The sequence below is a fragment of the Andrographis paniculata genome, unplaced genomic scaffold (genome assembly GCF_009805555.1).
Source record: "Andrographis paniculata isolate CXL003 unplaced genomic scaffold, ASM980555v1 Contig32END, whole genome shotgun sequence".
NCBI lineage: Eukaryota > Viridiplantae > Streptophyta > Magnoliopsida > Lamiales > Acanthaceae > Andrographis > Andrographis paniculata.
Window position 1 is genome coordinate 6972158 of NW_026137565.1, and position 123073 is coordinate 7095230.

At 37.2% G+C, this 123073-nt stretch overlaps 17 protein-coding genes and 3 long non-coding RNA genes across 97 annotated transcripts; 11 read left to right on the forward strand and 9 right to left on the reverse strand.

Annotated features, from left to right (window-relative positions):
* The first annotated feature begins 4164 nt into the window (after positions 1 to 4164).
* LOC127247092 (dof zinc finger protein DOF3.1-like) lies at positions 4165 to 6569 on the forward strand. The gene has a single exon (XM_051268800.1). The coding sequence runs from the start codon at positions 5162 to 5164 to the stop codon at positions 5981 to 5983; it is 822 nt and encodes a 273-aa protein (XP_051124757.1). The 5' UTR covers positions 4165 to 5161; the 3' UTR covers positions 5984 to 6569.
* A 1450-nt stretch (positions 6570 to 8019) lies between these two features.
* LOC127248087 (dof zinc finger protein DOF1.4-like) lies at positions 8020 to 11158 on the reverse strand. 3 transcript variants are annotated; one of them, XM_051270261.1, is made up of 5 exons: positions 11045 to 11158; positions 10801 to 10950; positions 10318 to 10488; positions 9177 to 10152; positions 8020 to 8933 (listed from the first exon to the last, which is right to left on the reverse strand). In XM_051270261.1, the coding sequence occupies exons 3-5, from the start codon at positions 10384 to 10386 to the stop codon at positions 8680 to 8682; spliced, it is 1299 nt and encodes a 432-aa protein (XP_051126218.1). In that variant the 5' UTR covers positions 10387 to 10488; positions 10801 to 10950; positions 11045 to 11158; the 3' UTR covers positions 8020 to 8679. The 3 variants fall into 3 exon arrangements, with proteins under 3 accessions (XP_051126218.1, XP_051126217.1, XP_051126216.1); XM_051270260.1 differs by lacking the exon at positions 10801 to 10950 and having other exon boundaries at positions 11045 to 11071; XM_051270259.1 differs by lacking the exons at positions 10801 to 10950; positions 11045 to 11158 and having other exon boundaries at positions 10318 to 10706.
* A 4468-nt stretch (positions 11159 to 15626) lies between these two features.
* LOC127248092 (squamosa promoter-binding protein 1-like) lies at positions 15627 to 16571 on the forward strand. Its single transcript, XM_051270273.1, has 2 exons — positions 15627 to 16203; positions 16292 to 16571. The coding sequence occupies exons 1-2, from the start codon at positions 15833 to 15835 to the stop codon at positions 16386 to 16388; spliced, it is 468 nt and encodes a 155-aa protein (XP_051126230.1). The 5' UTR covers positions 15627 to 15832; the 3' UTR covers positions 16389 to 16571.
* A 390-nt stretch (positions 16572 to 16961) lies between these two features.
* LOC127248088 (putative E3 ubiquitin-protein ligase RING1a) lies at positions 16962 to 21485 on the forward strand. Its single transcript, XM_051270264.1, has 10 exons — positions 16962 to 17234; positions 17369 to 17411; positions 18938 to 18996; positions 19116 to 19197; positions 19270 to 19390; positions 19464 to 19505; positions 19704 to 20225; positions 20342 to 20449; positions 20533 to 20715; positions 21017 to 21485. Exons 1-10 carry the CDS (start codon positions 17099 to 17101, stop codon positions 21047 to 21049), a joined length of 1329 nt encoding a protein of 442 aa, XP_051126221.1. The 5' UTR covers positions 16962 to 17098; the 3' UTR covers positions 21050 to 21485.
* LOC127248089 (uncharacterized) lies at positions 17453 to 40448 on the reverse strand. Of its 50 annotated transcripts, XR_007838004.1 has the most exons (19): positions 38940 to 40448; positions 38778 to 38832; positions 38444 to 38623; positions 38082 to 38339; positions 37898 to 37972; positions 37315 to 37430; positions 36490 to 36747; positions 36315 to 36388; positions 35794 to 35899; positions 35226 to 35556; positions 35060 to 35114; positions 34782 to 34906; positions 34510 to 34689; positions 34324 to 34359; positions 33946 to 33999; positions 33613 to 33794; positions 33363 to 33519; positions 33084 to 33157; positions 31212 to 31572 (listed from the first exon to the last, which is right to left on the reverse strand). XR_007838004.1 is itself a non-coding variant. In XM_051270267.1 (11 exons), exons 1-8 carry the CDS (start codon positions 30224 to 30226, stop codon positions 26716 to 26718), a joined length of 1044 nt encoding a protein of 347 aa, XP_051126224.1. In that variant the 5' UTR covers positions 30227 to 30278; the 3' UTR covers positions 17453 to 17838; positions 21920 to 22646; positions 22724 to 23077; positions 26672 to 26715. The 50 variants fall into 50 exon arrangements, 6 of the variants coding, with proteins under 6 accessions (XP_051126224.1, XP_051126225.1, XP_051126222.1 ...); XR_007837998.1 differs by having other exon boundaries at positions 33613 to 34689; positions 38940 to 39041; positions 39148 to 39163; positions 39663 to 40448; XR_007837987.1 differs by having other exon boundaries at positions 33613 to 34689; positions 38940 to 39041; positions 39148 to 39163; positions 39410 to 40448.
* On the forward strand, positions 30031 to 31950 carry LOC127248093 (uncharacterized). Its single transcript, XR_007838016.1, has 3 exons — positions 30031 to 30165; positions 30250 to 31445; positions 31538 to 31950. It is a non-coding gene; the product is annotated as an uncharacterized LOC127248093 (long non-coding RNA).
* Positions 40449 to 40712: 264 nt separating the features above from the next.
* On the reverse strand, positions 40713 to 70640 carry LOC127248120 (uncharacterized). Of its 27 annotated transcripts, XM_051270310.1 has the most exons (24): positions 70293 to 70638; positions 70053 to 70126; positions 68866 to 69019; positions 68525 to 68636; positions 67168 to 67476; positions 65976 to 66098; positions 65806 to 65845; positions 65485 to 65672; positions 65297 to 65357; positions 65112 to 65142; positions 64959 to 65021; positions 64547 to 64843; positions 64377 to 64450; positions 61633 to 61769; positions 61468 to 61537; positions 60651 to 61361; positions 59793 to 59906; positions 55469 to 55514; positions 51310 to 51644; positions 50696 to 50880; positions 50526 to 50599; positions 41788 to 41831; positions 41603 to 41680; positions 40713 to 41491 (listed from the first exon to the last, which is right to left on the reverse strand). In XM_051270310.1, exons 4-13 carry the CDS (start codon positions 68628 to 68630, stop codon positions 64421 to 64423), a joined length of 1248 nt encoding a protein of 415 aa, XP_051126267.1. In that variant the 5' UTR covers positions 68631 to 68636; positions 68866 to 69019; positions 70053 to 70126; positions 70293 to 70638; the 3' UTR covers positions 40713 to 41491; positions 41603 to 41680; positions 41788 to 41831; positions 50526 to 50599; positions 50696 to 50880; positions 51310 to 51644; positions 55469 to 55514; positions 59793 to 59906; positions 60651 to 61361; positions 61468 to 61537; positions 61633 to 61769; positions 64377 to 64420. The 27 variants fall into 27 exon arrangements, with proteins under 27 accessions (XP_051126267.1, XP_051126264.1, XP_051126265.1 ...); XM_051270307.1 differs by having other exon boundaries at positions 40713 to 41680; XM_051270308.1 differs by having other exon boundaries at positions 41603 to 41831.
* A 2240-nt stretch (positions 70641 to 72880) lies between these two features.
* LOC127247133 (ethylene-responsive transcription factor 12-like) lies at positions 72881 to 73630 on the forward strand. Its single transcript, XM_051268865.1, has one exon. It carries the CDS (start codon positions 72988 to 72990, stop codon positions 73438 to 73440), a length of 453 nt encoding a protein of 150 aa, XP_051124822.1. The 5' UTR covers positions 72881 to 72987; the 3' UTR covers positions 73441 to 73630.
* A 3773-nt stretch (positions 73631 to 77403) lies between these two features.
* On the reverse strand, positions 77404 to 78399 carry LOC127248103 (ethylene-responsive transcription factor 4-like). Its single transcript, XM_051270287.1, has one exon. It carries the CDS (start codon positions 78296 to 78298, stop codon positions 77630 to 77632), a length of 669 nt encoding a protein of 222 aa, XP_051126244.1. The 5' UTR covers positions 78299 to 78399; the 3' UTR covers positions 77404 to 77629.
* Positions 78400 to 80639: 2240 nt separating this feature from the next.
* Positions 80640 to 85027, forward strand: LOC127247650 (MACPF domain-containing protein NSL1). Its single transcript, XM_051269603.1, has 7 exons — positions 80640 to 81047; positions 82414 to 82652; positions 83076 to 83280; positions 83447 to 83530; positions 83600 to 83783; positions 83952 to 84118; positions 84235 to 85027. The coding sequence occupies exons 1-7, from the start codon at positions 80781 to 80783 to the stop codon at positions 84922 to 84924; spliced, it is 1836 nt and encodes a 611-aa protein (XP_051125560.1). The 5' UTR covers positions 80640 to 80780; the 3' UTR covers positions 84925 to 85027.
* A 91-nt stretch (positions 85028 to 85118) lies between these two features.
* Positions 85119 to 86053, reverse strand: LOC127247651 (uncharacterized). Its single transcript, XR_007837903.1, has 2 exons — positions 85624 to 86053; positions 85119 to 85288 (listed from the first exon to the last, which is right to left on the reverse strand). It is a non-coding gene; the product is annotated as an uncharacterized LOC127247651 (long non-coding RNA).
* A 453-nt stretch (positions 86054 to 86506) lies between these two features.
* LOC127248135 (uncharacterized protein At4g28440-like) lies at positions 86507 to 88859 on the forward strand. The gene is made up of 2 exons (XM_051270354.1): positions 86507 to 86912; positions 88414 to 88859. The coding sequence occupies exons 1-2, from the start codon at positions 86636 to 86638 to the stop codon at positions 88605 to 88607; spliced, it is 471 nt and encodes a 156-aa protein (XP_051126311.1). The 5' UTR covers positions 86507 to 86635; the 3' UTR covers positions 88608 to 88859.
* Positions 88860 to 90651: 1792 nt separating this feature from the next.
* On the reverse strand, positions 90652 to 91977 carry LOC127248110 (protein E6-like). Its single transcript, XM_051270294.1, has one exon. The coding sequence runs from the start codon at positions 91892 to 91894 to the stop codon at positions 90959 to 90961; it is 936 nt and encodes a 311-aa protein (XP_051126251.1). The 5' UTR covers positions 91895 to 91977; the 3' UTR covers positions 90652 to 90958.
* A 2015-nt stretch (positions 91978 to 93992) lies between these two features.
* Positions 93993 to 95484, forward strand: LOC127248049 (uncharacterized). The gene is made up of 3 exons (XM_051270193.1): positions 93993 to 94253; positions 94465 to 94892; positions 94985 to 95484. The coding sequence occupies exons 1-3, from the start codon at positions 94089 to 94091 to the stop codon at positions 95421 to 95423; spliced, it is 1032 nt and encodes a 343-aa protein (XP_051126150.1). The 5' UTR covers positions 93993 to 94088; the 3' UTR covers positions 95424 to 95484.
* Positions 95485 to 95569: 85 nt separating this feature from the next.
* LOC127248047 (homeobox-DDT domain protein RLT1-like) lies at positions 95570 to 106083 on the reverse strand. Its single transcript, XM_051270190.1, has 19 exons — positions 105268 to 106083; positions 104364 to 104807; positions 102892 to 102971; positions 102150 to 102443; positions 101980 to 102069; positions 101707 to 101871; positions 101381 to 101603; positions 101018 to 101118; positions 100799 to 100885; positions 100476 to 100628; positions 100226 to 100381; positions 99735 to 99941; positions 99262 to 99667; positions 98990 to 99171; positions 98402 to 98902; positions 97400 to 97942; positions 97197 to 97301; positions 96778 to 97041; positions 95570 to 96521 (listed from the first exon to the last, which is right to left on the reverse strand). Exons 1-19 carry the CDS (start codon positions 105392 to 105394, stop codon positions 95766 to 95768), a joined length of 4884 nt encoding a protein of 1627 aa, XP_051126147.1. The 5' UTR covers positions 105395 to 106083; the 3' UTR covers positions 95570 to 95765.
* A 129-nt stretch (positions 106084 to 106212) lies between these two features.
* LOC127248048 (triose phosphate/phosphate translocator, chloroplastic-like) lies at positions 106213 to 109206 on the reverse strand. Its single transcript, XM_051270192.1, has 11 exons — positions 108672 to 109206; positions 108490 to 108555; positions 108322 to 108400; positions 107804 to 107924; positions 107612 to 107707; positions 107349 to 107461; positions 107191 to 107268; positions 106969 to 107085; positions 106737 to 106836; positions 106543 to 106643; positions 106213 to 106438 (listed from the first exon to the last, which is right to left on the reverse strand). The coding sequence occupies exons 1-11, from the start codon at positions 109016 to 109018 to the stop codon at positions 106421 to 106423; spliced, it is 1236 nt and encodes a 411-aa protein (XP_051126149.1). The 5' UTR covers positions 109019 to 109206; the 3' UTR covers positions 106213 to 106420.
* On the forward strand, positions 106357 to 107085 carry LOC127248050 (uncharacterized). Its single transcript, XR_007837965.1, has 2 exons — positions 106357 to 106494; positions 106705 to 107085. It is a non-coding gene; the product is annotated as an uncharacterized LOC127248050 (long non-coding RNA).
* An 880-nt stretch (positions 109207 to 110086) lies between the features above and the next one.
* LOC127247443 (pentatricopeptide repeat-containing protein At5g46100) lies at positions 110087 to 112629 on the forward strand. Its single transcript, XM_051269273.1, has 2 exons — positions 110087 to 112052; positions 112509 to 112629. The coding sequence occupies exon 1, from the start codon at positions 110616 to 110618 to the stop codon at positions 112038 to 112040; it is 1425 nt and encodes a 474-aa protein (XP_051125230.1). The 5' UTR covers positions 110087 to 110615; the 3' UTR covers positions 112041 to 112052; positions 112509 to 112629.
* On the reverse strand, positions 112384 to 113152 carry LOC127247444 (protein DMP6-like). The gene has a single exon (XM_051269274.1). The coding sequence runs from the start codon at positions 113150 to 113152 to the stop codon at positions 112511 to 112513; it is 642 nt and encodes a 213-aa protein (XP_051125231.1). The 3' UTR covers positions 112384 to 112510.
* Positions 113153 to 118989: 5837 nt separating this feature from the next.
* On the forward strand, positions 118990 to 122515 carry LOC127247442 (receptor-like protein kinase HSL1). The gene is made up of 2 exons (XM_051269272.1): positions 118990 to 121733; positions 121816 to 122515. The coding sequence occupies exons 1-2, from the start codon at positions 119102 to 119104 to the stop codon at positions 122202 to 122204; spliced, it is 3021 nt and encodes a 1006-aa protein (XP_051125229.1). The 5' UTR covers positions 118990 to 119101; the 3' UTR covers positions 122205 to 122515.
* The last annotated feature ends 558 nt before the right edge of the window (positions 122516 to 123073 follow it).

Sequence of the window (123073 nt, forward strand, 5' to 3'; positions counted from 1 at the left end):
ATAAGTCTGCAACTTGGTTTTCTGTCCCAATATGTTCCAGTTTAATCTCATCTTGCAAGACTTTTTCTCTGATAAAGTGGTAGTGCACCTCCACATGCTTAGTTCTTGCATGGAAAACTGGATTTTCGGCAAGACGTATTGCTGATAGGTTATCGCAATATAATAAGATATCATACTTGACTTGTTGATGCAGCTCTTTCAACAATTGCACAAGCCAAATGATTTCTTGAGCTGCCATAGTTGCTGCTCGATACTCCGCTTCTGTCGTCGATAATGACACAGTTGGTTGCCTTTTGCTACACCAAGATACAACTCCAGACCCAAACATGACAGCGTATCCAGTAGTTGAGCGTCGGGTATCGTGGTCTCCTGCATAATCAGCATCACAGTAGCCAAGTAGCTTGCAATCTTCGTCCCTTCTGAACTTAATTCCAAAGTCAAGTGTGCTCTTGACATATCTTAGGATTCGTCGGACTGCTTCTAGGTGAGACTTCTTTGGATTTTGCATATAGCGACTCATCACACTAACTGCAAAGGAGATGTCTGGCCTTGTTATCGTTAAGTAGATGAGACTGCCCACTAATTGCCGATACATCATGGCATCTTCTAGATCTTTCCCTTCATGTGCACACAATTTGGCATTTTGCTCCATTGGTGTTGAGATTGGCTTGCATTCAAGCATTCCGAATTTTTTCAATAATTCTGTGGAATACTTGTGTTGATGAAGAAATATTCCTTCATGAGTATGATTTACTTCTAAGCCAAGAAAGTGCTTCAGTTGTCCAAGCTCCTTCATTTGAAAACGAACAGAGAGATTTTTTTTGGTTTGTTGTATTTCTTCTTCCCAGTCTCCTGTCATGATCAAGTCATCCACATATACTAGCATAACAGCTAGCTTCTCTTCATTAGCTTTGACAAACAAGCTAGGATCTGCACATGTCACTAAATAACCACTATGTGTAAGAAATTCAGCTATCTTACCATACCATGCCCGTGGTGCCTGTTTCAATCCGTAAAGTGCCTTTCGAAGCTTGCAAACATACTCAGGATGGTTGTGGCTATAGAAACCCATCGGTTGTATCATGTAGATTTCTCGATCTAACTCCCCGTGCAGAAATGCATTCTTTACGTCCATCTGCCACAAATCCCAATTGTTGCTTGCAGCAAGTGCTAATAAAACTCTCACTGTTGTAAGCTTTGCAACAGGGCTGAATGTTTCTTCATAGTCCAGCCCATACTGTTGAGAGAATCCGCGAGCCACCAGTCGAGCTTTATGTCGCTCTATTGATCCATCTGTGCGGCGCTTTAGTTTGTATACCCATTTGCAAGAAATGGGTTTCACATCTTCTGGCTTTGGCATGAGCTCCCAAGTTTGATTATGCTTCAGCGCGGCAATTTCTTCCTCCATAGCTTTAATCCACTCAGGATTTTTGGATGCTTCTTCAAATGTCTCAGGTTCTTTTGCATCGATTTCTTCCGCTATGGCAGCGTTAACATACTTGGGATTTGGATACTTTATTCTAGTCGACCTTCTTAATGGAGTTGGTACTACTTCTTCAGTGGAATCGCTCTCTTCCACTAGTCTTTGATGTACACCAGTCTGCCAAGAATTTTGAACCAAGTCTTTTTCATCACCATTATCGATTTCAGCGTCATTTAAGCGCAACTGAATTTGGGGGACTTCAAGTTTCTTCTGCAGAGCATTTGAATCAGGAAGTTCTTCTTTGCTAGAGGACCACCACGAGGAAGTTTCATCAAACACTACATTGCGGGACGTGTAGCACTTATTAGTTGTAGGATCACAACAACGCCATCCTTTCCTATTGCTGTCATATCCTACAAAGATACATCTTACAGCTTTCTTTTCCATTTTGCTGCGTAGGTGGTTAGGAACAAATACATAGCATACACATCCAAAGACACGAAAATGACCAACTGTAGGTTTCAAATTCCATACTTTCTCAAAAGGTGAGAGAAAACTTAGCCTTTGTTGTGGAAGCCGGTTGATGACAAAGGCTGCTGTATTCATTGCTTCCGCCCAGAAACGTCCAGGGACATTTTTCGCATGAAGCATACTCCGACACACCTCTGCTAGGTGTCTGTTCTTTCTTTCAGATGCTCCATTTTGTTGTGGGGTATTAGCACATGTAAATTGTCGTCGCACTTTGCAACTCCGAAGGAAATCTGAAAATTCATCTGAAGTGTATTCTCCTCCATTGTCGGTACGAAGGCAACGAACACACTTACCAATTTCTCCTTCTGCTGTCCTTTTGAATTCTCTAAATTTTGAAAATGTCTCAGATTTATTTTTCATAAAATAAATCCAAACATACCTTGAGAAATCATCAATGAAGGTCACCATGTACTTCATTCCACTAGTTGAGGCCTCCTTGATCGGACCGAAAACATCAGAATGAATCAGCTCTAGTGGCTCATTTGCTCGGGAAGTAGAGTCTCCAAATGGCAGCTGGTGTGCTTTCCCGTACTGACATCCAGCACATACAGTGTCTTTTCTTACTTCAAGCTGTGGAAGCCCCTTTAGCATAGACTTCTTCATCATTATGTCCAACTTTGAATAACTAACATGACCTAGTCGCATGTGCCACAAGTCTGCCGTTTCATTTTGTCTCGCCTTATCCACATATGCAGCTTCTGCAGACATCACATAGACCGACTCTTTTCTTTGTCCCTTCATCACATGCTCTTTTGGAACTTCAATATGCTGAAATGCCCAAACATCTTGTGGACCAAACAAAACATAGAGGCCAGACGAAGTCAATTGTGCAACAGATAAAAGATTTTTCTTCATACCCGGAACATGAAAAACATTTTGGAGTGGAATCTTGATATCGTCATTTTGAAGGGAAACTACTGTATTACCGATGTGAGCTATCGGCAATTTTGAGTTATTTGCAGTCACCACCACATGGCTTCCTTTGTATTTAGACAGCTTCTTGAATTTCTTCTTGTCACCCGTCATATGGTTTGAACAGCCTGAATCAATGATCCAGTCATCATCACAATCGACTTGACATTTAATATCAGTAGCCGTGAGTGCCAACTCCTCTTTTGCGACAGCAACCATGGCCTCTGCATCCCATTCTTCTTCAGATTTTGAGGTAGCCGCATTACTCTCCACAGTTTTCTTCTTCGACCAGCAGTCCTTTGCTATGTGACCCATTTTCCCGCAATTGTAGCATTTTCGGTGCCACTTTTTGTCCATTGTGGGATCCCTTGAACCTCCTTTTAGAAAATGACTTCTTTCGCCTTGGTGATTTCTTGTCTTATCGTCATTCTTCTTGGACCCACGAACATGTTTCTTGGAATTCCATTTGCCTTTCTCAGCATAGAGTGCCTCCTCTTCATTCTTCAGTGAGACTCCTCCCATCTGCTTTGCTAAGGCTTCCTGTCCTGCAAGTAAATTCTCAAACTCAACAAGTGATGGTTGAATTTGCCACCCTTGTATTGCAGCGACAAAGCTCCTATATTCTGACTTCAAACCATGGATGATGATTCGTTTCATCCTGGCTTCACCTATAGGAGCCTGTGGATCCAATTCAGAGATTTCTCGGCATAAAGACTTCACCTTGTGAAAGTATTGTGAGATTGTCATCTCTCGTTGCGCTATCGACAGCAACTCACTTTCTAAAAGTTGAAGTTTTGTATCATTTTTCTTGGAGAACAACTCGGTAAACGTATCCCATACTTCCTTGGGAGTTTTCGATTCCCGTATGTGCTCCAGGATATCCTCTTCGACCGTCGTCTTCAACACGAACATAGCTTTTCCAGCTTTGATCTTCCACTTCCGAAGCACTCCGTTCGCATCTTCAGCTTCTGGTGAAACCACATCGTTTCCATTGACAACTTCCCATAAATCTTGTCCCTGCATATAAGACATAATGCATGTAGACCAAGAGTTATAGTTGTTGTTGTTGAGTTTCTTGACTCCACCGATGACTTGAGGATCACTCATTGTTGCTGCTTACTGCCTTTTGGCTCTGATACCAGACTGTTGAACACACACAGTGTTTTTAATACGAAGATGAATCGAAGAAGGAAGATAATTTTTATTGCTGAAAAACTGAAGCCTTTTTATATAGGTTGAGACTTACAACTGGTTCCTTAATACACGCAAAAGAAAAAAATGAAACAACTGCTTCCTACATAATAGGACTAATAATAGAAAATATAACTGCATTGACTAGGCAATAAAAGAAACCAAAATGTTTTCTTGTATGCTGGTTTGTTATTCAATACGCCACCCCGCAGCCGTCTCTATCTCCGCCACCACACCGCCGCCTCTTCCTTCCTTCCCTGCCCTGGTCCACTATATCATTATTATTATTAATTTCAGACTGCTTGCAGGTTGGGTTCTTTGTTAGTGTTTGCTGTCCCTTTCAATTTACTGAGAAGTCCCAAATCTGATCCATCGGCATTATATTGCTGCAACAGCAAGACATATATGGATCGATCGGTAACATGTTGTCTCTAATTTATTCTAATTCTCAGACAGAATCTGCACCTCTGTTTGCACCTACCTACCTTGAATTGACGATCGACGACCATCTTCCTCTCAATTTTAATTTAATTTCTATTTTTTCTTTATATGGTCCGTACAGAGTCAGCCCCCTCCTTTATAAGTATTTTCCTTAAGCCTTAAGCAGAAGAACAAGAGAAAGGCAGCTGTAGAGAGAGTAGTGCTTCTCCCTCATTCTCAACCTACTTTAATTTTAATTTATTTGCTACCTGCTTTTATATACATATATATATATATATCTTGATTTCAATTCAGCAACTTTCATTTACTTTACGGCAGTAAATGTAAAATCCCTCCAGATTATATATTTCGTTACTTTTCAAGAAAAACGATGAAGAAAGAAAACCCCCAAAATACAAATTTAATAACAGCTCCTGGTTTTTGAAAGTAGGTGGAGAAGAATTCAACGATCCTTCTGATGGCGCCATTGTTGTCCCATGTTTCCCAACTCCAATTTATCATCCCCAAAATCCAAAAAGACGTCTTGGGATTGCATTCGTATCTCCTTCGTTGAATTAACATATATCCAAAGCTGATTTCGATTTCATCCCCAAATCCCTAATTCATTTAATTAGCTATATATATATATACGCCCAATTTGTCCGGTCCGGTTGTGTACGGAGCATGGAGGGAGGAGGCAGGAATGATCGGGAAAAATTCGAGACGCCGCGGCGGGCGGCGGCGGCGGGGAACGGCCACCACCACAACCAGCAGCAGCAGCAGCCGCTGCGGAAGTGCCCCCGCTGTGATTCTTCCAACACCAAGTTCTGTTACTACAACAATTACAGCCTCGCACAGCCGAGGTACTTCTGCAAGGCCTGCCGGAGGTATTGGACTCACGGCGGCACTCTCAGGAACGTCCCCGTCGGAGGCGGCTGCCGGAGAGGCAAACGCCCTAGGCCAATTTCCATACCATCTTCATCTCGATCCCAGATCATCGCAACACCTCATTCTTCATCACCCCCAATTCCTTCAAGAAACTACATCGGCATGATTTCCGGCGAGTCTTCAGTTAGAGCTTCGCCGTCGATGGCTAATTCCTTCTTCTCCGGCGGGGGATTCTTACATTCTGCAGCACCGCCTAGGGCCAATCAAGGGGCCGCCGTGAATCTAGACGGCGGGAACAGCCAGTATGGTGGAAGTTTGTCGTTTTTGCCTGGAATAAATCTTACATCTATGATGGCGCCGCCGCCGCCAAATCAATTCCAACCGTTGAATGATTTCTTCACATCACAGCAGAATCTGAATGATAATCCTCCGAGAGCACTGACCAGTTATTTGAATCAAAGCTTTATTACCAGAGACACAGCTGCAAGCTCTTCCGCCGCAAGCCACGGGCTTTGGATAGGCGGCGCCGCCAACGCCGCCGACAGTCAACCGAGTTCGTCAATCCATCCAAACCGGTGGTCCGATCATAATCATTTCGGATTTCCACCTTCGCAGTAAATTGTACGGGCATGCAACGATATATTAACTGATCGAAGGCAAGAAATTAAAAAAGAAAGAAACAAAAATCCTCAACTCACCCAGATATTTCTTGGATATCCATCCTGATTAGGTTTTAATTTCTAATTTTCTTGTTTCTGAGTTATTGGGGTGTTTTGGGAAGACTTTGGATTAATTCCCTTGTAGAAAAGTTGGCTTAATATATATAGTTATGTAATTAAATTTGAAAATTAAATGGATTATAAATAACAATATATATATTTATCGACCTTAGACAAGTAATTGATTAGGTTTGTCCTTACTTATACAATTTAAAAGTTAAAAGTGGACTTTCATACACTCTGTGTGCTATTATACCATTCTTGTAATGTTCTTTTAATTTTATTTTTATTTCTTTTCTGACGACATTGTATAATGTTTAGTATTGGTCTCAGTTGTCAATTGTGATCAACAGATGACAATTGCAAGAAAGAAAGAAAGAAAGAATAATTGTTCCTACGATGATTAAATAGGGTTTTTGTGGAGTGTAAAAGTTGTCAAAAAAGAAGGTGTTTAGCTATGGGAATAAAGCATGAATGGACATGCTAACTGTCAGCCTACATACATTATACATATATATATATAAAAGTTGATAGAGATAAGACTGTTCTTTATGTAATGTGGTGTGCATGCGCCAATGTCTGTCTCTCTAATATCCAATTTCCATTAACTAATTACTTTGTAGATAGATATACATCTTACAATAATAATCAAATTAATAAAACACAATATATAGATTTCCATATATCTGTAACAAAGTGAAAATATTCCTTTCACACTATTAATTACACACACACACACATATATATATATATATATATATACACACAGACAGTGCAGGAAGGAACAATCCAGTGTCTAGCTTTAACACTACCATCCCAAGTACATTACTACTACATCATGAGAATAGTTGGTTCTCGATATATCTATCGAGGGTCCATTAATTATATTACCAATATATAAGGAATAAGGCAAGCATGCACAATAAAGGGCCCCAAATGTTAGGTGTTTTTTATTAGCTTGGAAAACAATGAGTGTTTGTTCAATATGCATGATCCAATATTGATCAGTAGTACTGATGAGTTGAGTTGAGTTGAGTTGAGTACTACGCACCATCAATCATCATTGCATTTCATTCTCTCTCTCTCTCTCTCTCTCTAGTCTTCTGGTCATTTCATTTCATTTCATTTGTAAATCGTCTTTAATATATAGTATTTCTCAATGATTGTATTTTCATTAATTTGCCCCAATCAAAGATGACCATTCCACCCCACTTTAACGTAATTTCTGGCAACACTTGTGGTCCACTCAATGATTCCACACATTATACATATACATACACATACATACATACTTACGTGACGTCCATTGTAGTATTACTGATTATACATACATTCGTACACACAGCACAAGTGTCCGAATACAATAGCATGCTTTAATTTAATGGCTCCAGTCCACGTTGTCTTTTCCACGTGCCTAAGTCTAACCTTGCAGGCCCTTCAAATTCTCTTCCACTTTAAGTTTACAGCCTCATCATTACCATCCTTGCATTGCATCTCATCAGGACTACGAGTAGTTAGTAGAATTCCATTGGATTCTCTACCCTCCAATTATTCTCTCTCGCTCTCTCTATAGATATAATGTACTCTCTGCTGTACTTGTTACCCTTCTTAATATCATTACTGTTAAAAAGGTCACATTTTTAAGAATTTTTCATTGCATTAACATGTACAATTAATTTACTTCGCCAAACACGTGTGGGGAGTCACTTTAAACACGCATTAGAAATTAGCCCATTAGGGTCAAGTCAATTACTTACGACATATGCAAAAAAAATTAATAATTTAAACAAGAATATCCTTAATTGAAAAAACATTTTATTGATGCTTTGAGTATAACTGAAGTTTTGATTCAAACAGTAATTACTCATTAATTGGATGACTTTACTGTTGTTTTACCGTTGAGCATTAATGGGATTATACAAAGTGGGCCAAATGTATAACTTTCACTTTCTTTACGGGCCGAGGAGTTATTTCAAGAGGGTGTATCTTTTCGCGCCCTGAAATCTAAATTATATCATTTCCAGCCCCTATACTTTGAGATATAGCTTCACATTGCCCTCTACTGCAATACTATACATACATATACGTGAATTTTGAAAATTTCTGCATGCTGTTTTTTGCATTGCAACAAGTTTAGATAAAGAAATTAATCAGATCAGAGTGAAGAAAAGAAATCATATACATATAAGCATGAAAAAGCAATTAAATTTAGAAATTTGAACTTACATTGAAATAAGGATCTCCCACTCTTGTATACCATTACCCAATACCAATATACCCAACCCTTTCCTCTAAACTGAGCATCAAAATCAACAAATGTTAAAAAAAAAAAAAGAACACTAGGACAGTCCTAATGATCTGACCCTTCTTCACTTTCTCCAAGAAAGTCTCTTAAATCCAACATATGTAAAAAAAAAAAAATTAAAACCCCACCCCAAAACCTAACGAACATACTGAAATAATGTGCCAAAACATTAAATCAGCGTCATGAACAGATAGATATAAATAATCTATATAGATGTATATATACACATAATCATATTCCAAGAACTGGAAAACTTCACATAAAGGATCAAACCTTAATTAGCTTCTCTGCTAATTAATTATGCCCTCCGAGACGATAATGTTGCAGCTCATGGCAAAGCTTTTTTGGCAGATGGGAAGAGGATCCGAGGTTCCTCTCAGCGCAGAGTTAACGACGATGAGGACAGCCTCCCAACTCAAAAATAATTGCAGGCTGATCGATGATGATCGATGTAGTGCTTGATTGCTGCCGACAGGAACACTCCGATCCAAATCAGTTCTACCATGGTTAATCGAGATTCTGATATGTGTTTTTTTATTCGTTCCTGGTATCAGATTATTACACCTAAGTAATATAATTAAGCAAACAAAGGAAGGGACGAAGAAGGAAATTAAAGACTCGACAGAAAGAGGAACCACCCGCTGAAGAAAGACCCAAGTTAACGAATTCAATGAGGGGAGATGGAGATCGAAGCAAAGAAATTTTGAAAAAGAAATAATAATAATAATAATAATAATAATAATGGCGTGAAGTGGCTAGATCAGAGAAGGGACTGATGAAGAAGAACCTATGTTTGAAGGATCGAACCAAGCACCAACATTTGCAGCTGTGTTCCATACGAGAGAAGAAGAATCGGAGGAATTAATCTGGGCCGTCGGATGATGATTAGGGTTCATAAGAGGGAACCTGATGTTGTCTCCTATTTTCAATTCTTTCCCCATTTCTCCATTTAATTGAGCTTCAGTTTCACCATACGGAATCAGATGATGATCGCTGTTAGCAGTATTGTATTTGTGTTGTTGAAGCCCGGAAGCAAGCAAAGACGCCATTGTTGAAGTCGAAGCTGCTGCAAAGTTCGATGAAGATCCGAAGAAGAGAGAATTATTATGATTACCCGCAGATGAATAAAACGGGGAATTGGGAGCGGCGAGCACGTCCTGGATTTGCTTGAAACCGTTTTTTTGGTCGCCGGACGGCAGCTCCGCCGCCATGAGTCCCGACGAGAAACCACCTATTCCAAGCCCATTCATCTGATGCTGAAGATCGAATCCGGCGCTGGAAACCCTAGCCGATCCGAGGCCGGAAAAGGGGAAATTGAGCTCGAGAGGACTGGTAGAAAGGCCGTAGAACAAAGGATTGTTGATGTGACTCGATGGCGGGGACAGATCTGTCAAAGATTGAACGCTAGGGTTTGCTGAGGCTGAGGACGACGAAATTCCTCCATCGGCGCCGCCGCTAGGGGCCTGGCGCTTGACCCTCTTGTTTTTCCGGCAGCCGCCGCCGACGGGGACGTTCCGGAGAGTTCCCCCTCTGGTCCAGTAGCGTTTGCAGGCTTTACAGAAGTGGCGGGGCTGAGACAAGCTGTAGTTGTTGTAGTAACAGAACTTGGTGTTGGAGGAATCGCAGCGAGGGCACCTGAGAGGCTGATGATCTTGATTGGTTTTCTCCATGGCTTTATTGTTGTTGTTGTTGTTGTGATTATTGTTGGCGGATGATGATGAGGCCATGAGAGTGGGTTTCTGATCATCAAGTAGCATCTGGTTCTGAGCAAGCAAAGAGGAAAGAAAGGGGGAAGACGAATTACTTTTTAGGGCAATAGAATTAGCAACACGGAATTGGGGGATATTCCATGACAAAAGCTACGAAACAAAAAATGGGGTCATCATGTTACAACAAGTCTAATAATTTAGAGAGAGAGAGAGAGGAACCTGTGGCCATTGATTGCCAGTGCTGCCTGGAGAGATGGAGGTCGTGATCTTCTGAGAGTTTCGAAGCATTTGTGCTCGAGGAATCGTTTGAAACAAAGAGCAAAGAGACAAGGAGCTGGTGACGGGACGACGTCGTGAGAACTCACTCGTTGACGGGCTTCGCTTCAAATACTGCGAAAGAGATAGAGAGAGAAAGAAATAGAGTGAGAGAGAAGAACAAGGCAAGAGAATGATTAGACAGGGAATTAATTCATTCTTTAGAATTGTAATTTCACGTGAAGGGACAGTCAGCAAGACCATTATATATTATTATTATTTGATTGGAGATCAATTACTTTAATCCCGTTTCACTCTGTCCTAATATATGTATTTAATTGAGACAGACACTTCTCAAAAATTTGAATGAATCAAGTGGGAATGCCAATCAACTATTCTGCACTGTAAAGACCCCTTTTAGAGAGAGAGAGAGAGAGAGAGAGAGACCAAAAATTTGAGCCCTAACAAATTTCACTCTCTTTGTAGGGTTTCCAAGTTTTCACTTCCATAATATTCACAATCGAATCTAAGAATAAACAACTGAATCTATGTTCTTGTTTGTGTTGAAATTTCACGGCTGACATATTCTTGTTAGCCCTGCAACAACAACAAAAAAAAAAGTATGAACAGATATTGAAGGGACGTGCATACACACACATAGATACATACATATACATATATATATACATACATTTTTATACATTCCGAGGGTAAGAAGAGGACAAAGAAGTAAAGGCAGGGAGCATATGACAAATGATTCTCGAGAAGTTCAAGAAAGGGCAGCCAAGCCAACAATGGAATTTGCAGAGCCCAATATTACAAATCTCTATTATCTATCCATCAATCTCTCTCTCTCTCTCTCTCTCTCTCTCTCTCTCTATTATCTATCCATCTCTCTCTCTCTCTCTCTCTCTCTCTCTCTCTTTTCTATAGAACATTACATTCCCAATCATCAACATCACACTACCTTAAAAGCCCTGCATCTCCATGCAACCCATACACCGTCGATTGTACCACCCCCACGATGTTTAACGGTCAGGATTCAACTGGAGCTCAGCTCCTGGGAGCCTCTGAAAATGTACGATAAGAGATAGAGAGACAGAGATAGAGGGAATCCCAAGGGCTCAAAACCCCAGACACGAACAGCAAATCCCACTTATTCTTGTTCTATTATAATAATTGCAACTATCTGTACATCACCCAATATAAATAATTTAATTTTTTTTTTTTTTATTTTTATTCTGCTTTTTTGCTGAATCATCGGGGGCTTTCTTTAACAATAAATTTTTTTATTACTATTATTCATTTAACTGGCTATATATTATTCTACATCGCAGTTTTCTGGCTGTTTTGTGCACCAAGAATATTTACTAGATAATATATACTATTACGTCTATAGTGTTTAGGCTGCACCAGTGAGATCTTAATTGTGCCGACAGACTATGTTTTTTTGCACTTAACTAATTAATTACACGACAGCAAAAATTAAAATTGATGAAGTAATAAACTATATAACATATTATGCCCATGCAGACAGATATTATTATTTCCGTTACATGAAATAGATTTATTTATTTGAATTATTGAAGGATTTTTTGGACACCCAAAAAATTATTACACTTACAGAGAAAACTGAAAAGGAGACAGCTGATCTAATTCCCATGTGAATGCATGACCACAAGATCCCATTTATTCTCTCATACACATCCCCAGTTTCCTAAATATTAACTAAATAATAAAATTTGGCATGCAGCAGTACGTATGTAACTCAGAAATTTTTATTTATTTATTTATTATGCTCTTAAAATTTACTTACACAAAAGCACAAGAGGGCATGTGGTCTCCCTTGAGACAAAAGCTGAGAAATAATAAAAACATTCGGATTTTGTAGTCACCCGAGGGATTTCATCATCTCCAGATTAATTCTATCTATCTATCTATCCATATATATAATTTTATTTATTAATTCATAAATCCAATTAAAGCATGCATGTTATTATATTGTTTAATGAGTGATTGGGTATAACTAATTCCCAAATTGTGAAATTTAATTATTTTAGGGTTTGAATGTGTGAGATTGTGATTTTAATAGCATTTAATTTTGTGTGATTAATTGTATAATATTGGGGTGGGTGTCTTTTAAAAAAAATAAAAAAATAAAAATTTCTCGTATGCCTCCCTGCTTCCAAAATGTTTGATTTGATGATCGATGGACAAATAGGCAATAATTTGAATGCCCTTTTCAGCTACTAGCTTCCAAGAGATTATTAGTGTTTTTCGTTTATAATCTCTAACTATAATTATATTCCTAAAAGAAATAAATAACGTTATTCTCGTTGTCATTTAATGACAATGGAAAGGTTGGTCTCATCATGTACATCCGTACGTCCTGCTTTATATATATATATATATACAAGAATTGGTCAAGTTTTTATAATGGTATATATATATATATATATATATTTCTGTGTTTTAATTTTATTGCCTGGTAAAAAAATATATATATATATTATGACAAGAATTTTTTTTAAAAGATTAAAATTATTAAAAATATATACTTTCTCCATATATAGCATCACTCCATTCAAATTTGAATCGGGACTTGGGGCTATTTAAAGCAAATAGTGTTTCTGGAATTATAATATTTGTCTAAAAATGCACACAGAATAGCAAATTATATATATAAATATATACATGACGTGAATTAAAATCAAAACATAAAAATGTATGTATATATGAATGGTCAAATCAGCACATGAAATTAAATGGGACCAAAACATATACTCCCTTATCTTTTCCTTTTTGTATTTACTTTTTCAAAATTTATTTAATAATAGGTTATCATGTGATGAATTCTCACTCGCGAATGAATTTCATTATCATCCTAAATTAACCAATTAGATTTTTTTATTTTTTAAAATTTTTTACTTTTAATTTATATATATATATATAACAAAGCAGTACTAATGTATTCATACTGCAGTTGTTGATACATGTAGGATGAACAAAACCAAACTTTTGTGCAGTCCTAGAGAATGAAATTGACACATAATTATAATATTCATGTAATAAAATACACACATATTATATATATATATATACATAGACATTGTACGTCACATACAAGTTGGTTTGAGTCACACCCATGACCTAACACCTCTTCAAATATACTACTAATTAATATTCTCTTCATATACATATTTTTAAAACTTGTTGGTATATATATATATATATATATTTTTATATCACATTAAATATTATTAATTTTTTTAATCACTGTATAAACGGAGCCAATACATTCCCTCTCACACACAATCATATATATATATATATATTGAAAATGGGGTATGGCAAAGTGGATTGGTCAACCTGACTCCACATGCCCCCCTCCATTTTAATCAAGCATCAACATGAGGACCATTGTCCCCATTGGAAACTTCCCCCCACTCCCCACACATTATAAATATATATATATATGTTTAAATTAATTAATTTATTATATATATATATATAAGATTTATATTTATAGAATAAAAGATATATTCACTGAGTCCACCTGAATCTCAAAACAAGCATAAACCAGCCAAGATAATCGCACTATACGTGTGCAAAATGACAAATGACAATTTCTGGTAGATTTCCCTCAATAAATTCGATAACAAATTAAAAAAAGTCAAACTTAAAATAGAATCAAATTAATAAAACGCAACCAACCCAAAAGAGGGAAATTTTTAAAGAGCTTGGAGATTAATTAACGAGCCTCTTGTTTGAATTTTTATTTGGATTTTCTGTGGTTCTTTAATTTCTTGATGAAATGAATGACTTGGCTTCAAATGGAAGCAGAGCAGACAAATCACACCAAGAACTGAACTAACACATCAATGGAGGATATTGATACGTACATACATACATACATAGAAATATATATTCAGAGGCCCATTTCTTTCTTCTTAGACTAGATTGTCGAACTATATACATGTATGAATTATATATGAGTTAATTTATGACAATGCACTACAGCGACAGAAGACGACAAAATATTTAAAGCAGGGTGTTCATTAATTTCCCAAACGGGCAACTTCTACCCCCAACTTTAAAACTATCCAAATTCAGCCATTATATTATATATATTTTACATCTTATAGTAATTAATTAATATACATATTATTTAAACTCATTAGTTAATCAGAGCATATATACACGAAACATCTAATTTAAGAATTAAGCCAATAATATTTGCAAATTGCATGCATGGTTCAAATAAATAAATAAAATTAGGGTTTGGTAATGTAATGGAATGAATTAAGGCAATTAATCTCGAGTCAGTAGCGAACGAGGGACAGGGACGGGACCACTAATCCATATTTAATGCACATAATTAGGACTCGTGGGAGTCAACTTCAAATAATCTTTTATGACAGAGTCACAACCTATTTTATTTATTTATATATATATATATATTTTTTAAATAAAATTATTTGTTACTTATGGACAGAGAAATAAAAATAAAAAATCATGAGTGCAAGTGCTGTTGGCCTAACTCCAGGGGACCATCTTTGTTCCACAAGTCTTTATCCTGGATTTGTGGTCCCTCCTATATCCCCCAAATCTAACTAAACCCATTTATAAACTGTAATAAAGAAATATCCACACACATACCCATGTGTGTGTGTGTGTGTCTGCGTGGGTATGGGCCGAAGCCCAGAAGAAAACGGACTAAAAAAGGCCTAGTAATTATATTGGTCAAATGGTTGTGCATTTTTAATGGGCTAAAACAAGAAACAGGGCCAATTGACCCGATCCAATAGACCTAAATCGGGAAATTGTAGACAGCTGTCCTGGTTAAAGAGGTGGACCACGCTGCTTGGTCTTACATTGATATAACATGTACGAACTAACCAATTTACCAGGGGTGGAGCCAATGCCAATGCCAATGCCAATTTTGCAAAACGTACATCGATGGATGGAATCTGTCAATTATCTCAAGATTGAATGGGAAATACATTCCGACAATGAAATGAAGGGTCCTCTAAATTAACCAACCTCGTATTTTATGCAGCAGTAATGGCAGAAGGGTGAACTGGAATTAAATTTCACTTTCCAAACACTGTAAATTAATGGCGGTTTGTTGGATTGGGTGAGGTAAAACTGTAAAAGAAAGCAGGCAGCAGCACAGTACACTACTGTACATTAAGACATGAATTGATCTGTAGTGTCATGTCATAGCCGATGGAAGATGAAGGTAATAAATAAGTGGAGTGAGTTGGGATTGGAACATAGATGTGGAGAGAGAGAGAGAAGCTTCCAATTTCGGTTTACATGAATTGAATTGAACCAACAGCGTGACTGAAAAGCTAAACCAAAATACCCAAAACAGTTACACTAATACTATAGTAATAGTACTGGTCCACCCTCTTTCTTCTTCCTTCCTTCCTTCGTTTATCTTTTTCGCTCTCTGCTGCGTTCTTCAAGAAAGACAATGGAGGAGGCTAAGGAAGAAGGGAAGAGGGTTATAATTAAAGAATCCGAGGAAGAAGAAGAGGAGGAGGAGGAGGAGGAGGAGGAGGAAGAAGAAGACGAAACTGAAATGAATTATGATGTAGAATTAGGTGGGCAAAGGAAGAAGAAAGGAGCCTTGACTTTGAGTCCTCCCTCTAAGAGAAGGGCTGGATCATCGTCGACGGCGACGGTGCAGCAGCAGCAGCGTTCGTGTCAGGTAGAGGATTGCGGTGCCGACATGGCGAATGCCAAGCCGTACCATCGTCGCCACAGAGTGTGCGAGTATCACGCCAAGGCCGCCGCCGTGCTCGTCGCCGGCGCACGTCAGCGCTTCTGCCAGCAGTGCAGCAGGTTACTTAATTTGGTCCCTGAGTACATGATGATATATATATATATATATATATATGTAAAGCTGTACGATAATTGACCAAATTAACAGGTTTCATGAGCTGCCGGAGTTCGACGATGCGAAGCGTAGCTGCCGCCGGCGTTTGGCCGGACACAATGAACGGCGGCGCAAGAGCTCCTTCGCATGATGAATTCCATCCATCGGGCCGGGCTGTTAACTAATTACTTAGTTAATTAATTAATTAATGTTCACTCTCTTCTGTCAGTCAGTGAGTCAGTCAATGTCACCGTCAGCTGCTGGATTTGTTTCCTCGAATCGATCGGCTGTCAGTTTGTGTGTGTGTAATTAGTAAATCAATAAATAAATAAATAAATTAATTAATTATAAAGCCTTTCTTCCAAATAATTTCAGCACTAAGAAACAATCACTCAACCAATTCCAAACCAGAGAACAAACATATACATAAAAATACAATAATGTGGATCTATGTTACATTTTTTTTTTTTTTTTTTGTGTAATACATGTTAAAGTATAATATTTATAATAATGAATTACGTCTATTGGGTTGTGAAATAATTGCGTAACAAGCCCAACGCAATGTCTATTTTTTTCCTCTTCCAAATTTCAAGAGCCGAAAGTGCAATTCAAGTTGACGAAATCGCGCTTTATCAATACAGTATCGGGCAAGCTGAAACTGTATGAAACTGGACACACAGCACCGGAGAGGATCAAGCCCAGATCACATACAGCGAATAAATAAAAAACAACTATCAACAATTCCCAGACGAAGCTACACTCGATTGCCTCCCTTTCTAAGCTGACTCGTCTCTCCACCACTTCTGCCACCGCCACACCCACCGTCGTCTGCACCAAGCTCATCGCCGTCTAGGAAACTCAATGCCCGCCCAAAAACGCTCGCTTGAAACCACCACACCATCTCCCTCCCCACCGCCGTCGCTCGAGCCAGATAAACCTGATGATTCGCTTAAAGGCAGCGAGAATCAAGACACGAAGGAAAAGGAGGACGCCTGCGGTATGTGCTTGGATGTATATTCGTGTGTTCGTTCACGCGAACACGTTATTTTTGTGTCGCACTAAATTCGACTTTCGGTCCGCATTTTAATCGGGATTGTTGATTATTTGTAAATTTACGTGTTTTTAATCCAGATTCAGACGAGAGCCGTGAATCTAGCGACGGAGAGAAAGACGAGTAATGCTCTACTATTTATTCTCTTCTTTACCTTTACATATGCACATACATCCATTCGGCGACGAACGCACCTCGCGTACGCCACTCACATACGTAAATAAGTGTATCTATTTGTTAGTAATTCGAATCGGGTACCTAGTGTTAGGTTTCTCGAATCTTGATGTGTGAGCGATGAGCAGGTGTAGCTTGTGATTTGCATGCTTTATTGATCCATGCTATGGGTTATTTATAATTCGTTGGGGAGGGTATTTCGGATTATTGTGAAAATCCTAGACATTTAAACCTCTGATGGAATTATTTCTTAATTTTGTTTGATGGTAAAGGAGTTTGGAAGTTTAATCTGTACTCTTATCAGTGACTCTGGTTTCTCCCCTGTAAGTACTTGATCACCATGTTGAATGGGCTGCATGCCATCTCAGAAGTATACCTGCATCACATAATTGAATTTTTGAACGACATTAGATGTATTGCTGGTTTACTAGTAGTAATGGAGCATATTCAGGTCTGTTATCATCTTACCTTTACATTCAGAACATGCTTCGACAGTTAGGTTGTTTGTGTTTTCTTCATATATGGATTAAGGTAATATTATGATTGTGATGTAATTGTAATAGATCATTGAGGGTTGTCTTCCTTAGTGGTTATCATGATATTGTGATCCATAATGTCAAAATAAAATATTCTGTGCTCATATATTGTTAAGGAGTAAGAAGGAGCTTGATCAAAGTAGCGCTGTAGAGTTTTCAGTGGACATATACTATGGCAATTCGAGTTGTTGAATGACCAGGAGTCTTTGCTGGATTCCATCTTCAAAGTAACACGTAACTAATTATCCTCATAATAGTAACTTTAGATTTGCCCCATATGTTTGGCTGGTATAAGGTGGATATTTTGAACATGGCTGTTCCTACAAGGAGTGGTTCATCAAGGTGCATTTTGGCGAACTTTATTCAGGATGTTTTATTTTGGTTGCCAGAATACCTTGGGTCTTCTTTATAATCAATCGAAAGTGTAATTTTGGAAGTCTGAACTTCTTAATGGTATGAGGTATTTATGGTAGAGTAGTTTCCAAATTGTGGGCACCAACCAACTTGTCATGCTGTTCTTCTGTTAAATATTAGACACGTGCCAAATTTCATTCATCGATCCCCAGTTTAGTTTTCTGGAATGTTCCAACCTCATTTTATCTAAGGTAGAATGGGGAGAGTGTGTCTTGTGAATTGATGATGATTTTAATTGAAGAATATTCACTTCTAATTTACATGTACGAGTACTACAATGTGGAAAAAAAGTTATGTCTAATTGGATGTACTTAGTCACCTCCATCAAAGCAACTGCTTTATTTATTTCCACAGTGCGTAAAATGTCTGTTTTTACAAGCTCTGGTGTTTATTTTTGGGCTTATGATAGTTTTCGTCATTGACATGCTGAATTGTAGTCAGTCCCTGAGAGCTTTGTAAGGTTTAGCATCTTTTTGCTTGCAACTAGTATGAATTACTCTAACATGTGGATGCTGTTGATTTCAGATTTATTGCTGTGAAGTTAGGAGAAATACGGAAGGAAGTGCAGTGTCCAATATGTCTAGGTCTGATTCTCCAATATTACAAGCACAGGGATTTATGCAATCAAAATCTATTGTGGACATTAGTTCTCCCTTTTTGTTTAAAAAAGTGTAATGCATGCTTTTTGAAATTTTATGGACAGGTATCATTAGGAAGACAAGGACAGTTATGGAATGCTTGCATCGGTTCTGCAGAGAATGCATTGACAAATCTATGCGCCTAGGGTACTTGGAACTTATGTACTAACAAGAAATTGATTTATTCTGTCCTTTGATCTACTATTGACTTGCATGCAGAAATAATGAATGCCCTGCTTGCCGAACACATTGTGCTAGTCGCCGTTCTCTGAGAGATGATCCAAACTTTGATGCTTTGATTGCCGCTCTATATCCAGACATTGATAAATATGAGGAAGAGGTAGTAGTTATGGAATTTGTTTTCTTTTGTTTTATTGTATTTGTTCATTCAAAATGATCTATTGTGGTTATAGGAACTGGCCTTTCATGAAGAGGAGAAGGCTCGCTATAAGCAGGTAACATCTCCCAGTGTTAAATATTATTTCAATTGTCATGCCATTAACTCAACTTTTTCAGTAGTGTGAAATTACAAGAGTTTTGTCTTATTTTTTAAGGACAATAATTATCAGTTTTCCATAGCAAAAGTATCACTCATGAAATGATGCCTGTTTTTGGAGCTGCATCGTCTTAATAATATTTCATTTGTTTAACAGATTCAAGCTTCAATTGCCCAAACTTTTCGTCGACAAGCAGAAGCACTGGGAAAGAAAAGAACCTCGGCCAGGCTCACTGCAGCCTCGATTATAAGGAGGCAGAACAATTATAGAAACTTGAGGGGCCGCCGAAACCATCAAGTTGCTGAAAACCATGGATCTGAAGAAGAGGAAGGAGCTCATACAAATGATGGTGGCAAGGATTCATCGTCTGCTGATGAACGTTGTGCTGAAGTAAAATTTAAAAGATATAAAAGATCAAGGGGAGCTCGGGCTTCACAACAAGCATCCGGATCCCGTGCAGATGGAAACAATGCTGGTAATGGTAGAGAAGCCAACAAAGAACTACTTGGTGCTTCACCTGCGGTAATTAGCAGCGCTGAAAATCTTGCCTGGGGAAGAGGTGGTTTGCGCAGTAATAACCGCCATGGTGGGATTGGTTGGGCTGGTGGCAAACTTTCCAGGAATAACCGGATTGCAAAGCTAGTAAATCATCTCGAATCTTTAAATGAAAACAATGAGGTGAAAAATATTGATTATTTTCATTTCATTATGGAAATTTAGGGATGGTTTTTTTCTCTCAGTATTAATATCCTTGCTGAGCTATGAAACTGATAAGTTTTCATCTCATTGGACAGTTAAAAGTTAGTCTTAAACTTGTTTCGTTGCTCAAGGATAACATTCCCCACTTGAAAAGGCCATACCTCTGCTGCAGTACTAAAACATCGGTTGGGCACTTATGTCAGGTAATTTCCTGCACTCAAATATTTTCTTCTCCACACCAAAGCCGATACAAATTTGTGATGGTTTAAGTCTGCATCTCTTGCAGTATGTTGCCATGCAAACATCCACACAGGCTGATGAAATTGAAATGCTAATAGTAAAAGATTGTGATCTTATGAACAACCAGAACAATCTTACAGTCTTAAATTCAAGTGACAATCAGTTGCAGCAACTGAATGAGCATCTGTTGTTGGGGGAAATTCGTTCTAGTTTTAGTAAGCAAAATCTGGTAAGGTTTATTCTCTTGGGATATATGAATGGCTCAATTTTCTATCCTTTTTGTTTTTTTTTGTTTTTTTTTCTTTTAAATGATTTATTTATAAGAAAGCCAATAGACTACAATTGCTGAATTTGTACCCTGAAGTTTGCCTTTTTGTGTGCTAGCTATCTTTATTCTCATATTATCTCAGGCTCTTTGATTTGGTAGATGGCTGGTTCTTTAGCGCAATACTCACAAGCAGCAAATATTACCCTACTGTACTATGTAAATAATCTGTTAACATTTTTGGGGTCGTAATTCTTATATTCAGGTTTTCACATACCGGAAAAAGCCTCAAAGCTAAGAATGCTGATGAAGCCAAAAGTCTCCTACTCTCATGAAAGGAAACTGCAGAAATGTGATGAAGTAAGTTATCCCCGGTGTGTCTATATATATATATATATGTGTGTAAGATATGGGTACTTTCATATTTTGCTCGACTGTGCTAGCTTGACAAGCCAAATTTTCTTATATACAAAAGTATTTTTAGAAGCTATAGGTTTTTGGAAAAAAATTAAATGAATTGGTTATTTGCTGACAAGACAATGCCTCCATCAAAATGCCTATTATGACATGTGTGGATTTTTATCTCATATATATAGGTTAGTAGTCATATTGTATGCTTTACGTATATGGTGGTATTTCCTATTTTGGCTTTAATCTCAACCAAAGATTTGAATAAGTCGAGTGCACCGACGAATAATTATGAATAAATCTGGCACTTGTGATTTCCACATTCAGATACATTCTACTTATTTCTCTTCAATTAGTCCATGTTGGTCAATGTTTATTATTCTAGAATTTTCATCCAACTTTATCTTATATATTGATTGATTAACCTACACAAACTTTTTTTGAACACAGAGTATTAAATCGAAGTGGATAAATGTGAACAAAATAATTGGAAACAAAAGGTTTCCTACTCAAACAACGCACTATGGCAAGTTCCCATTAATAAAAATAAGTAAATGATTAATAATAAAAATTGTTGGGCATTCACAACAAATATACATTGAAATCTGGGCCTAATAACTGTACAGCTAAATCAGAAATCAGTTACAGCTGTATTCGGACGTTGCATCATATATATTTATTTATTTATTACTTCCACTGTCGCACCCATCATAAATTAAAATAAATAAATAAATAAAAATGAAAACTTTAAGATGGTCACCTGTGTTAGTGTGCAGCGGTGAGGTCCAAAGTTGTCCTTCCCTTGCCACCGTCGTCTCCAGGCACCGCCGGCGTCCAAACACAACCACACAACAACTCAGGTTGGTTTATTTCGGAGAATCCCACATCTTAATTACCTCGTACGCATCAATTCACGCAATTCATTTCTGCAAGTCATTTTCTCCCGATCCATCACAGGATCTTTCCAACACTGCAAAATTTATTTAATCCAAAACAGGCTGGGAACATTTAACACGAGCTCTATATTTAAATCCTGCAAACCAAAGTGTCAATTCCACATAATTTTTATAAGAATCAGAAGCTCTGTGTGCGACTGTAACAGCAGCAGATTTTAGCTCACCTGATGTCCCCACACGCTGGAGGAAAAATGTATGTATGGATGAACGAATGGGAACATATAATAAATGAAAGGAAAGCATTACCGAATTGTCCGAACATGCGCCTGATGGGAAAGCTACATACACAAAGCTACAAGATTGCAATAAGCCAAACTGGGATGTCCAAATAGCATCCACTCAGGATCCCAAACTGCATATATAATAAAAGTACGCATACCTGAGGTGAATGAGCCACTCCAATAGACGAAAATGCCTTAAGATGGGACCCCATATTTTTCATCAAGCAATTCACTTCCATTTTCCAGCTTTCTATTTATCCAGGAGCAACATCAGATGACTCATCTGAGTCGAACTTTAGAGAAAGATGATCTGAAAGTGAAGAAACAAGAGGATGAATTTAAACTCAGAAGTTCGTCCAGACAAAAAAAACAACAGTTAATACACACCATCAAATTCAAAAACAACATTGATATAGGCGACATATTATCTTCAAAATCATCCATTCGAGACCACACCAGAAGATCGATGTGAAGGAGTCAAATCTTTTTTAAGGTTCCAGAAGAAGCCAAAATTGCAGGTCTAGAAGGACACATGAAAAGAACAGAGCAGAGGATTAGAGTTTCGGCAAAATAATATTTTCATCATTTTCCAAACCTTCCAGAGATTGCCATGCTTCTACACCGGGATCAACCATGGAACCACATGCTGCAGTGAGGATAACTTACAGCACAACAAATCAACCTCTTTCATCACTTGCGCTCAGTAAAGTACTCTTAAAGTCCAGCCTTGGTAAATTCATCCTGGATGTTCAAAAAAAATATTAAAATGGCTTCATAAGTTTCTAATAGAAATTTTCAATTTGGAAAAAATTCCCAAATATTTATCAAAAGTTATTGAAAAAGAATTCCCTAGGTAGCAAGTTAGGTGTGACCCAAATTTGACACATAAACAAAAACTCGTTGATCTATTAACTGAGCCTTTTTTTTTTTTTTCCAGCTGATGAAAAATAATTTCATATTGCTTTATATATATTTCTTTAGTATTTATGTATGAACACAATTATTGATTTTATTCAAACATTGATATATATGCAAAAACTACTTATAATTAAAATTCCTGCATACTTATCACACATACCCAAATATAACTATGCATACACACTACACAAATGTCACAAGCAAGAAAAAAACAAATCACTACTGAAAGGGTTCAAATAAATGGTATATTACTACTCAAACTATTGGTTAAATAATTTAATAAATTGTATATCACTTTTAAGTTAAAGAAAAAAAAGATAGCACTGTTTGCTTCATAATCAGTTAGCCCAATAAAAAATGCATAATATGTATGTGTTTAAATTGTTTACTGCAGCTTATTTTTATAGTATATTACATATTTTAAAATTTGGATTATGTGAAATACATATAGAATTCTAAATCCTTAATACATTATTATATCAATCAAGCAATCAGAGTTTTAAAAATCTGTTCATGTGTGAATGTAGGACTCCACGCAACATATTTACTTTTATAAATAAGTGAACTATATTTTGCATGTGAAGCGAAAAATTCTAATATTTCGTACTTGTGTATGAATGCACAAAACTATCAAGCTCGGAATATCAATTAAATAAAGATTCCATTGTAACTTAACATAAATAAGATTCTAAATTTTAATACTTTGCACTTGTTTAATATTTAATACTTTGTAATTATTTATGCTTTATCTAAATATTTATTATAACTTACCAAATAAAAAATTCAGTAATAAATAAAGATTCAACTGTTTTTTATTACCAAATATAAGAATGTCTTTTCAAAAATGTTTTCCATCTTTGTTCTATCCCTCAATTTATTAAATTTCTAATTCAAGATGATTTGTTTCTACAAACCATACAATGACTGATTCCTCTTGATAAAAGATTGCCTTAAGAAACCATGTATGCAAAGCTAAGGTAAGTCCTATACGATTGTCGAATTTTGACATAAATCTACATCCATTATTATGTAGTGCTCAGGCAATAACTTTATTATATTGTTTAAGTGTTCATTGGAGTTTTATTTGATTTTTGCAATGTTCAAAGTTAACATTGAAGAATTAATATGGCGTCACATTTTTTTGAAGTATGATGTTGCATGCCTGACTAAAGATTTTTATTAGTGAATATGTTCAAATCTTTTGTACATTATGGGTGTTTTATTCTGGTGGATAATATCTATGTTTGATGTATTAGGATACCATGTAACTACAAACTCATACAATAATATGAATTTAGAGGATAATTAATTCAATCATTCCCCTAATATAATATAATCATACTTAATGAAATATCTAAATTATTCTTAATAGTGATAAAAATATAATATAATATAATGCTAATACTAATTTATAATTTTGAAGATAAAATTAAATATATTTAATAAATATTAAAAAAACAATATCAAATTATACATCCTGATAATATCATAATTAAATTATAGTGTATTATTATAAAGTAAAAAAGAATAATCATACGATATAATCAAGGAAAGTAAATACAAATTAAACTTTATCTAATATTTAATCAAACAAAACAAACATTATATTAATTAATCAATTAATTATATAATTTATTAAAATAACCTATGTACCATGGGTCTGCTAATGCAAGAATTATTTTAGAATAGCAATTCCCCAAAAATAATATTTTAAAATAATATATTTTATATTTTTAATATAATTTTCCATATCACATACAAAAAATCAATCAATTCAAAAAAACTGGGTGAACAGACCTATAATTCTATCTTTCGAAATAAACAAACCCTAGATGTATGGCTTTTATATATGTGTGTGTAATTAAAATCCTATAAATGTGCTAAATTTTCACTAGCTTGCACCATTCAGCATAAGTTAACAGCATCTTTGTTAAAAAAAAAATTAAAAAAAATGACAATCAGTTTGATGTAGTTCATTTGGACAGTTTTAACTTTCAAGGAGGTTGAAATTAGATGTTGATCCATGAAACATGAATTTTGTTTACTCAAAGTGCATTCTACATGTGTAAATATATAGATGAATGGATCACTATATAAACTATATTTTAAACTTAACAAAGAAACATTGTACTTTATGGTGCTCTCCATTAGTTAAGTTCGTAAGTTTTTAATTTAAATTGATATCTGATACTGAGTGTTACATTAAGTGATTTATGACTGTTACAACTTTAAACCTAGCGCATATATCAGCATGTTGCATGCAGCTAAGCACCTACAGATAGTTTGAAATCTTTTGAAATATTCATAAAACATTTTCAATGAGCTATCAAACTTTGTAAATATATTTGTTCAGCATTTTCGGTTGCTGTTTATTTAGGGCATGTTTACTATGCTTGATAGGATGAGATTATAAAATACTTGTGCATTAATTAAAACACAAAAACCCTCTTCCTATCCTCCATAGTATAATACTATAATTACATGAGTAAAACTGCATACAAGAATCATATTATTTCAACTCTAGAAAAAAATGAAAAAAAAAAAAAAATCTCTAGAAATACATATCATGTAAAATAGTAAAAGTAGAAAAATAAATTCATGGAACACATGAAATTAGGAGTGAGTATTCAGATTTCGGTTCCTATTTTGCCAAATCCGAACTGATCCAAAAATTCGAATTTTTTGAAAAAATCAATAAGATCCGAACTGAAAATTCGAAATCCGAAATCCAAACAAAAAAATCAGAACCAAAACGAAAAATCTGAACCAAACTGAAAAATACGAAATAATCCGAAATTCTATTTTTTTTTATTATTTTTTAAAAATTTATTTCAGATTTTTATAATTGTTTTGTAACATTAAATATATATATATAATAAATTAAAATAAGTATATTAAAATATAATTAATAATTTTGAGTTTTTATTTTTATTAGAACATTAAATATATAATAAAAAAACTATATGAAAATATTATATTTCTCGGATTGGTTCGAATTTTTAGTATACCAATTCGAACTGATCCAAAAATCTAAAATTTATAAAAATTTTAATCCAAACCAAATTGTAAATTTGGATCGAATTTACGGATTTCAAATATTTTGCACACCCTATATGAAATGCAAACAAGTATTCATCAACAGACAATTTCCAAGAAAATTTAACAAAAACTTTCTAGATGAAACATTGGTTCACTTGATTGCATAAACACAATTAGCAAAACACACTGCAGCGTAAAGTATGCACATTAATTCACTGAACAAGTACCATAAACCCACATTTTCTTTAGTCATCTTTAAATCCAAATTTGACCCAAAATTTAGGAGTTGTAGAACAGGGAAATTCAATTTTAACAAGCTATTCTATTCTAATCCCAATAACCTAAATCAATTCCCATAAAAAAGAGTTAGAGATTTACTTTGAGACAGGGTCAGTTACTGTACAAGCTTGTTGGCAGGAACCTCAACGCTTCCGGTATATTTTTATATAAGCCTGCAACGTCAATAACCAAACCTTCAATCGAAAGGATAATTACTAATAACAAAAAGTTAACATAACCCCCACAGCAAAGCAACTGACCTGAATTAGCTTTTCAAGTTTAGCCCGGAATGAGCAAATAAACTTCCTAATTTCCTCACTAGAGCTAGGAATAGGAACATTATATGGTTGGAACGAGGCGAGAACCTTTTCAACCGACTTCTGCACAATTAACTTGAAGTCGTCCTTTCTCAAATGGCCTCTAGACCAAGCAGGTTCCAGCAGCTCTTTAACATGCATAATAAGTGCAACCTCGAAGTTTTTCTGCGCTCTCCTTCCGTCAACCTTCGGATCCAATTCCTGTCCAAGCAGATCAAATATAAAATCAATGCGTTATCTTTCACAATAATCACAAGAAGAACAGAACTAAACTCTCCTCATCGCGAACAACACTAACCTTAATCTGTGAGCCACTCCTAATATCATGGGGTGGGATGGATCGGGCTGATGGCTTGTAATCACAAGAACCTAAAAGTTTCAAAGTCCCTGGGGGAGAAGATGATACCTCACTAGTTCTGCAAAAACATGAACTAATTTTTATGCTTTATCAGAATTCAAAACATCAATAATCTTACAATTATTAAATATTACGTCTCCTCTTGCTAAGCATTCCCTTTTTGCCACGTTTCCCAATAAAAAAAACATTTGCAAAGGAAGAAGAAATATACCTGAAATTAAATTTACCACAACTTTGTTGTGGTTGAATAGAGTCGCGGGAAGAAGCTGCCACAGAAAAACAATATATTATGATCTTCCCTTGAGAACTAAATAAGACTTACATATAGTACATAACATTTGAAGAAAATTAATATTACCTATCGCATTGATTGTATATTGTCGTTTATCCGAATGAAGGAACCTACAAGATTCTCCACGGATGCACCAGCCTTTTACGTGAAACTCGCAGGGAATTGGCAGCTTTTTTGCACTGCCAAAGTCAGACAAGTGCGATAAATATCAAATTTAAATAAATCTTAAGCTATATGATGAAATTAGCACAGAGATCGGACATCGGTGGTACTTACTTTGCACTGCCAAGCGCTTCCATGTGGTCCCGATAACTTTCTGCATTATCAGAAATAAGAGTGATTTAGAAATAATAAATATTATCACAAGTTTCAGACCTCATTAAACTAGTTTTGCAACTTTATCTAGAACTTCAGCCTATGAGAGCATAATGCACTTATTCATATTTATCAAAGTCTTCCAAAGTTCACTCTGCTTTCTTTAATCATTTTCTAGAAAGAGAAAGAAAACAATATATTGGGGGAAAAAAGTGCTAAAAAGGATACAAAATACAAATAATGGCAATTAGAAACTTACTTGAGTTGTAAGAATCCATTAATGATGCACCAATAGATCAATGTCTATATTAGATGCGTAAATGTGAAACCAAAATATTGAATAAGACATAATTGAAATGCGTGAAGGAGCTATATCGGGGTGTGGGACCACTACCAGCTTGATTTACTCCATAAAGTTAGGTAAATCTTTGGGATATTTATGTTAAACCAAAAAAGCCAAAGTTACAAGTTAGTCCATAGCCAACGACCATTGCCAATTGTCGATTTCCTAATACTTATGAGCAAAAACCAATGTTGTCTAACCACAATCTACTATACTTTATTAAATTTCCAGTTTTCCACCCTAAGATTGTGTCATGAAAACTTTAGAGCACCGACCAACTCTATTGGATTACGAGACTTCATTTATATTTATTTAATTTCCGAGCATACAATCACTTTTTCATATTCATTAAATTTTCCATAATTATCAACCCACCATTAATAACTTCCCCACAATTAATCAAATAGGTAATCACATCTAAGTAAGCATTATCCATTATTCTATTAAATGTCTCTGTCGTATCTAAAACGAATAGCTATAACACGACAGCTTCAAGATGTTGTCGTATCTATAACAAATAGCTATAACACGACAGCTTCAAGATGTCTCCAGCAGAGACAGGAGAGGTGGCAACCGATGTGTAGGACTAAAGGGCTAATTTTTGGTGGAAGGAAACAAATTAGAAGTTTTACCCACACAGTTTATCCCATGTATGAAATAAGATACACAGGTTACCCATTTAAATCCAAAAAACTAGATCCACCTACAATCCTTCCATTAATTCCCATTTCTGAAAGGCATCCGCAACCAACTTGTAGCATTATGTAAATAACGGCAAGTACATGTTTTTTTTCTTAAATGTAAGAAGTTATAAAACATTTTTCCATGCTCGTATTGTCCATTGTATGTCAAACGCTGGGGCCTTACAACTAAGATATCCAGATCAGTCACAGTACAAGAAATAGATCAAAGCAGCAGGCAAAACAAAAACAACATCAAAGGAACTCTTGAATCAGATTCAAATAAAAGGAAGAAAAACAAACGAGAGATTGCTCCAGACAAAACAAGATCAGGCAAGAAAGTGGAGGCAAAAAAACCAAATTACAACTAAGGGCACTGTATTGAGACAAAGCATCACGGATTAACTAAACATTTAGAGAAATAGAAATCCAGAGAACCAAAGATGAAGAAACTACCGCTTCCAATGCTTCTTTGGCTAATAGCAGCTCTTTCCTCTGTGATCTCGATCCCACTATGCCCGATCCTTGTCTCCCTGACACGTTTGCCGGAAGTGGTGGGTTGAGACGGTGGGTATGAGGCCATTGGGGTAGGAGGTAGGGTAGAGAGAAATGCAGCTAGCGGCGGCGGTGTCCTGTAAGAAAGCTAACGCAAATGTTTAGGCGTCTAGACAGTGTGAAATGTTTCGGTGTCAGTGTCAGCACCGCATTTATATACCCCGCACCTGACACTGACAGCCAAAGTCGTGAGTCAGTCATAGTCAGTCAAAATCATGGTCTCGTACAAACAATAGATTCGTATTGAAAATTATTTGACGACACCAAAAATCGTTGGAAGGGAGGCACGACTTTGCTAATTAATTGATTTATTCATGCAGCAATCATTAAGGTCTGCATTGAATATTCAAACCTGAATAATTAATTGTCCGTAGTAAACTATATCAGACAGTCACACAGAGCTACACGATGACGTGGCATCAGTATATTAATTAATTAATTAATTAATTTCTTTCCCCTCAAATCTTAACTGGCAAGTGCTTTCCGTCGCATACAAACACGGAATAAAATTCGTTCGAATTCATAATTTAAAGAAACGATAAAAATGAAAACTTTAACATGGTCACCTGTGTTAAGTGTGCATCGCTGAGGTCCAACGTTGTCCTTCCCTTGCCATGGTTGTCTCGAGGCCACGACGGCGGCCGCTTCTTCAGGGCAGCCGCCAAAATGAAGAACAAATGCCCAACAGGTCTTGCATCGGGAAATCCGCCGCGGTCCAGACACAGCAATTCAGGTAGGTTTTTTTGGGAGAATCCCACATCTTCAACCTTGTCCGCATCAATACATTCACTCATTTCCGCAACTCATATTCTTTCAGATTCTTGCTTACCTGATATCCTTACGCTGGACAAAATGTGTATATAATTAAAAAAGAAAGCAATAACAAATGTACAGAAGATGCAGCAGATGGGAAAGCTACGTCCACACAGCTACAAGATTGCCACAAGTTTCGAACTCGGATATTCATATATCATCCACAGGAACCACAGGCTGCAGATGTAAAAGCAGGCGTACCTGTCCGATCAAAAAAAAAAAGCAGGCGTACCTGTTCGATCAAAAAAAAAAAAGCAGGCGTACCTGGGATAAATGCTCCAGTTCAACGACAATGCTTTCAATGTGACAACAGACTTTTCGCCACCGGCTTCCTTATATCAGGAGCAGATTTCAATAACTCACGTTAGTTTGAAGAAAGATGATCCAAAAGTGTGCAGAAACAAGAGCCCTGGTTTAAATTCTAAAACAAATTGATATACGTAATATATTATTTCAAAATCACCCATGGGAGGCTGCAAAAGAAGATCAAAGTTGAGGCAGCTAAATTTCAGTAGAAGCCACAATTGTAGATCTAGAAGGACACATGAAAACGATAGAGTGAGCAGAGGAACCTACACAGCACCAGAAACAATCTTCCTCATTCCATTTGCTCTCAGTTAAGTTTTTATAGCATCCAGCCTTGTTGAATTCATCATGAATGTCCAGATATAATTACATTAGCATATTACCAAGGTTAGAATTTTCTAGCAGGGATTTAGAACTCGGATGAAAGATTCAGAATATTTATTAAAAGATCTTCAAAAAGAATTTCCTAGGTAGCAGGTTAGCCGTGCTCCAAAATTTAACATCGTAAAGAGCTCATTAGTAGTTAAGTATAAGCTATGCCTGCTGTCTTCAACAGCGGAAATTATTAAATTGTCTCACTGCTTTATATATAGTTCTCTCCTGCAATATAAGTGTCAATTCCATAGAATTTTTGTAAGAATCAGAAGCTCTGTGTGCAACTGTAACAGCAATAGATTTATGGTAGCCTGATGTCCCCCCATGCTGGAGGAAATATGTACGGATGAATGGCAACAAATATAAAGAAAAGGAAAGCATTACCGAATGGTCCGAATATGCACTGGACTGGAAAGCTACATACACACAGCTACAGGATTGCAATAAGCCAAACTAGAATGTCCAAATAGCATCCACTCATGATCCCAAATGGCATATATAAAAGCACGTGTACGTGAGGTAAATGAAATGCTCCAATTCGAAGATAATGGCTTCAGATGTGACCGCAGATTTTTCATCAAGCGATTCACTTTCATTTTCCATCCTTCTAGGTATCCAGGAGAGTCAGACTTTAGAGAAAGATGATCTGAAAGTGAAGAAACAATACGACGAATTTAGATTCGAAGTTCGTCCAGTCAACAAAAACAACAGTTAATACACACCATCAAATAACAAAACACATTGATATAGGCAACATATTATCTTCAAAGTCACCCATTTGAGGCCATACCAGAAGATCAAATGTGAAGCAGTCAAATCTTGAAAGTTCCAGAAGAAGCCAAGATTGTAGGTCTAGAAGGACACATGAAAAGATTCGGTAATAATTAAAGATTCAATTGTTTTTTGTTACCAAATATAAGAATATCTTTTCAAAAATGTTTTACTCCATGTCAAAATGAGATGTTGAATCCTTGAAACATGAATTTATTTTTTTACTCAAACGGCATTATATATATATATATATTAATCGATCACTATAATAGTTAAAACTTAAGATGCACTGTACTTTATTGTGGTTGCCATTAGTTAAGTTCATATGTTCTTGATTTAAGTTGATATTTGATACTTGGGCATCAGAGTAGGCAATTTATGACTATTACCAATTCACATCAAACCTACCGCATACATCAACATGTTGCATGCCGCTAAGCACCAAGAGGTAGTTCGGAGTAATTTGAAATGTTCAAGAGAGCATTTTTTCGCAAGCTGTCCAGCTTTGTAAATGTATTTTCTCAGCATGTTCATTTGCTGTTTATTGAAGGTGTGTTTACTATGCTTCATAGGATGGGATTGTATGATAATTGTGTATTGATTAACACACAAAAATTATATAATCCAATCCTTTCCTCCAAAGTATAGTACTATACTATCCTACATATCTCGGGAACAAAAAACAAGACATTAGTAAAACTCCATGGAGAATCCTATCATTTCAACTCTAGAAATCCATATCAAGTAAAAGTGTAAAAGTAGAGATAAAAATTCATACTCCCTCCGTCCATTAAAATTAGTCCATTTAGATCCGGTGTGAAGACTAAGAAAAATAAATATTTTATTGAAAAAGTGATAAAAGTATAGAGATTGGCGGGGGTATTTTTGGAAATTTCGTTAGAAACTAAAGTAAATGAAGAAAGAAAATGTAATAAAGGTAGTGATATTTGTTGTAGATAAGTGTTGAATGAAGGGTAATAATTAAATGTAGTTTGCTATTCCAAAATTAGTAATGAGATAAATTTATAGAATGAACTAAAAAAGAAAGTGGGAATAAATTTAAGAGGGAGTAGAACACATGAAGTACAGACAAGTATTCATCAAAAGGCAATTTTTCGAAAGAATTTAACAAAACCTTTATATACGAAAAAAGGTTATCACATGATTGCATCAACACAACTAGAAAAACATATTGCAGCACAAGTTATGCACATTAATTCACTGAACAAGTACCATAAACCCACATTTTCTTTAGTCATCTTAAAATCTAAAATTGACCCAAAATGTAGGAGTTATTGAAAAGGGAAATCCAATTTTAACAAGTTATATCCTATTCTGATCCCAAAAACATAAATCAATGCCCATAAAGAAGCATTAGAGATTTACTTTGGTACAGGGTCAGTTACTGTACAAGCTTGTTGCTAGCAACCTCAACGCTTCCGGTATATCTTAATATAAGCCTGCAACGTCAATAACCAAAACTTCAATCGAAAAGATAATTACATTGATAATCACTAATAACAAAAAGTTAACATAACCCCCACAGCAAAGCAACCGACCTGAATTAGCTTTTTCAAGCTTAGCCCGGAATGAGCAAATAAACTTACTAATTTCCTCAGTTGAGCTAGGAATAGGAATATTATGAGGTTGGAACGAGGCGATAACCTTTTCAACCAACTTCTGCACAATTAATTTGAAATCGTCCTTTCTCAAATGACCTTTAGACCAAGCAGGTTCCAGCAGTTCTTTCACATGCAAGATAAGTGCAGTCTCGAAGTCTTTCTGTGCTCTCATTCCGTCTGACTTCGGATCCAATCCCTGCCTAAGCAGATCAAATATAAAATCAATGCGTTATCTTTCATAATAATCACAAGAATAACAGAACTAAACTCTCCTCGTCGCGAACAACACTAACCTTAATTTGTGAGCCACTCCTAATAGATAAACCTTGTTCAGGAAAGCTTTTGGACCTATTATCCTTCAACAACATATATTGGGTAATATCAAGGGCTGGGATGAATCGGGCTGATGGCTCATAATCACAAGAACCTAAAAGTTTCAAAATCCCTGGGGGGAGAAAATGATACCTCACTAATTCTGCAAAAACATGAACCATTTTTTATGCTTGATCAGAATTCAAAATATCAACAATCCTACAATTAGTAAATATTACGTCCTCTTGCTAGGCATTCCCTTTGTGCCACATTTTCCAATTAAAGAAACATTTGCAAAGGAAGAAGAAACATACTTGAAATTAAATTTACCACAACTTGTTGTGGTTGAATAGAGTAGCTTGAAGAAGCTGCCACAGAAAAACAACATATGGTTTTCTTCCGTTGAGAATTGAATAAGCCGTACATATAGTACGTAACATTTGATTAGGTTGAATGCTTCAATAGAAAAATAATATTTATCTATCGCATTGATTGTATACTGCCGTTTATTAGAATGAAGGAACCTAAAAGATTCCCCACGGATACACCAGCCTTTTGCGTAAAACTCGCAGGGAATTGGTAGCTTTTTTGCACCACCAAAGTCAGACAAAGTGACATAAATATCAAATTTAACTTAAATCTTAAGCTATATGATGAAATTAGCACAGAGATCGGACATTGGTGGTACTTACTTTGCATTGCCAAGCGCTTCTATGTGGGCACGATAACTTTATGCATGATCAGAAATAAGAGTAATTTAGAAAGAATAAATAACCCCCACATTCAGCAAAGCAACTGACCAGAATTAGCTTTTCAAGTTTAGCCCGAAATGAGCAAATAAACTTCCTAATTTCCTCACTTGAGCTAGGAATACGAACATTATAAGGTTGGGACGAGGCGAGAACTGTTCCAACCGACTTCTGCACAATTAGTTTGAAGTCGTCCTTTCTCAAATGGCCTTTAGACTAAGCAGGTTCCAGCAGTTCTTTCACATGCATAATAAGTGCAATCTCGAAGTCTTTTTGTGCTCTCCTTCAATCTGACTTCGGATCCAATCCCTGTCCGAGCAGATCAAATATAAAATCAATGCATTATCTTAATTTGTGAGCCACTCCTAATAGATAAACCCTGTTCAGGAAAGTTTTTGGACCTATTATCCTTCAACAACATATATCGGGTAATATCATGGGCTGGGATGAATCGGGTTGATGGCTCATAATCACAAGAACCTAAAATTTCAAAATCCCTCGGGGAGAAGATGATACCTCACTAATGCTGCAAAAACATGAACCAATTTTTATGCTTGATCAGAATTCAAAACATCAACAATCCTACAATTATTAAATATTACGTCCCATCTTGCTAGGCATTCCCTTTGTACCACGTTTTCTAATTAAAGAAACATTTGCAAAGGAAGAAGAAACATACCTGAAATTAAATTTACCACAACTTTGTTGTGGTTGAATAGAGTCGCTTGAAGAAACTGCCACAGAAAAAAACATATTATGATCTTCCGTTGAGAATTGAATAAGGCCTATATATAGTACCTAACATTTGATTAGGTTGAATGCTTTAATAGAACAATAATATTTACCTATCGCATTGATTGTATAATGCCGTTTATCCGAACGAAGGAACCTACAAGATCCCCCACAGATACACCAGCTTTTTGCGTGAAACTCGCAGGGAATTGGCAGTTTTTGCCAATGCACAAAAGACAAGTGCGATTAATATCACTTATAACTAAATCTTAAGCTACGTAGTGAAATTAGAAAAGATTGGCCGTTGGCACTTACATTGCACTGCCAAGTATTTCCATGTCCGCACGATAATTATGTACAATAAAGAAAAATTACCAGATTATGTACAAAGTTGTCCCCTAGAAATTTCAGGCTCCCGGCAGGCCAGCATATCTTAATATAATCCTGCAATGACAATAACCCAAACTTCAATGAAGAGGATAACTACGTTGATAATCACTATTAACTACTATTTCCATCTCACATAAAATGTCCATATTTTCTATTTCGGTTCGTCCCACATAATTTGTTTTTTTCTTTTTAGTTACTTATTAATTATACTTTACCTAAATTTTTGTATTTACAATAATGTGGACAAAAAAATTGGGATGAAGGGAGTAATAGATAACATAAGCGACAAACCTGAACTGGCATTTCAAGTTTCACCCAAAATGAGGAAATAAACTCCTCAATTTCCTCACTTTAGCTAGGAATGGGAACATTATAAGGTAACCTTCTCAAGAGACTTCTGCACAATTAGGGAAAAATAAAAGGAGAATCCTATCATTTCAACTCTAGAAAAAAAAAAAAAAAAAAAAAAAACTCTAAAAATACATATCATGTAAAATAGTAAAAGTAGAAAAATAAATTCATAGAACACATGAAATGCAAATAAGTATTCATCAACAAACAATTTCCAAGAAAATTTAACAAAACTTTCTAATGAAAAATTAGTTCACTTAATTGCATAAACACAACAAGCAAAACATGTTGCAGCATAAAGTATGCATATTAATTCATTGAACAAGTACCATAAATCCACATTTTCTTTAGTCATCTTTAAATCCAAATTTGACCCAAAATTTAGGAGTTGTTGAACAAGCTATCTTATTCTGATCCCAAAAACATAAATCAATTCCCATAAAGAAGAGTTAGAGATTTACTTTGGTACAGGGTCAGTTACTGTACAAGCTTGTTGCCAGTAACCTCAACGCTTCCGGTATATTTTAATATAAGCCTGCAACGTCAATAACCAAAACTTCAATCAAAAGGATAACTACATTGATAATCACTAATAACAAATAATTAACATAACCCCCATTCAGCAAAACATCTGACCTGAATTAGCTTTTCAAGTTTAGCCCGAAATGAGCAAATAAACTTCCTAATTTCCTCACTTGTGCTAGGAATAGGAACATTATAAGGTTGGATGGAGGCGAGAACCTTTTCAACCGACTTCTGCACAATTAGTTTGAAGTCGTCCTTTCTCAAATGCCCTTTAGACCAAGCTGATTCCAAAAGTTCTTTCACATGCACAATAAGTGCAGCCTCGAAGTCTTTCTGTGCTCTCCATCCATCAACCTTAGGATCCAATCCCTGTCCAAGCGGATCACAAGATGAACACAAATTAAACTCTCCTCATCACGAACAACACCAACCTTAATTTGTGAGCCATTCCTAATAGATAAACCTTGTTCAGGAAAGCTTTTGGACCTATTTTCCTTCGACAACATATTTCAGGTAATATCATAGGATGGGATGAATGGGGCTGATGCCTCATAATCATAACAACCAAAAACTTTTGAAATCTTTGCGGAGAAGATGATGCAGCACTAATTCAGCAAAACCATGAACCAACTTTTTATTTTTGAATCAGAATTCAAAACATCAACAATCCTACAATTATTAAGCATTATGTCTCCTCTTGCTAAGCATTCCCTTTGTGCCACATTTCCCAATTAAAGAAACATTTGCAAAGGAAGAGGAAACATATTTGAAATTAAATTTACCACAACTTTGTTATGGTTAAATAGTGTCACTTGAAGATGCTGCCACAGTAAAACAGGAAATTATGATTTTCCGTTTGAGAATTGAATAAAGGCTTACATATATTATGTAACATTTGATTAGGTTGAATGCTTCAATTAGAAAAATAATAAATACCTATCTTGTTGATTGTACCCTCCCTTTTATCCGAATGAAGGAACCTAAAGGATTCCCCACGGATACACCAGCCTTTTGCATGAAACTCGTAGGGAATTGGCAGCTTTTTGGCACTGCTAAAGTCAGACAAGTGTGATTAATATCACATTCAACTAATAAATCTGAAGCTTTAGGGTGAAATTAGCAGCGATTGGACATTGTTGGCACTTCTTTTGCACTGTCAAGCACTTACATATGCGCATGATAACTATAGACATTAAGGGTATGTTTCTTTTGATAAGTTTGGTAAAATTTTGGTTTGAGTTTGGTATTAAAATAATGTTTGATAAGATGTTTTGTGAGAAGAAAAAATGTATTTTTTTCGGGAAACGCAGAGTCCAAATAGTAAAATTTCCTCCAAAACATAACATTGTTAAACAGAAAAAAATACCATAAAGAAGGGTTATTATGTTCTGCCATGTTGAAATCCAAATTTCCTCCAAAACATAGCATTGTTGAACACGGCAGTCCCATTTTAACAAGCTGCCCTAGGTTTGATCCCCCAAAAATTAAGTAATGCCCATAAAGAAGGTTAAAAATTTACTTTAGGTCAGGTAAAGATTATGTACAAACTTGTCCCCCAGAAATCTCAAGGCTCCCGCTATATCTTACTATGATCCTGCAACGTCAATAACCCAAACTTCAATCAAAAGGATAATTACACTGATAATCACTAATAACAAATAGTTACTTAGTTAGCATAACCTCCATTCAGCAAAGCGACTGACCTCAACTAGCTTTTCAAGTTTCACCCAAAATGAGCCAATAAACTTTTTAATTTCCTCACTTGAGCTGGGAATAGGAACATTATAAGGTTGGAACAAGGCGAGAACCTTTTCAACCGACTTCTGCACAAGTAGTTTGAAGTTGTCCTTTCTCAAGTGGTCTTTAGACCAAGCAGGTTCCGGCAGTTCTTTCACATGCACAGCAGGTGCAGCCTCAAAGTCTTTCTGTGCGCTCCTTCCATCAACCTTCAGATCCAATCTCTGTCCAAGCATATCAAATATAAAATCAATGCGTTCAATGCATTATCTTTCATAATAATCACAAGAATAGGACATAAACTCTCCTCGTAGCGAGTAATACTAACCTTAATTTGTGAGCTACTTCAAATAGATAAACCCTGTTTAGGAAAGCTTTTGGAACTATTTTCCTTCAACAACATATTTCGTGTAGTATCATGGGATGGAATGAATGGGTTGATGGCTCATAATTATAAGAACCAAAAACCTTTGAAATCCCTTGCAAAGAAGATGATGCAGCACTAATTCTGCAAAAGCATGAACCAATTTTTATGCTTGAATGAGAATTCAAAACATCAACAATGCTACAATTATTAAGCATTATGTTTCCTCTTGCTAAGCATTCCCTTTGTGCCACGTTTCCCAAATAAAGGAACATTTGCAAAGGAAGAAGAAGCATACCTAAAATTAATGTTACCACAACTTTGTTGTGGTTGAATAAAGTCACGTGAAGAAGCTGCCACAGAAAAACAAGATATTATGATCTTCTGGTGAGACTTATAAAGTTTACATATATTAACGTTTGATTAGGTCAACTATATCAATTAGAACAATAATATTAACCTATCTCGTTAAGAGTACCCCGCCTTTTATCGGAATGAAGGACCTACAAGATTCCCCACGGATACACCAGCCTTTCACAGGAAACTCGCAGGGAACTGACAGCTTTTTGGCATTCAAAGTTCGACGAGTTAATTTCAATTCTAACTAAATATTAAGCTATATGGTGAAATTAGTAAAGATTCGACATTGTTGGCAACTAGGCACTTACTTTGCACCGCCAAGCACTTCCATGTGTGCATGATAATTATAGACATTAATAAACAAAAAAAATACCATTAATGAAGCATCCATACATCGATGCTATATTAGATGCACAAATGAGAAATCATTGGATTGAATAAATTAAAAAAGTAGGGAATCTAGTAGCAACCATTGCTAATTGTTGATTTGCTAATATTTATGAAAACTAGTGCAAGATCATCACAAGCACAATCTATTGTATCAAAGAATATACTTGATTACGTATCCACCTCAAGATTGTGGGCGAACAAAACTCTAGAGCACCAACCGACTCCAGTGGATTACATGGCTTCATTGAAACTTAACTGTCAGTGTGAGAGGATAGTACACTTTTTATATTTTCCGTAACTCTTCCATAATTATCGACTCACTCTTAATAACTTCCCAACAATTAAATCAGGTGACCATTATCATCTACATTACACGATCCATTAAATATGCGTGTCGTCTCTGCAATGAATAGCATGTAAACAATATGGATACCTCAGAACCCTTGACAGCAACAGGTGGCAACTGATACGTGTTAGCTAAAGGCTGAACTTTCGGCAATTGGCTTGAATTAGAAGTCGCATTTAAGGATTTTGACTATCCACGCACTTCACCCCTTATAATACAAAATACTAGATTCACCTAAAATCCATTCATTTAACACTTCGACCAATCAACAAGGTATCATAACCTAAATTCAAACCTAATTCAAAAAAAAAAATCAAGATTCACTAGCTGCCTTACAAAATTTTCTCCAATGAGTATCAAACGTTAGGGCCGTTCTGCTAAGGTATGGTACAAGAATGAAATCAAAGCACAAACAAACAAAACTAAAAAAACCGAGGAAGTACTCTAAAATCAGATTTTATAAAATGAATAAAAACAAAAGGCATCCATCCCAAACTCCCAAACTCGGAATCAGATTCCTTCAGACACAACCAGATCAGGCGAAAATAGTTGAAACTGGAAATCGCATCCATCCCACATCGGAAAGGCATGGTAACTCAAGCAAGTATCTCAGATAAACTAATCAAGTAGAGAAATCAAAGCCCAGAGAAACGAAGATGAGCAAACTACAGCTCTAATGGCGAACAGAAGTCCTTTTCTCTTCGATCTCGGCCTAGCAGTACACTGACAGTGACACCTACAGACGTCGAAGTCAAAATCAGTCAGCGTCTCGTACAAACAAACAATCATTCCGGATTAGGTTTGTCTGGCTTTTTACAATTTTGCTGAAGATAAAGATTATTCGTCAGCGTCGCCAAAAAGCGTTGAAATGGACCCGCGACTTTGACAACGGCCCCACGACTCAATTATTTCTATTCAATTTGCAGTCATTAAGACGGGCTAGGTCCACATTAAACAATTAATATATTTTAATTATAAATATAAAACATAAGCGATGAATTGCCAAACACACTGCTTTGGTGGGTTTGCTGATCAATTTCGTCTGTCAGTTAGGATTTGGTATTTAATCGATAAATTATCTTTTAGCCATTCCATAAATTATTTGTGAACTCTGGAGAGGCGAAGAAACTCAGTAGGTGCCAGGGGATACTCAATCTTGGATGTAAATTGTTCTTTTATTACATGACATAACACTGATTTAGGAATATTCAAATTAATAAGAAGTCTAGACCCAAATAAATGTCGAACAAAATAAACCTCCGTGGAATCAGCCTCGTACACATCAATACAGTCGCTCATTTCTGCAGCTCATTCTTCTCGCACTTTTTTCCTCACCTGTCACAGAATCTCAAATAAACTGCAAAGGTTATTTAATTCAATACAGGAAACAATATTCACAAGAGCTCTATACTTCAATCCTGCACACATGTGAAAATGTCAATTCTGTAGAATATTTGTAAGAACCAGAAGCTGCCCTGGCGACTGTAACAGTTAGAGATTTTTGCTTACCTGATGTTATCACGCTGGACGAAATTTCAATCGATATATGGGATGGGGTTAACTTATGTAAATGAAAGGATTACCGCATAGACTGAAGATGCACCAGCTGGGAAAGCTAAACATAGACAGCTACAGATTCCGATGAGCCAAACTAGGATGTCCAAATAGCATCCAGCCCGGAATCTCAAGCTGCAGATACAAAAGTAAAGAGTACCTGGGGGAAATGCTCTGTGGTAAGAGTAGATTTTTCATCAAGTGGGGCGATTTCATTTTCGGGCACTGTTTGGATCCAGGAGCACTCATTTGAGTACAGTTTTAGAGAAATAGGATCTGAAGTGAAGAAGTACAGCCCATGTCTGAATTCAGACGGTCCAGCCTAGGTTCCAGAAAAGGTTCCCAAGGTGGGGAGTTTTTAACTGATAAGCCAATGTTAAGAGGGCGCCCACAGGCAAAAGAAACAATAACAGTCAGTACCCAACATCGAATTCCCAAATATTGACATAGTTATTTATTTTCTTCAAAATCACCTATTTTGAGTTCATGCTGGAAGATCAAATGTGAAGCACTCAAACCTTCAAAGTTACAATAAAGGCAAAAACTGCATTCTAGGATGCAAGAAAAGAACATGGTACCAAAATAGCATTTAAGTCACCTTGTTGTGATTGCCGTGCCTTTTCACAATGAAAGAGACATTTCTGAAGGAAGAAAATACCTGATATTAATTGTGAATAAGATGAACTCCAGAGTCACTTGAAGCTGCCACAGAAACAAAAATAAAACAAAAAATATATATATGATCACCAATAAGATTCGAATAAGGCTACATATGACATCTAACATTTGATTAAGTTAAATGTTATCATACAAATATAAAATACTGTCCTGTAGAATGTACTTAATCAGAATGAAAAAATCTACATGATTCCCCACACTATAAATGTACCTAATCACTTATACTGTATTATGTAGTTAAATTGAACATTTGTTTTAATGATGTTAAATCATGCTAACCTAAAATCATGTGTCGAAGGCAAAGAAGTGATTCTTGTTTGTTTAAAGTGAACAAATTTATTACTGTATAAATTTTATTTTAAATGGTAGCTATTAGTTAAGTTCATAAGCTCTACCCATTATTTAAGCTGATGTCTGGCACAAAGTATAAAGTAGGTGATTTAAGACAATTGCCTATTCAGCTCATATCATGCACATATATCGTCATGTTGTACATGGTGCTAAGCACCAAATGGTAAATTATTATTTTTTAAAATGTTTGAGGAAGCATTTATCACATACTTTTCAGCTTTGTGCATGTAAATATATAAGCTTGACATGTTAAAGCTGTTGTTTATTTAGAATTTGTTCACTTGTGATTGTTATTTTTCTGTTTTTGAAGCCGATATTCAATATTTGTTTAGAAAGAGTAGTAGATTGAAAAGAAGAAAACTGAGAGAAAAAAAATGCAAGTGAACAAACCGTTTAGTATCATAATACTCCAGGCAAAAAGCAAGAAGAAACAAATGGAAGTGCATATGAACTTTTAAAATCCAGAACAAAGCAAAACTGTAAAATAAGAGAAATAAATTTAGAGAACAATTGAAGTGTATTAAAAAGCCTACAAATTCAACTCTAAAATTTCAGATCAAAGTAAACTGTAAAATAAGAGAAATAAATTTAGAACACTTACCAAGTGAATTAAAGAATTCATCATAAATTTTTTTATGAAAAATTTGGGGGTCGAAATTTGCATCAACACAGCACGACATTATGCACAATTCGTTAACATAACAAATATCATCAATGCACATTATGTTATGGCATCTTTAAATCCATATATCATCAAAACATAGGAACATAACAATCCAATTTTATCAAGCTGTCTTAAGCCTGAACCAAATAAGATTAAAGTAATGCCTGCGAAGAAGGGTTAGAGATTTACTTTGCAACAGGTACTAAAATTGACAAGCTTGTAGCCCAGCAATCTCATGAGTTCCGATAAATATCAATGTACCCCTGCAACGGAAATAAACCAGAATTCAATCAAAAGAAGAATCACATTGACAACTACTACTGACTATTAGTCGAACATAACCAGATTTACCGACTGACCTGCACTAGCTTGTTAGTTTGGCTTCAGATGAGGAAATAAATGCCTTAATTTCCTCACTTGTGCTGGGCATAGGGGCATTGAGAGGCTGGAAGGAGCGAAGCACCTTATCAACTGACTTCTTCACAATTGCTTTGAAGTCATCCTTCCTCAAATAGCCGTTCGCCCATGAAGGTTCCAGCAATTCCTTCACATGCACAATGAGTGCATTTTCAAAATCTTTCGGTGCTTTTATGCCTGCTGCATCAGCACCAGTCCCATCCTTCCCTCCAGAGTCATCGACCTTCAGATCCAACCTCTGTTTCAGAAGAAAAAATTTAGATTATTATGATAATTAGAGTTCAATGCATAGTCACAGATGATGCTAACAACATGAACAAACTTAAAACCTCCATATCAAGCATAGTACTAACATGACTTTGTGAACCACTCCTGGCGGACAAGCCATGGTCGGGAAAGCTTTTGTCCAAATTTTCCTTATTTAATAAGTATTTAGTTATATGATGAGATGGGATAAATGGGAATGATGGTTTCCAATCATATGAATCCAAAACTGTCAAACTCACTTGCGGAAAAGAAAAGGACTCTGGATCGATTCTGAAAAAGCATGAACAAATATAAATTATATCTGGAATCAGAATTCGAAATATCAGTAATCCTACAATCAATGTACAGTATCTCTACTCTTACTAGACATTCCTTTCATACCATCGCTCACAATTAAAGAAACATTTTCGAAGGAAGAAATTACCTGATATTACTTCTGAATAAGCTGAGCTCGGAGTTGCTTGAAGCTGCTACAGACCCGCCCCCCACCAAAACAAAAAACAAAGGAAAATATGTGATTGTCAGATGAGATTCAAATAAAGCTACATATATTACCTAACCTTAGATTAGGTTAAATAACATAAAAATAATATACTTTCTTGAACGTACCCAGCCTTTGATCGGAATGAAGGAACCTGCATGATTCCCCGCGAATACACCACCCTTTGGCATGAAAATCGCAGGGAATGGGCAGCTTCGTGCAGGTTCCGGTGCTGCTGCTGCTGCCAGTGCCGGTTATGGTGGTAGAGCTAGAGACACCTGTCGAATCTCTCAACCATAGCTCTAGACTAGGTGACCTAAGAAACAAAAGTTATCATCAGGGTTTACTTCCAGTATAAGTGAGGCACTACAATTACAATCACTTTTAATTAATTCGTAAGGTATATGGCCGATTAAATTAACAAATAGATTGCACATTGGAGGCACTTGCCTTGCACTTTCTCGAGCTTCCATGTCGGTGCAATAACTTTCTGCGTTATCAGAGATAAGGGCATCATTTAGAAATAATGGAGATTTTTACAAATATCAGGCTCAACATCATTAAAAACTAAATATCCTCATCGTTAGACTCTGTTCCTACCTGATGTTGAAGCGTGCATGTTGTCAACGTCACCCCATGTTGTAGGGATTCCAGTAAAAAATCGTCCTTGTAACGCAGCGCTTGAATGTATCATTCCCATATGATCTTCCATTTGAGTTATGTCTGCATTGCAAAGAGAGAAAAATCAAGTAAAAATCTTCACAGCTCCAATTATTGTTCTCAACATTTTCAGATTAATAAGAGTTTCAAAAGCGCTCTAGAATTTACAATTGATCCCTCTTATGTATTAAACAGCTCAGGAATACAGAATAGTTTCTTACTTTTCACTCTAAAATTTTGGATCATTAAAAACTTTAGAGCACCGACCAGTTCCAGGGGATTACACGACTTCATCTAAACTAAATTAATTCGCAAGTAATAAAGGACAGTATACTATCATATTCATTACATATTCCACGATTAATCAACCTACCATTGGTAACTTCCCTTAAATGAAATCAAATAAACTGATCACATCTTAACCGAACTATCTATTAAATATCCTTGTCGTATCTGCAACGAACAGTCATAACAACTTCAAGGCCCTCACACTGATAAAATGGATACATCACTCTCTTGACAGGGACAGGTGGCAACCAAAGCCCAACTTTTCGCAATTGTTTTAAATCTGAAGTTTGTTGAAGTACGTTATCCGTCCACACAATTTACACGCGTAAATCCAAAAAACTAGATTCACTTTAAATCCACCCAATTAATTCTTCTGCCAACCAACAAGTTATAATTCACCTACATGCAACCCTAAATCTAAAAGAACTCAAAACTTGCTTTTTTAGCTTGCAAAAACAGCAACGACATCAACATCTTTGGCTTTAAATGCAAGGGGTTATAAATCATTTTTTTATGCTCATCCTCTCAATTGAGGATCAGGCGTTGGGGCTGTTCTGCTAAGATGGCTAGATCACGGCACAAGAATGAAATCAAAGCTCAAACACATGAAAACAATCAACACAAACAAAAGCCCTAAAATCAGATCCAAAAAAGAACGCATCATCGACCTACAAACTTGGAAACAAGGATTTCTTCAGACACAACCAGATCAGGCAAGAAAAATGAAAATCGAACATCACGCGAGTCCCACAGCAAAAAGACATTATGCACAATTCGTTAACATAACATATATCATCAATGCACATTATGTTAAGGAATCTTTGAATCCAAATATCATCAAAACATAGTAATTGTTGAACATAGCAATCCAATTTTATCAAGCTGTCATAAGCCTGATCCAAAAAGATTAAAGTAATGCCTACGAAGAAGGGTTAGAGATTTACTTTGGAACAGGAACGAAAAATTAACAAGCTTGTGGCCCAGCAAGGCAGAAATCTCAAGATTTCCGATAAATATTAATGTACCCCTGGAACGGAATAAACCACAATTCAATCAAAAGAAGAATCACATAGATAACTACTACTGACTATTAGTCGAACACAACTAGATTTTCCGACTGACCTGCACTAGCTTGTTAATTTTGGCTTCAGAGAGGAAATAAATGACTTAATTTCCTCACTTGTGCTGGGCATAGGGGCATTGAGAGGCTGGAAGGAGCGAAGCACCTTTTCAACTGACTTCTTTACTATTATTTGAAGTCATCCTTCCTCAAATTGCCTTTCGGCCATGCAGGTTCCAACAATTCTTTCACATGCACAATGAGTACATTTTTAAATTCTTTCGGTGCTTTTATGCCTGCTACATCAGCACCTGTCACATCCTTCACTTTAGACTCATCAATCTTCAGATCCAACCTCTGTTCCAGCAGAAAAACTTTAAATCATTATCATAACTAGAGTTCAATGCATTGTCACCCATGATACAAACAACATGAACAAACTTAAAACCTCCATATCCAGCATAGTACTTACCTGACTTTGTGAACCACTCCTGCTGCACAAGCCATAGTCGGGAAAGCTTTTGTCCAAATTTTCCTTCTTTAATAAGTTTTTAGTTATATGATGAGATGGGATAAATGGGAATGATGGTTTCCAATCATATGAACCCAAAACTGTCAAACTCACTTGCGGAAACGAATAGGACTCTGGATCGATTCTGAAAAAGAATGAACAAATATAAATTATATCTGGAATCAGAATTCGAAATATCAATAATCCTACAATCAATGCACAGTATCTCTCCTCTTACTAGACATTCCTTTTATACTATTGCTCACAATTAAAGAAACATTTTTGAAGGAAGAAAATACCTAATATTACTTCTGAATAAGCTGAGCTCGGAGTTGCTTCAAGCTGCCACAGACACCCCCCACCCCACCAAAACAAAAAAGAAAGGAAAATATATGATCGTCAGATGAGATTCAAATAAAGCTACATATATTACCTAACATTAGATTAGGTTAAATGTTTACATAAAAATAATAAACTTTCTTGAACGTACCCAGCCTTTGATTGGAATGAAGGAACCTGCAAGATTCCCCGCGAGGACACCACCTTTGGAATGAAATTCGCGAGGAAAGGGCAGCTTCTTGAAGGTTCCGGTGCTGGAGCCGGTGCCAGTGCCAGTGCTAGAGCTAGAGACACCAGTGAATCTCTCATCCATAGCACTAGACTAGCTGAACTACGAAACAAAGTTATCATCAGGGTTTCAATTGGAACCGGTACCAATAACCGACAAGCTTGTGGCCCAGCAATCTCATGATTTCTGATAAATATCAATGTAACCCTGCAACGAAATAAACCACAATTCAATCAAAAGAAGAATCACATAGATAACTACTACTGACTATTAGTTGAACATAGCCAGATTTACCGACTGACCTGCACTAGCTTATTAACTTTGGCTTCAGATGAAGAAATAAATGACTTAATTTCCTCACTTGTGCTGGGCATAGGGGCATTGAGAGGCTGGAAGGAGCGAAGCACCTTTTCAACTGACTTCTTTACTATTGATTTGAAGTCATCCTTCCTCAAATTGCCTTTCGGCCATGCAGGTTCCAACAATTCTTTCACATGCACAATGAGTACATTTTTAAATTCTTTCGGTGCTTTTATGCCTGCTACATCAGCACCTGTCCCATCCTTCACTTTAGACTCATCAATCTTCAGATCCAACCTCTGTTCCAGCAGAAAAACTTTAAATCATTATGATAACTAGAGTTCAATGCATTGTCACCCATGATACAAACAACATGAACAAACTTAAAACCTCCATATCCAGCATAGTACTAACCTGACTTTGTGAACCACTCCTGCTGCACAAGCCATAGTCGGGAAAGCTTTTGTCCAAATTTTCCTTCTTTAATAAGATTTTAGTTATATGATGAGATGGGATAAATGGGAATGATGGTTTCCAATCATATGAACCCAAAACTGTCAAACTCACTTGCGGAAACGAATAGGACTCTGGATCGATTCTGAAAAAGAATGAACAAATATAAATTATATCTGGAATCAGAATTCGAAATATCAATAATCCTACAATCAATGCACAGTATCTCTCCTCTTACTAGACATTCCTTTTATACTATTGCTCACAATTAAAGAAACATTTTTTAAGGAAGAAAATACCTAATATTACTTCTGAATAAGCTGAGCTCGGAGTTGCTTCAAGCTGCCACAGACACCCCCCACCCCACCAAAACAAAAAAGAAAGGAAAATATATGATTGTCAGATGAGATTCAAATAAAGCTACATATATTACCTAACCTTAGATTAGGTTAAATAACATAAAAATAATATACTTTCTTGAACGTACCCAGCCTTTGATCGGAATGAAGGAACCTGCATGATTCCCCGCGAATACACCACCCTTTGGCATGAAAATCGCAGGGAATGGGCAGCTTCGTGCAGGTTCCGGTGCTGCTGCTGCTGCCAGTGCCGGTTATGGTGGTAGAGCTAGAGACACCTGTCGAATCTCTCAACCATAGCTCTAGACTAGGTGACCTAAGAAACAAAAGTTATCATCAGGGTTTACTTTCAGTGTAAGTAAGGCTCTACAATTACAATCACTTTTAATTAATTCGTAAGGTATATGACCGGTTAAGTTAACAAATAGATTGCACATCGGAGGCACTTGCCTTGCAGTTTATGAACTTCCATTTCGGTGCATAAAAATGAAATCAAAGCTCCAACACACAAAAACAACACATCGAACTCCTAACAAAAAAGAAAATGCATCATCAACCTCCAAACATGGGAACAAGGATTCCTTCAGACACAACCAGATCAAGCAAAAAAATGAAAATAAAACATCACGTGAGTCCCACAACGAAAAGACATGACAATTAAAGCAAGCATCTCCGATATACTAGGCATTTAGGGAATCCAAAATGATAGAACCGAAGATGAGTAAACTACCGCTTCCTCCGCTTCTCCGGCGAATTGGAGCTCTTTCCTCTCCGGTGTCCGGCACAGACCCCTCCACCACCAAAACAACAAAAAAAAAAAGGAAAATATATGATCGTCAGATGAAATTCAAATAAAGCTACATATATTAGATTAGGTTAAATGTTAAAATAAAAATAATATACTTTCTTGAACGTAACCAGCCTTTGATCGGAATGAAGGAACCTGCATGATTCCCCGCGAATACACCACCCTTTGGCATGAAAATCGCAGGGAATGGGCAGCTTCGTGCAGGTTCCAGTGCTGGTGCTGCTGCCAGTGCTGGTTACGGTGGTAGAGCTAGAGACACCTGCCGAATCTCTCAACCATAGCTCTAGACTAGATGACCTAAGAAACAAAGTTATCATCAGGGTTTACTTCCAGTACAAGTGAGGCACTACAATTACAATCACTTTCAATTAATTTTTAAGGTATATGGCCGATTAAATTAACAAACAGATTGCACATTGGAGGCACTTGCCTTGCACTTTCTCAAGCTTCCATGTCGGTGCAATAACTTTCTGCATTATCAGACATAAGGGAATCATTTAAAAATAATAGAGATTTGTACAAACATCAGACCTCAACATCATTAAATACTAAATATCCTCATCATTAGACTCTGTCCTACCTGATGTTGAAGGGTGCATGTCGTCAACATCACTCCATGTTGTAGGGATTCCGGTAACATATCTTCCCTGAAAGGCAGCGCTTGAATGTATCCTTCTCATACGATCTTCCATTTTATTTTTATCTGCATTGCAAAGACAGAAAAATCAAGTAAAAATCTTCATAGCTCCAATTATAGATCTCAACAATTTCAGATTAATAAGAGTTTCAAAAGTAGTCTAGAACTTACAATTGATCCCTCTTATGTATTAAACAGCTTGGGAATACAAAATAGTTTCTTACATTTTCACTCTAAGATTTTGGATCATGAAAAACTTTAGAGCACCGATCGGTTCAGTGGATTACATGACTTCATTTAAACTTAATTAATTTGCGAGTAAAAAAGGACAGTATACTTTCCATATTCATTATATATTCCATTATTAATCAGCCTATCATTGGAATTTCCCTTAAGCAAGTGAACAAACTGTTTAGTATATTAATACTCCAGGCAAAAACTAGAAAACACGAATGAAAGTGCATAAAAAGATCCTACAAATTGAACTCTAAAAATCCAGATAAATGAAAAACTGTAAAATAAGAGAAATAAATTTAGAGGACAATTGAAGTAAATAAAAAATCCTACAAATTCAACTCTAAAATTCCAAATCAAACTAAAACTGTAAAATAAAAGAAATAAATTTAGAACACTAACCAAGTGGATAATAGAATTCACCAGAAATTTTTATGAAAATTTTGGGGGTCGAAATTTGCATCAACACAGCACAACATTATGCACAATTCGTTAACATAACATATATAATCAATGCACATTATGTCAAGGAATCTTTAAATCCAAATATCATCAAAACATAGGAATTGTTGACCATAGCAATCAAATTTTATCAAGCTCTCTTAAGCCTGAACAAAAAAAGATAAAAGTAATGCCTGCGAAGAAGGGTTAGAGATTTACTTTGCAACAGGTACTAAAATTGACAAGCTTGTGGCCCAGCAATCTCAAGATTTTCGATAAATATTAATGTACCCCTGCAAAGGAAATAAACAAGAATTCAATCAAAAGAAGAATCACAGTGATAACTACTACTGACTATTAGTCGAACATAACCAAATTTCCCGACTGACCTGCACAAGCTTGTTGGTTAGGCTTCAGATTTGGAAATAAATGACTTAATTTCCTCGCTTGTGCTGGGCATAGGGACATTGAGAGGCTGGAAGGAGCGAAGCACCTTTTCAAATGACTTCCTTACAATTGTTTTGAAGTCATCCTTCCTCAAAATGCCTTTTTCCCATGCAGGTTCCAGCAATTCCTTCACAAGCACAATGAGGGTTTACTTCCAGTATAAGTGAGGCACTACAATTAACAGCATTTTTAACTAATTCGAAAGGTATATGACCAATTAAAATATCAAATAGATTGCTCATTGTAGCCTGTAGGCACTTGCCTTGCACTTTCTTGAATTTCCATTTCAGTGCACAAAAAAGAAATCAAAGCTCAAACACACAAAAACAACACATCGAACTAAAATCAAATCAGGGAAAGAAAAAAAAAACGCATCATCAACCTCCAAACACGGGAACAAGGATTCCTTCAGACACAACCAGATCAAGCAAGAAAAATAAAATAAAACACCACTTGAGTCCCACAACGAAAGGACGTCACAATTAAAGCAAGCATCTTCGATAAACTAAGCATTTAGGGAAATAAAAAACAATAGAACCGAGGATGAGTACACTACCAATTCCTCCACTTATCTCGCGACTTGGATCTCTTTCGTCTCCGGTATCCGCCTCCCTGACACGCCTGCCGGAGGTGGATGGTCCAGACGGTGCAAACGAAGCCATTCGAAGGTGGGTCAGGCACAGAGAAACACAGGCAGCGGCAGCGGCGGAGAAAGATGAAGGAGTGATGCTGTGGGTTGGTGTCTGATGAAACGCCTTTTTTATACTCTTACAGACACTGACAGTGACAGGCGTCGCAGTCGGTCACAGTCAGTCCTGTCCAGTCGAATAGTACGAGATCAAAAAGCGATGAAAGGGATCGCACAACTTTGACAATCTGCTGTACTTAAAACTATTTAAACAGGGTCAACGTTTATTAAGTATTTATTGGACAACATAGAATATGATTAATGTAATCATTACTCTATATTGTAAGAACATTTTGATAACAGTGCATAAAATGTTTTTGGCGAAGTGTATAATAAATCCTACATGTTCAACTCTAAAAATCCATATCAAAGAAAAACGGTAAAATAAGAGAAATTAATTTATAGGACAAATAAAAGTGTATAAAAAATCCTACAAATTCAACTCTAAAAATACATATCAAAGTAAAACTGTAAAATAAGATAAATAAATTTAGGGTGTTTTGTTCGGGAGTTCGGATTTTTTGTTGGAATTTGAATAGTAAAATTTTTGAATTGAAATAGTTGTATAATAGGTGTTGATGTGATGTTTTGAATGCAAATTTGATTTTTAGTATAATATAAAAAAATATAGATATTTGATTTGATATTTTTTGGGGGAAATTTTTTTATCAATAGTAGAAATATGAGAAATTGTGATAAAAGAACACACCCTTAGACGACTAACCAAGTGGACAATAGAATACAACAGAAATTTTTGTATGAAAATTTTGGTGGTCGACATTTGCATCAACACAGCATGACATTATGCACAATTCGTTAAAAGAACATATATCATCAATGCATTATGTTAAGGCATCTTTAAAACCCGATATCATCAAAACATAGGAATTGTTGAACATAGCAGTCCAATTTTATCAAGCTGTCTTAAGCCTGATTTTCACTCTAAGATTTTTTATCATGAAAAACATTAGAACCGACCAATAGCAGTGGATTACATTGCTTCATTTGAACTTAATTGATTCGCAAGTAATAAAGGACAGTATACTTTCCATATTCAATATATATTCCATGATGAATGGACCTATAATTGATAATTTCCCTAAAGCAAGTGAACAAACTGTTTAGTATCTTAATACTCCAGGCAAAACCTAGAATACACAAATTAAAGTGCATAAAAAAATCCCAAAAATTGAACTCTAAAAATTCAGATAAATGAATAACTGTAAAATAAGAGAAATAAATTTAGAGGACAATTAAAGTGTATAAAAAATCCTACAAATTCAACTCTAAAAATCCAGATCGAAGTAAAACTGTAAAATAAGAGAAATAAATTTAGAACGCTAACCAAGTGGATAATAGAATTCATCAGAAATTTTTGTATGATAATTTTGGGGGTCGACATTTGCAACAACACAGTACGACATTATACACAATTTGTTAACATAACATATATCTTCTATGCACATTATGTTAAGGCATCTTTAAATCCAAATATCATCAAAACATAGGACACGTTGAACATAGCAATCCAATTTTATCAAGCTGTCTTAAGCCTGATCCAAAAAGATTAAAGTAATGCCAGCTAAGAAGGGTTAGAGATTTACTTTGGAACAGGTACCAATAACCGACAAACTTGTGGCCCAGCAATCTCAAGATTTCCGATAAATATCAATGTACCCCTGCAACGGAATAAACCACGATTCAATCAAAAGAAGAATCACATTGATAACTACTACTGAATATTAGTCGAACATAGCCAGATTTACAGACTGACCTGCACTAGCTTGTTAATTTTGGCTTCAGATGAAGAAATAAACGACTTCATTTTCTCGCTTGTGCTGAGCATAGAGGCATTGAGAGGCTGGAAGGAGCGAAGCACCTTTTCAACTGACTACTTTACTATTGCTTTGAAGTCATCCTTCCTCAAATTGCCTTTCACCCATGCAGGTTCTAGCTATTCCTTTGCATGCACAATGAGTGCATTTTTAAATTCTTTCGGTGCTTTTATGCCTGCTACATCAGCACCTGTCCCATCCTTCCCTCTAGATTTATCGATCTTCAGATCCAACCTCTGTTCCAGCATAAAAACTTTAAATCATTATGATAACTAGAGTTCAATGCATTGTCACCCATGATACTAACAACATGAACAAACTTAAATATCCAGCATAGTACTAACCTGACTTTGTGAACCACTCCTGCTGCACAAGCCATAGTCGGGAAAGCTTTTGCCCAAATTTTCCTTCTTTAATAAGTTTTTAGTTATATGATGAGATGGGATAAATGGGAATGATGGTTTTCAATCATATGAACCCAAAACTGTCAAACTCACTTGCGGAAAAGAATAGGACTCTGGATCGATTCTGAAAAAGGATGAACAAATATAAATTATATCTGGAATCAGAATTCGAAATATCAATAATCCTACAATCAATGCACAGTATCTCTCCTCTTACTAGACATTCCTTTTGTACTATTGCTCACAATTAAAGAAACATTTTTGAAGGAAGAAAATACCTAATATTACTTCTGAATAAGCTGAGCTCAGAGTTGCTTCAAGCTGCCACAGACACACACCCCCCCCCCCCCACCAAAACAAAAAAGAAAGGAAAATATATGATCGTCAGATGAGATTCGAATAAAGCTACATATATTACCTAACATTAGATTAGGTTAAATTTTTACATAAGAATAATATACTTTCTTGAACGTACCCAGCCTTTGATTGGAATGAAGGAACCTGCATAATTCCCCGCAAATACACCACCCTCTGGCATTAAATTCGCAGGGAAAGGGCAGCTTCGTGCAGGTTCCGGTGCTGGTGCTGGTGCTGGTGCCGGTGCTAGAGCTAGAGCTAGAGCTAGAGCTAGAGACACCAGCGAATCTCTCATCCATAGCTCTAGACTAGGTAACCTAGAAACAAAGCTATCATCAGGGTTTACTTCCAGTATAAGCAAGGCACTACAATTACAATCACTTTTAATTAATTCATAAGGTATATGACCAATTAAATTAACAAATAGATTGCACATTGGAGGCACTTGCCTTGCACTTTCTCGAACTTCCATTTCCGTGCATAAAAATGAAATCAGAGCTCAAACACACAAAAACAACACATCGAACTCCTAAAAAAAAATGCAAATGCATCATCAACCTCCAAACACGGGAACAAGGATTCCTTCAAACACAACCAGATCAAGCAAAAAAAATGAAAATAAAACATCAGGTTAATCCCACAACGAAAAGACATGACAATTAAAGCAAGCATCTCCGATAAACTAAGCATTTAGGGAATCAAAAGCGATAGAACTGAAGATGAGTAAACTACCGCTTCCTCCGCTTCTCCGGCGACTTGGAGCTCTTTTGTCTCCGGTGTCCACCTCCCTGATATGCCTGCCGGAGGTGGATGGTCCAGACGGTGCAAACGAGGCCATTGTGGGTAGGTAACAGAGAAACAGCAGTTGTAGGAACGGTAGCAGCAGCTGTGGAGAACGATGGGGCGTGGGTTGGTGTCTGGTGTCCGAAACGCCTTTTATACTCCATACTGACAGTGACAGGCGTTGCACTCGGTCACAGTCAGTCCTGTCCAGTCAAACAGTACGAGACCAAAAAGTGCTGAAAGGGGTCGCACAACTTTGACAATCTGCTGTACTTAAAACTATTAAAACAGGGTCAGCATTTATTAAGTATATATTGGACAACATAGTATATGATTTATGTAATCATTACTCTAATTATTGGAAGAACATTTTGATAACAGTGTGTAGAATATTTTTAGCAAAGAGATTGCGCATAGGAGGAACTTGCCTTGCACTATCTAGAACTTCCATGTCGGTGTGATAACTTGTGCATAATTGGACATAAGTGTGATTTGAAATAAGAGAGATTTTTCACAAGCTTCAGACCTCAATATCACTAACTACTAAATATCCTTACTGTCAGAATTTTTCATAGCTAATGTTGAAGCCTACAGGCCACCAGCATCGCTCCATATCATACAGAGACTGGTTACATTATAAGACTTTACCTGAACAGCAGTGCTTGAATGATATGCTCTTCCATTTGATATATATCTGCAAGGAAAAGAAAGAAAATTCAGGTAGAAATCTTCACAACTCCAACTATAGATATCGACACATTCAGATTAAAAGGGCAGGTTTCAGAAATATTTTTGAATTTATAACTGATTTCCTTATGTAAACTGCACAGAAGTACAAAGTCCAATTAGTTATTGAACAGTTTATCATAATTTGAAACAGAACCTTTCATCTTCAACTAATTTGAATTATGATAAGTGCTTCATCAATTAATCAAGTAGTCCTACAGCACCGCTTGGCCAAGAGCAGAATTACAGTCCTCTATTATATGAGACCATATATTAGATCACATTCTCATTCCCAAATTGTGGATCATCTAAACTTCAGTGCCCCAACTGATTCCGGGGGATTACATGAGTTCATTTAAATTTTCCAAAATTAATTGATCTACCATTGATCATTTCCCTTCATTTAAATCAAATAAAAATCTGTATCTTAGTAGTTTTATCATTAAATATCCTTGTCGTATCTGCACTGACAGTTATAACAACTACAACGCCCTCGTGCAAACGAATAACCCAAGCTCTTGATGGAGACATGTGTTAACTGACGCCTAATGTTCCATGATTGATCCAGATCAGAAGTTCTATTAAAGGACTTCGACAATCCACACAATTTACCTGGTTAATCCGAAAAGCTAGATTCACCTCAAATCTATCCATCTAGTTCTTCTCTTAATCAACAGGTTATAAGTTACCAATATGTAACGCTAAATCTAAAAGAAAATCAAAACTCATCTTTTACTATACAAAACTAAAAAATGGTAATAACCAGTTAAAAAGTATTTTTGACGCTCATCTTCTCCTTTAAGTGTCAGACATACGGGCGGTTATGCTAATATAACTATATCACAACACAAGAATGAAACCAAAGCACAACCCGGTCAGGCAAGAAAAATGAGAAAAGAACAAACGCCACCTCCACCTCGAAACACAAGAACAAAGATACCTTTGGACACAACCAGATCAGGAAAGAAAAATGAGAACAAAACATCATGTGTGACCGACAAGGGAATGGCTGGATAAATAAAGCAAGCATCTAAGATAAACTAAACATTTACAGAAATCAAAACCAAGAGAACCAAATATGAGCGAAATACATCTTCCGCCAATTATTTGGCAAACACTATTGGGGTAGGCACGGCAGGGTAGAGAAAAACCAGCAAGCGGCAGTGGCAGCACCGGTAAGAAATGTAAAATAATATAGACTATTTGTAAGCAAGTTGAAGAAAAACTTGCATGGCCTTAAGCAACTACCAAAGGACAGGCACCAGAAGTTTGATGGCTACTATAAGAGGTTTAAATGGTTCATAAATAATACTTCTATTATATGCGGACAGTGTATTATTGGTAGGTTCTTGTGCTCAAGCGGTTAAAACACTACAGCAACAATTGGCGGAAAGATTTTCCATCAAGAAACTTGAAGAGGTGGGAGATAGATATTGGGCATGCTAAAACTTGAGACCGGGAGAATGAGAGACCGACTCTCGCAGGTAAAAACATCAAGGTCTTGAAGAGATTAAACATGCAAGTTACAAAACCACCGACCGCACTTTTGGAGAGTTAATTCAAGTTTTTGAACAAAGACTCGCCGAAGAATTTGTTGGAATGTGCATCCACCATAGGAAGCTTGATGTATATCATGGTTGGTACAAAACTAGCTATTGCACATGCAATCAGAGTAGTTAGCCAATTTATGAGCATCACGGAAAGCAATATTAGGAATGAGTTAATTGGATACTAAAGTATCTACAAGGTACAATAGATAAAGCACTGGTCTTCGAGAGAATGAAGCCTTGGTTGGCTGAATTTGTGGATTCCAACATAGCAGGAAATGACTGCGATCTGAGGAATAGCACATCCAGGTATGGATTTACCCATAGAGGAACAACAATCTCATGGACATCTAAGTTTCAAAAGATGTTTGCTTTGTCGACTACAAAAGTTGAATATATTGCAGTTAGCTACCGAAGATAGTAAAGATACGGTTTGACTGCAAAGCTTCATGCTTGAATCGGGAAAGAATTCGAAGAACAATATTTTTCATAGTGATAGTCAAGATGCAATTCACTTGGCTAAGAATCCCTCATTTAATATAATGACGAAGCATATTGAATTAAAGTTTTACTACATTCATGGGCTCTTGGAAAAAGGAAATTTAATGTTAGAGAAGATCTTAAGGAGCGAAAAATCCAACGAATTAGTTGACTTACGTGGTGCCCTCAAACAAATTGAAGTTGTACTCAACCTCAATCAGCCTCAATGATTGAAAGAGACTTAGCAACCTTGCAGTCACTACTTGAAGACCTAAACAAAGATAGAAAGCTTGGACTTCAGATGGAAGAATGTCATATAACTTTGTCATGTCCATGACTAAGCCTACTAACCACGTCCCGAGTGTCTTCCTCATTTTAGTCATGACTATATATAAGGGATTGATGCCTTAGTAATTTTTTCATTATTTTTGGCATGGACTCATTAGGATTTTTACAGTAATGCATATATAACCGGGGTCGATCGAGACTTCGATTCTTTCTGAACTACTCATTTTCAAATGATATCTACATTGTTCACAAATATTCATTTTTGATTTCATAACCTTGAGGTCACGGGTTCAAATCCTGTCTCCGCAACGTCTTTTTTGATTTTATCGAAAATTGAAGATTTGTCTCTGTTAATGTTAACTAGTACTTTAGTTACTTGGACATAACCTGATCAACTCGATCAGGCACTCGCCATCTATTTTCATTGTTCAAATCTTTGACAACACGAAAAACCATTGTTCAACTCTTTGACAACACAAAAAACCATTGTTCAACTCTTTGACAACATGAAAAAACCAAAAGTTCTGCCCTCCCAAACTAGAATAAAAGAAGAGAAAGGATAGAAATTCTTTTTCTTCTTTTTCTTGTTGCGTGAGTATAAAATATTCAATTGAGTATAATAAAAAAAGTCTTTTTGTTGTCAAATTCGATCTCATACAAATCATTCGAATTCGTTAGAACAAAAAAGGCCCGGCTGGGTACTGACCAGGCCAAGCCATCCAAATAATGTGTATATATACACGATACTATTTCTAATGAAAATACGTAGTTGGCCACCCCAAAAGTAAGTTTGTGAATTGGATACTATTTCTAATGAAAATACTTAGTTGGCCACCCCAAAAAAAGTCATTGTTGGATTATTTTACGGAAACCTAGAAAATTGCTGTTTTTTCAAAAAAAAATAAAAAAACTCAAATCAAAACAAATTAATCTAATAGATACAACTTAATCCTAATCTAAATTAAGTAAATCTAATATAAAACTATTAAAACTAATCTAATCAAAATATAAACTAAATCTAAATCTAAACCTTCAAGGCTTCAAGCTCAAGTCCATAGAAACTAACTTGAGTTTGCATGGATGGGATATGAGTGAATAGCATACTAGGGCTCGTAGATAGATACCCAGATGGATATGCCGACAAAACTCTGACCGGGAGTCGGAGTTGATTGTAGACAGATGCAGACTGGACTCTGAATAGAAACAGAGTCAAACATAGATAAATTGCATATGCATGTACAAAGACAGATCACAGAGACGCATAGAGATCACAGAAGCATACAGATAACAATAGACAATGGACAGAGCGCAGACATCAGATAGATCACAACCATGCAGATAGTAGAAAGATTGCAGACACCCAAATAGTAGACGGATGGCATACAAATATGCAGATAGAGAAAGATCGCAGACACCCAAATAGTAGACGGATGGCATACAAATATGCAGATAGTAGGAAGATCGTAGACACCCAAATAGTAGACGGATGGCATACAAATATGCAGATAGTAGAAAGATCATAGACACCCAAATAGTAGACGGATGGCATACAAATATGCAGATAGATGGCAAACAACTTTCAGAAACAAATTCGCAAACAGATTTTGCAGGCAGATTTGCAGCTAGTCTTGTAACTATAGACGATGTGATCTCAAAAGACCTCCGAATACATTCTAAGTTGAATGTATCCGGAGAAATGTGGATTAGAAACGTGGTAATAATAGGCTCTGATACAATCTTAGATACGGAAACTTAAAAATTGATGTTTTTTTTTTAACTCAAATCAAAACAAACCTAATCTAATAGATATAATCAAATTCTAATCTAAATCAAATAAATCTAATACTCCTATAAAACAACCATAAAAAACTAATCTAACAAAAAAATATAAACTAAATATAAATCTAAATATAAAATATCTTATCACTCACCAAACTCATGTATTTCATGTGGGTTCATCTAAACAGCACTCCATTTCGCTTCAAGATACTTCCAGCAAGGCATTTATTCATTGCTCGCACCACAGACAGTGCAGTCACAGACGTCTGTCAAAGTCACGTTGATGTACACAAACACTCCAAATAGGTTATGCCAGCTTTGAACAAATTTGCGAAGAAACAGATATTTTATTTGACGGCACCGAATGGGTTGAAAGCGGCGCGCGACTTTGTCCATCAATGTCAATATATTATTCTACTTGCAATCATTAAAAGGGGGCCCGCATTTATGAATTGTTCGTTTATTAAATAAAAATCACATTAATAAAATGTTGACGCCAGTAAAATCGGTCAAGGATTAATATAAATATAGGAAACTTCGAAATAATAAACCTAGAACCAAATATATATATATATATATAACAATTAGAATAAACACAAGTATCATAACTAGATAACATTATCTGATAAAAAAAATAGACATGACTATATAATGGAATATTATTACTATATAAAATCAAAGAATTATAGAAATAGGCCCGACCCTGTGAACCGATACCATATGAAATGTCAAATAAATTTCCCAAATAAACCCCAATTAATGCACATTCCTAAGCGTCGACCAAATATAAATTCAATTTTCAAACGAATCAAACCTGTACGTGATTAGCTGTAATAATATAAGTCAGGCACAGCTGTAGGATGACGTGGCATCAGATGTATTATTTATTCATTTTTATTATTATTATTTCATCCCCAAAATCGCAACACTGACATCTAGAAATGGAATAAAATTCACTTTCGTTTCACAATTTAAAGAAGCGATAAAAATGAAAACTTTAAAATGGTCACCTGTGTTAAGTGTGCAGCGGTGAGGTCCGATGTTGTCCTTCCCTTGCCACCAGGCCCCGGCGGCGGCCGCCTCTTCACGGCGGCCACAAAAATGAAGAGCCATTAACCGAAAGGTCTTGCATCGTGAAATCCGCCGCTAACGCCCAAACCCAACAACCCAACAACTCTATACCCCACATCATCAGCCTCGTACGCATCAATACTGACAGGCATTCATTTCTGCAACTCATTTTTCTCGCACTTTTTTTCCTCATCTGTCACAGAATCTTTCATACAGTGCAAAAATCATCTAATCCAAAACAGGAATATTCACAAAGCTCTATACTTAAAATCCTGCACATATGTGAAAGAGTCGATTCTGTGTGCGGACTGTGACAGTAAATAGATTTTTGCTTACCTGCTGTTCCCACGCTGGACGAAATATATATATATATATATGGAGGGGTGGGGAATATATATATATATATATATATATAAAGAAAAGTAAAGCATTACCGAATCGCCCGAAGATACAAGATTCCGATGATCCAAACCAGGATGTCCAAATAGCATCCAGCAGGAATCTCAGGCTGCAGATATATAAAAGAACTGAGAACAAGTACCTTGGATAAATGCTCCAGTCCGACAAGATGTGTTCCGATTTTTCATTCCTGTTCAGTTTGGATCCAGGAGCAGCAACAAGAGCCCATGTCAGAATTCAGATGTTCCAACCTGGGTTTCAGAGAAGATACAGGCAGCAAAAACAATAGTAGTCAGTAAATGAAAACATCAAATTCCAAATAGATTGATAAAAGTAAAACATTATCTTCAAAATCACCTATTTGCGGCCATGCCAGAAGATCAATAGTTAAGCAACCAAACCTTAAAGAATCCAATAAAGGCCAAAACTGTCCAGGATACATGAAAAAACAGAGCACCAGATAAGAGTTTCAGCAAAATAGTATTTGCGACATTTTCCAAACCTTGTACAGATTGAATGCACCTCTTCACAAAGATCAACTGGAACCACATGCTTCGCATTGAGGAAACCACACAGCACCAAGAAATCATTTTCCTCATTTTCATCATTTCAGCTCTCAATTAAGTTTTCTATAAAAGTCCAGCCAGGTTGAATTCATCCTGAACGTCAAAATAACATTACATTAGCAAATTACTGGGTTTAGAATTTCCTAGTAGAATTCACAATTCGGAAGAAAGATTTCAAAGTATTTATCAAAAAGACTTCAACATAAATTCCCTAGGTGAGAAGTTAGATGTGACCCAGAATTAAGCACATGAACAAGAACGCATTACTATATTCACCTATGCCTGCTTCATCTTTTTTAACTGATGAAAAATAAATGTCACTGCTTTATATATAGTTCTCTCCTATTTAGTAAATAACATATTTGTAGATTTATTCAAACTTCATTATATATTCATAAATTACTCCTAAATTAAATTTCTTCTACGCATACCACACTTCCCCAAATTCAACTATACATACATCTAAAAGAATATCAGGGCAACCTATCAAGCAAATCATTGCCCAAAAGGTTGGTCACATAATTCAAACATTATATATTACTTTATAAGGGAAATTTGTGATAACAATGTTCCTCTTTTAAACATTAACCCAATCATTAATATAAGGATGCAAAACACAAGTATTTTCTCAATTTGACAATTAGCATGATAAAACTATATGATTTAGTATAAAACTGTGAACTTTTGGACAAATTATTAAAATGGGAGAAAGATAAAAAACAAAATGACCAATAAATAACATTCAATCTCACTCATCAAAGTAAGCAAGCCAAGTGTGCAATTTATTTTAACTGCCAAGTATAGCATGTATCCAAATGCTCATTAACCAACAAAAAGACAAGTGAGAAAATACTATAAATGAAAATGTATGACACTTGTCATTGAATTGTCACAGCAACCTCATTGTGCGAAATGGGAAAGTCATTTGCATACTTACTCTTATCGTTAATGAAATAAACACCATTAATTATGAATATATCCAGTACAACTAAAATAAAAAACTGTTATTTCGAAAATTACTTTTGCTTATAGATATTTCTATTAATACTATCAATTGATCTCCGCTCACTCAACATTACATTGCTAAACTAAGTACACATACTTTTAGTGAGTTGAGTATGAGGTAATTAAGATTCAACCAAAAGAAATAATTTAGTTTGATATATTGTTAGAATATTCAATATTAACCAGATGTAAAATATTATAAGATAGTTAATACTGAAAAAGGTATGAAATATCAAATAAAGTTCATTTAATACTCAACCATTTTTAAGGGTCGTACTCACTCCGTCCCATTAAGATTGCTAGTTTTAGTTTGGTCACAGCTTTTTAGATGGTATAATTTTGATAAGTTTTGTTTTATTATTATTACTATTTTTAATCTTAATTTTTTTTGTTTGAAATTGTATTTGTAAAGGTAAAAGAGAAAAGATTGAGTACAAATAAGGAAAAGTCGCAAATATTTTGGGCCGTCTCAAATTGGAAACAATAGCAAATATAGTGGTAGGGAACATATAATATTAACAAAACTTACGTCCAATTTATTAAGGGGTGTATTCATCTTGATGGTAGAATTTTGTATGGAACGTGTTTAAAATGTTTCGCTTTAACTTGTTTACTATTGTCTATTTTTCTATATTGCATATTACAATATTTGGATTATGTGGATTACATACAAAATTCTAATGCCTTAATACATCATTGTATCAATGAAATTATTAGGATTTAAAAAATCTGTTCTTGTGTGAAATGTCCATATAGGAATGCATAATATATATATATATATATATACATGGTGGCATGTTGCTAAGCACCAAATGGTAGTTTTGTATCTTTTGAAATGTTCGAAGAAGCATTTACCACATACTTTTCAGCTTTGTGCATGAAAATATAGAAGCTCGACATGTTAAAACTGTTGTTTATTTAGAATTTGTTCACTTAGTGATTGTGATTTTGATTTTTCTGTTTTTGAGGCGGATATGCAAGGTTTGTTTAAAACAAGAAGTAGATTGAAAAAAAGAAAACTGATGGAAAAAAATTGTTTAGGGTGTGTTTATTTTGTGTTTTAACTTGAAGAAAATTTGTTGATATGAGGTATAGGAAATTGTGTATATAGCAAAAGTAATGAGTGTATGTAATATATTAATTTTTTTTTAAAAATGTTTTGAAAAATTTTTGGAAAAGAAACAAATCCTTAGTATCTTAATATCTAGGCAAAAATTAGAAAACACAAATAAAAGTGCATAAAAAATCCTACAAATTAAACTATAAAAAACCAGAACAAAGTAAAATTGTAAAATAAGAAAAATAAATTTATAAGACAAATGAAAGTGTATAAAAAATCATACAGATCAGAGTAAATCTGTAAAATAAAATAAATAAATTTAGAGGACAAATTAAAGTGTAAAAAGAATCCTACAAATTCAACACTAAATCCAGATCAAAGTAAAAGTGGATAATAGAATCCAACGGAGAGTTTTGAATGAAAATTTTGGGGGTCGACGTTTGCATCAACACAGCATGACATTATGCACAATTCGTTAACATAACATATATCATCAATGCACATTATGTTATGGCATCTTTAAATCCAAATATTATCAAAACATACGAACATAGCAATCCAATTTTATCAAGCTGTCTTAAGTCTGAACCAAATAAGATTAAAGTAATGCCTGCGAAGAAGGGTTAGAGATTTACTTTGCAATAGGTACTAAAATTGACAAGCTTGTAGCCCAGCAATCTCATGATTTCCGATAAATATCAATGTACCCCTGCAACGGAAATAAACCAGAATTCAATCAAAAGAAGAAGCACATTGATAACTACTATTGACTATTAGTCGAACATAACAAGATTTACCGACTGACCTGCACTAGCTTGTTAGTTTTGGCTTCAGATGAGGAAATAAATGCCTTAATTTCCTCACTTGTGCTAGGCATAGGGGCATTGAGAGGCTGGAAGGAGCAAAGCACCTTATCAACTGACTTCTTCACAATTTCTTTGAAATCATCCTTCCTCAAATAGCCGTTCGCCCATGCAGGTTCCAGCAATTCTTTCACATGCACAATGAGTGCATTTTCAAAATCTTTCGGTGCTTTTATGCCTGAAGCATCAGCACCAGTCCCATCCTTCCCTCCAGAGTCATCGACCTTCAGATCAAACCTCTGTTTCAGCAGAAAAAATTTAAATTATTATGATAATTAGAGTTCAATGCATCGTCACAAATGATACTAACAACATGAACAAACTTAAAACCTCCATATCCAACATAGTACTAACCTGACTTTGTGAACCACTCCTGGCGGACAAGCCATGGTCGGGAAAGCTTTTGTCCAAATTTTCCTTATTTAATAAGTATTTAGTTATATGATGAGATGGGATAAATGGGAATGATGGTTTCCAATCATATGAATCCAAAACTGTCAAACTCACTTGCAGAAAAGAAAAGGACTCTGGATCGATTCTGAAAAAGCATGAACAAATATAAATTATATCTGGAATCAGAATTCGAAATATCATTAATCCTACAATCAATGCACAGTATCTCTACTCTTACTAGACATTCCTTTCATACCATCGCTCACAATTACAGAAACATTTTCGAAGTAAGAAATTACCTGATATTACTTCTGAATAAGCTGAGCTCGGAGTTGCTTGAAGCTGCCACAGACCCGCCCCCTACCAAAACAAAAAAGAAAGGAAAATATATGATCGTCAGATGAGATTCAAATAAAGCTACATATATTACCTAACCTTAGATTAGGTTAAATGTTTACATAAAAATAATATACTTTCTTGAACGTACCCAGCCTTTGATCAGAATGAAGGAACCTGCATGATTCCCCGCGAATACACCACCCTTTGGCATGAAAATCGCAGGGAATGGGCAGCTTCGTGCAGGTTCCGGTGCTGGTGCTGCTGCCTGTGCCGGTTACAGTGGTAGAGCTAGAGACACCTGTCGAGTCTCTCAACCATAGCTCTAGACTAGGTGACCTAAGAAACAAAGTTATCATCAGGGTTTACTTCCAGTATAAGTGAGGCACTACAATTACAATCACTTCTAATTAATTCGTAAGGTATATGGCCGATTAAATTAACAAATAGATTGCACATTGGAGGCACTTGCCTTGCACTTTCTCGAGCTTCCATGTCGGTGCAATAACTTTCTGCATTATCAGACATAAGGGAATCATTTAGAAAATCCAGGGATCATTTAGAAAAGATAGAGATTTGTACAAACATCAGACCTCAACATCATTAAATACTAAATATCCTCATCATTAGACTCTGACCTACCTGATGTTGAAGCGTGCATGTTGTCAACATCACCACATGTTGTAGGGATTCCAGTAAAACATCGTCCTTGTAACGCAGCGCTTGAATGTATCATTCCCATACGATCTTCCACTTGAGTTATGTCTGCATTGCATAGACAGAAAAATCAAGTAAAAATCTTCACAGCTGCAATTATAGTTCTCAACATTTTCAGATTAATAAGGGTTTCAAAAGCACTCTAGAATTTACAATTGATCCCTCTTATGTATTATACAGCTCGGGAATACAAAATAGTTTCTTACATTTCACTCTAAAATTTTGGATCATTAAAAACTTTAGAGCACCGACCGGTTCCAGGGGATTACATGACTTCATCTAAACTAAATTAATTCGTGAGTAATAAAGGACAGTATACTTTCCATATTCATTACATATTCCATGATTAATCAACCTACCATTGGTAACTTCCCTTAAATGAAATCAAATAAAGTGATCACATCTTAACCGAACTATCTATTAAATATCCTTGTCGTATCTGCAACGAACAGTCATAACGACTTCAAGGCCCTCACACTGATAAAATGGATACCTCACTCTCTTGACAGGGACAGGCGGAAACCGAAGCCCAACTTTTCGCAATTGTTTTAAATCAGAAGTTCGTTGAAGTACGTTAACCGTCCACACAATTTAAGCGCGTAAATCCAAAAAACTAGATTCACTTTAAATCCACCCAATTAATTCTTCTGCCAATGAATAAGTTATAATTCACCTATATGCAACCCTAAATCTAAAAGAACTCAAAACTTGCTTTTTTAGCTTGCAAAAACAGCAACGACATCAACATCTTTGGCTTTAAATGCAAGGGGTTATAAATCATTTTTTTATGCTCATCCTCTCAATTGAGGATCAGGCGTTGGGGCTGTTCTGCTAAGATGGCTAGATCACAGCACAAGAATGAAATCAAAGCTCAAACACACGAAAACAAACAGCACAAACTGAAGCCCTAAAATCAGATCCAAAAAAGAACGCATCATCGACCTCCAAACTCGGGAACAAGGATTTCTTCAGACACAACCAGATCAGGCAAGAAAAATGAAAGTAGAACATCACGCGACTCCCACAACGAAAAGACATTACAATTAAAGCAAGCATCTCCGATAAACTAAGCATTTAGGGAAATCGAAAGCGATAGAACCGAGGATGAGTAAATTACCGCTTCCTCCGCTTCTCCGGCGACTTGGAGCTCTTTCGTCTCCGGTATCCGCCTCCCTGACTCGCCTGCCGGAGGTGGATGGTCCAGACGGTGCGAACGATGCCATTCTAAGCTGGGTAGGGCACAGAGAACACAGGCAGCGGCAGCGGCGGAGAACGAGAAAGGGCGATGCTGTGGGTTGGTGTCTGATGAAACGCCGTTTTTTATACGCCACTGACAGTGACAGGGGTTGACAGTGACAGGCGTCGCAGTCAGTCCTGTCCAGTCGAAGACCAAAAGCGCTGAAAGTGGTCGCGCGACTTTGACAATCTATTATTATAGTGTACTTAAATTTATTAAAACAGGGTCAACGAACATCATAGAATATAATTAATGTAAGCAGATTCGGTCATCATTACTCTAATTATTGTAAGAGCATTTTGATATAATACCTATAATAATGGACTTTACTGATGTTTCTATTATTTTAATTTTGGATCATTTACCATTCCATTCTATTATCTTATAGGGTATAACGATAGTAGGCCTGGCCCATATTAATTTGGGTGTAATTAATGTGTCAGCTGGTCCACTTTCGGACAAGAAACTCCATGTCAATTAATATTTCCCTCATAATTTAAGAATTCGTATAATTTATTTTTTTTATTTTTCTTCTACATTTTATTAAATTCAACAATTTTGTACTATTTAATCTAAGTGGAATAAATTTATAATATAATTAAACACATTTACGCTAACTTCTACAAAAATAAAAATAAAAATTGGTATGTTCTCAAAATTTTCCGATATATCAGGTGTTGATGATGCGATATTTTGAATTGATATTTTTTTAGGAAAAAATAGAATGAATAGTGAATTTAAAATATAACATGTCAATATAACAATTAAAATATATTGATAATAAAATATATTATAGTATGGCTGTGTGTTATTTTATCAAAATTTTCAGGATTTTTATTATTTATTTTTATAAAAAAAAAAATTCTTCAAAATTATTAAATCAAAATTTATTTTTTATATTATACTAAAAATCAATTTTAATATAATAATAAAAACATACCCTATCAACATCTAATTAAAAATTTTTATTCTTTAAATCACAATTAAAAATTCAAACCCCAAACAAACACGGTTTGGTTTTGTAAATTATAAAAATAAATTACTCTTTTCTTACAAAAACATTACATTTAAATAACAATTAAAAAACTAAAACTCAAAACCAAAACAAAAACTAGTATTAGAATCTTAAGGAAACAAACCCACAAGTGTCTCTAAACTTATTCAAACATTATCTCGTTCCTTTTATGTTTAAATTCACAACACACCCAAAAACATAAATAAATAAACAGAGCCTTACCTCCTAGCACCCACATATATCTTACCATTAGCATTCCCAAGTTTTTTAGGAACACATCAAAAACTAAACAAATGAAATGAGTCAATATCGAGCCTGCCATCTCCATTGCCACCTCCAAAACAAAGAAATATATACAAACTTTGAACGCACAAAACTAAAATAAAGGTCGACAAAAATTATAATCAAAGAAATAGACAAAAATTTTGAATCAGACAATGTATATCCAGGTTATGGGAAATCTGCAGAGCTAAAAAGATTAAAGTAACACAAACTGGGATTTTGAAGAACATACAATCATGATTCAGAGAGAAGACGAGCTGCAGATATGAAAGCATACATACCTGTTGTAAATGAGACAAAAATCCCTTCAGATGTGACTGCAGATTTTTTCATCACTGAGTGATTATTCACTTCATTTGCTTCCTTTGTAAGTATTCAGTAGCAGCTGTGTTGAAGGCTCATGCAGAGCATGTGTGTTCGATATAAACAAGGGCCCTGAGTTTGAATTCAGATGAAATTCAAGTGGAATTAAACAAAAATTACAAGTCTAAAAGAACACAAGAAAAGGACATAAGCAGGGAATAAAAGTTTCAAACTAAGAAAATGTTCGTAAGCGTAAGTCAAACTCTTTTAAAATCCAAATGGATACAAATAATACATGAGTTGTAATACTTAATTAATTAACAAGAAGATAGATCGATTTCTAGATCAGATGTGCTAACAGAAACTTTAAATATTGAATCTAAAAACATGCCGACAGCAAATAATTCAAACCTAAGTCACACTTCATTGAAAATTTGTCGTATTTGTAACAAGTATGCGCTCAAAGATATTCAAGGTGGGACCAATGCTAGCTCGACTTGAGAAATCAAACAAAATATATGTGCATCCAACGTGCTAAAGCAGGACATTGGACAAGTTTCCCAGTAGCCTGTGAATATAACCAACGATTGAAATTTCCACCCCAAGATTGTGGATCATTAAAAAGTTTTGGAGCACCAACCAACTCTAGTGAATTACAAAGCATCTGCTAAGCATAATTATTTGCAATCTACTACAAGGATAATACCCTTCTTCAAATTCCACAAAATTTTATGGACATGACACTCAATTGAATACAATAAGTAAGTGCATCAAAGTTACATGAATCATTAAGAAAATCCTTCGTCATATATGCAAATTGTCCGCAGATTATCTGGATACCACAAACACTTGACAAAGATGAATGGCAATGAATATGTGGTAGATAAAAGGTCTAATATGATGGATGGCTAAAATAAGAAGTCCCTTTAAAGAGCTTCGGTATCTAAATTTCAGGGGAAAGGGGCTCTCTAGCCATTAATGTCCGAGGATCAGGAACTAAATCGTAGAACAGCAGGCATGCATACCCTTTATCAACTCCCTAGTCATGACGTAGTATACATGGATTCACAGAAGTAGGTTCGCTTTGATTCCATCCATACAATCATTCAGCTAATCGCAGCATGATACATTTACCACATTCAACCCTAATTCTCAAAACTCTTACTGATTTGCCTGAAATGTAGGAAGTTAGATTGTCTTTTCCACGATCTTCTTTCCAGTGAGCATCAAATGTTTGGGCTACCACGCATGAGATAATTACATCGCAGTATAAGAACTCAATTAAGCAACAAAATGGCACATATCACTCCATATAATGATGCAAGCATCATATAAACAACTCAATGAAAAATCCAAAACATAATTAAGGATGAAAAAAAATAAAAAAATAAAAAACTGCAGCAACCTTCATTCTGTTGGCGGTCAGGTGTAACTGTCTCTTCCATTTCCATTTTCCACTTCATTGTTCCCTATCTAATCCACACCACGTTTGCCGGAGGTGGATAGTCTAGCCTGTAAGAACAGGGCCATTAAGGTAGGTTAAAGAAAGCAGCAATCGCCGGCGGAGCAAGACAGAAACAGAGATCACGTCTCACAAAGCTTCCCGATAGATATAATCTTTGAGTTCTTGAAAAAAATCGACATAAAAATTCTTTCAGTAGAATCAAGCACATCAGAAACCACATGAAAAGGACCCAACGTTGATGATCCCCAACATTGTCCACAAAAAATTCAGCTAGATATTCCCCCACAAAACGACCTCCAAAACGAATTAAAGTCTACATGACAATCTGGATCAGAATCATCTAATAGAGTTGAAATCTTCCATCAGCCCCCAAACCCAGTTTTTGAGTTTAATTGATTCCCGCCCAACAATATTTTGGGCCAAAAATCGAAATTTCCGGCCCATAAAATTGTGGGCCTAAGACACTGACCGCTATTGTGGGCTTTACAATGCCTCCTATTAAACGGCCCATTAATAGATCAACATGTAAATTAATATGTAATGAATGTTGGAGAAGCATACAATGAAAAATAAAATAAAAATAGAACGGCGATGATTACAAAGTGAAAGTGACAAATAAGAGCAGAGGTCACGTCTTCCCCAACTGTCCATCCATCATCTCCCCTAAAATTTATATCAAATCAAATCAATTTAAATTAAATATTAATTAAAATACTTTCCCCTCGCCCATCAACTTTTTCCCCTTCAATCCTACGTCAGCTATTTCAGATTTATTTCATAAATATAAATATTTTTATATTTTAAAAATAAATAAAGTAAATTACAGCCTGCAAACACACCACCTAGCCTAACGCTACTCGCTCAATCGAGGTCCCAGGAGCACAGCACCCGAATGACGTGGAAGCCGCCAGGAGCCGAAGTCCACGGATCCGCAATGACTCAACGAGCCAGAGCGAGAGCCATGGGCCGGGACGCGGGGGGGTCCCCGATGTAAGAACTAGGGCTGTCCCCTTCAACTCCGACACCACTACGTACTGCACCTCACCCACGTGCCCACCTGACACTGTACCCTCCACGTCCCCTTTAAATTAATTCTTATTTTTATTATCAATAAAATAATAAGGCAGGCACTTTCTCTCTCACTATTTACATATTTGTGTTTATTTAATTATTATTAGTACTTTTAATCAATTTCTCAAGTTTGGGTAAAATAATATTAAATTATTATTATTATGGACGTGTCTGGCTCGGACAACCTAGCATTAATTTCCCTAGCACCAACCACAGCAATTTGGCGTGCTGGACTCCACTTATCTACTCTGTTCTTATAATCTTATCTGGACAGCAACCAAATCTTCTTCCATAAACATAAAATAAAATAAAATCTTAGAAAATGGGCTGCAAAATAATTGAATAAAAACGGCGAATGCACCAATTTTACGTTACTTGTGTAGTTGGTGGGTAATTCATTAATTCAATTTTGGTATAGGATTATAAAAAAAATAATTAGATATTGATTTAAAATGAAATAAATTACGATTTTGCACGTTACATTGACCATTTCTACCCGAAATTTTGAGCCCCGAAAAGAAAATTGAAAGCCGCCCACAAAAGAGAGATGATTATAAAATTCCCACCTGCAAAATATAAATAATGAAAATATTATTACTATTAGCAGTACGTAGGCTGCGCAGGCCTACAATTTATCCTAACTTGGACAGCTACGCAATCCATTCAGAATATTAAAACCCCAATATCGAAAAATAATAATAATAAATTATTCTTTTAAAAAAAGGTGGAGGCGCCGCTGAGATGTCCGTGCGAAAGGCGTCGGTAGGTCGTAGCGTAGGGCTTACGTCATCATGGGGCCCATACGGCCGACGCCACCACGTCGCGACACGTCGCATTAGGCGGCGGCTCATGCTTGCCTCCTTCAGCCCCCACACATTTCATTATTCGCCTCTACAGTTGTGGTCCCCTGCGGTTCGATACAATTCCCTCAGGAAACGGCTTTGACCGGTCGCTGGTCGCCCCCATGTAATAATTACTGCGGTAGTGGGGGGGGGGGGGGGGGGTTGTGGGGGTAAGTGTAAGTAAGTGTAAGTTGTCGGTTTTTTACTGCTGGATGTGGTCTAGTCTGTAGGTATTATTTATGAAGATGGTTTCTTTGGTAATTATTGAGGAAGAAAAGCTGCCTAGGGCCTTGTTTATCTAACTGTTTGGGGGTTGTTTAATGTCCCGTTTTAATTAACTTCCTCAATTATAGTACCAACCTCTTGCTCCAATAGGAATTTGCGTTGCAGGTTTCGAATTAATTAATTAATTACAGTAGCGAACGACACGGCATGTCTGAATGGATCCGACGGCGACGGTGCACGGGAACCCCCTGGTCCGCGGCGCAGGGAATAACTGCCAGGTGTTTGTTTATAGAGGGGTTCGTGCCGTCCAGCCGACGATTACGGGTGACCGGGTGGGGCCCACCAAACTTTTCATACACCGCCGCACACAATAACTCTCCCACACCTCAGCCACCAAACCCATTCTCACTCACCACCGTTTTTTTTTTTGGGTTCAATTTCTCTCTCTAGGGTGTTTCTCTATCTAGAATCTCCGGCCAGCTGCTCCGCCGTCGTCCATGGCGTCCGCGCGTGAGGGCCACTACAGGGGGGTGAGGAAGCGGCCGTGGGGGCGCTACGCCGCCGAGATACGCGACCCGTGGAAGAAGACGCGGGTGTGGTTGGGGACGTTCGACACGCCGGAGGAGGCCGCCCTGGCCTACGACGGCGCCGCCAGGTCCCTCCGCGGCGCCAAGGCGAAGACGAACTTTCCGGCGCCGCCGCCCGGGCTGTCACTGGATCTCAACCTGCCGTCCGACCACCGCTGGATTTCCCCGTCCGGTAGGGTAATGATCCACGACTTCCTCCACAGCGGAGTTCTCCGGGACGCGAATGCTCCGAACAATGGCGGAGCGCTGCCGCCCGCCGCCGCGACTCCCGCCGGCGACACCAATGCTCCGCCGAAGTATTTTGGAATGGTCAGACGTGGCTTGGCCATAGACCTGAACGAGCCGCCGCCTCTGTGGATGTAGCCGTTACTAATTTTTTTTGGATTAGGTCCTCGATGTTCTAAGCATTTACTATTAACTGCTTTTTAATTAAAATTTCAACGGCGGAGATCTCATCGTCTTGGCCCGAATCAGATCGGATTCAGATTTGTCGTCCTTTGTAAATATCACCGAATGAGACTCAATTATCCAATTTTTATTCCTTATCCTCCAACGTTGTTTCATCATTTACAAGCAATTTAATTTAATTTAATTTGATCGGATCGGATCGACAAATCTCCGCCGTTGATCCAACGGCTAATAATCACTCCCAATCCTAACAATCCAAATCACAATTACAATAACATAATCAGCGCTCCAGCCTCGATCGACACGCCCGTGTGCCCACGCGCCCGCAGACGCCGATTCCCTCACGCGCTACCAATATTCCGAGGAAAAAGATGCTTCATACAATACTTGTAATAAATTCCTGAAACGAAAAAAAAAAAAAAAAAAAAAAATCAGAGAGGCAAGCGTGTGGGCATATATATAAATTAAATAAATAAATAAATGATAAAGAATAAAAATAAATAATAGAGGAAAAATTCCATTAAAAGGATAAAAAAACAGTACAACGTGGTGGCTGCCTTTACAGCATACAGTTTTCATTCGTATGAAAAACAGTATATTCATTGGACTTCACTTGGACGGATTCGCCTTCGATTCACGTGGCCCCTTTACAAAATGCCTCCACTTGCTTCTCATTTTTCATTCATTCATTCATACATACATACATACATCAAGATTCAATGACAAAAACTAAATTAATAAATAATTAATAAACATTGGACTGGGTAGTGATCGAATAATGTAAGAAAGAACATGATGGTTAAAAGGACATCTTATACGTGTCCAAATATTAGTATATATACACAAGAGGGACCCAACTCCCAACCAAAATATGTACATCTATAATAGTATTTTAATTAAGTTCGGCGCCGATACGATATGGTAGCCTTAACAGGACAACCTTTTTAAATTATTATAACGTGTCATTACTACTTGGTATTAAACAAATAATAATAGTGGTAATTAAATTTGAATATACTTTATGAAATGAATAAGTAGTTGTTATTTGGAGATAAGTTTGTTTAATTCGAATAAAAATGTATGTATGTATGTATGTATGTTTTGGATAGGGACGCGTGGGTCATGCGCCGGCTTTTGTGTCACTGTCGGCTTTTCTCACTCTCTTCGGAACCTGTCGGCGGCCTTACCGCCACACACTACACTACTACGTATAATATAAATTTAATTTTTAAATATGTAACAAATAATAGATTAATAATCCGAGTTACTTTGACTAAATCAACGGTTAGAGGGGGATATGTTTTTTAATTCAATTTTTTTATTTTATTATTTAACTTACGAGTTACAAAAATATATATATATATATAATACTTTTCTTCTCATAAAATAACCCATCAAACATAAATAAAAAATATCTAAAAAAAACCTCATTGAATAATAGATGGACATCGAGGAGTGATCTTCTCTATATGCTCTAAATCATAAATTAACAAAGCTTAATTGAGGCCACAATATTTGTATTTAAATACTTTTAAGAAAATGAATGATTTATTTTCACAAATACTTTTATTTTACCCTAAAATTATTATTTTTATAAAAATAAAAGCAATATTACATTTACACTATTTTTAACTATTTAGTATAATTAAAATACTATTTTTAAAATTTTACATAAAAAAATAAATTCATACTTATCACTTTGAGGAATGAAATATTACAATTTGCATACGAAGGATGCTAGGATTAAAATCATAAGTTGTATCCATCGGCAATGTGTTAATGTCCAGTGGCCCTTGCCGTTGGACCAAACTTTGTAACACGACCCAATATCTTAAATTTTAGACCTATTGACTTGACGAATCGAAGTTATACGATGTAGATTTTGAATTGCGGCTATTATTATGTTGTTGAAATATTCGAACGTTACTCTCATTTAATTTATGTTATCTACTTGAGATTTTTTTTCCCCTGTTTCTATGCAGTTACGGTTCGTTTTACTTTTTAAGAGTTTTTCCTCTTTCTCGAGGTTTTGGTGGACGGTTTCTAACCATTTAAATTAATACTGACACTGAAGAATCCTCTTTTTTCGTGATTGTGGTTGATGGTTGAGATCTTTTCGATTAAATTTTTTTTTTTTTTTTTTTTGGAATATTTGTATTTCACGAGTTAGAGTTCAGTATTATTTTTTGAAAGCATATGATGTTTGCCAATTTTTCATATTATAATTGGAAAAATCAGCACGATGCATGGTAACATAAACGGACTAAAAATGTTTGTTTTTCTGGTTGTTCTTTGATTTGTTTGATATATAGTTTGCATCTTAACAAAACATTACACATATGGAGTTTGTTTGTTTAATATTTTTATTTGATAAAATAATTGATGTGAATTATATAAAAAAAATCGTGTTATTAATATTAAAATTGATATCTTATCTTGAATTATGAATATAAATTTATAAAAAATATAATATATATATATATATATCTTGAAATTTGTGTTGGATAAATATTTTTGGACAAACAAACCCATCAATCAAACAAAATATTATTCGTATCGCCTTAATTTGCCATATATATAACATTTCGTGAAACACATGTATAGATGGTGTAGTGAAGATAACGACTTGTGTTTATTTAATAACGACGATGCATTGATTAAAAATAGACGCCATTATTAATTGTTTTATAAATTCATTCATGTATTGCACATTTCATAAATATAAATAAATAAATTTTTACAAAAGTTACATAAATAGTACGTAATATAATCATTACATGTTGAATTGGTCGTGGTGTCACATGTAAAGTAATGTCCTTGATTTATTGAAGTTGCATCATGGAAAAAATTGAACGAAAACAGGAAAATTTAATTGTGTAACGAGACCGGCAACTAAAAATAATTAAAAAATACTTATAATTAATTAAAATACATAAGTCGTGTCTGTACCTAATAAAGCGTGTCATCACTCGGCAGCGGCAGCCACAAGTCTTATCAGATTCTTGGGGCTGCCCACACAGGTTATCATGACTAATAATATTAATTATTTTGCTTTTATTTATTTTTATTTTAATTTTAATTTTAATTTTAAATTATTATTATTATTATTATATTTTTATTATAATTATGGTGCAATAGGCGCACAGTGGAAATTGAATGGATTTGATATTCTAGAGTGAGGGTTACGTGGCACGCGTATGTGTGGAGAATCAAAATGGGCCATGGTACGTATGATTCGCAATCCAGTAACGCTGTCGGGATCGAGACAAACGGCTAAGCGGCGTCAACGGCGGCGTCCGTCTTACGTTATGATAATTAAAATTAAATTAGTATGTATTAATAGCCGGCTGGCTGCGTGTCCACCTCTCTGCGGCGGCTGACGGCGTTGACGGTTGTCGAATCACTGCGGTGCCTAACCTGTCGGCTGCCGTTAAAAATCGTGCACGAAATTTCTGCTCCAATAATTCGTCAAAAGCCGTCAACAGACGGTGCTTTTGTACCAGGATTTGAGGTATTTTCGAATAATAAGCTATTGACTGTTTAAGAGGAAGAAATAATTGTTCTTACTGTACGACGACATTTGGATCATTGAATCTGAGCTTAGAAATTGAGTGCTCTTGTCCCAAAATTAACAGCATCATAATTTATTTCTTCCTCTTATGTGAATTGAGTGTCATGTGCAAACCGACATATATTATACAAAATTAATTTAATCTCATGATCCAAATTTCAATAAATTAATAAATCGGAAATCGTAATGTATCTGCGTTAAAATCAAGGCGGTTTACAGTAGCGCCGAGTAGCTCCGATTCCCGGTTAGTTTCCGGCGAGTTATTCCGGTGAATAAAATTTAAAGCAGAAATACTGGTGGAGATTATGCCGGATGTGTTTTTTTAAAAAAAAAAATAAAAATAAAAATGATATGAACCACGACAAGGTGGAGTTAATTAATTAACAACAGCCTGAAATTCCGGCGAATATTTTCAGTCGGCCGTCGCAAACAGGAGGGAGATAAAGCTACAAGTATTCACATTAGCCGACGGCGAGCGTTCAACGAAGGACAAAACGAATCAAATCATCCAACTTTCTCTTACCGTCCCAACAAAAAGGTATAAATGTAATAATTCTAAATTTAGAAGTCAATTTAAAGCGAAAGCGCGAGACTCTCCGGCGGTGGAGGTAGGTTGAGATCCAGATCGATGCCTTTGCCGGCAGGAGGTTTCGGCAGGTCCACGACGGCCGACGACGAGTCGGATTCACTCTGCGACTCGCCGCCGTTGGATTCCGCCGGCACGCGTCGCATTTGGTTGATCAGGTCGGCGATTTCCTGCCGGGATTCCGGTCGGAGATGAAGCATCGTCGCCGGCACCGGTATACCTCCGCCGGCGCCGGAAGCCCGGAGGCCGTGGCTTTGAAACGCGGATCTCATCGGATGTTGGCCGAGAGTGAGGCGCAACGCCGCCAAATCCTGCACCGCCGGCGGCGGCGGCGGCGGACCGCCGTCCTGGCTGGATGACTCGACGGTGCTACTCTGGCTAGGGCTGGGATTGAAGAAATCGGCGGTCCTCTTGCCGGCGAAGACGAGAGGAGGGAAATTCGTTTTCGCCTTGGCTCCCCGGAATTGTCTGGCGGCGTCGTCGTAGGCTCTAGCAGCCTCCTCGGCGGTGTCGAATGTCCCCAGCCAGACACGCGTCTTCTTCCTCGGATCTCTGATCTCCGCCGCGTACCGCCCCCAGGGCCGCCGCCTGACTCCCCGGAAATGCCTCTCATTCCCATTCCCCTCCCTCCCCGCCGGCGTAGCCCTCGACGCCATCACATGTACGAAAACGATGATACGAACACCTACCTATGTCGGAATCACTCGATTAATCAATACCGGCGCAGATCGGACAATCAGAAATGGCCATAGATATATAGAACTGCAGGGAAGGCTGAGATTGTACATAGCCGCCCCCCCTATTGGGGCCCACAGGGTTACGTGGCACCATAGGGTCTGTTGGCGGCACTCTCGATAGGGTACGTGGACAGTCCAACTGCTGGATAGGTAATAATCTCTGCGTGACCCCTCGTCGTACCATGATCTGCAATCTACGCCATTCCTTTTTTTTTTTTTTTTTTTTCAATTTCCGAATTATCACTTCTATTGATTTCAATATTCGTTACAATGTATTGATTAAAATTAAATTTAATTATTGATGTAATTAGCTTTTCCCCGCCCCCACAACATATCTTTGTTGTATTTTCTTCATCAATTTTATTTCAATATTCTTCACAAATTATTCATGTATCCCCAAATTATCCCAGAAATTAATGAATAATCGCGTGTAGTGATGTAACACGCTTTTTACCACACCCCATAAAATCGCGCTTTCGGTGAACCGCGTGCTATCACCCACTAGAAATCCGACACGTAGCAGATGTCAATGCCGGCGTGTTGGAATAAAGTGGATCTGTTACTGTACTACATGCATCTGAAATTGCACGCGCTTACTGCCACCCATTTTCTATTTTTCTTAAATATTAAAAAAAATCTAATCCTTCAAACAAACAACCTCACTACTTACTGAATATCTTAAACAAAATAAAGTGAAAATCCGACAGAGAAATTTCCACAATGGCTGCGTGGAAATTCGCCGGAAGTGCAAGAAACACGAGCTGGCCGCCGGCCGGACCGGCCGTCGGTGTCGCGGTCCAACACTAAACCTACCTTGTTTGGATCAAACCCTTCAGACTTGACATTTGCAGAAAATAACATCACCGGCCACATCACTGCATTTTCCACGCTTTACACTTTGGCGAAAAGACCAATATGCCCTCATATGTGGAATGAATGTTCACTATTGCAGATAGTACGATACGACGCAGTCACACAAACAGACAACGTGTCATTTTAAACTTAAGGTGTATGCCTTATCACTATGTGCCAATACCATGTACGCTATTATACAAATCCTATTAATAAGTAATTAATTGAATTTAAAAAATATATTACTAAAAATTATTATTGTATAATAAAAATAATTAAAAATTAAGATAATTAAATAATTTAATTAAAATTCATAAAATTTAAAATATAATTAAAATATATAATTATATTTAAAAAAATTATGTAGAACGAACCAAAATAAAATATAGAATAAATTACGCGGAACAAACCAAGTATATATAGATATTATTATTATTATTATTATTATTATTATTATTATTATTATTATTATTTCTCTCTCAGTCCAGCTAAAAAGCATATATATTTCTATTTTGGGATGTCCAATTACAAAGTAATCATTTCATTAAATACTCTATTTTTTCCACAAATACCCATATTTTACATCACATCGTTACTTTTATACCAAAAAAGTAAGGGCAAAAATATCATTTCACTATTTTTACCTACGTACTATAATTAAAATACTATTATTTCTTAATCTCCGCGCCAAAAGTAAATATACACTTTTAGTTTGGACGGACAGAGTATTATTTATAGGTTATATATTAGTTAATTAAAAATATCTCCCTAAACGACGTCGTTGATGGCGTGAAGCAACCGGCAAATTGGGCAGCGCGGCAAAAAAAAAAAAAAAAAAAAGAAAGTCGCCAGCCGCCATTCGTATTTTCACATTGGGAGACGGGAGTCGTAGACACCACATCAGATTGAACGGTCTAAGTCAACGTTCCCCACACGGAATACAAATTGCATTTACTTATTTACCCACAAATTAATTAATTAATTCAATTTTCAAATCTCATCTTAAATTAAATAAAAATAATAATAGTCATAATTGTGTGGATGATCTCTTTAGGTCCACGTTTCAGTTGAGAATACCTAATTAAGGGATTAATTAGAATTCCTTGTTTTATGGTTCTGTTTAACATCCTAAGTCCAAATGACAGCTTATGTTTTTATTTTTAAATAAATTTATAATTACTTGGACTAAGTCAAGGAATAGAATTAAATTGTATCAGTAACGTCGAGTTGTATATATATATATATATGTATTTTTCAACTCTGTTCTTTTCCCAATTATTTTGATGAAATTTCCTAAATCAGACGCGTTACTGAAAATAGTGTATATCCGCTGAATTGACGAAATAACCCTCAGCTTTCCCGCTGCAATGGAAGGGTATTTTAGTCATTGACTTCTGCTGTGGCTCTGCACATATCATTAATTGCTGAAATGAAAGAATGGAGTCAACGTCCACAATCAATTATATCTCCTGCTCCAGTTATTTTTGTTTTCGTTTTTAGCGAAGCAGGCGCTTGCGGACGGACTGAAGCCTGAGTTATCGAAGCTTCAATGGCGTATAATGTTCGGATGGACGCGCAGATGGCGGCCGAAAAGGCTGTATCGGCGATCGGATTTGGCTACGATCTGACGTCGGATATCCGATTGTCGGCCTGCAAGCCTGGTCCTAGTGGCGCGGCTCTTATAGAGCTGGATCGGACTACTAGTCAGGATTTAGTTGTTCCTGGTAACATTCTCGTTCCAAATGTTTCTGCTTCAATCAAGTGCGATAAAGGCGAACGCACAAGGTTTAGCTCGGATGCGCTCTCGTTCGCTCAAGTAAATCCCGTGCAAAATTTAATTTGGTTTTTTGTTTTTAAAGTTATTGAATTTTTCTATGATCTTCTCGGAAATCTTAGTCAGAAACTTGTTCTCTTTTACTTTCTTTGAATTCTAATGGATGAAAGGATGTTTGCTTGTTTAAAAATGCATCAACTAGTTGGAGTTGCTACATTGAAAAAGTTGGGTAAGTTAAAACAGATTGATTGAAAGTTAGACAGAAGTGGTACTGCTAAATTTAACTACCCACTTAGTCGATTAAAATTTCGATGCCCCTCTGTCTACCATCTCAATGAAGATATATATAAGTAAATTGCATTGCCATTGTTGTCTAATAGTTCAATTTTTGGAAGTTCGAATTATGTGGCAAAACATTCACTGTGGGATTCCCTGTTAAAAACATATGAGTTATACATGTAGTGCTTATTGTGTTTGAACATGTATGTGGCTAAAGTGAATATATTGGTTTCAACTCCATTCAGAGCTGCTCTGGAGTTCCTAAATGCTAATATTATATATATATATATATAATATTATTGAGGAAATTGTTCAGGTGTATAGGCTCTATTCATTAGGTTTATTGCTCTATGTTGTATAGTTAGCCTTATTCTTAGAATGCACTCTATTTTTAGGCAGAAAGTTCAAAATAGACCACCAAGGACATGGCCTTCCACATGTATAATTTTTTGAAAGCAAGAGGAGCGATCACTTGGCTATGCATCTGTACTCTGCAGCATCTTTCAACTTCACCAAATCTCTTCAATTCTCATTCGAACATCTGATCACTTGTTTTAGGCCTTTACATGATGGCCTATGGTTATGTCTATGTATGTACGTATTTAGTATGCATGCATGATTCAAATATGCAGGGTGGCGTTTAAATACGTTTTGGAAGTATTTTGGGTTGGTTTTAGGAGTGTTACAAAAATTGAATAAAAAATAGGCACTACATGTGACATGAAAAGGCGTTTGATATGACGTTTTGAATAGTGATTAGATGTTAATGTAATATTTCAAATGAAAAATATGTTATGAAGTTCATATTTTTCGGTGGAAGCATTTTTGGTGAATAGCGTGAAAACAACTTTGAATATGTAAGACATGCAGTAGAATTCACAACCACATTAGGTGTTAGTCTAGCCTTTACAATAGGTTACCAAAGCATCAACTTCTAGTTGTATCATTTCAGTGAATGTGACATTTGGAGAATAGCATAAGGGTTAACAAGGATGCAAAAGCAGAACTAATCCTGTTCTCATTCTTGCACAAATAAATATATTTATATTTAATCCTTTCTGTTAATTTCAAAACAATGCCGCATGAAATACATATTGAACCCTTTTAACTATGCTTCCATTGTGTTCAGATGTCGGAGCATTTTAATCATGAGCTCTCTTTATCTGGTAAAATACCTTCTGGTATGTTCAATGCAATGTTCGGTTTCAAGGGTTGCTGGCAGAATGATGCATCCACTGCAAAAATTCTTGCTTTGGACGGTTGGTTCATTACTTTATATACAATTGAGTTGGAAAGATCTCAAATAACTCTCTCAAATAAACTGAAGAAAGAAGTGCCTCCGACATGGGATCCTGCTGCACTTGCCGAGTTAGATCCTTTCCTGGAACCTTAAAGTTTTATCTGCTGCATTATCTTTTAAACTGAAGTCAATTTCCACGAAATGCACTCAAGGATGGCTTATAATTTTATGTTTCTAATCTCATGCATTTGCCTGTCGTATCATTAAAACTAAAAGCAAAGATGGCTGATTAATTAACACGTTCTTTCTCTGCTTTCAAACCAGCATAAGGTTATTTACTCGTCTGTATCATCTGGTCATGAATATACATCTCAAAACTTTTAAAATGAGAAGTCTTCTGAGATTTCAAAAACAATTTGGTCATAAATCCTGCTTATCCAACTTATATACATGCATGTAGAATCATAGGCTATCATGCAGTGTCATTAAACATGCATTTCTGATGTTCATTAGGTTGTTTCTAATTTGAAGCTGCGGACTTGAAATTTCAGGTTTATAGAAAGATATGGTACTCATGTGGTAGTTGGTGTTAAGATGGGAGGTAAAGATGTAATTCATATTAAGCAACTTCGTAACTCAAATCTCCAGCCAACTGAAGTGCAGAAACTATTGAAGCAATTAGCTGATGAAAAATTTTGTGAAGATGAAAGTGAGAGTCCTATTCCTGGCTCTAATATTTCTTCTGGAAAGTCGAAGGTACAATATATGTTCACATTAATGCCACATTGGCTAGTACTTATATCCATATCAAACACTAAATTTCTTTGCTGGCCACGAACTTCTATTTTATGGTTGGGATGGTTAGTTAGTGCTATGATTTACTGCCAATTATTGATTATTATTGTGTTTCTGAACTTAATAGGTTGAACAATCCATGGTCTGGGATCTTCAGCTACCATTTGCAAGCTCTGTAAGAGCACCCGTTGCTTCTCACTCGAAAAATGATGTAAGTAGTCCGAAGGCGATCCTTTGAATTCATTCTCCTTGAGCGAAGAATCAACAATTACTTATGCAGGATCTGTTCAGTGTGCACATCAGAAGAGGAGGTTTCGATAAAGGCCAATGCCATAAAAAGTGGCTTTCAACGGTATCACAGTACCCCAATGTCATCTCAATGTCTTTCATCCCCATTGCATCCCTTCTAAGTGGCATTCGAGGCAGTGGTTTCCTGACCCATGCAATTAATCTCTACTTACGATGTGAGTTTGTTCAATCAAGATCAATTAATTTATATTCCTTCCCTTATATTTATGGCTAGAAGTTGAAATAAGTGTTAACTTTTTCAGTACTTGCAGATATATATATACATATTTACTTTCATGTTAACTCAGTAGCTTAGAATGTCTAATGATGCATTGTTACTGCAGATAAACCACCTCTAGAGGAACTCACACAGTTCCTGGAGTATCAATTACCTCGCCAATGGGCTCCCGCATACAATGATCTGCCTCTTGGCCCTCGCCGGAAGAAGAAAGCGTCTCCATCTCTTCAGTTCACTTTATTGGGGCCTAAGCTTTACGTCAATACCATAAAGGTGAATATGGCTTACTCTGTTTTTTCCATAATTCACATCATCTTATGAATGATTTCCAGGATTATAGATTGCAAAACATCATTTATATTTATACTTGCTACGGCAATCATCTGCAGGTTGATACTGGTAGTCGGCCTGTGACAGGCATTCGCTTATATTTGGAAGGCAAGAGGAGCGATCACTTGGCTATCCATCTGCAGCACCTGTCGAGTCTACCAGATTCTCTTCAACTCTCACCCGACCACAGCTATGAGCCACACGACGAGTCTGTAGACCGAGGGTACTTTGAACCTGTCAAGTGGAGCATATTCTCGCATATATGCACTGCCCCTGTTGAGTACCATGGAACACGGATCGATGACTCAGCCTCCATCGTGACAAAGGCCTGGTTTGAGGTCAAGGTCCTTGGCATGAAAAAGGTCCTTTTCCTTAGACTCGGGTTCTCAATGGTAGCATCAGCCATAATTCGCCGTTCTGAATGGGACGGGCCAACAAGTCTGTCTAAGAAATCCGGGTTAATCTCGATACTGATGAGCACACCCTTCAGCTCAGCTCTGAACCAACCCGAGAAACCCGTAAAGGTGGATTTAAACTCAGCTGTTTACCCGGGAGGACCTCCATCGCCTGCACGGGCTCCTAAGATGTCCCATTTTGTCGACACGAAGGAAATGGTGAGAGGCCCTGAAGATCCGCCGGGGTATTGGGTGGTCACGGGCGCAAAACTTTGCGTCGAGAATGGTATGATTCGGATTAAGGTGAAATACTCATTGTTAACTATTGTTTCAGATGAGTCTTTGTTAATGTGAAGAAGGTGAGGTTAGCACTGAATTGAATGCCAATGCATTATTCATTTGTTGTATGTACGTGTCTGTCTATATATATATATATATATATACTATTCTTCTTTCACTAGGTACGAAATGTTTTTGTCAAATTTGGTTTCATTATCAAATTCACCATTGGTGATTGGCCATAGCACAGCAGAACAATACTCTCAAGCTACACAGATGGGCAAGATTTGCCTTGATCATTGATATAAGCTAATCTTGATACATACATATATATAAAAATATATATTTACAAGGGGAGTGGCAGGAATGTGTTGTCTCCTCCCTCTCATTTGAATTATTGGTTGGCATCATTCACCAAGCAGCAGCCACTCCCAAGAAACTGTTGCAGAACACAAATTGTACAACAAATTCAGTTCTTGTCCACCATTACTGCTACTGGTAAAGACAGACAGCCTTAAGATCCCTAGTAAAATTAGGGCCAACTGCTACCAAACTGTGTAGAAAATGGTCTCAGCAAAGTGGACCAGTAGCACCACACCAACCAGAATTACCCATAGTAAGAATCGCAATAGAAGAAGATGAAGAAGAAGAAGAAGAATGGTATGAATGCAAAAGAAATTAACCAAAATTGAATCAGAATTCTTTGATTTCAAATCGTGATCATCCTCTCCTCCTCAATTGCACAGAATCAGAAGATCTGAGTTCAAATCAAACCTGACATGGCGCATCGCGAGATTGGAAGCCAAGGCGTGGAAGAAGAAATTGACCCCGTGGAGAAACACCACGATTCCTGCACACCCAAGCACGAAAAACTCCAGCATCCTTTCCTCTTACCCTCTCTCTAACTCAACAAATTCCACTTCCAACTTCCAACTCGTAAATCGAATCCGAATCCACACACCAAATCCAAATCAAACGGCGTCTTCCCTTCGCTCTGCACCTCTGTGGCTCTCTCTCTCTCTCTCTCTCTCTCTCTCTCTGTATGTATATATATATTTTGATAAAAGGATAACTGCGGTCTGTGGGTGCCGTGGGAGTCTAACTGGCATGACGTGGACTTCATATCATATACTAATAGTCTTTACAGTATTGTTTTGGGATCATTCTTTTTCTAAATTCGTTTAATAATGCCGTACCGTACATATTTGGGTGCCATTCTCCACGATCAACTTCTGTTAGACTATTTCTTATCTTATACTTAATTAACGTAATCCTGGCCACCACGAGTGCATAAATGAATTTAACCAGGGCAGGTGAATAATACTTATATTAATATAATAATTGTTTTTAATAATATGTGGCTAGCCATTGGTAGTTACAATTATTATTCTAGAAAATGATTTTCCAAAAAGTAAAACCTCTATTATTGTGACGAAGTTGTCGGATAATGATATTTATTTGTTTGTTTATTACGGCGGTGCATACCGCCGCCGCCCATATGCGGTTGGTCGGATTCTGTTTGTTTGGTAGCAATTTTAGAATTTTACGATGTATGGAGGATAAGAATTGGGCCGGCCCAAATAAATGTATTTCGAATGCTCGCCAAGAATTGGGCCCTATTCATTTAACGACCCACTACTGAATCAGTGGATAGGTTACGAATATCCACAGAATCGATTTTAGGGTTAGGGTTAGGGTTTCGTCGATTCGTCTGCCCTCCCAAAATCGTACTAAAACCTCCGTCCTCGCTCTTCGCGTACCTCGTTTCATCCATCTCCCGACGACGATGGCAAGCAAATCCCCGTCGACAACTCAGCAGCACGGTGGCGCTGTGGAGAGCAAGCCCGGACTGAGGAAGCCGGTGTTCGTCAAAGTGGAGTCACTGAAACCGGGTACGAATGGGCACACGCTGGTGGTGAAAGTAGTGAACGCAACTACTGTTCTGAACAAGAAGCCGCGCAATCCGACTTTTCGTGGTCCTCAGAACCAGAATACGAAGATTGCGGAATGCCTCATCGGCGATGAAACGGGGACTATCCTCTTCACCGCACGCAACGACCAAGGTCCGTCATTTTTGTTATTTAATTTTTTGGGTTGCACGCATGATTTCTTGGTCGTTGCTGTTTTTTAGTTTGTCTGAGTAGAGTGTTTTGCACGCCTCTTCTTGAAATACGTTGCTATAGAATTGTTTTGGTTTATCTGGAGATCGTTAGATAGTTTGGTGGCTATCCTTAAATAGAATAATGTCAATGTTCTGATTTTGTATGGATTGAGTAAACAAATGGATGCCCTGCATGTGTCTTCGTACTTCAACTTCACAACTTTGTTATGAAATTCTTCGAAGTCTGTCGATGGTATCTAACAGATGTTTTTTATTTGAAGTTTTATGCCTTTAGGAAAAACATATACATGTGATTAGCTGTGGCAATGTTAAAATGTCAATGTGGTAGTTAATATTTTTATGAGTTTCTGTATGCGCTGGTTAATTTACACTATTTTGCAATGTTGAAAGTTGTAGTTGTCATTGAGTAATGTAGTGTGTGTGGTTGATGTATATTTAATAGAAGCTTCGGCTGAGTTCTTTCAGGAAACTCAGCTTATAAGTTTGGGAAATAACTTGAAAACTGCAAAATGGTAGGACGATTTCGGCATAGGAGCTAGTTTTTTTTACAAGTTTATGCTTGCTGTGATTAACTTAATTCATTTTTGTGTCGCATGGAATATTCAATAAATGATGGGACCATTTTGGCATTTCTCCATGTTACAATCTGTAGTTTGTCATCGAGTAATGTGGTGGGTGTGATTAGTGTATATTTAATAGAAGCTTAACCTGAGGTCTTTCATAATACTCAGCTTTTAAGTTTGGGCAATCACTTGAAAGCTTTAGGCGATCGTTGAAGTGACTAAGATGTATATATGATTGATGTATAATCAATGTTTCTGGTTTGCTGAGATAATGGCAAATGGCGAAGTTGCAACTAAGAATGTTACTCATTCACAATGTAAGGTGGCTGTGATGGTTGCATCGTTTGTTAATCATGCATGTTGATGCATTTGGAGCCTACAGTATGGGACCTATGCATGAAAAAATTCTCATTATTTTGCTTTTAGAATTCTCTTTTTTTTTTTCTTCGTTTTTTTTTTCTCTCTCTCTTTGTTTGTCTAGTTGTCTGAGATTCTATTCCTATCTTCTATTTCTTTTCCTCAGTACATCTTTTTTTCTCTGCTATTTCTCTTATTGGAGAAGAAATTCAAAATTGAAAGGATTCCATTGAAATAGCATTCCTTTTACTAACAAGCAGGCGGTTACGGGAATTCTATCCACCGACCGGACCTATTTCTTCAAATAAATCTTCTGTTCATAATACTTGAGTTATTGTTTTCATTCTTTCTACGTCAAAGTAGACTCACTAGACTTTCCAAACTGTTTCAAATACCATGTTGGATTATTTTCAACTTCTATGTATAAATACATCATATTCTCCTCTGTGTGCTTGGGCGATATTGTGGGTTGATAATTAATTACTTGTAGTCTAATATAATAAGCATTTTTGTTCGATGCAGTTGACATGATGCAGCCAGGTAACACTGTGATATTACGGAATGCAAAGATCGACATGTTCAAGGGGTCCATGAGGCTAGCGGTGGACAAATGGGGTCGCATAGAAGTTACTGAACCAGCAAAATTTGTGGTGAAAGAGGATAACAACTTATCCCTTGTAGAGTACGAGTTGGTCAATGTTGTTGAAGAATCTTGAGCATGCTGGAGCTGTTGATGGATGGTATTGGGTGAATTCAATTAACTTTATGCTATTGGAATCTGGTGCACTGATTTCGCTAATTAGTTTGTTTTTTGGCATTAAGGTGAAATTGTGATAGTACTAAACTAATTTTGGGTTTAATTGTTGGTGTATAGAAAATACTGCTCTTGGTTCTTACCCTGCATGGCTTGAATGTGGAGAAGTAAAATATTTGAGTTTGCCTGTGGACTTTTGCCCAAATATCCTTAGTCTCCTTATCTTTTACTTGTTACTGTCTCATTCTTGGAATCATGTGTTTTACATTTCGTTATTTTGTTTTTGCATGTCATTGTCTCTTCCACCAATATGGTTTCTTCCAAGATTTTATTGTGATTTCAATAGGAAAAAAAGTAGCATTAGAAGAGCAGACGTGCCCTACTGGGAATTTAATAAATTGACGCATTTTCATGGTTATAGTAAATAGGTATTCATGGTTAAGCGGGGGATGAAGTAGTAGTAGGACATGATGTGGTTGAAGCAATGATGAAGGATGAGCAGTCCAGCTGACCATTTTCTAAATTTGTCTCCCACATCCATCTCTATCTATTTATCATTACCAACCATTCCAAGTTTAGGACAGCATTCCATCATCTGCTGCAATTGGGACAGACCAGACCAGACCAGACGAGGTCCTAATTCAATAAAATTTTTTTTGAAGAAATATGTGAAATATGAAAGCCTAGATATATGGCATAATTAAGGGTATATATATACATGTATTTTTAAATATCATTTTCACAATTTATAAATACTTCTTTTTCATAACAGAGAACAGAAAAACGGGGCGGCCACGTCAGTTGCGGAAGGATCCGACCGCCACCTTTATTTAATTCTATGCTTTTCAGGGTAAGAGTAAATTAAATAGAAAAAGAAAGTGTTACTTTTGCCTTTGGACAGTTCTTTCATTAATTATATTTTTTATTTTTCCCGGGCAATTAGGGTAGTTGAAATAGGCACTCCAACCACACGGTCAGTCCCTCCTCTCCTGCCCCAAATCTGCATCCGCCTTGAAAATGACTTATGTAACTCCATTTACAACATTTAATATAATTTAATTTAATTTGATTTGATTTGATTGAATGCTTGATAGCAAAATCATGTGGATTAGTGACCGTCGGATTAAGTGGGTAACGTTACTTAATTTAATAACAATAAATAAATTTGTGGGGGATCTTTGATTCAATTCACTTCAAGAAATGGAAATCGAATCAACCCATGCATTTATTTGCATTTACGATTAAATCGTTACGCTTTTTAACGTGTGTGTATAATTTTCGGTCATAAGTTACATTCAATCACTTTCATTGTTGCATGTAAATTGTATGTACATTATTTATAGCATAACATTTGGAAAAACAAAATCAACCCACTCAAAAATAAATTCTAATTTTTATATTGATTTTCAAGTGACTTATTCTTCTTTTTTTTTTTTTTTCCTATGTTCCAACCTTCATTTGAAAACAATCAACTGCCCTTACACAAGTTTATTTTTTCCTTGACCAAAAAATGAAAACAGAGGAAGAGACCAAAAAGAATAGTATTTATTTAGAGAAAGGAGGAACACATCTTTTACTTTTTAAAGCAGAAGAATACTCATTTTAAAGACACTGAAATACACATAAACATGTTTCTATAATAAGAATACTTGTTCTACCTTTAACTTTATTGACTACTCTTATCACAACAAATTAAAGAATAAAGACCCTAAAAATTAGGGTTCTTAGTAGTTTGTACCAAAATTAATTTAATTATACTCCTATGTTGTATTTTGTCTAATCCATTGCCAACTAGATCCAAGGACAAGATTCTACCATCTGTAATTTGGACATTAACCCTAACCAAATTATTATTTTAATAATTGCACTTCTTTGTGGGTCTGTCACACTATCAATTTATTTTCTATTTTTATAAAAAAGCAATGCTTGGGATCATAATTATGCTCACCATTGAACTTAATAATTATTACAAATGGTGAAATAGTCCCATAGTGTTACTCATCATGTACTATAATATAAAATTAATATACATTTATTCAATATTGATTATTTTTGTCACACTGCTCACAAAGTACAATATAGAAAGATTTAAAAAAATAATAATTTAAACAAATTTAAATGCAAAAAGCACAAAATTTTAAAAACAGGACATACTTAAGTCATATATATTTTGTATCACTCCATCGATCAATGTTTTTTTTTTTTTTTTCAATAATAAATTAAACGGCAGTAACAGAACTGAGAAGAACCTTCATGTAACACATCAATGGAGATTGCCCTAAATTATCTTTTCCCAATTCAACCAGAGGCGTTTCAGGGAAATCCGCCGTTAATGTTTTCCCGGTCCCAATCGGCGCCGCCAAAGCTGCCAGTATATCCGGTCGCCGTCGGTCGGGCACCCTTGAGGCTTTCGTAGGGGTGATTGCTGCTGTACTTCTGGGAATTGAGATCGTAGAAATACTTTCCGTTTTCGATGAATCTGGTGTCGCTCATCCCCTGCGGCTGGAATCCGCCGTTGAAATAGTTTTCGCGGCTGTTGAAACTGGTGTCGCTCGGCTGGAAACCGCCGTTGGGGTAGTTTCCGCGGCGGCTCTGCGGCTCGCTGTTGAAGCTGTTCCCGCCATTGTAGTAGAAATCGTTATTATTTCCCTCTGCGGCGGCGGCGGAGGTGGTGGCGGCGTAGTTTCTGTAGGCGGAGTCGTCTTCATCCTGCTGGGGGTTGTAGAAGTTGTGTTCGGCGGCACCATTGTAACTGTCAGTGTTTACGGAGAAGGTTTTTTCTTCATTAGGGTTCAAGGGGAAGCCATTAGGGTTTACGGGGAAGGTTTTCTCTTCATTAGGGTTCACGGGGAAGCCATTAGGGTTTACGGGGAAGGTTTTCTCTTCATTAGGAATTGAAACGCTGTCGTTTATCTCTTCCGGCTGGGTAACGTAGGCGACGGGGTTGTAGTTCTTGGGGAGGTACTTGCGCGGCGGCTGCTGCTGTTGATCGGATTCGGTGAATTGTGGAGTGGCGGTGGTGGTGGACGGCGGGAGTTGGCCGGACTCGTGGCCGTAGAGACCGTAGCTGTTTTCAGTGTCGGGGATGAAATCGGGCTGGTTTTGGGTAGGGACAACGTCATTGTTGGTGGTGCTTGGGAGTTTGTTGAACAATTGGCTGTCTCTTGCTTGAGTGTAAGAGGGTAACAGAGTGAAAAGGATGAAGAAGAAGAAGAAGAAGAAGGGGATTTGGCTGGCGGGGGAAGCCATTGGAGGGATAAGGAAGAAGAAGATGATGAGATTATGCGTTAGTGGAGTGGAGTGTGTATAGTGTAGTGTAGTGGGAGTCTTGAGATATGTGTCATTTTATAGAGGGTCTTGGGGGGGGTGGATTAGGGGTTAGTGCCAAGAAATTAGTGTCAACTTACATGGTGCCAATGGGGACATGAATGGGTGAAAATTGGGTCCCATCAGCTCGTAAATGAGATTTAGGAAGATGGGTCGTTTTGGCTCTAATTGAAATTGTGGTTTATTTTGAAGTGGGGGGTTGTGGTTCTTGGGAGGTCCATGGATCTCGGATCCATTTCCGCGTTTGTTGCACTACTTTATGCGACCTGGCGTCGAACTCCCGGGCACCGCTCCCTCAAGGAGATTAACAAAGTTGTGTAGTAATGGTGAACAATAATGATAATTAGTTCTAGAAGGGTTTTTAGTCAGTGGGGTGAGGCCATCATCTGTAACCAAAATCAGAGGCCCCAATATTTATTCAAAATTTTTAAAAAAAACTAAACTGCATCCAACTTCCTCTTGAATAAAATGGTCACACCACCCACTAATGGGAAAAATTCAATAAATGAGTATATACACATACATACACATTAGTGGAATGGAAAACCAAAATGCAAAAAGTGTATGAGCGGTTGATTATGCGTGGATTGTGGGTGGGTGGGACATGAAAATATTATTATTATTATTATTGAGTCTTGCCATTGAGTGCACTAAAGCAAGCAAGCAAGCATGCATGTGCCCACAAATTCTCAAAAATATTTTAGACTTGATCACAAATTGCATGCCTATCTACTATCCACACCATGATGGGTCCCCCCCCCCCCCCCCCATCAACATTTTCATTTCATTACATATTATATATATATAGTAAGAATATGGATTAAACCATAATTGGGGATGCTAATAAGATGAAAAGAGTCCCATACTCTTAACATTGAATGTAAATTTGTAATGACATATCATGTAAGGCAAGGCATGACAAGTAGTTCCCTGTTCTTGTGTATTGCACAAATAAAAAGGGAAGAATCAATATGACAATGAGACCATAATGTTAGGGTAGGGCAGGTAAAATAATTAATTAATTAATAATAAATAATAAATCTTCCATCACCTAATGTGGTTGAAATATTGTAACGTACTTCCTTGGCTTTTCTCCATTGTATTAAATGTTTGCAACCATAACTTTTCCGTGGCATTCAAATCTTAATTTAAATTATTTCCCAATCTCCAATATATGAGCAGTTACGTTTTATATAATTTTGGGTGGTCTTCAATGCCCCTTCAATTTTTTTTTGCCAAACAAACAACGCACATAATTTTGTAATAAATTTTCAGCAACCCTTTTTCAATTGTTGCTGGTGGTGACATGCATCATGCATGCATGTGTCTTTGTAAATTATCTCAACAATAACAATAATAGTACTTACTGCATTTCAAGATTAATTATTGAATGTGGGCGAATGTAAATGTTAGTAATTTCTTCTGTCCCCATAAGAAATTTCGATTGAAGGGTTTTATTTTTTTATATCTGAAATTGAAATAATTATAGTGCACTGGAGCTGGCTGGTTGTTGTTGCAGCAATTTAAAGTCAACCAAATCCAAGAAATGAGGATTGATTAAGGGTTTTTTGTTATGTTAGCTTTCTGTTTGACCAATTGATAAATGTTGTCTGTCTGTTTTCTTTTGTCAACACCTTTTTTGTCCTTTTTCTTGCGTGATTGGCGGAATCCAAATTTGTAGGTTTCACCAAATTGTTTTGTTAATGTTTGCCAATTAAATGGAAGAATTGGATTTAAATATTGGGCTCAACAAAGCGGGCCTTGCTTATATTTTGAATTTGGGCCTCAAAGCTAAAAGCCCACATTTTGATGAAATCTCATGAGCCCATTGTAAAGTTCGGCCCAGAAAATATTTCAAGAATTTATTCTGCATGGATGATGAGAACGAGAATGAGAATGATTTCATATTAGCTATTTACTACAAAAATGGGGGAAACCATCGGCGAGTAAAGATCTGGAAAGTTCGACGGTTTTCTAGAACATGCCCAACTGATTACCAGACATATATCTCCGCCGCCCCTTTTCGGTTCCCTTCCCGCAACTCCACCTCCGCCATAAAATCAACCGACTGATTGCTCACGACGATCGATCGATCGATTGATTTGAGTAGAAGAAGATGGGTGTGGATTACTACAACATATTGCAGGTGGACAAGAATGCTAAAGACGATGAATTGAAGAAGGCTTACAGGAAAATGGCGTTGAAGTGGCATCCTGATAAAAATCCTGACAACAAGAAGGAAGCTGAGGCCAATTTCAAACAGATTTCTGAAGCTTACGATGTATGGATTTTTTTACAATCCTTGCTTTCTTGTTCATGTTGATGTAACGGCGAAATTGGAATTTGAATCGCTTAATGAATCGATTTCACATTTTTTTGGGGTTAACGAATGTCTGTAACCACTAATTGAATTGAAGAAATTTGAGCCTGTAGGGTTTTAGCAACAATGGAAATGTCGTCATTCATTCAATTCTTTTCTGATTCTTTTGCAGGTTCTAAGTGATCCCCAGAAAAGAGCAGTTTACGATCAGTACGGCGAGGAAGGTTTAAGAGGGCAAGTTCCGCCGCCGTCCGGCGGCCGGCCTGGCGGCGCAACCTTCTTCCAGACAGGGGGTGTTCCAAATGTGTTCAGATTCAAGAATGCTGAAGACATCTTTGCAGAGTTCTTTGGATTCTCGATCCCATTAGGAGGAATGGGCGGCAGCGCCGGCGCCGGCGCCAGCGGTGGTTCCACATTTTCCGGCGGTTCGATGTTTGGGGATGACATCCTCAGCTCCTTCGGAGACAGCCGACCGGTCGGCGGCTCGGCCCTGAGGAAGGCCCCGCCGATTGAGCAGAAGCTGCCGTGCAGCTTGGAAGAGCTGTACAAGGGAACTACGAAGAAGATGAAGATTTCCAGACTGATTTGTGATGCCAGTGGGTAAGTAAGAAAGAAATCCAATTCAGGTTTCTAATTCTAACAGCTGGTGAGATGTGTAAGAAATTGACGATCATGATCTCTAATGTGTGCAGGAAGACCATAACGGTGGACGAGACTCTCACCATTGACGTTATACCAGGCTGTAATAAGGGGACAAAGATCATATTCGAAGAAAAAGGGAATGAGCAGCCGAATGAAATTCCATCAGATTTGGTGTTCATAATCGATGAGAAGCCACACGGCGTGTTCACACGTGACGACAAGAATCTTTACTTCACGCAGGAGGTGTCGCTGGCCGAGGCATTGACAGGGTGCACGGTCCATCTAACTACGCTCGATGGAAGGAAATTAACTAAACGCATCAGTGGCGTGATCGATCCGACTTATGCGGTGACGGTGCCGGATGAAGGGATGCCGTTTCCTACAGAGCCGACAATGAGGGGGAATCTTCTGATCAAGTTTAACATAAAGTTCCCCACTAGTTTGACGCCGGAACAGAAATCCGGGATCAAGAAACTGTTGTCTGCATAGGGCTGAAGAAGTGTGTGTATCATCTTGTTCCATTGCTGCCTGCATTTTGTCTTTCTTTCTTGTATAGTTTTGCTCAATGCCTTTAGGCCTATTGGCCATGGGAGAGAATATAAGATTCTTTCTGCAACATTGTACACGAAATCACATTGTCCTAAATGATAAGATCAAATTGCAATCAAATGACAGGTTCATTTTTTTTCCCTCTCAGACCCTAGAGGAGGAAATATGAATGTAAGCTGAAGAATTAGACAACATTAATGCTATGCTTGCAGTCATATATATAATTTTTGTATAAGATCGAGCCTTTTGATTATTTTCTTCTCCAAAATTCTGTGAGCTTCTTTAGTCACTGTAATCCCTTGAAGCTATTGATTGTGACGATTCGTCGTTGTCAATGTCGTCATCCTCCTGGTTCCCTTCGACCCTGTCTGAAGGGTAGCCGTTGCTTTCCATGTCTACTGCCTCCATGTTCCCGTCGGCGTAGCCATTTTCACAATCTTCCTCTTCACTAACTTCCTCCATCATCTCACTGCTTCTATTTGAATTCGCATCAAAAGTTGCTGCTCCTCCCCAATTTTCGTACCTGTATAGATTCTCATTCGCATTGTTATTGTCATCCAGATCGCCGGATTCTTCCATGCTGTCGCTGCTGTTGTCATTTCCAGCAACAATATTTGGAGGGCTAAAGTTATCTACATCCTCTCTGCTTGAATTTCTTGGCTCCTCTTCAACATTCCCAAAGGTGCCTGCATCTTGTAGGTCGTCCTGTGGAATCTCTGCGAGGAATTTCTTATCTATTCTCCTCTTCCGCAGAGTTCTGGGACCGCGCCCTATCTTCTGTCCGGTAGATCTTGCATCCTGCTTCCGGGGAATTTTCAAACTCCGTTTGCTGGATTGTGATGTTGATCCCTTGAACATTTTCTGAGCCTTTCCACGCGGGCGCCCACCTCGAGCACGAGGGACTTGCCTGTAACCAGAGCTGCCAGGAGTGCCGTGACGAGTATCCCACCCTTCCCCCTTCAGAGAACCACGCCTATCAAGCTCCATAGATTCAGCCTTTTGGATGTCCTTTGTGTAACTATACCGTTGGGCAGATTCCTGCAGGCAGACGAAAATAAGTTTAGAAGGCTGGGGTCAACAGAATGTCCTCTAACTTCATGCATAAATACCAATTTGGTTATTTTGGGATTAGCAATAAGCTACCACAACCTCTTATAGGCAAAATACTCCAAATTAAATCCTGCGCATAGAATCAATGAAAAGATACTTTCTTGCTTTCCTATAAGTTGAGTTCATATAAGATTGTGTGCAGTGTGTGGGTTTAGGGAATGGAGAGAGGAAGGTGACACTCAGCTGGTAGAGCTTCCATTTTCTTTTCATCTTGAGACTCAGACTTCTGCTTTGAGGTGTAAAAAATAGCCGTATCAAGCTCAAACAGCCGCAGAGCAGCAGCAGCGCTGGTTTTTGGCACCCAAGGAAGTTGAGGGAGAGATTCGCTGTGGGTAAAATCACTAGTAGCACGTCCAGTTGCATCCGAATAGCACAATAGTTCTTCCGTTGTTTCAAAATCCGCCGACAGATAATCACGCTTAATGGCATGCTCAAACTGTGTCACTATCTGTTGAAAGTTGCAGAGCACTTGTTTAGTCGGATCTCTCAACCAATGATCCATAAAAAAAATAAAGGAACCATGGAAAAACTATAAGCGCATTTACTATGGTACAGTTCATATATCTAAAAGATTATTCTTAAGCATTTCTGCTCAGTGAGAACCTGTAGAAGACCCTCAATGGAAGAACAATTCTGCAGCTCGAGGCCCCAAGATTTTCTTCGGTCATCAGTCCAGGAAGAATGGAGAGCCTCAAAGGGAATGGAAGCCTGTTGTATGTAGTTACGATAAATTACTAACAGAACAGGATACGGCATGTGAAGAAGTGTGTACGACAAATAATTGTTAAGGCGCTCTGTAACAATACCTCGAGTAAAGTAAGCACGGCTTTGATCAAACCAACTCTCAGGGGAGAAGAGCTTGAGCTTTCATTTCGATTGCAATAAGGACAAGTAACTTTACTAGCATCATAAGTATTAAGGCAAAACTCACAGATTTCCAACACTGGCAAACACCTTTTCTCTCCAAATGTCATGGCACAGATAATTGACGATTTGAAGCATTGCTTCCACATCCAAGTTCGTAAATCTCCATACCTCTTCAAGAGATTATTTTTCTCTACCTCATTCCTTCCAATTTCGATTCTAAATGATTGTGATGGGTCACAAACATCAGAGTTTGAACTGCATACTGCACTGCCAGGACTCTCAACACTGGGGCCAGCAAAACTACAATTTCTTTGATCTGTTTCTTGTTGGTCCTTGTTTCTGTTATGGTCCAAACTATTAGAGACTAAGCGATTTCTTCGAACAAATTCCTTGAAGCAAGCTTCAGCCCTTTGAAACATAATATGCATATGAGATTCTCTAGTACCCCGGGTGTCCAAAGATGTCAAAAGAGTATCAAATGCCTGCACAGTGAATAAATTTAGCACCGAGAGCACAAGTCCGAACATAAAACTAAATCAAATTAGATAATTCATGATTTGCCAAGAATAGAAGCAATAATAACAAGAGACAATGACAAATGGATGAACATTATGCAAAGTATCTGTATATTCTATGTACTGCAGAACATGATAGAGGGCATATAACACTTTTAGGATAATTAAACATGATTTTAATTTTTATGCCCAGACAAAAAGCATTAGAAGACAGTGAACTTCATCCCAAAGGCTGAACATGATAATTAAATCATCATATTTATGGATCATAGTTTAATTTGATCCTCGCATAGTTTAACCCCGTCATCAATCTCATTAATTTTTCCCCCAAAAGGAAAACTAGGGAAACATAAAACCCTATACACATCCATAGGTCAAAACCTGAAAGCAAAAAGTTTGGTAAAACATTTAATATGCGTTGCCTACCTCCTCAGAATCAAGAAGTCTCCAGTGGCCATTTGGTGATTCTACAAAGATTCTACCTGCACCACTGTCTAGGCAAGAAGCTGTAGCCACAAAGTACCAGTAACGGTTTCTCCTTCTATCTTGGCCCAAAGGCAAGGACCTGTACACATACAGTTCTTCTGCTCTTTGGCCTATATAAGATTTTAGTTGCAATCGTGACCTCTCTGTTGTATGTCCATTCTGTTGAGGTGCAGAGATGAAATGACCCATTGATGGGTCCTGAGGTGGATTCTCGACACTGTTTCTAACATCCTCAGCCACAGCAGAGGATTTGTCTTTCTCTAAAAGGGCTGATGATGGATCATAAATCTTATTTTCTAGTGGACTTAAACCCCTCTCTGCTCCAACATTGGAAGAAGTATCACAATACTTGCTAATAAATTCTTCTCGCATTCGCCTTTTGTCTACCTGTGCTTCAGCCCACATCTGCTTTTTAAGTGTGTTGGCAGAATCCATCCGATCCTGAGACAATGTATTTTGTTAGACAGCACTTCAGATTGTAACAATCTCCATTTATCAAATTTAACAACCACCACTAGAAAGTCAGACCTCAAGAATTAGACGAATTGCGTTTCCCTCATTTGCAATTCCAATCAATGCCACTAGGGCATTCAGACGCTCCTCAACAGATAAATCAGAATAATCACCTTCCGTCAGCCCTTGGACCCAGGGTTCGCCTGATTTGCTCTCATCAATTTCAACACCTTTCTGGGAAATTCCATCCCCATTATCTTCAGAAGAACAATTATTTGATTAGACACAGCTATTGATAAGTAAAGCAAAATCAAGTAGAAATGTGAAAGGAAGCAAGCCATTCTTACCAGCGGAACAAATTTCATTTTTCAGATCAACATCATCAGAGGGTTTTTCTTTGTCATTCCGTAAGCAAGAGTCAAGTTCATTTGGTTCATCAATTTTGTTGGTGTTCAATGGGGTGGCCAAAGCATCAGCTTCGGTGCCATCAGCAACATCACTGTCTGAATCATCATCATCTCTTTCTTCCTCATCAGCATTTTGACCAGCTAGAAAACCATTTGCATATCGCAGTATCTTCTCTTTGGCTGCTGCAATGACTGATTCAGCATCAGAAGGATCCTTCCTAAAAGCTGGTCGTACACAGTATGTTGATGGAGCAATTCTTTCAAAAAGTATTGGATCCCTTGACAAAGCAACAGATATAGAAGCCTCTGGAGTCTTGCTGGTTGACAAGTCACGAAGCCCCGATTTCTACAAAATAAACAAACTTAGACATAGTTGGATGTAACCAGACTACAGTTTTCTACCTAATACTTACTTGAATCTTCTCAGCAAGTTCAATGACATTTAGTCCTTTGCTTCCTTCAAGAGCAAGAACATGATAAGCAGCATATTTAACAGTCCCAGGAGTTAATCTGTGTCTTGACCTGCGTTGTAGGGACAATCCTTTTTCTTGCATCATTGCAACTGCACTCACAGCTGCTGAACCATTCCGCAGAGTGGACACAATATCCTCACAACCTCTCTGAAAGACAACAAGTGCAGTAATCATGGTGATGAAGTGATAAAATTTCAAAAACTAGAGATCATGGGTTGAATAATCACATATATCAGTGTCAACATTATTATAATGGATTGAAAAAATCAAGTTATGGCTAAGGAGTCTTGATATCTAGCAGAAAAGATATATTTGAGCCACGACCACTCTAGGGGGTCATGAGATGAAAAAGTTACATATCAAGACATTTTTTATCACAGAACATTCATAATTGGAACCTCTTAGATCAGATAAAACAGAAAACAAGGTACCTCCTCTTTATAATTTTGGGAACCTTGATCACTGCCTTTTTTCTTCAACTGTGGTCCAAAACCAGCAGAGAGTGCAAACTGCCTCAATATTTCAGGCCATGTCAATGGATTCAAATGCCTCTGCCAGTTTCTTATGTTAAAACCCCATGTATATGCCTGTTACAGAAATGGAAAATATACATAGCAACAGATATTAGATAGTGTCATAGAAGAGAAAGTGAAGGGCATTGAATTAAGATGGAGTAATTACCCCTTCAACAATATGAGGATGTCCACCTTCAGGATTGAAAGCACTGTATTGATTTGTGCCCGGCCCGCCTGAAGGTGTCCTTACAACATCTTCGATATCTGTTACAATAAGTTTAAGAACAGCAATATGTATCTCACCAAGCAGCCTTGAATCCTGTGGAGCAAAAGTATCAACCCACACATTCTTTGATTTAATTGAAGGAAACAAAATAACTGGGAATGGGAATATGGAAATAACATATCCATGCTTTTGTAGTCAAGCAATTTTTATTATTGAGAGGAGATGACATGTCATAACAAATTTCAAATATATCTGCAGCTTACCGGGTCATGTAAAGCTTGTATGAATTCATCAAGGGTGAAAGGCCAAAGCCCAAGAATATCGGCAAATGTGACACAGAATTTCCAAACCTGGAAAGCCAACAATGATCATTCAATAAATTAGTGCAATGCAAGAACTGAAACCAACTACTCTCATTCCAAAAGAGAAACGGATAATAAGAGGGGAAACAGACCAATAGAATTGGATCCAAAAATCCCTACCATGAAGAGATTCCCAACATTTTCCTCTGAATCAATCCACGGTTGAATGGCAAAAGGAAGTTTCAATTGCACAGATTTTGGAGGGAATTCACACAGAACTTCTGAATCACATAAAGTTTCATCAGTACAAAAAGTATTTTATCCACCAAGACATACCAAACAGTAGCAAATTATGAATATAGGATGGTCATAGCCAGATCCAATTTTATCCTATATGGTGAAAATTGTTAGGGAACCCTAATGGATATTCTCATGATTCAACCATGGCCTAGAAGCATCAGTATGTTTGATTTTCCAGTCTAAAATCCTTCACAGCACTATTCAACTAATATATATAACATTTTCTTCCTAAGCAACACCAACCTCTGAATGACTCAAGATTTTTTAATGAGTCGTAATCAAGAGAAACAATAGAAGGTAATCCTTTGCTCAAAGCAGCCAATTCCATCAGTTCCAGACGCTCGTCCTCAATAAGCTCCATAGATTCTTTAGCAATTCTCCGTGCTGCTGCCCTTTCCATTGCAGCCTTCTGTCTTGCAGCTTCCTTTTCTATGCGCCGCTCTTCTTTTTGTTTCTTCTTCTCAGCCTAGATATATACATGACATAATTAAGTGAATTAGTCAAAGAGAAAAGGTGAACAAAAATTGAACAATGAAGATGAAAGCAAAAGTGGCATAAGTTTAACATACCCGCAAAAGTTCCTTCTGCATAAATTTCTCCCTTCGCTCCATTTCACGTCTTTCCTCACGCTGAAACTTCTCCTCAAGCCTCTGCTGCTCTCGAATCATTCGTTGCTCTTCTTTTCGCCTTTCACGTTCTTGCCTCTCCAATTCTTTTCTCAGCTGCTCCTCCCTCTGGAGAGAAAATAATCATACTTCATTTAAGCAAACATTAATCCAGATGTTCTGGGCAAACAAGAAAGCCAAGGACTCTTAATATATAAAATCACAACACGTTCATACCTTTTGCCTCAGAAGATCTTGTTTTTCAAGTTCTTTCCGAATCTTCTTTTCTTGGGCTTGAACTTCTCTTCCAATTCGAGCTTCATCACTCTACAGACAACAATTAGCAATTGAATTGCATGTAGATGTACTAAAATACTCTACACACAATCAAGTAGTCTTGGATGTACCTTCCGTTTTCTCTCCTTGGGCATATTATCTTCATTTTGCATAATGATATGTGAATTCCTTGAAGATGAAGCTAACTGCATCTGAGTAACTGGCTGAGGATGTGCGTCCAAGTTTTTCATCTGGCCCTCAACAACATGTTGCTGAGGCGGATAACCATTTCCATGCATCGCTGACAGAGTCTTCGTGTTCACAACATCAACTGGAGAACCATAGATATAAGAAGGAGGGATGTACTCATAGGGGTCAGCTTGAATTTTAGACTCGACTGCTTCGTGAGGACCAGTGGATGAAGCCTGATAATCAAAACTTTCAGAACTTCAGCCATATATATGTATTTATATATTCTCATTGATAGAAATAATCTTAGTCTGCATTTTATGGAACCTCTTATATTTCAATCAGGTCAAATGTCAAGCTATTCATATATGTACATCCATAAAAGAAAAAGACCCTTTCTTTTAGGTTTTTCTCTATTATCCACCTTCATGACTGGTGGTGGGGTGCTCAGCACATTTCTTTTAGTTGATATTTATTTACAATGTATGCATGTATATAATACAAATGAAGAGGGTTACAATATGAAAATAAAAAAGTTAAGAAGACAATAGGATGGTCAAAGAAAGAGCAACCGACTGCTTAGATCTGACAATTGGCACCATCAATTTGCACGAAACTATTCATACACAAAAATTTATAGATCAGTCACTATAAAATCACAAGTTATCAAGCGACATAACTAACTTTCTTGTGCTTCACATCATATTGTCCATGTGATTTGCTTTCAAAAGAATTCCTGTACTGGTCTTGCTTCACTGTAGGCACTGTTGAATAAGTAACATAAAGAAATGTTAGGCATGTAAACTTCAAGGCCTTTAGAAAACCTATACTGCACCTTGAGACACAGAGAGAGAGCTTAAAAACAGAAACAGGAGCTCACACGCCCCCAAAATCAAACCGAACTGTATGGAATTCTTTTAAGTCAATCTTATTCGATTATTCAAACAATAACCCATTTTTTACTATTCAACCTATCAATTTCCATCCAAAAGCATCACACCCAACACCATTTTTCATCCAAAAAAAAATTCAGATTCAACAACTATGTCACTTCAAGATCATCAAAACAAAAAAAAAACACAATAACACAAAACAATTTGCAATTAACAAACCCAGAATGTACTGGTATTGATATCCTGATGTAATTTTGTCCATGGTATACAAAAGGAGGAGCCAGTCTACAGATATCAACAATCTTGAAAGACTTCCAGCCACATATATCAATTCTACTCTGTTAATATAGTAAACTGAGAACTTCAGGTTGTCATGGCGAGGTTCCAGACATAGCACCACCGGACCGCCATATCGCCTAGGTGACACGGCGCCCGCTATGGTGACAATTTGGCGATATACTTATTATACATTTTTAACATTTATTATACAATATAAAATTCTAACTTCACATTACTAAACCTTTAGTAAGTTTAACAAAAAGATCTACATGCCATAATATCAAATATCACCATCAAAATACTAAATACTAATATATCAGTTTAAAGTTTCAAACATAATCATTAATATTTAAAAACACCATTAACTTCTCAAATCAACAAAATCATTAATAAAATCAACAAAATAAAGTAGGAGAAGAGAAATAAAGATACAAATAAACCTTACAATCACATGTAATTAAACCTTATAGACAGCGACTGCGGAAACCGGCCAGCGACACTGACAACCAGCGGACAGCGACGGGCGACAGACGGCAGATAAAACAGAGGCAAGTAGGAGAATGAGAAAGTGAAATGCAACCTAGGGTTTTTAGTTGGGTTTTATATTCTAACTGGGTTTTAAATTCTAATTGGGTCATGTGGCGGGTCATAACATTTCAATCGGGTTTGGCTGACCCGCCTTGCCATTCGGCATCACCTTTGCATTTTGGCGACGCCTAGATGCTGGCCTTGCCAAACTGTGAGGCGTTTTGTCTGCATCGCCAGGACACCAAGGCGTCGCCATGACAACCATGCTCACTAGTTGAGTTATTTCAACTCCAAATTTAAACACACAGGATAGCCTTCTCGGGAGATCAAGAAATGCCACATTTTAAACATTTCAATAGGAAATCAAAATAGAACATCAATTTCGTCAAAAGCCTCGATACCAAGCTAGTATGTCAATGTTAAAATATAATCAACTGCAAGAACAAGAGAAATTACCTATTGGGGTACCAAATGCACCAGGGGGCAATTCCTCAAAATCCACACCTAAAATTGGTCCATCTTCCCTTAAGGGCTCTCCCAGCTGCCCCTCAACACATGCTATCACTCTACGCTCCATAATTGTTCTAGGAGATTCATAATACCTAGTGGGAAGCATTGGAGAGCCATTTCCATTATCAAACTGACTTGAGCCAGATCCAGAGCCAGATGCAGAACTGGAACCAGAACCAAAGCCCTGCCCATGGTATTCCTCTTTAGGGGATTCAATTGATCCCTTTCCTCCACCAGACCCAGGAGTGTGGGGCTTCATGGCTGCCGGTCCCATTGCCTCCTTCTTATCCTTCAATCTCCTATGACAAAACCACATCTGCAACTGTCGATCAGTTAGGCCTAATTTCTCTGACAATTCTGCACGAGTAGCCTCAGAAGGGTATGTCTCCACTGCATACAACCACAGAGGAGTTATATGTAGCCAGTCAATAGAGCATATAACTAGAACATGCGGCCTTTCCTCAAAAATCAAAATTATAAATATAACAAGAATAAAAATCCAGAACACACCCACACATTCTAATAGCAGATTCTCAAGACACAACAAAAAATATACCTTAGCTTCGTAATCATATTCACTAGAAATCCAACAATAACAATTTGTGCTTCACCAAATACATAGTACAAAAAAAGAAAAAAAAAATGTTGAAATTTTACTTGCACAAATCTATAAATTAGCAACAAATGCAAAACCAGACATACAAACTCAATAAATTAGATACATAAAAATATACCAAGAAATTTGATAAGTTTTCCAAATAGATGAACTCTTCAACACAACATAACTACAATTGAAGACAAAGGCTCCCAATATCCCAAAGGTGAATAACAAGAACAAAAAGAAACATACTTGCATAGGTTTTCTCGAGCTCTTCCAACTGAAACGGCGTCTTCATCTGGCGCTTAGGCCTCTTAGAGCCCTCCGCAGGGCTCTGATTCATGCTCCTATTCATCTCCCCTTCGGAACCCGCTTCCATGGCAGATAAACAGCAGCCCAGGAGCCCTAGAATCAATGACTCGTCTCGAAAAAGCTAGGGCTAACAATAAAATTATTCTTCCTATCTCGGCAGGAAAGAATACAAAAAAGAGAGGAATTTGTGGCGCATGTGATGTAAATGTAACAATAATAAACACGCATAGGGCAAATTATTATATGGAGACAGGTGTGATTGAGAACGAGAATATGTATGAAAACAAAGAGAGAGAAACCATGAACCACGACGAAAATTGGAGATCCACAATAAAACTAATAACCAAGTCTTGAAATTAAAAGCAACCCAAAAACTACAACAGCAACAACAGTTGTTGTAGGTTCTATCAATTTCCATCTTTAATTTTTCTTTTTTGTCGGAAATACAAGAGAAAGTGGTCTTTATATTTGTGCCAGAGGAATTTCCCTTTGGGTTTTTCAAGTCTTCTTGTTCAGCATCCCATCTTCCATTGCTTTGACTTGACTCTTCAAAATCATTATTTTTTGTTTTTTCTTTTAAATAAATACTACTACTACTATTATTTATACATCTCCCAATTTTGTGCATTAAAAGCTACATGAGACTTTCTTGCCTGATTCTGGTTCTGGGTGTTTTTGGTATTTCCTGGTGTATTTGACTTGTAATCTTGTGTTTTGTGCTGCTTTAGTGTAGCCAATCTTCAAGAACATTATTGGGCTTTGTTCTTTTACATGGGCCAACGAATTCATGAGCCGTGGGATATACTGATCCAAGTATCTGTGTGGCCAAGAATCAAGATCCAGTTTTTAGGCAAAATGATTGCAAATTGACACAAATTCAAATCATGGGTTCAACGATGGGGACAGGCGCAAATATTATTCAAGTCAGAGAACATTCAAGTTCAAGAGAAGAAATGGGTGTCGACGAAATTATGTAATAACACAAACACGTAGTTGGGGAGAGAAGTTCTTCAAATGTTTTTGGTAACAAATAAATAAAAGGCAGCAGCAGGTTGGAGAGTGGTTTCTTCCATGCCTTTGCATCAGTGTCTGCTCAGGATGATTTCATTTGCTGTCAGGAAACATAAAAAGAGATTCAGTCATTCAACATTGAAGAACAGCAGACTGGTAATTCGAATAATAACAGTATTGCTGAGTGTGGATTCTGCTGCTTACCCTTTTCTCTTCTTCCATCTTGGCCTTGATTAAGGAGTAGATCGCAACTCCGGCGATGGCAATGCCGGTGCCGATGCCGGTTTGCAGTGAAATCTTGTTACCTGTTAAGAGTTTTTCATTCATACTTAAATCAGTCGTTTATATCATTGTAATTATTACTAGATTGGGGCCAGGCAGAGTAGCAGAGTTCTTACCAAAGACTAAGATGGAGAAACCGATCACGAAAACTCGTTTCAAGACATTCCCAACTGCATGGGTGAGCGGCGCCACTCTCTCCAGGGTGTTGGTTGCCAGCTGAGGATATTGAAACAGAAACAAGCATGATCGATGATTCTCAGGTTCCAAATCATTGTAGAGGGTAATGTTTTGAGACAGCTGCACTAGGCTAAATTACGACGTTTATATATGTATGTATAGTGCTCTAACCTGATTGTAGAGGTGGTAAAACATTCCCACCCAGAACAGATCAGTGATGAACTTTGTAAGACCCACTTTAGCAATTGCATCATTGAATCCATGCTTCATCAGTTGAGGTCCCTCGATCTGTGCAAGATAATCATACAAGGAAAGAATCAAGATGTTGTTAAAGCAATAGGAACTAACCCAAGGTTGTAAGAGTGGCACTGCTGTTGGTCTTGCTAGACTTACAATAATGGCAGGCGGGAGGCAGACAATGAGGGCGATGATTGAGATGTAGGCATACAAGTTAGTGCTATCCATATCGGTCTGCAAAGAACCTATTGATCAAATAGAAAGTTCGAGCCATAGCTTCCAGTTTTATTGAGAAACAAAGGGAAGCATTTAACCATAGCTTTCTTCGAGTATATGCTCCGGTAAGTGAATGAGATGTTGGAAATCATAGCACTAATAAATCCCGTCCAGTTGAAAGATAATTCAGTCAGGGATGCCATTGAGACACCTGCAATTTATTCTGTATATTTTAAAACTAACATAGAAGATAAGAACACATCCCACAATTCAGAGCAAAGCTGCTCACTTCTTTTGTTTTGTATTACATGAAAGTGTATAGTGAACGGTAGATTTTGACAAAAACAACATTAAGGATTACCAATAACAACTGGAGCCAGCGACAACCACAATGCCCACGGTATCTGTTGTCCAAGTATGAACTGTGAAGCCGCAGCATTGAAGAAAGGCTCAAGTGCTGATCCAAGCAGAGCAAAAGAACCAAAAATCAGACTATTTAATAAGGCAAAAGATATCGTTGCTCTAAACTCAATTGAATTGATAAATATTTTACCTTTGATGGTATGAGTGAATGAGACTGCAACTGCAGCAAAAGAGACATTACTAGTTATATGGCCTATAGCATGGCAGATAGCAACTGGGATGAGCAGCTTCAAGAGGTTTGAGTCGATTGGCTAGACACGAAAGCAGAACATCAATAATCGACTCTAGATTTAGTGAATAACCATGCAAATGAACTTCTTTCTCATTTGAAACCATAAAGAAGAAACTAGAATCCCGTGTACTATTGCATCCTTGAAGAATTTATCATCAGTAAGTTTGCAATTATGAAAATCCCTCAGAATGCAATCACGAGTGCAAATATTGCATATGCCCTTACACAGATTCCATTCGAATGAATTCACAGATAAAGACGTGGCGACAAACATGTTAGTGCTTGTTATTAAAAATATCAACAACATCATAAGACATGGTTAGTTAGCTTAAATACACGAATCATAAGCACCAAGATAAACAGAATCATAATAGCATTAACGTCATGAACCATCCCTGATTGAAGAGATCACTTACGGCGCGCTTCGGGAGGCCTACAATCCAGCTTAGTAGACAATATACAACACCAACAAGGAGATGAACTGCGGACACAAAACTGCAGGGATGGATAGCCAATTGATTAGCATCAATCAGTCCAAGTTTTATTAATCACAGTGATTAAAACTTAAATTATAAGATGCTTACTAGGGGTAGGGGAAGTAATTGTAGATCTTCTTGTTGATGATGTTGAATATCACGTTCAGGAAGTACCTTATACAAGCAGCAATGGCAGTTTATTAAAATTCAATCAATTCAGTTAGACGATTCAAACGACGATGAGCGGATCGTGCACCAGCGGTGCAGGTTAGTAAGGTCACGTAACTTACCACATGAAGAAGAAGAATCCGGTGACAAGAGCGGGGTATTTCTCGAGAAAGCCGACCTTACCGCCGGGGCTGCCTTCTGCTGGCGAAGAGGATGCTGCTAAGCACGGATGGAGGCAAATCCTCTTCGCTGCTGGAGAAACCACGCTGACCGGTGAAGATTCCTGCGGAATGATTGGTGGAATTTGCGTCCTCAATACCAAGCTTCCGCGGTCGCTGTGCCTCGCCGGAAAACTGCAGGTTCCAGTGAGCTTTGCCGGGAAGCTGCAGGTTCCAGTGAGCCTCGATGCCGGCTTCATTGACAATGCCAGGCCGCGAATGGTCGCGCCGCTGAGCACGCGAGATTCCATTCTGGCTGCCGAGAGAGTGGTGCGTTGCAGGTAATGCAGAGAATTTGTTGCTGTAGTTGGTGGTGGTGGCGGAGGCTACGGGCGAGCTAACATGCGCCGGGGAGGATGGCGAGGACGTTTGAGTGGATGCTTCCGCCTGACAAAACGAGCGGTCGATATTCTTTAGATTTTTCTCCGATTTTATTTTATCTCACGGATTTAGGGTGTGTTACAATACTTTTCGATTAGTTTCGATTTTTTTATATTTTATTTTTTTTCTGATTTTTTTTTTTTTGGATGAAAATTAAAATACGGTAGAAATGTTTTCCATTAAAAATAAGTTTTGATATCCATAATTTATATAAATGTTCTATCCATTAATTTAATTAATAATAATATAAACTATTATTTTTTCAATGTCTTTTTAAATATCATAATTTTTTTTGATAATGCGAAAATTCATATTAAATAAAATTCTTATTGATATTTTATTATTTGAAACTTTTTACTTTTAATTTCAAAATCACAATATTTATATTCTTAAAAATATTTAAAAACTTTTTACTAATTGAAATAGTAATTAAAAAAAAATCCTGCATTTTTAAATAGATATATTTTTATATTAGATATTGAAATACTATGGAATAATATAAAAATAAGATGAGAATCAATAAATACTCATTTAATGTCTTGAGTTGAATTGGATCAATAATGTGAAATGAAGTATGTTTGTTTTGTGAAATTTTTTGAAAAAAAATTAGAAAGAATAATATTTAAATAATCTTTACTTGAAATATCAATGCTATGTTAGACAATAATTTTAAATTTTATATAATTTTAAAAGTCAAAATTTGATATTTAATATAATATTAAAATAAATGTTACCGCAAAAACTTTGAAAAATTCGTAGGTAAAGAGTAAACGAGCCCAAAATTGGCAATAGTATGTGATTTTATATCATTAAATTAATTAATTAAGAAGTATTCTAGTACACTATTAATTACACGGAAAGAAAAGCTGACGTAATTACATAGTTGGATGACGTGCACATGAAGTGGGCCACTCTTATCTTATCCTCCTCCAACTGTAAGGCTCTAAATCAGACCTTCAGCTTGTCTTCTATCACTTCTTCCAATCAAATTTTGCATTATCCCTCCAATCCATCATCATCATTCTATCCACTTTTATCCAACTGGGCCTTCCTTCCAATACATATAATTGAGCAGATGGGTAATTGGGTTGGCCCAATAGAATAACCCGACCCGTACATTCTATACTATAGGCGGAGGAGGATTCGGCCCATTTATTGAAAGGGCAATTGACAAGGCTCTGGTCTGTCGCTGCGTAAGTTCATATGAATCAGTGAATCCGAGTGTCCACGTAGCGTCGAGCAAATCGGCGGCGAGCAAGTGGACGTCGTTCTTATCCGGCTTCGGATTGTTGGGGTGGTGCTTAATGTTGTGGCGTTACATGTGGTGACGTGAATTTGAATGATACGATTATGTTGGCGGAAATTTATGGTCGTTGATGGGCTTCAAACTGTTCGACGAAATGACTGTGAGAAAATCTTAAAGCAAAGTATTTGAGAAGGGTAGGAGGAGGAGGGGGCAATAGGTGCATGATGAAGTGGCCAAAGAATATCACGCCTGCTCTCGTCGAGGGGTTGATTTCGTCCGAAAAGGATTTGGATAAAGCACTGTCCATATTCGACGCTGCCACAGCTGAGTATTCTAATGGCTTCCGGCACGATCATAGTACATTTGGGTTGATGATTCGGAGACTGCTCTCTGCTAACAGGTTTTTACCCGCAGATGATATGCTCGTAAGGATGAAGCGAGAGAAGTGCGATGTTACTGAAGGTATATTCTTGTCCATTCTCAGGGCTTATGCTAGAGTTCACAAGCCCCATGAAGTGCTGAGGGTGTTTGGGATGATGAAGGATTATGGAGTTGAGCCCACGGCGAAGTCTTATGTAACAGTGTTTTCCATTCTTGTCAACGAAAGCCAGTTGAAAATGGCGTTCAGGTTTTATCGGTTTATGAGGCAGACAGGGGTTCCAGTTAGTGTTGCTTCGCTTAATGTTCTGATCAAAGCACTATGCAAGAGCAGCGGAACTATGGATTCTGCTTTCCGGATCTTCCGGGAGATGCCGAACCGGGGGCACACTCCAGATTCATACACTTATGGCACTTTGATTAATGGGTTATGTAGAGCTGGGAGAACTCTTGAAGCCAAAGAGCTTTTGATTGAAATGGAGGCAAAGAACTGCTCACCCACGGTTGTTACATATAGTTGCTTGATACACGGATTTTGTCAGTTAAATAGGTTGGATGATGCCTTGCAATTGCTCAAGGAGATGAAGAGCAAGAGCATTGAGCCCAATGTCTATACCTATAGTTCCCTTATTGATGGTCTTTGCAAGAATGGGCATTCTTTGCAAGCAATGAAACTGTTCGATAGGATGGTTCAGAAGAACCTACTTCCAAATTTTATAACTTATAGCTCCCTGATTTATGGATTGTGCAAGGAAGGTAAAATTCATGAAGCAGTCCAAATTCTTGACAGAATGAAGCTTCAGGACTTGAAACCTGATGCAGGGCTTTACTCAAAGATAATTATTGGTTTTTGTGAAATAAACAAATTCCAGAAAGCAGCAAACTTCCTTGATGAAATGGTTCTTTCAGGTATTACCCCTAACCGTGTAACATGGGGCCTTCATGTCTGCATTCACAACAGAGTAATTCAAGGTCTTTGTTCTGAGGGTCATCCTAACCAGGCTTTCCAGCTATATCTTAGCTTGCGAAGTAGAGGCATATCAGTCGAGGCAAAAACCTTTGAATCTCTTATACACTGCTTCTGCAAGAAAGATCTGTACAAAGCTGTTCGGATAGTTGAGGAGATGGTAACTGATAGATGCATTCCTGATGTGACAACATGGAATTCCTTGTTGGATGGATTTTGGGATAGGAAGAAAGTGCGGGAAGCTGCTGAATTGTTACACTCTAAACTGATGGATGAATTCCAGAGTACTTCATCAAGTTGAATATAAAAGTTGGTAAGCTGATTTTCTTTGTGAATTGTAATTGGATCTATATGGATAGTTATTCATGAGTCTTGGGCATGATTAGAGTTTCATGGAAACCTTGTCTGTTGCATGATGATCTAATGTTAGATTCAACCATTGTAAGAATCAATGAATGAAGTCTTGGCGAGCCAATAAAAGGTTATTGCAAGAATTTCTCTTATGCTCATATTATTTTTTGACTTGCAAGAATTTTTTGTGCTGCTTTCCAATTTCTTGTATTTTGTGTTTACTTTTATGTGAACCATTTCATGGATTCAGATTCTGTTAGAAGGATGATATCACCCTTAAACACTCACCTGAATGATTATAATATACAGAGGTTTTTGGCTTCACTTTGTGTTATTCACATTAAAGAACAACAAGCAGTGATGCCCTGGTGATGAACAAGGCCAAGCATACATCCTCATCAATTTGAAATGTTTGCAGATTTAATTGCCAGTGAGTGGAAAGCCAATACCATGTCGTTTAGTAGGAAAAACAACAAACAACATACTGCAGGCAACTCCGATCCCGACGGGCAGTGCAGTGAGGACCTCCTTTGTTCCAGGTGAGGGTTCTGGGTAGAAACAGTGCACTACATTTTGATCAAACAATGCAATGGCTGCGAAAACCAATATTGACATGAATGCATGTGCAAAATCAATAAATTTCAGCTTGTACTTGGCTGCAAGCTCTGGTGGTATGGTTGCTGATCCATCAATGAACCACATGCCACGAAAGGTGGCAAACCCATAACAAATATTCCCCTTCTGGTCCTTGAAGCTGTCTGTGAAGCTGAACAAGAAACAAGACAGGCCACAGAGAGCCACAAGCCCAGCCGTGAGCATTCGACTAACGGCATCACACTCTCCCTGGTTTGAGAATATTGGGGCCAGAAGCTGAAAAGCAAGCACCGATCCTGTCGGAAGAAGATTGGCCAGGTTTGCGGTGCTCTCAAATGTCTGGCTAATAGCTTGCTGGATGAGGGTTCGTTCAATTTCAGGCAGACCTTTATTTTCCAGCAATGGCACATCTTGTTCAGAGATTTCTTGACTTGGCCCGGTTGCAGTTTCAGCTACCTTGATTTCCATTTCGGACGTGTTATTTGCTTGCAATGGAATTAATGCAGCACAACACATTTATAAGAGATGCAACTAATTATCTGTCTGGAGTGGAAGCAAAGGGAACTCATATAGATATCTTTGCCTTGCAAGAAACTGAAAGAACCAAAATTTTCTTCCGGGATTCGGAATCATCCTGCCTATACATTTTAAAGGTTGGCTTCCTTAGTAATGTTTTTCTATACTTTTTCTCATGCTCTGTGAATAACTGAATTCTGTTCTGAAATAGTATATTATTTCAAGAGAGCATCGTCACTGCATGTCAGGTCTTTTTGGCTGAGAACATGTGACTTTATTGCTGGGTTTGTTATTCTTGATTCTTTTCGCCTGCTTTGTTATGTTTTTTTGGTCTTACAACACCATTATTTGTTGCCTCTATTTGGAATATCTATTATCTTTATGACAACTGCTGTTGCAATCTGCTAGTGATTGATAGCTAAAATGTGAATTTTCGGTAGGATATTATGCTTCACAACTTCCCGTGAAAGGATGCATGACGTTCCTAAAATGCAGTATTGGAGTACACGTAATCATGAATTAGGGCACACATTTCCATCTGGTCCAACTGGTTGTTTCTTGGTATCTACTTTTATTGGTTCAATAACACTGATGTTAAGCCTTAGAAGTGTTAGCCCAACATGTTATTGGGCCTGGTTATGTCCAATGTCCCCAGCTAGTAAGGGTGTGTTTGTTTGGGGGTTTGGATTTTGAGTTGGGATTTGAATAGTAAAAATTTTGAATTTGAATAGTTGTATGATGTGATATAAATAGGGTTTGATGTGATATTTTGAATATAAAATTGATTTTTAGTATAATATAAAAAATAAAAAATAGGTGTTTGATTTGATGTTTTTGGGGAAAAAAAATTGGATGAATAGTGAAAATCCACCAAAATCCTTCAAAACAAAACAAAACAAAACAAAACAAAACTAGTTGCATGATCAGGATCAGCCATAATTAGATGTATAGTAAGTGTTGGTGACCTGTTTGTACCAAATGTTACCTTTTGTGTAATTTGAAATTGGATAGCCCTTATAAGAAACTGCATGTAGTAGACAAACAATAATTGATTGAAGGCAGTAACACCACCGATTTAATGAACACACATTAAATCATGGAATTAGGATTAATGATGGAACTTTGAACCCAATTAATTTTGCAAGACATCTTCTAATTTTTGAAATTCTTGAAATTTTATTCTAAATTGTTCAGTAGTACCACTAATTCACGTCTAGCTTGCAAATTACAACAGATTAAAATTGCGAATGTATTCTAATACTTCATTAATATAGAAAAGTAGTTAAAGCTGGAGAAGAGTATTGTACAAATGTCTAAAAATGCAATTAATTAAATAATAGGTATAATTTTAATTTCAAACCAAATATTAAAATAGTTGAATACCAACCCTTCAAGGCACTATGGTATACCTTGAGTGTTAATCTAATTTTAGTCCACGGACAGAAACGTGTGTTGCATATGTTAGTTGAACTAATGACTGGATAAAAAGAGATGAGTTTAAGAAAACTTCTTCCATTAAGGGCACAAAAACTGTATGTTTGTTAGTAGATGAGAATTAGATAATACATATTTCATACATAAATAAGAAAATATCTGTACCCACTAATAACTTGCTATTAGGACTATTTAATCCTTGAAGCAGATTGAGCCAACAACCTAATTTCTGAATTCATACAAAGGCCATTAATAGGGCCCCAACCACTCTATCCGTTATCATAATTGAAAGCTTTGATCAGAATCTGGATTAGTATAATCAAGAAAAAAAGGAAGGTGGAGAATTGTGGGATATTATCATCATGAAAGATAGCATCATAGTGTTCCCTTCCTGGTGCATGAGGAGCCCATGTTCATGAATCAAGAATTTAGGTGGGATTGAAGAAATAAATTCAGCCATTTAGTTGGACTATTATTATTTGTGCTAAAGCATGAAAGAAAAAAAGAAGGAAAGATTGGAGTATTGATTTCATTGCCTGCTTGATGTTATTGGTAGCAAGGACACTTTTTTTTTGCTTATGTTTCTGCCCTTTCATGGTTTATTACAATGGTCTGTCTCACCACTTATTCCCTCTATTCAAGGGGCTCATGTTTCTCCATTACATAAAGCTCCTATTCATGTAATCATTCTGTTCCTGTTTCTCCACTACATAAATCTCATTTCCTATCAACCTTTTTTTTGGGTATATATATACTGTCTTGCTTACATCAGAATTTTGGAAAATAATTGACCATGCCCTAGCCGCAGACATAGCATGGCTTGGGAATTTCCCATCTTGTCTTTCTTCTCCTTTAAAAGTTGAATTTTTTTGTCATTGTGTGTAAAAATACATGAAACTGGCAAGCAATACACACAATATACAATGGATAAAACATCCAACAATTACCTTACAAGGTCTTTGCATGGAGGTCAAGAGAGCCATAGGGATATATAGCAGTCAATCAATGTCTATTTAGGACTAAAGTACCAAAACAACACTTGACAGCTGTTGATGATGTTGTAACAAATTTATATATTTTAGTTTCATGATATTTTTAGACAATTTCTAGCCTCCCTCCCTTTGATTTTTGTCTGCATGCATATGTGGGTATGATTTGTTAGTATTTAACTTTGGATTAATCAATTAGATGATTAGTTGAACTAACCCCCCATTACATGATTCTTTGGTTCTTAACTACAAGATTGCATTCTTAATGGGAATCTATCTGCTGTGATTTCATGCCATTAATTAATTAAATTTACACTAGAAATAAATGAAGACGGTGGCTGGCAGTGCCTGCAGGGACCATCCCCTCCTGAGTCTGACTTCATATATTCTCTCCCCTTGCTATTCCACGTGAATAGCATTTAAACCTATCCCCCTTCAGTCATTACCTTCCAATCCACCATTAAATACAATATCATCATCTTCATAAAAGTAATTTATATTTATTGTATTTCTTTCATCAGAAGTCCTGCAGGTGCCAAAGAACATATATATATATGAATATATATATATACCACCCTAGTCTCTACCTATACCTGCTACTGATACAGGTGTTACTCACCTGATGATGATTTATATAGTTGATCTACTACTCTACCCGTAGTATTTTACTAGTGGAAGGAAGGATTGAGTGATTATTAGTACAAGTTTGTTTTAAAGTGAAGCACACCTGCCCAAGATGCTTACAGCCTAGCTGTTGTGACAAGTCCAGTCGCCAAAACAGGCTTCTTAAAGTAATCATGTGTCTGAAGAAAATCAAGAATTGCACCAAAAGTAGTGATCACTAGTAGTGTGCACACTATTGATGATGATATTGACTGTAAAGAAGAGAATTACAGTGCGCATGTGATGTGAGTAAGGCATAAGCTTGCTAGCTATCTAGCTATCTAGCTAGCTAGCCACTTCTTGCTTATTGTCCACAGCAGTGGCAACTGGCAATCACCATCATCATCACTCCTATTTGCTGCTGCTAATTAATTAAGCTTACTGTATCTTGCCACTAATTGGGTCATTATTTAACTATAGGAGTATTCAACTGAAAGACAGCAAAAGGAAGTTGAGGAGGGCATGCATGCCATGCCATACTGCCCCATATGATCAAAGTGCCAAGAAATTGAATTAAACAAATCTCAAATGGAAGGGTGTCTGTGATCTTTATTGCCTCAAAGTTTGTGAAAGGATTGGCAATGGGGGCCCCAGAAAGATCTGTATGAGAGCTCCCAATCTTCAAATATTCATGAAATTGTAATTTATATATATGTAGAAAGAGAGAAAAGAGAGTGGAAGTCTTGTGAAATTTAGAATACAAGGAGTAGATCATCATTGGATTATATCTTTCTCCTTTTCCATTTCGAATGGGACCACTAAAGCCCTCAACTAGCTTTCATCATCCTTGGTTGCTTTTCACATTTCTATATTCCCTTGTAGTATAAATTATACTTTTGCCTCTGTGTAACAAGAAATCAAACTTTGCTATTTTCATCATTTAAGTTTTCTTTTTTTTTGAAAGCGCTTTGTACTCAACTTTTTGTTCTTATAAAGTGCGACTTCTACCAAAAGAATAATAGAAGCGCATCTTTCCACACTTAAAAGCGCTACTCACAGCCGCCCATCTCCCATAGCTTAATGGCAAACACAGTGATGATCCAAGAGGCAAAGGTCATTTTAAAAAGCGTGTTTGCATGTAAAACACGAGTTAATCCTCGCAAAATGACACTCGCGCCATTTTAGAAAGTGATTTGGACAGCTAATTTCCTTTTCAATAAAACAGAACACAATTTGTCCAAGTATCTCTACCTCGACAATCATTATATATATATATACACATACACACCTAATCAATGTAGTGAAAATTCTTCAATATGGAATTATTATTATTATTATTATTATTATTATTATTATTATTATTATTATTATTATTGTAGTGAAGGCATGTGGCAATGAAATTCATCATGGTAACATTTAATTGGTTTAACTTGAAGAATACTTCTAATTTCAACACTTAATGTATAATAATACTAATTATTATTACAAACAATAATAATATGGTCCATTTTACCTACCAACATTAACTCATTATATCATGTCCATGTCTGCACCAAAAAATAATTAATCAAATCACTGTATTTCTACACATCGTTGAATGAAAATTAATGTGTTTTTGAATTTAGTGCAGCTGTTAGATAAGTATTTAATTCAAGACATAATTAATTGTCAAGAATTGTTAGATCAAATTATAAATAACTACATTAACTGTCGAGTAAAATCATCAACAACCTACAACAATAATCATTATTCTGTTTATTCGAAAATTCACCGAATAATAATTATATATTATTTCCATGATCTTTTGGTTGGTGAAGCATTAAATAATGCCATCGTGTCGTTTTGTTACTGTCCTAGTTAATTTCACTTTATTTTATTTTATTTTTGGGTAATATCTGTAATTAAGAAACTTATATATAAATGAACATTTGAGAAACAAATAAATTTAATGCAATAACCAATGAGTAGATAAAGCAATGAATATTAGTTATAATTATTTTACCATATTGTATGGTCATTGGTCAAATTGTTCATTATGATTGCGATATCCTCACGCATGTACTCTATTATGCAATAGCAATTCCCATTAGGGGAAAAAACTTGTCACATGTGTTACATTTACAAAGTCTGCAAACAAATAAAATAAAATAAAATAAAAACCTCTAAATTAATACATGACAAAATAAATAAATAAATATAAGTTACGCCGCATAGTTTGAAATTTTGTGCACCTTTGTCCACTACATTTCCTTGCATCGTCAAAGCTTAGATTTAAATTAAATTAATGTGGTGTCAGTTTTGGACAGAAGAGCAATTTCATTTTCACCCAGGTTGTAGTGAATCTTGGATTCAGATTCGGGTGGGTTTTGGAAGCAGAAGAAATAAGAACAAAAAACTACACTGTGACACAGAAACAGAGGATTGGTTGGTTGGTTCATTTTGATAATGTTCGAAAATGACACATTATTACATATGTATTTGTTTTGATTTATAATTCCAAAATATTTACCAATGAGTGACATAAAAATACTATTCCAATTTCGATATGATTGTCGGCTGGGGAAATTAAAATTAGATTGAATTTATCATTACAGTTTAAGAATAAAATTGCAATAATTAATGGTTGGAAGTTTATCTGACAGAGTGACTACGGGTGACTCAACTGTGGCAATTTTTGATAATTATTTATTTATTTATGTATATTGTGATAAATTAAATTAAAATGGATATATATATTTTGTCTATATGTATGTGAAATTCCAGGTCACTTTCAATTCAGCAAACATGTCATAGTCGTAGTCAATTTCCCAATTCTTTTACTCCCACCTCAGATTTTTCTCTGTCTTCTTCTCCTTCAGCTCGCACCCGCCGGAAAATGGAGCGCCACCGCCGCTGCCGCTGGAGTCTGCTTCTCTTCTACCTCCTTCTTGCGCTTCAGTGTGTGCCTCTGATTTTCTGTCTTAATGAAGAAGGATTGTATCTGCTGCGAGCCAAAAGGGGATTCGACGACCCAAATGCGGTGCTGTCGAACTGGAACCCTAGCGACCAGACGCCGTGCAAATGGAATGGCGTCGTGTGCGATTCCGCCACCGGATCGGTCGTCTCCGTGGACCTCTCCAGCTCCAATCTGTCTGGCCCCTTCCCGTCCATTCTCTGTCGCCTCAAAAGCTTGAGCTCCATTTCATTCTACGATAATTTCGTCAATTCGACGCTGCTGGAAGACGACCTCGCCTTGTGTCAGTCACTGGAGCATCTCGATTTGGCGCAGAACTACCTCACCGGCGAGCTCCCGAGCAGGCTAGCGGATCTCCCCAACTTGAAGTACCTCGATTTGACAGGGAATAACTTTTCCGGTAACATTCCCGCGAGCTTCGGCGCGTTTCCGAGGCTCCAAGTGCTCTCGCTGGTGGAGAATTTGTTGGAAGGAACGATCCCTGCGTTTCTCGGCAACATTTCTACACTGAAGCAGCTCAACTTGTCGTACAACACGTTCTCTCCGGGTCGGATCCCGCCGGAGTTGGGGAACCTCACTAAACTCGAGGTGCTGTGGCTTACTGAGACGAGTTTGGTTGGTGAAATCCCTGACTCGCTGGGTCGACTCGGTCGACTCACCGATTTAGACCTGGCGTTCAATGCGCTAACCGGTACAATCCCGAGTTCGCTCACTGATCTGACGAGCGCTGTTCAGCTGGAGCTCTACAACAATTCGTTGTCCGGCGAGCTGCCGAGCAAGGGATGGTCGAACATGTCTGCATTGCGGCGGCTCGACGCCTCCATGAATGATCTGACGGGTCAGATTCCCGCCGAGTTGTGCGAGTTGCCGCTCGAGTCACTCAATCTCTACGAGAATAACCTGCGAGGTGAATTGCCGGAAAGCATTGCTAACTCTCCAAATCTCTACGAGCTGAGGCTGTTCCAGAATCAGTTAACCGGAAAGTTGCCTCCCAATCTCGGCCGGAGGTCGTCGCTGCGCTGGATTGACGTTTCAACCAACAAATTTTCCGGCCAGATACCTGAAACTCTGTGTTCTAATGGAGCTCTCGAAGAGCTGCTGTTGATTGAAAATTTGCTTTCTGGTGGGATTCCGGCGACTCTGGCAGAATGCCGGAGCTTGCAGCGCGTGAGATTAGGGCACAACAGCCTTTCTGGTGAGGTCCCGGCAGGATTTTGGGGCCTTCCTCACGTTTCACTCCTTGATCTCGCCGGCAACTCTTTTTCCGGCGGAATTTCCAAAACCATCGCCGGTGCGTCTAACCTCTCTAATTTAATTTTATCAGCTAACAAATTTTCCGGTACGGTGCCTGATGAAATTGGGTTTTTGGATACTTTACTCGAAATTTCTATGGATAACAATGGCTTCTTTGGATCTTTACCGAGCAGTATTGTGAATCTTGGACAGTTAGTCAAACTTTACGCCCAGAATAATGCCTTGTCTGGTAAAATTCCAAGTGGGATTCATTCTTGGAAGAAGCTAAACGAGCTCAACTTAGCAAACAATCAGTTTTCTGGGGATATTCCTGATGAAATTGGGGATTTGACTGTTCTAAATTATCTTGATTTATCTGAGAATCAGTTGTCTGGTAAAATCCCTGTAACCTTGCAGAATCTTAAACTCAATCGGCTCAATCTTTCGAGCAATCGACTTTCAGGTGATATTCCACCTCTTTATGCCAAGGAGATGTATAGAGATAGTTTTCTAGGGAATCTGGGATTATGCGGTGATATTGAGGGTCTGTGTAATGGAAGAGATGGAGCCAAGAGCAACAGCTACATGTGGCTGTTGAGATCGATGTTTGTGCTCGCCGGATTCATGCTCGTTGCCGGCGTAATCTGGTTCTACTTCAAGTACAAAAAGTTCAAGAAGGTGAAAAGTTCGATAGATAGATCAAAATGGACGTTGATGTCGTTCCATAAGCTGGGCTTCAGCGAGGACGAGATATTGGATGCGTTGGATGAAGACAACGTCATAGGAAGTGGTTCGTCCGGAAAGGTTTACAAGGTGGTTTTAAGCAATGGCGAGGCAGTCGCAGTGAAAAAGCTGTGGGGACGTTCGAAAACCACAGATGATCCGAGCAGCGACCTGGAGAAAGGCGGGAACCATCAAAACGATGGTTTTGATGCAGAAGTCGATACTCTGGGCAAGATTAGGCATAAGAATATTGTGAAGTTATGGTGTTGTTGCACAACCAGAGATTGTAAGCTTTTGGTTTACGAGTATATGCCCAACGGCAGCCTCGGTGACTTGCTGCACAGCACAAAAGCCGGGTTGCTAGACTGGCCTGTAAGGTTCAAGATAGCCATGGATGCCGCCGAGGGACTTTCCTATTTACATCACGATTGTTCGCCTCCGATCGTTCACCGAGATGTGAAGTCGAATAACATATTGCTCGATGCAGACTACGGTGCTCGCGTTGCGGATTTTGGTGTCGCCACCGTGGTCGATGCTAACGCCAAGGGCACGAAATCCATGTCCGTAATCGCCGGGTCTTGTGGCTACATCGCTCCCGGTTAGTAGATCAATCTTGTATTCATTGTTGCTGTATTTTTATCCTTGAACGTTAATTTATTTTCTCGTAATCGTCGTTACAGAGTACGCGTACACGCTTCGCGTGAACGAAAAGAGCGACATATACAGCTTCGGCATTGTAATTCTGGAGCTGGTAACCGGCCGGCTTCCGGTGGATCCTGAGTTCGGCGAGAAGGACATCGTGAAATGGGCATGCACGACGCTCGATCAGAAGGGGGTCGACCATGTCATCGACCCGAATCTCGATTCGTGCTTCAAGGACGAAATATGCCGGGTACTCAACATTGGCCTACTCTGCACTAGCCCGCTCCCGATCAACCGGCCTTCGATGCGACGTATAGTTAAGATGCTGCAAGAGATCGGCGATCATCTCAAAGCTACCGTCGGGAAAGACGGTAAACTCACACCGTACTACTACGAAGTCGCCTCAGACAACGGAAGCGTAGCCTGATCCCGATTTGAAAAACAAAACATCATCGTCGAGTTTTTTCTACACGGAAACGAGTCGAAAACGAGAAGTGGAGTTGCGAATGAAGGCATCACCAGCATCTACTTAAACATGTGTTCTTAGTTTAGATTTATACCTCGTGTTGTTTGTAATGTGTGTAATGTTTGGTACGGTTTCCCGAGAGTGATGATGATGATTATATAAACATGTGTTTTTTTCTTGCATCAACCGGGGGAGTTTGTTCGGTCAGAGTCATTTCTGGTGAGCTGCAGGGAGATGATGATGATGATTATATAAATGGTAAAATTTCTGGATGTGAGGTTCGTGTTTTTGTTCTTTCTTTCTTCCCAATCCATCTAGTTATAAGCTCTGCTATACTTACTGCTGTAATAAATTTGAAAAGCGTTAGTGTGATGAGGGTAGGGTAGGCCATGGTGGTGTGGACATGACAGGTGCTTTTCTTTGTGGTCCTGTGGAAGGTTCCGAGCTCTCTTCAATGGCGATCGACCAGCCTGTCGGAAAATTCATTTAATGAGAGGCTTTTTAATTTGTCGGTCGGGTCGGGTCAGGGGAGGGAGAACGGGTCCACGTCATAAAATAATGGGCTTAAATGGTCCATTTGTGTACTAAATGGTGCTACTAATAAAATTACAGCCCAATAGAGGCCCAAATTGTACATATTTAGCCCGTCTGCCCATTTCAACCAATGATTAATTCCTCCTCATTGGAAAACCCTGTCCTATAGTTAATAGAGACGCGCAGAGAAGGTAATTTGTCGTCAAAGAAGAAAACAAAAATTATAATGAAATAAAAGTTGGTGATGATTGATGATTGATGATTGATGATAGGATAGGATCGATAGATAGATAGGA

Bases quoted from the DNA above. Each gene is read 5' to 3' on its own strand.
- LOC127247092 (XM_051268800.1), top strand. From the start codon at position 5,162: ATGGAGGGAGGAGGCAGGAATGATCGGGAAAAATTCGAGACGCCGCGG.
- LOC127248087 (XM_051270259.1), bottom strand. From the start codon at position 10,617: ATGGTCTTGCTGACTGTCCCTTCACGTGAAATTACAATTCTAAAGAAT. The intron at 10,153-10,317 runs GTTCCTCTCTCT...TTGCTTGCTCAG, and splicing joins CTGGCAATCAATGGCCACAG to AACCAGATGCTACTTGATGA. The intron at 8,934-9,176 runs GTTCTTCTTCAT...ATCTGATACCAG, and splicing joins GTTCGATCCTTCAAACATAG to GAACGAATAAAAAAACACAT.
- LOC127248092 (XM_051270273.1), top strand. From the start codon at position 15,833: ATGGAGGAGGCTAAGGAAGAAGGGAAGAGGGTTATAATTAAAGAATCC. The intron at 16,204-16,291 runs GTTACTTAATTT...CCAAATTAACAG, and splicing joins TTCTGCCAGCAGTGCAGCAG to GTTTCATGAGCTGCCGGAGT.
- LOC127248088 (XM_051270264.1), top strand. From the start codon at position 17,099: ATGCCCGCCCAAAAACGCTCGCTTGAAACCACCACACCATCTCCCTCC. The intron at 19,506-19,703 runs GTAACATCTCCC...TTTGTTTAACAG, and splicing joins AGAAGGCTCGCTATAAGCAG to ATTCAAGCTTCAATTGCCCA. The intron at 20,450-20,532 runs GTAATTTCCTGC...CATCTCTTGCAG, and splicing joins CGGTTGGGCACTTATGTCAG to TATGTTGCCATGCAAACATC.
- LOC127248089 (XM_051270267.1), bottom strand. From the start codon at position 30,226: ATGAGTGAATGTATTGATGCGGACAAGGTTGAAGATGTGGGATTCTCC. The intron at 27,514-27,605 runs GTAATATTAATT...TTTCTGTGGCAG, and splicing joins ATATACAATCAATGCGATAG to CTTCTTCCCGCGACTCTATT. The intron at 26,746-26,832 runs GTCAGTTGCTTT...TTGACGTTGCAG, and splicing joins AACTTGAAAAGCTAATTCAG to GCTTATATAAAAATATACCG.
- LOC127248120 (XM_051270318.1), bottom strand. From the start codon at position 68,630: ATGGAGATGGCAGGCTCGATATTGACTCATTTCATTTGTTTAGTTTTT. The intron at 66,099-67,167 runs GTAATTTACTCA...TATGCAATGCAG, and splicing joins CCGGAGAAGCGGAGGAAGCG to ACATAACTCAAGTGGAAGAT. The intron at 65,022-65,111 runs GTGAGTTTGACA...TTATTAAATAAG, and splicing joins AGTCCTTTTCTTTTCTGCAA to GAAAATTTGGACAAAAGCTT.
- LOC127247133 (XM_051268865.1), top strand. From the start codon at position 72,988: ATGGCGTCCGCGCGTGAGGGCCACTACAGGGGGGTGAGGAAGCGGCCG.
- LOC127248103 (XM_051270287.1), bottom strand. From the start codon at position 78,298: ATGGCGTCGAGGGCTACGCCGGCGGGGAGGGAGGGGAATGGGAATGAG.
- LOC127247650 (XM_051269603.1), top strand. From the start codon at position 80,781: ATGGCGTATAATGTTCGGATGGACGCGCAGATGGCGGCCGAAAAGGCT. The intron at 83,281-83,446 runs GTACAATATATG...TGAACTTAATAG, and splicing joins TTTCTTCTGGAAAGTCGAAG to GTTGAACAATCCATGGTCTG. The intron at 83,784-83,951 runs GTGAGTTTGTTC...TTGTTACTGCAG, and splicing joins AATTAATCTCTACTTACGAT to ATAAACCACCTCTAGAGGAA.
- LOC127248135 (XM_051270354.1), top strand. From the start codon at position 86,636: ATGGCAAGCAAATCCCCGTCGACAACTCAGCAGCACGGTGGCGCTGTG. The intron at 86,913-88,413 runs GTCCGTCATTTT...TGTTCGATGCAG, and splicing joins CACCGCACGCAACGACCAAG to TTGACATGATGCAGCCAGGT.
- LOC127248110 (XM_051270294.1), bottom strand. From the start codon at position 91,894: ATGGCTTCCCCCGCCAGCCAAATCCCCTTCTTCTTCTTCTTCTTCTTC.
- LOC127248049 (XM_051270193.1), top strand. From the start codon at position 94,089: ATGGGTGTGGATTACTACAACATATTGCAGGTGGACAAGAATGCTAAA. The intron at 94,254-94,464 runs GTATGGATTTTT...ATTCTTTTGCAG, and splicing joins AGATTTCTGAAGCTTACGAT to GTTCTAAGTGATCCCCAGAA. The intron at 94,893-94,984 runs GTAAGTAAGAAA...TAATGTGTGCAG, and splicing joins CTGATTTGTGATGCCAGTGG to GAAGACCATAACGGTGGACG.
- LOC127248047 (XM_051270190.1), bottom strand. From the start codon at position 105,394: ATGGAAGCGGGTTCCGAAGGGGAGATGAATAGGAGCATGAATCAGAGC. The intron at 100,382-100,475 runs GTAATTACTCCA...TTTCTGTAACAG, and splicing joins ATCCTCATATTGTTGAAGGG to GCATATACATGGGGTTTTAA. The intron at 99,172-99,261 runs GTAAGAATGGCT...GTTCTTCTGAAG, and splicing joins AAATGAAATTTGTTCCGCTG to ATAATGGGGATGGAATTTCC.
- LOC127248048 (XM_051270192.1), bottom strand. From the start codon at position 109,018: ATGGAATCTCGCGTGCTCAGCGGCGCGACCATTCGCGGCCTGGCATTG. The intron at 107,086-107,190 runs GTAAGTCTAGCA...TATCTTGCACAG, and splicing joins GCCTCCCGCCTGCCATTATT to ATCGAGGGACCTCAACTGAT. The intron at 106,837-106,968 runs GTTAGAGCACTA...CAATATCCTCAG, and splicing joins TTTACCACCTCTACAATCAG to CTGGCAACCAACACCCTGGA.
- LOC127247443 (XM_051269273.1), top strand. From the start codon at position 110,616: ATGATGAAGTGGCCAAAGAATATCACGCCTGCTCTCGTCGAGGGGTTG.
- LOC127247444 (XM_051269274.1), bottom strand. From the start codon at position 113,152: ATGGAAATCAAGGTAGCTGAAACTGCAACCGGGCCAAGTCAAGAAATC.
- LOC127247442 (XM_051269272.1), top strand. From the start codon at position 119,102: ATGGAGCGCCACCGCCGCTGCCGCTGGAGTCTGCTTCTCTTCTACCTC. The intron at 121,734-121,815 runs GTTAGTAGATCA...TCGTCGTTACAG, and splicing joins TTGTGGCTACATCGCTCCCG to AGTACGCGTACACGCTTCGC.